We start from the raw sequence: 137118 nt of genomic DNA on the forward strand, positions 1-137118 counted from the left end.
AAGTGTTTCTGTCTGGAGAGAAAATGGCATCAACAATTTTAAATTCTTAGCTAATGTGCTCCACTAAATCAATCTGGATTATGATAGAAGTCTATTACTTGAGAGGTAATCTTAATATAATGAAGAAAGCACAGGCTTAATAGTAAGATGATCTCAACTTCAAATCCCAGCAGAACAACAGATGAAAGGGTCTTCACTAATTTTAATGTGAGAAAGCAGGCATTTATTTAATGGAAAATTAACACTCAGCAAATGGATAACAACCTGTGGTACACTTCTATGATGGAATATTATACCTCATTTAAATTCATAAACTAGGTCTACCTGTATGCACAACATGGATATAACAATAATAATGTTTGGTGAAAAAATATATGATACAATAGGACATCTTCATGAGACCAGTTTTTAAAAGTATAAATACATGCAAAATAATATAATATATGGTTTGTGGATATAGACTGATGAAGCTAAATTATGAAGACACGCCTGAAAAGGTAAATATCCACTTAAGAAGAGTGGTTCCCCCCTCCCCCAACCTGCCAAGAGAGCAGAGAAATCTGCTAGCCCCTCACAGGAGATCAAGGGAAGGATGCTCTACAATCTGGGAAAGGGGGTGATAGGCCCCGGGAAAGCTGGCTTGCCTACTTGTTCTTCTCACAGAAATGCCTCTTAACTTTTTTTTTTTTTTGAGACTGAGTCTCGCTCTGTCACCCAGGCTGGAGTGCCGTGGCGTAATCTCAGCTCACTGCAACCTCTGCCTCCCAAGTTCAAGCGGTTCTCATGTCTCAGCCTCCCAAGTACCTGGGATTACAGGTGCCTGCCATCATGCCCAGCTAGCTTTTGTTTTTTGTTGTTGTTGTTGTTGTTGTTTGTTTGTTTGTTTTTTAGTAAAGAAGGGTTTTCATCATGTTGGCCAGGCTCGTCTCAAACTCCTGATCTCAAGTGATCCACCCGTCTCAGCCTCCCAAAGGTAAGCCACTACAACCAGTCAGAAATGCCTCTTCAAAAAGACATCTGATGAAATACTATAATTTCTAAGTGTTTGGATGTTGTTATAATTATTAAATTAATCATTGATACATTAATCATTTCAATTTAGCTTCTTATCCGTCACTACAATTCTTAAGAATAAATTGTCTGCCTAGAAATAAGAATGAGACTACTTAGTCCCAGCTACTCCGGAGGCTGAGGCGGGAGAATGGCGTGAACCCGGGAGGCGGAGCTTGCAGTGAGCTGAGATCTGGCCACTGCACTCCAGCCTGGGCTACAGAGCGAGACTCCGTCTCAAAAAAAAAAAAAAAAAAAAAAAAAAAAAAGAAATAAGAATGAGGGGTCGGAAGAAGCTTTGTTACTAGAAATATTAAATCAAGATGAAATTGCAGAGTTGTTCGCAGACAAAAATGTAAAGGTACTTTCTGGCCCTTTCTATTGAAAACTAGAAGGAATTTAAAAGGGTAGTTGTCGTTGTTCATGTTTCACTGCGAGACAATTTAAGGAATTTACTTTGTATTTTTTTTTTATTTTTTTTTATTTATTTATTTATTTTTTTTTTTTTTGAGACGGAGTCTCGCTCTGTCGCCCAGGCTGGAGTGCAGTGGCGCAATCTCGGCTCACTGCAAGCTCCGCCTTCCGGGCTCACGCCATTCTCCTGCCTCAGCCTCCCAAGTAGCTGGGACTACAGGCGCCCGCCACTGCGCCTGGCTAATTTTTTTCTATTTTTTAGTAGAGACGGGGTTTCACCATGGTCTCGATCTCCTGACCTTGTGATCCGCCCGCCTCGGCCTCCCGGAATTTACTTTGTTACAATACATTTGACATTGCCTCAACTCCTGTTCCAATCACAGAAATGCCTCCAATAAAATACCTGCCAGGAATTAAAAACACTTTGTTAATATCAATATTCCTTTAAAGGGGATATGGGGAGTTCTTTGTGCAGTCCTTGTGATTTTTCTCTAAGTCTGAAATTATTTCAAAATAAAGTTTTTTAATTAAAAAAAAGGGAGTGGTTCCCTAGGGGTTCTCTGGATGGAGAGAAGTGGAACACAGTGTGGAAGGGTAGACTTCAACTGTATTTGCAATGATTTATTAAGAAGGAGGAGGAGAAGAGGGAAAAGAAATTCTAAGACCAAAACTCGGGCAGTTAACAAATGACTACACATCAGGAAGCCCCTTGCCTGAAGAACACCATTTGTTCAGCCTCTCTCTCCTGTTAGTTTTGAAGGAGCAAACCCATCCAGTGCAATTCCTTTTTTTTTTTTTTTTTTTTTTTTGGAGACGGAGTTTTGCTCTTGTTGCCCAGGCTGGAGTGCAATGGAGCAATCTCGGCTCAACGCAACCTCTGCCTCCTGGGTTCTAGCGATTCTCCTGCCTCAGCCTCCCGAGTAGCTGGGATTACAGGCATGCACTGCCACGCCCGACTAATTTTGTATTTTTAGTAGAGATGGGATTTCTCCATGTTGGTCAAGCTGGTCTCGAACTCCCAACCTCAGGTGATCCACCCACCTCAGTCTCCCAAAGTGCTGGGATTACAGGCGTGAGCCACCACGCCTGGCCACAATTCTTAATCTAGAGAGTTTCAGACAAGCTCCAACCCCGAAATCTGTTTTCCAAGGTAGCCCACCTTCCCACATGGCAAATCTGTCCTTCAACAGCACTGGCTTGGAGAAGGTTCGAGAAGCACAAAGGGACAGTTGCTAAATATTGAACTTACCATCTAGACAAGTCTGGGAAGAAACGACTTTCTGAACCACCTAATGATTTAAGTTAAATGGAGCATGAAAAGGAGTGCCTCCACAGTTTACTCGATCTGTAGGATTTCTGCAGAGAGCTATACCCAGAACAAGAAATTTTTAAGTAATTAATGCAAAGTTACTTATCCTGCAGGCATTTGGATTTTAATACAGTGCTTACAGAGGATTTATTCCTAGACATCTTTTTTAATCAACATCTCCTAACCCATCTGTGCTTCTGCAGTGAGGTTTCTAATGCTGAAGTGCTATGACTATTTCCATTTGCTCCATTATAATTATGCAAAACCATGTGTTTTGTTCTGCCTGATCCCAGTTCAATTTAAACGCTGATTAAATTGAAAATAAATTAATGTGGTGCAAGTGTTGATGGAATCATCATAAACCGGCACTTACCCCTGGAAACAAACCATCCTCTAATGAATTAATTGTACTCTTTATTTGGGGAGAACATTAGATGTAATCAAATGGAGTGCACACACATTCACAGGCCCAAATAAATGGGTATGTTACAAGTATGACAGTAAATTAAGTTAATTTCAAGAGGCTCTCTAGCACAGGATACACAGTCTGTCATTAGAAAAATAAGGAGTCCAGTAAAAGAGAAAACATATGATCTGCCTTGCCCATTTGATAACACCTTGTCCTTCCAAGGTAATGTGACTTTCAATCAAAGACAATGGGGATGATTAATTCCTTGATTAATAACAGGTACACATTCAGAGTAATGGAAATTCTAGATATTCACCAGAGAAAGTTTCTGCAGACACCACAGGACTCTTCTACAAACCAGTATAATGCTACAGGCCCTGGGTTCCTTGCAGATAAAATTTGGAAGCTCCTTAAAGGTATTTTATGGCTCATCGTTATTCTCATGAGGGTCTTATAAAGAGGAGATAGCTAAATTAGCAAGTGCATTTCAACTCTTAGAAATCATGATATTCCAACCCAAAGAGTGAGACAACTCTACCCCAGCTTTTCTGGAGATGAACCTGCACCGGACCTGAAAGGGTGGAGTTCTCAGCAGTTGAGGCATTCTCTGTGCACCCTGCCTATCTTTGGGGACCCTTGCTGAAGGATGGAAGGGGTCCTTCTAGCTTCCTTCAATTAGAATCCATGAACTTCTTAAGAACATAATATTCAAAATAAGGAACAGATGACTTTCCTGGATGGATGGAGCTCACAATTAAGTGGGCAAGTACAGCAACCCATGTTATGGGAGTAAACCAGGCCCAGGCATAACCCAGGTTCCATCCAAATAGATGCATCACAGATACAGGCAATGAGGTGTGCACAGGTAAGGAGAGCAGTAGGAAAAGAAAAAAATGCCTGAACCTTTTTAGAAAAAACCTTCTCAGGCTGGGATGAGTCCAAAATTTAGCACCACATTTTAAAATAGTTTTGTTTTTCATTACAAAGTCAGTACTTCTCATTTAAAGCAACATCTGAATTAACACACAAAGAAAAATAACATTTAGAACATCCATAATGCTATCTATTCAGAAAATATTTGTCCTTGCAATGGTATTTGTAAGTGTTTAAAAGAAAGATTTCTAAATCTCAGTACTACTGACATTTTGAGCCAAATAATTACTTGTGGTAGGGGGCCGCCTTGTGCATTGCAGGATGTTCAGCGGCATGCCTGATCGCTAATCACTAAAGTAGCACCAACCTCCACCCTGCTTGTAGCAAGATAAAGTGTCTCCAGACATTGACAAATGGCCCCTCAGAGGCAAAAATCACTCCTGCTTGAAAACCACTCTTTTAGAGGAATCACATCATACAATTTTGAAACCAGCAATTTTCATTTAATGTATTGCAAGCATCTTTCTGCATCATTAGAAACACGACTGGAGCATCTTATTTAACTAGTCCTTAATAAGTCCTTAACTTTAACCAGTTCTTCTTTTCAATGTTGTGCTAAAAATATAGTGTGTATTTTTGTACGCGCATATATGGGCACATAATTATTTCCTTAGGAGATATATATATAGAGAGATATATATAGATATAGATATCTATAAATATATTTATATTTTAATATATATATAAATATATATATATATATATATTTTTTTTTTTTTTTTTGGAGACGGAATCTCGCTTTGTCATCCAGACTGGAGTGCAGTGGCGTGATCTTGACTCACTGCAAGCTCCACTTCCCGGTTTCGATCCATTCTCCTGCCTCAGCCTCCTGAGTAGCTGGGACTACAGGTGCCCACCATCACGCCCAGCTAATTTTTTGCATTTTTAGTAGAGACGGGTTTTCACCATGTTAGCCAGGATGGTCTCCATCTCCTGACCTCGTGATCCGCCCACCTCGGCCTCCCCATATACTGGGCTTACAGGTGTGAGCCACCACGCCCGGCAGGATGTATTTCTCAAGTAGGATTTCTGAGTCAAGTGTTCGTATGTTTTTTATGTCATTTTTCTTTTAAAATCCTTGACACACCTTGTATCATTTTCCATTTGTGATTGGTGTCAGCCTCTGTGACTTTTTCTCCCACACTATTCCATGAGTGCAAGGACTGCCATCTGTTCCATTTACTATAATATCCCCATCATGTCTAGAAGTGCCTGGCACATAGTAGCACCTCAATAATATTTATTGAATGGGCGAATAGATAAGTGAAAAAATAGCAGTTAAACTTTCAAACACTTTGCAGGTTGCTAGTTTTGTAACTCACTCATCTTATCCAAAAATAAACATTTGAAGTTGATCCCAAAGTAATAAATTGGCTATAAATATATCTTGCTTTCAGAGAAGAGGGAAGGGTATTAAGAGGTAGATTAAGAGTCCAAAACCTAGATAAGAGCAGTGGCTCACGCCTGTAATCCCAGCACTTTGGGAGATTGAGGTGGGTGAATCACTTGAGCCCAGGAGTTCAAGACCAGCCTGAGCAACATAGTGAAACCCCATCTCTACTGAAAATACAAAAATTAGCTGGGCGGGTGGTGGCAGGCACCTGTAGTCCCAGCTATACTCGGGAGGCCGAGGCAGGAGAATCGCTTAAACCCAGGAGGCAGAGGTTGCAATGAGTCGAGATCATGCCACTGCATTCCAACCTGGGCAAGAGTGAGGCTGTGTCTCAAAAGAAAAAAAAAATCCAAACCCAAACACTTGGGTTTCAAGGCTGCAGTTAGAGTGAAGAGACGTTGGTGGAGATAGGGAAGCAATGAACTATTTATTAACCCCCATGACTCCAGAGCTTTTTAAAAAAGTCATACTTACTGCCCTCATGACTGTAGAGCTCCCTTCCTGGGAAGAAACTAATAAAGAGAGAAAGTGGTTTATTTGTTTTTATAAGTCAGCTAAGACATTCAGAAGATGCTGCTTTGACTAAATCATTTGTGTTTTGGGATGGAAACCCTCCAAAAGGAGATTGAATAGTTCATCTGCACTCACACACTATACCTGTCCATAGCTAACTAACGGACCTTGAACTCCAGTGTCATTGGGGAAACACAAATCTGATGGTAGAATGTCTTAGTCTGTTTGCTGCTGCTAAACAGACGACCTGAGACTGGGTAATTTACAAGGAAAATACATTTGTTTCTTACAGTTCTGGAAGCTGGAAATCCGAGGTTGAGGGGCTCGCATCTGGTAAGGGCCCTCTGGCTGTGGCATTCCATGGCAGAAAAGCAAAGGGCAAGAAAGCGCGTGGGAGAGACAGAGCCCATTCCCACAGCCATTTTTTAAAGGCATTAAACCAACCCACAAGGGTGGAGCCTTCACGGCCTAATCATCTATTAGAGATCCTGTGTCTCAATACTATTACAATAGCAATCAGATTTCAACACGGGCTTTGGAGGGGACAAACATCCAAACCATAGCAAAGAGGTTCTGATAAAATGCTTCAACTAATATTCCACTTTCTGCTAGGCTTGTCCACAGATGGTACCACTCACTTATCTTGGAATAAAAACCGCAATGTCTTCCCTGCATATGTCCTCTTCACCTCCTTTTAAAGTTAGGTGAGTTTGTGTGTGTGTGTGATAAACCATGCACCAATGGAAGGGCGAGATGATGATTAAGTGCCTCCTTCAGGATTCAAGCAGAAGTCTTAGCCAGGCCTTCATAACTGGGAGAATTACAGATAAAATATGTCGATCCTGGCAAATGGACCGTGCAATCCTCACTGTCTAATTCCAAGGTCACATCGACCCAGAGAGAATATTAATCACACTCCAATAAAAAGTGAAAATGATTGTCTCTGTACCCTGTTTTACACCTCAAGGAATATCCAGCTAACTACTGTAGTGCAGTCATATTAGGTACTTGGAAAATGACGTAACTGCTACCGAAGTTATCTAAGCATCAATCTAAAAATGTTCCCATTATTTTGGTGAGCTGCTTGATAACATCAAGAAATACAGTGTTTCACAAAATGCCCCTCGAAAAGGCACTATTTGAAAACACCTTTACATTAATTGCCTAAACTAAGAAATTCTAGCTATGACATGGATCAGTAGTTCTGAACCTTGGGAACACATTAGAATCAGCTGGTGGCTTTTTAAAACTACCAGTACCTGGGCCCCAATCCCAGAGATTTTCATTTAATTATTCTGGGAGAGGCCCAGACACTGGTCATGATAAACCTGCCCCAGATAATTCTAATAATGCAGTCAGGTTTGAGGCCTCTCTCTCAGTGCTACTGTAGCTCATCCTCTGTTGCTATGACCCAAATCTTCCTGGATACCTAATCTCTAATGGAGACTTCTCAACTCAAAGAAAGAAATCTTGTTCAGTAAGGTAAACATTATTTCTGAGAGTCCATATAACTAACAGTGGGGATGAAATGTTGTCGTGTGTGTGATGCGTGGAGAGAACATGATCTTAGACTCTTTGCCACATCAGTTGTTAGAAAGACAATTCGAATGGCACACTAGTAGTCAGGAGGATAAGGCAGGAGGATTGCTTGTGCCTGGGAGTTTGAGTTTACAGTGAGCTGAGATGGCACCACTGCATTCCAGCCTGGGTAACAGAGCAAGACCCTGTCCCGGAAAATAATAATAATAATAATAATAATTTGTTTTTAAAGAAGAAATCAAGTAACACATCGGGCAACTTCAAAGCCGACTTCTCACCTTAGATGAACCCTGACACTTAGCATTCGAACTTTCATCCCTGGAACAAAGACAGAATTCTTATTGGCAATAATCTCAACAATTTGGAGAACATGAAAACTAGTACGAGTGCAATAAAGAACTACTAGATTTAAACGGTCCTAAAAGACATGAACTATAACTAGAATACACTTCCCTAGGATTCAAATTTCTCAAATATAACATGAACTAATTATTCTGCTGCTAAATGAGGCAAGCAATGCCTCACATACAGCAGACACACAATAAACGTGTTTAAATCTAATTAATGCTGAAATTGCTCATAAAGTGGGTATTGATAAAATTTAGAATTCTTATTTGATAACAAGATGAGCAGGCATTTCAGTGCTGCCTGTAAGACAGTTCTTCCAACAATTACACTAGAATTAATGTCATTGCTGTACTAATTTTTTTAAGAACAGTACATTTCAAAAATCGTCATTTCATTAAACTTGCTGTCTTAATTACACTTGACCTCAAATGATATCCTGTCAGTCCTGAAAGAACTGGTAAGAAAAAGTATCCATTCTCGTCACAAGAAAAATGAAACTCCTCCATAAAATCTATCATTTCCCCAAGACATTTTCTTTTACTGCTAGATTTTTTTTTCCTCCAATGAATAAAAAACATATATTGAGGACCAACCCTGTGCCAGGCAGGCCCCATGCTAGATGCTGTTTAGGATATCGCCGGGTGATCAGGAGTCAGACAGACCGTGCTTGAATCTAAGCTCTGCTTGTTAGTGATATAGATCAAGTTATTCAACGTCTCTAACTTTCCTGTTACTCATCGGCACAATAAGAAGGGCTAACTTGAAGCGTTGTTGATGTCGGGAGACAATATATGCAATATACCTGGCCTCAATTATTGCTCTATCACTGGATTCTCACAACTCTGGGACTAGGGGGTACTATATCCTGTTTGCAAATGCGTAATCAAAGGCACTGAGAGGTTGTGACCTAGACACTTTATCTTTTGAGATGTTTTCCCCCTACACTTTTTTTGTGGGGGCTTGGGGCAGACAATGTCTCTCAAATTTTGTTACCCAGGCTGGAGTGCAGTGGCAGCCTTGACCTCCCGGGCTCAAGCAATTCTCCTGCCTCAGGCTCCCAAGTAGCTAGGACTACACACATGTGCCATAGTGCCTGGCTTTATTTTTATTGAGTCAGGGTCTCACTGTTGCCCAAGCTGGCCTTGAACTCCTGGCCTCAAGTGGCCCATCCAACTTTGCCTTTCAAAGCACTGGAATTACAGGCATGAGCCACCATGCTATTTCCATTGTATAGTCTTTTAATGCATCTTCTGGTAATTCTTGTGTCTTCTAGAAATAGATAAATTGTATCTCTATGGAGTCAAAAAGCTTCTAGCTCTTGTGTTCTGGCAGCATGAAGAGTCTTAGAATAGTGAAGAAAAACTCAGGGGACAGGCAATATTGATTGTGTGCAACTGTAGCTTAACACAGCAAGAACAAGCCTTTCGTATCCTCATCTGCTTTGGGATGGCATGCCCTTTTACTTAGGTGAACTGCCTTTAATAGTTGCTTGCTGCCTGCGTTGCATTCTCTGATACCAGAAAAGGAAATATGTGACAAAATCATGAAGTACAGACTAAGAAACTGTATGGGGCAACTGATTAGAATAGCATTCTCACTGGTGTTCCTCTTAAGATTCCACGGCTTGGTGTCAAACCAAATGTATAGACACTTTCTAGAATATATTATACTAAACAAGTATGTAACAGTTGGCATTCTGAAAACAAAGAGTTTCTTACAATACTAAGGAGCCAATGTCCTATATTTTTGTCTTGGAGAAAAAAATCTGTTTCAGCAGATTCTCCCTAATTCGTTCTCCTGATTTCTAATTTTATACCCTGGCTATGGACATAAAGGACTATTTCCATCAACAAAGCAAGTTCCAGACAAAAGTTCTTTAAGAAACTTGCCAAAAAAAACAGCTCATGCTGTCTTTCCTGGGATTCCTCGACATATGAATGCTCCAGCCAGACCCAGAAACGCAGCTTTGTTTTACTACCATTCGATAATGATCTAAGCAGCAAAATCAGGTATGTAGCCCTAAAGCCAGCACTGCTCCCCAGCAAGCCTTCCCAACAGCGCAGATTTCATTAATGTCAGAGTCACACAGGCTGCTTCTGTTCTTGGTATACCTCTCTGTTGTTAATTTATTCTTTGTATCTTTCAAATTACTGGTTATTTTTAAAATAGACTAATGTAAAACCTAGCATATGTTTACTAGAGGGGAAAACACACTCATTTTCCACTTAGTTGACATCTACTGAGTACCTTCTATGGTCCTGGTACCCAATACCCATGCCTGGGATAGGAAACAGTCCCCTCATTCTTGGAAATTATGATAGAAATGCATTACCTGGGTATGTTGAAGGATGCCTTCCAGTGAAGACAAAAAGGAACTTATGAGCAGGATCATAGGGAGACACAGAGTCAATCAGAGGCTAAAGACAGAGACCAGGTAACTGGTACCCCAGAGAAGATCATGTGGCAGAGGAATCACCTCTCCCACACGCTAGCTTCAATTGATGAAGATTAAAACAGGAGAGCTTAAATCAGAGGTCATCCTATAGCACCAGAAGGTAGACTCTTATTTAGCATAAGGAATACATTCTTCAGAAGAGGTAATTTCCCCTTTTGTAGAAACGATTCAAATCACATGAAGACATGCAAGGTATAATTTGTGGATCTCCTGTTCAATCCTACAACATAGTAATAAAGGAATATAGACTGGGAAATCCTTCCAGAGTCCTTGAAATTTAGTTTTTATTTTAACTGTTTAACGCTGATGTTTTTCCCCTTGTCTTTTCAACACAATTCAGCAAGCTGCCATGTTAACTTTTACACAAACTCTTCATTGGATATGAGAATTTACATTAAGCTGTGAGCAATTAAAGTCTGATGTCTTTTTCCAGATCTCCATTTAAAGTGTAAATTAAAGGGCAGAGGGAAAAATAACTTCCCTTATGTCACTTAAATTATCCCTTAAGATTACAGGAAACTATTCATTTATTCAAACTAGGAGAAACCAAAAACATATTTCCCCTTCCCACTCTTCACAACAGAAAATGCTGACGCAATGAGATGCTCTTCTTAATGACAGAACTTTCTGGCTGACTTAAAGGCTAAAATTGACATTTTAAATCACACATGTCCTTGTTTTAAGAGGATTTCACTCAATTTAGCCATAGTCATCCCCAAACCTTAACAGTCTCCATCCTTCTCCCAAGTCAAATCCCACTGCTGTTGTTAAGTTTTGTGTGGCCACACACAACCAATCCTAATAGCTAACATTTTAACACTAGCTTACTATGATGGTGGCCTTCAAGTATTTCACATGTATTAACTGATTGAATCCTTGCAAAGAATTCCAGGGTTGGTCCTGTTATTATCTTCATTTTTCAGATAAAGAAACCAAGTCACAGTCGAGTGTTGCTCTCTTAGCTGTTATCTGGGCTTGTGAAGACTTGATATACGAGGCTCTGGATAAAATCCTACATAAATGCAGGGAAACAGACGGGTATAAACACAAATCACTAACACCTTGATCTTCTAGTTCTGTGGTAAAGGAACAGATTACCTAGTCCTCAAATTTTTCTACCTATATATTTAAATGGGAATAATGCTATCTGCTTCATGAGATATTGTGAAATAGACCAATCTTCTCAAACTCTTCTAAACTTACTCTTCTAAACTCTTCTCAAACTCTTATAGATACAGAAGTTTATCCACAAGATAAACTTCTACCTAAGGTTTCTATTTTTAAGAAATAAGAATTTTTAAAAATAGTTTTTCTATATTCTGACAAAGTATTGTAAGGTATATGTGTTAAGGATATCGTTCCCATGATTTCCAATCCTATATTGTTCCAACCTGGGCAACATGGTGAAACCCTGTCTCTATGAAAAAAAAAAATAAGACAAAAATCAGCTAGGCAAGGTGGAGCAAGCCTCAGTATCAGCTACTTGGGAGGATGAGGTGGGAGGAAGGCTTGAGCCAGGAAAGCAGGAGTTGCCCTTAAGCCAAGATCACACCACTGCACTCCAGTCTGTGCAACACAGCCAGACCGCCTCAAAAAAAAAGAAAAACGAAAAAAACAGTTCCCCATAGCAACTATTATGCTTTGTTTCACTACTAGCTACTCAGCACAGGTGTCTACCAAACAAACTGAAACAAAGTAGCCTAAAAGTATTATACCGCAACAACGTCTCAGAAAACATTTTCATGGGAAGTGATCCAAACAGGCTTAGAGGGTTATGGTGGGATGAAAAAAAAAAAAAAAATTATGGCATTTGTATCCATATAGTTTAGAATGAGATCTGGGTTCTCAAAATTCTATGAAATCATGAAAAGGAAGAAAACTGTTTGGATGCTAAACTTAAGATGCAACATCAGCTCTTCAATTCAGCCCAATTTCCCCCAAATTGATGGTCGCAAGGCACGGGCAGCTTGCTCCTTCGCTGGCAGTGTAGGACACTTGTTTCCTAATCAAATGTAACTTTTAAAATGTTTATTTCTTTAAAAAATGAATATGGTATGTAGTAAAAACTCAAGAAACTTCACAAATGTCTTTCCTCACATGTATCATTTCCCCTAATCTTCAATCAATAATACTGTTTACAAATAAAAATACCCAGGCAAAACCACACTGGAACTCAGCTCTCCTAACACTTGGTCCAGGCATTGGTCTACAGCTTTAGTTTTACTACCTAATACTGAAATAAAAAATGAGCCATTACTTTACAATTATGTAAGGCTAAGAATTAGTCATTTTTTCTACATTCTACCCTAAAAAATATTATGCAAACTGATAGTTACTTAACATCTTTAACATACTTAAAATTGTAAACAATGTAAAAACACAGAAACATTAAGTATCTATTTCTCTTTAATTAAATGTATCTCCTACTTAAATGGGATGTGTGGAGGAAGATTTCTTCTTCCAGATAATCAATACTTCATATCTTTGTTTAGTGCCTTTAAATAATAAATATCACATTACTTTTTAAATGGTTTTATTTTACATACAAATAATGAACATACGTTGTACCCATAAATTCTACTTTCCAAAATCAGCAGCTTTTTAAAAGAAAACCACATAACAACTTTTAAAAGGCACTGGGATTCCTCTGCTTCTAGATCATTGCTGGGCTAGAAAAATAAAGTTTGTTCTACCAGGAATCACAAGTGAGAACTGAATATTCTCCAAAGTGGAAATTCTAGAGTGTAGTGTCACTCCAGGCAGATTATTCAGTTCTCATCCCCAACATCCACAACTACCTATCAGAAGGGTTAAACCAGGTCAAAACAGTCCAGCAGAATGTAGGTTTCATCAAACAATGTCATTATGCTCTTCTAAGATGCAAATAAACCAAAACAGGAAATATTAAAACAAAAATAATATCTGATACTGCCATACAAATTGTTAGTTCCTTTTTGTATCCCCCTTTTCTATAACATTAACAAAGGGAGTATTTTACTGCAAAGAATATTTTATTTTATACATCACTAGCCATGAATTTTTGCCATTAGTTACTATACAAATGCTGCCTAGTGCCATTATCCAAATGGCATAACCATTTTACATCCACAATTCACTTCTATAGTTATAAGCAGAATTTTCATGATTTACTTAAGTACATCTATCAGTGAAGATTTAACACTGAGATGCAATCTAACATCCGTAATATCTGATGTTATGTAGAAGGCAATGTAGGAAAGATGTATTTTAATCACTTTTCATTTAAGTGACCTTATGTAAAAAATAAGATAATTTAGCAGTTCCAAGTATCCAAAGGGTATTTTCAAATGTACACAAAAGAAATGGTTACAGAGATTTTTAAGGAGCATCTTCCATGTCCACATCCTCTTGTAACTGCTGTACCATTTTCTCTTCCAACTGCTTCCCTTTGCCTTTAATAAAAATAAGTAAAAAATAAACAACTTAATTCAATGTGACCTTACAGAATTCATATCAACACTTTATAAAGGATCCTGCATGTTTTAAAGTAATATAAGCCATTCCTAAGAAATTTAATAACAGCTAAACTAACATAGGTCTTATGATATGCCATGCATCAAATAAACATTCTACATACATTTGCTCATTTCACCCTCCTAACAACCCCCATTTTAAATACGAGTCAAAGCGCTGGCATGTGAACTCCAGCCATCTGGATCCAAGGTCCCTGCTCTTAACTGTTCTATCTACCTCAAAAAGGATTACCTAAAAAATTAGATAACAATGGTTCCTTTCTGGTGCTTTTTGACTATCAGTTTGTAATCATGTATATGTGAAACATGCTCCAGAATTTTGTCTACTTTAATAAAATTTGGTACACAAATAATACAAGTAGATGTACACAAACGTACTCAACATGTGATTACAGAATTTGACCTTTACTAAGATTTCTTTCCCTTTAAGTGATCTACCTAAGTAAACTGCATAAGAGACTGTACTTCGTGTTAGCTGAGTAAAAGAAACAGTAGTCCAAATTTTAGTATCAGAATCACCTGGAATGCTACTGAACAGTAGCTCAGACTCAAAGAGCCTCGGCCTATGTATTTATACTAAGTTCCCCAAGTTGGTAATTCTGAGACCAACCAAAGTTTGAGAAATACTAATATAAAACATTGTCCAAAAATCATCTACAAAACTATTACTCAAATAATTTTGCTTAACTTGGGGAGATATGGAACATAGAATTCAATGAAAGAAAAAAACACCATATAAATAGATTACAACTGGGAAATACACTGAATAAATTACATTTTAATAGACCAAATCATATCATACATTTACTGGGAAAGATAGTATTTAAAGGAAAAAATACCCAAAGTTAGTTGGTACCCAAATGCACAGACCACAAAAATCTAGGTTTTTCATTTTTCTTCTTAAAGCAGAAAACTCCTGTGCAACATAGTACCCACCTGCAAGAGGGGCTCGGATAAGATGGATGTTTTGCTTGACTTCTTTGATATCCTGAACTTTCTGTAGCTCTTTATTTTTCTTCAATCTACAACAAAATACATTAAAGCCAAAATTTCAGTTACTAACACTGCTTTAAGCGGCATCAATTCACAATACAGCTTCTAAATGTTGTTACTTCAGTAAGCCCCACAGATGGGGAATGGAAACATGATGGCTGCCCTTCTGTTCACTCCCCTTTCTTCTCCCCACAACACCCCCAATCCAGCAGGAGCATCAACACCAAGTGAACAAAGAGCGTTTCAGTTCTCTCACATTATTCCCAAATGGCAAGTGGTGAACATAACCTAAAAGAGATATATACCTTACATTTATTCCCAAATCTAAGGTAAGGTCACCTGTTAAGCCCTCACAAATGTACATTTTCTTCCCTAACAACTCAAAGTGGTTTTCTAGTTCGTAATTAGCTCAAAATAGGATTCCTACCCTATCACAACACTTGTTCATGCATTCATTCTTTGTACTTAAGACTGGCACAAAATGGGAGCTCAATATATATTTGCTGAGTAAATGAAGGATGTGAGTCATGAAAAGTAGTGCTTGGCTGGGCGCGGTGGCTCACGCCTGTAATCCCAACACTTTGGGAGGCTGTGGCGGGTGGATCATGAGGTCAGGAGATCGAGACCATCCTGGCTAACACGGTGAAACCCCATCTCTACTGAAAACACAAAAAATTAGCCGGGCATGGTGGCGGGCGCCTATAGTCCCAGCTACTCGGTAGGCTGAGGCAGGAGAATGGCGTGAACCTGGGAAGCGGAGCCTGCAGTGAGCCGAGATCGCGCCACAGCACTCCAGCCTGGGTGACAGAGCAAGACTCAGTCTCAAAAAAAAGAAAAGAAAACAAGTAGTACTCTACTACATAAAACAATCTTTAACCCTTTAACTGTTACAGTGCCTAGATCTTTTCTTCTCAAATAGATAAGTCTCTGTTATATAATTTTTAAAAAACCATTGGGTAATTAAAAGAGCACAAAACACATGATATTCAATAGAAATGCTAACAGACTAGTCCTCAAACATTTTTCTGAAATGCTTTAAAAATTTTAAGCCACAAAGCTGCTGGCACGTGCTTCTTTTCCATGACATATTTCATAGCAATTAATTTAAAAGCTAATGGTCCTGCTCTGAAAAAAACAGCTGATTCCAAGCTGGGGAAGAGGAAACATCTTGTTAGCTATGAAACATGAATGCACTCAAAGAATGAGGAGAACTGTCAAAATGACATAACAGTCTGCCTGAAGGAACTCCCACAGGTCTAACATGGGCCATTTAGAACATCAAAATAAATAATGACAATAAAGAATTATAACCCAATGTATACCGTAAGAATCCATGAATACACACAGATGTAATATGAGTAAAGGAATAAATCTTGAAATTGATGGAAAAGGGAAAGTTCTTTCTTACATGAGAAAATCAACTAAAAAATGTAGAAGAAATGATGGAATTAGAAAAATCACCATTTGGCAACAATCACAACAATAGTAGTAACTGATTCAGGCAAGACTCTAATGAAAACCAAAACCAGTAGGTACAAGTTTGAGGAGTAATAGGCTCTTTACTGAATCTCTATGTATCTCCCCCAAGAGATGTACTGATTATAAGGAAAACAAAATAGTAACCTTCCAGTGGAGAAACCTAACAGACATCACCTTAATCAAATGACCAAAGTTAACATCACCAGAAAGGTGACATCATGTGCTTCCCGATATGATGCATGAGAAGGATATGCCATCATTTCTGTGACATCCCTACCAAAGGCGCCTAACCAAAATCTAATGAGGAAGATATGAGACAAATCCAAATTTAACAACATTCTATACAATAACCTGACCTATAGTCTTCAAAACTATCACTGTCATGTAAAAGAAAGAAAGATGAGAAACTGTCCAGATTAAAGGAGCCTGAAGAAATATGAAGGACTTTCCGTTGCTATGGACGTAATCAGAATAACTGGTGAGGTCTAAACAAAGTTCATAGATTATATAACAGTATTACATCAATGTTAATTTCCTGACTGATAGATAACCACACTGTGTTTAAGAGAATGTTATTTTTAGGTTACATACTTAAGTATACTTAGAAGGAAAAAGCATATGGTCTTCAATACATTGTGACAGGGATAAAGTAAATGTAAAATGCTAGCAGAATATATAGGAGTTCTTCATATTATTCCTGGAAGTTTTTAGGAAGTCTGAAGTTATGTCAAAACAAAAAATTTTAAAAAAAAATACGAATGCCTCTAAATATCTACTAGTAATTACTTTCCAAAAGTTACTACACATAAATATTCATACCTGTTCATTATAAATTTAGCTTGGCGTTTCTGTTTGATCTCTTCAACTGTCTTCATTGCATCAACTACAAAAAAGTTTACAACAGTTAGCAAATGTACGTACATTCAAGCAGTACGATCAACAACTGCATTAACAAGCACTTCTTTATTATTCTGATTTAGAAATGAATTTACATGAAAAAAATCATTACAAAAACAATCCCTACTCAAAAAGCTGAAGAAAGTATATACTCATGGCCACCACCACTCTCAACATTCTCTCTAACAAGTATCATTTCTCTCATTTTTATTTGACAAAAGTCTCTGTTGCTGTTAAATTTTCCTTCCACTTTAAACCAATCCAACGCTTTTCAAATTTTACTATACAGAGAACTTGGACTATTGACAACTAATCTCATTCTTAACTTGTAATTTCCATGAATAAAGACAGCATCTTTCTGGTTATAAACACTTAAAGTGCCTGGGATATGGTCACAAATGATATTGGCAGAATGAACCAATCAATCAATACTAACATATTCTAGACCACAAAAATCCAACTGTTTTAGAAAATGTCTACAGAAGCGTTGGCTAAAAGGGGGCTGAGTCCAACTATGCTCTAAAATCTCTATTAGTACTATCCAATGAAAGACAAACCACATATGAAATTTTAAATTTTCTAGTAGCCATATTTTTTAAAGTAAAAAGGAACAGGTGGAAATTTAATGATACATTTTATTTAACCCAAATTTTCAAAATACTGTCATTCAATATGCAATCTATATAAAATTATTAGTGAAATATTTTATTCCTGTTTTCATATTACGTCTTCAAAATCCAGCATTCATTTCACATTTACAGCACAACGCAATTTAGACTAGCCACATTTCCAGTGCTCAGTAGCTCAGACACCACAACTTCTGATCTAGCTCTTTACAGTGTAGTCTGCAGATCTATAGAATAAGATATTTATATAGTCTTAAAGTATCTCCCAAAAGTATACTTATTCAGTAAAAAGGGTAAAACAGGAACTCTTCAGTGGAAAAACCTGACAGACACCACCTTAACCACATGATCAAAGTTAACACTGCTAGTAATGGAACTAATGGACAGCTTGTGTCTCCTGACAAAACACACTGAAAAAACTGAGCATCGAATCTCTGGTGCTCTTGCCAAATGTGCATTATCCAAACCTAATCTGAAGGAAACCTCAAACAATTCAGTTAAGAAATTTTACACCAAACGCCTGGCCCATATTCTTCTAAACTGTCAATATTATGAAATATAAAGACAAACTCAGGAAATGTTCCAGATTAAAAGAGATTAAAGAGACATGACGTACTATTCTTACAAATTTTGCTATAAAGAATATGACTGGGACAATTGGAGAAATATGAATAGGTCTGAGATTAGGTAATAATATCCTGTCAATGTTAATTTCTTAATTTTAATAATTGCAGTGTGGTTATGTGAGAGAATGCTCTTATTTCTGGAAATACATATTAAACTAGGGATAAAGAACATTATGTTTGCTTAAACAGTTCAGAAAAATACACACTAAAGGGAGAAAGAAGAAAGACAAACAGAAAAAATTAATTTAACAAAATGTTAACATTCAGGGAGTCTGGATGAAGGACATCAGAGAACTCTACTCCTACAACTTTTCTGTAAACTGGAATTAGGTCAAAATAAAAACTTCTTAAAAAATGTAGTCTGGGACCAGAAACAGTGGCATCATTTGGGAGCTTGTTAGAAACAAAGGATTTCAGGCCCCACACAAACCTATTATATCTGAACCTACATTTTAACAAAAACCACCAGGACAATCTTTGAGACCTCCAGCATTAAAGCAACGTTTATATAAATAATTCTAAGAAAATGTCAACTATAAATCTGCATATGCTGTAGCTCAGAACTAATAATATGCTGGATATGTAACTTTTTTGTCTTTCAGCAAAAATAAGGACAAGTTCTAGTACTCAGAAGCATTTCCACACTTTAAACTTATTTAAAAGGGAAATAAACACAATGGGCAGGAAAATCCTTTCCAAAGAATAATATACTGTATTTCTAAATATTCCAGAAGACTGAAATATTTTGAACCTAAGAAGCATCTGACTGTATAATTCACAACTACAAAGATATGGAACCAACCTAAGTGCCCATCGACCAATAAGTGAGTAAAGAAAATGCGGTATTTATACATGACAGAATAGTACTCACCCAAGAAAAGGAACGAAACAATGTCTTTTGCAGCAACTTTGATGGAATTAGAGGCCATTATTCTAAATGAAGTAACCCAGGAATAGAAAACCTAATACTGTATGTTCTCACTTATAAGTGAGGGCTAAGTTATGGCACGCAAAGGTATACAGAGTGGTATAATGGACTATGGGGACTCAAAAGTGGGGGTGGGGTGGGGTAAGGGGTAAAAACTATATATTGGGTACAATGTACACTACTCAGGTGATGGATGCACTAAAATCTCAGATTTTGCCAATCTACAATTAATCCATGTAACCAAAAAAACCACTTGTACCCCAAAAGCTACTAAGATTAGAAAAAAATTCAACAAAAATAAGATAAGTAAAAAGTTTAAAAAAAAAAAAAATCTGAAGACATTAAAAATTCACCTGCAACACAGACAGCCATGAGGGGTAAAGTGCAAACCACTTTTCCTGGTATTTTTGAAATTCTAACATACTACTGTTTCTACAGACATCGATACCTTAACGAAGGTTGTTCAATCCATATCCTCACATAATTTGATAATGTAAGTAACGAACATAAAACTCTTGTCAACAGAGTAGTTTATAGACCAAAAGATATTGAAATACGAGGGGTGTGGAGAATCAATAAATCTCTTAGAATAATAATATATTTTTCTGGAACAATACTGAAAACAACTTTTACTAATTCTGTAAAACACCAGGAAACAATCTTAAATTCCAAAGACTCTCATCCTATATACCTAGCACTCACACTGTCCACTTAGCAGATCTTCTTAGAAAAATCTATTTTTAGGATCCCAGTAAAAAGGAAAGCAGAATCAGTGCAGGAAAAAAAAAAAATCTATAGAGCACTGTTTCTTACAGAATTTACAGATGTATAAATGAGGGGGACAAGAGAATGAGACTCTGTAATAAAACCTAACAGAAACAATGAAATAGGAGTACTCAGTAAATGCACCTAGAGGGCAGAGACTGTGTGTGACCTGTTCATCTTTGTATACCACAGGCAGTGCTTAATAAATGTGCAATGAATTAAAATAAAGAACTGCAGAGAACATTACCATTACAGCATGTGAAGTCATACAGAACACAGCAGTATTTCTCTCGAGCAATATAACACGAAACTAGCATGGTGGACCATAGAACTGATTATTCACGTTATCACTGAAATTGGATATGCACCTCATTTCAACAACCACCTAAATACCCACTAAGTCAAAGTAGTTACAAAATATGTAAAAATGATCTGGAGCTGCTGTCTTCAAGTAATAACAACAACAACAACAAAAGCAAAGGTCAAAATGAAATAAAACTGAATGATGTCCAGAAATGCTTCAGGAATGGCCAGGCACGGTGGCTCACGCCTGTAATCCCAGCACTTTGGGAGACCGAGGCGGATGGATTGTCTGAGCTCAGAAGCTTGCCACCAGCCTGAGCAACATGGTGAAACCCTGTCTCTACTAAAATACAAAAAAAATTAGCCGGGCATGGCAGCGTGTGCCTGTAGTCCCAGCTACTCGGGAGGCTAAGGCAGGAAAATTGCTTGAACCCGGGAGGCAGAGGTTGCAGTGAGCCGAGATCGCATCACTGCACTCCAGCCTGGGCAACAGAGCGAGACTCCATCTCAAAAAAAAAAAAAAAATGAAAGAAAGAAATGCTTCAGGACTTTTCAATAATGTCCTTGATAAGGATGCCTTTTGAAATCAATTTAATTATTCTATAAGTTAATCTCTTTAGAAATTCTTGAGTTTGAATAAGTGTTATTTCCTTATCAAATAAACCAAATAAAAATCAATTGCTTTTCAGAAATTAACTCTTCCTCTAATTATAAAGCAGAAGGAAAAGACCTTTTTTTTTTTTTTTTTTTTTTTTTTTTTTTTTTTTTTTTTGAGACGGAGTCTCGCTTTGTGGCCCAGGCTGGAGTGCAGTGGCCAGATCTCAGCTCACTGCAAGCTCCGCCTCCTGGGTTTACGCCATTCTCCTGCCTCAGCCTCCCGAGTACCTGGGACTACAGGCGCCCGCCACCTCGCCCGGCTAGTTTTTTGTATTTTTTAGTAGACACGGGGTTTCACCGTGTTAGCCAGGATGGTCTCGATCTCCTGACCTCGTGATCCGCCCGTCTCGGCCTCCCAAAGTGCTGGGATTACAGGCTTGAGCCACCACGCCCGGCCTCAAGACCTTATTTTTTAAAAAGGGGGTGGGAGAGACCCAAAGGGTACAATAATTAGGGCTAAGTATAGAAAAGGCAATTCCAAATCTAAACTCCAATTTCTCCACATGGTCCAGGGTAAACAAAGCTTTAGAACAAGCTTGACCAACCCACAGCCCAACATAAATTCGTAAACTTTCTTAAAACATAAAGAGAGTTTTTTGCAATATTTTTTTTCTTAGCTCTATCACTAGTGTTAATGTATTTTATATGTGCCCTAAGACAATTATTCTTCCAGTGTGGCCCAGGGAAGCCAAAGATTGGATGCCCCTGGTTTAGAAGGTGTAAATACTACTACAAAGGTCCACACATTTTCAATTCTTCCCGTGAAGTCTCGTGACTGACTGGAGTACAGAAAGGGATGCCCTGCCTATGATCTATTAGGAGAGTAATAAAGTTTGTGGAGTTCTAAGCCTTACAGACTCTGGTTAACAAACCACATCACCCCCACACCCAACACTAGAAATGCCTACAGGCTGCACAAAGGTAACCATGTGAAAAGAAGGCAGGGCCGGTGCCCAGTGCCCGGCGTGGTGGCTAACACCTGTAATCCCAGCACTTTGGGAGGCCAAGACAGGTGGATCACTTGAGGTCAAGAGTTCAAGGCCACCCTGGCCAACATGGCAAAAACCCACCTCTACTAAAAATACAAAAATTAGCCAGGTGTGGTGGCATGCACCTATAATCCCAGCTACCCGGGAGGCTGAGGCAGGAGAATTGCTTGAACCTGGAAGGCAGCGACTGCAGTGAGCTGAGATCATGCCACTGCACTCCAGCCGGGTAGACAGAGCAAGACTTTGACTCTCAAAGAAAAATAATAATAATAATAATAATAATAAAAAGGCAGGGCCAAGGGTCCCAAACATCCAAACATACACAAATGTGGTAGAATCTACAAGCTAGCTTAAGGGATTAACTTTTTCTACATATGGGACTTTTTTCATTAAACTCTCTGCCTACTTCAGGGGAAAAAAAAACAACTAGATATTATTGCTTTTAATTTCAGAAGATTACAACTTCATTTTTTACCTAAGTCAAACACTTAGAAATTCTCAGGACATTTGTAATGATGACCTTAAGCACTACACTTTTTAATTTTAAGGTATACAGAATACAAGTTTATATCCTAAACTATATGGTCTAAACATGTGAAGTGTGTTAGGTTTTGTGTGTGTTTTAACTGTCCCACACTCACTCTAAAACAGTATTTTCCTTCTCTATTTTTTTCAGCCACTTGTATGTTTTTATACCTCTGTGTGGGCACTTCAAGTAGTATCAAAGTGAATAATTACATTATTTTAAAATGAACACACCAGCCAATTGTAAAAAAAAAAAGAATTGATAAAAGATATGACTACAACAGAACCATTAAAATGAGGATAAAATAATAAAAGCCAGGCGATGACAAATGGAAAATTCAATATTTAAACAATAAACTGACACTTAAAGTTATATTATTATCCCAAACCACTCTCTCCTCAAAATTATTGGTATTTTTCTGTGACTTACTAGTTTTATTCCATAGCTCTCGCTGGTATTTGATAGGTTCATTTCTACGTTTTTCAAATTCAAATGAATTATCCTGTAAGAGGGAACAGAGGAGATAAAAATAGTTTTAAGGAAAGTAGAAAGGAAACATTTCTTAAAACATCTTCCTTTTCATAAGTGTTCTGAGTGAACATACATCAAGATTCACCCCTCAGGGTGATCTCAGAGAATACAGGTTTTCAAACTTTTTCTCCTTTCACACCTCCCTACTGAAAACATCTCTCTATATAACAGTGATTCTCAAAGAGAGAGTCCGAGGAGTCAGTAACACCTCCATCCCTCAGAACGGCATATAACAATTATCAGGATTACAAACTGAAAAACCTTCCCCATTTCCATTCCCAGATAAGATTCAAGGCCAGAAAACTCTGAATTACATTGAACCATATGAAACTGCCATTTTTCACAGATCAAAAAAAATCAACATCAAGAATTCCATGTCCTTCCTGTAGGAGATAGAAAAAAAGAGAGAGAAAACTTCATATGGTTCAACCTAAATATCTATGTGTTATAGCAAAAAGGTATGAAAACTATATCTTCAAACAAATGAGGTGCTACTCTGCAGAATATAAGTCAGGCCCTACATTTCTCAGATCTCCTCCAAAGACTGTTACCATTGCTGGTGGCTGGTATTTTTACAGTTAATGATCCTTTTAATCTTAAAACACACAAAACAATTTTGGAAAAGCTACAGGTATTTCTTGGTTTTCAAATCTATCTGACAGGCATATAGAACAGCACTACCTCTGGATTTAGCTACTATTTCTTTTATATATACACACCTTTATTCGGAGCATAACCTCAGCCACAAGCTAAATAGTAATCAGTAAATGTGACTGGTAGTCTTTCCTCAGGCAGCTGCCACTTGCATTTAGGCTGCTATGCTGCTTCTCGTCCAGAATGAAAATTATTTTTGTGACAGTAATTATGATTTGGCCTTGCATCTGGTCAAACGATACTCTTTACATTCACTGCAAAGCTCTGGGATTAAGGAAGCCAGGAAAGGGCTTGATGGAAAATGCTTGCAGATACTGACTGCCCTTTAGCAATAAAAAGGTGGGAAAGGGGTCATAGGTTTGGTGGGTAAAGGAGGCCACAGACAGAGGGGACAGTTTAAAAGATCTTCCTCCCTGAAAGGTAGCCTGTACTGCATTTTCATCTCCTTTCTTGACAGGGACTGAACGCGGACAGCTTCAAAATATCCTTTTATCAATTCAATATAACAGTATAATGATGGAGGCTCACTCCATTAAATCCTCTTCCCCCTTGACTTAGCTCTAGTCCTCCTCACACCAAAACTAATTTCTCTGCTCTCAGATACAAAGCCCTGCTAAGGAAATCCAGAAACTGATAAATGAGTCTATTACAAACTTCACCTGAGCCTTGACTGCTGTTCAGAAATCCTTTCTCTTAACTTCATCTCAAAATCTTTCAGTAGCAATACCCAACTTCATCCCAAGCCATTTAAATGATTGTCCTCTTTCTCTGCAAGAGCTAAAAACAGTAGCTCCACAGAATTATAGTTTTCAGGACCATGTGAGAATGAGATTATTTCCAAAGCCAAATACAAATAAGGCACTTATTAATCATGTTATAGGAGACGTTGCCATGACTGATTAAATGACATACACCCTTCAAATACTAAAACTGTGAAACATGTAAAAACTATATTGATAGCTAACTGTACTCACCACTGTAAGCTCTTTACCAGCTGCTTTCCGGAATGCCTTGGTCCACCTAACTTTGCGAGGATTGCGCTTCTTTTTAAAGTTTTTATGACATTTAGATTTGCAAAATCTGAACACCTACAAGAAAAGTTAAAATATTGAGAAGTCAACATTAAAAACTTTTCTATCATAAGATGTTACCCCCACTAGACAAAAAATACATGCCCTTCTACTTAAACTGCCATTTAGAAATGTGTAAGATATATCAGATTAAATGGAAACAACTATTTTTTGACTGTCAAACATCATCCCAACTAAAGGCTAAGGGCCTTGAAAATATTATTTTAAATTACTGATCATTTGTATAGAATAACAGTAAAATTATTTCAAATAAAGGGAATAGTTGTAAGTAAAGTCATTTAAGTCCTTTCTTAATTCAGGATAATTTTCAAAATTCACTGTCTCTATACTTCAATGGGGATAAAAGTTTCAAACAACCATTCTGAAATTTCCTTTTGAGTCTTTCCGTCTTCCTTGTTGAAAGCACAAAATAATTTCAAAAGCAACTAAAACTGGTGCTCTAATAGATTTGTTTTCAACTTATCCATACATCTGCTAACAACATTCTTTACTGCTTTAACTCTCCAACCTCGTCCTAAAAGATTTAATCCTTTAATAGCGCTAACTTACAACTTGATGATGCTTCAACATGTTCCTGAAATGGCTTATTAGGACTCATTTTATAAATCTAACAGTATTATTTTGTTATTTCGTAATGCCTTAGAACACACTGCAATTTGTGTATGCCACTGGAGAAAATGGGAAGAGAAAAAGTAATTATTTGGGGTTTGTGGATCTTGGTAAAGAAAATTAAGTTGAATTATCATACCTAGAAGGTATGACAGATAAATAGGTCAAAATAAACAGTACAAACACTTCAAACTAAATAAGCCTGTGTATGTATCACAAATCATACCACTTTTCACCTTTTATATATGTTGCCCTATGGGGAACCTCAAGTAGGTCACTACACACAGTAGGACAGTTTTCTTAGAGACTGTTGCTATTAGTTTAATCCGATCCAGGCCCATACCTCCTAGAGAGCCTTCTCCTAAGAGACTAGAGTGAAAGCATGTCTATATCCTTGAGTTAATTTCAAATAGACTAGAAAATATAAGAACTACTAAAATCTCCTGGAGTAGCCTACTATGAAATCATAAATAAAAAATGAATATATTAAAATCATTGTGAAACGAATTATATTTCATTTGAGTATTTTCAGCCCAAAATACTATTACCTTTTTAAATAAAAGCCTCCCACATTTAATACCTACTAGATGACCCTTAGGCAAATTCCTTTTTCTACTATTTATCTAACAGGAGAACTAAACTTGTTTTGGCTCCTCTCAATTCCAAATAGATCCAATGAGGAATCTACTTGGTTCCTTATCTAATAGGTATTACCTGAAAGGCACAATGAAGGATCTAAAGAGACTTGGAACCAGAGGAGGTGTGAAGGGGATTCAGTCAGCAAATAAGGAGTATCTATGTGCCTGATGTTGTACCAGTACTAAGGATACAAGAACAATTAAAATTTGGTACTCTACCTTGAAAAGCTTAGTCTAGCAATGTGATAGTCTCACTTTGCGATCAAGAAAGACCGAGATCTGACTAGGATATAAACAATGGGATAAAGCTATAATCATGTATAATGTAACATGTAAACACATATGAGGAAGTGGTTAAATCTATGGTGGTGTAAGAGGTAGATGGCTTATGTGTCAGGCAAAGCTTTATGTTCTCAAGTTTCTCTTTTAATTTAGTCCCCTAAATGCTAACATGCTAACAAATGATCCCCCATACCTTGGACTCAAAGGTCTTCAAACTTTTCTTATTCCACTAATTCAACATGTATTAAACCCTCATTAAGACTGTATTTTTCCTGTTTGCAAAGTATGTGCAAATATGGAGAATTAGCATTAATTCTACCCTTAATCCATTTATGCCTAAGAAGAGTAAAAGGTGAAGTTTCTATTAACAACAGTCTCAGAAACTAAGAGAATAAAGGCAGAAAGACTAGTTAAAGCCTGGGAAACATAGCAAGTCCCTGTCTCTACAAAAAAAAAAAAAAAAAAAAAAAAAAAAAAAAAAATTTTTTTTCTCCCCGTCTCTACAAAATTTTTTTTAATGTTGGGCATGGTGGTGCACACCTGTAATCCCAGCTACTCAGGATGCTGAGGAAGTTGGACTGCTTAAGCCCAGGAGACTGAGGCTGCAGAGGGCCATGATCACACCACTGCACTCCAGCCTGGGTAATACAGAGTGAGACCCTGTCTCAAAAAAAAAAAAAAGACTAGGTAAGAGGCTATAAAAGTGGTAAGTGCCTAATCTGAACTAGGGCAGGAAAGCAGAAAGAAGGCAAAGACACCACTATTTTTTCAGAGGCGGGATAGGTAAGTCTTGATAACTAGATACAAAAGGTGAAAGATTCAAAGATGACTCTCACGTTTCTAGCAAAACTATCTGGGCACTTAAGAGTGGTATTAATTCACAGAGCAAAAAGATTTGAGGTACTACGGAATTCTCTTTCAGTAGGCCCACTGTGAGGTACATCCAGTGGAAAATTCAGATTTGGAGCTCAGGAGATTCAGACGTGGAAATCAAGAACATAAAAAAGGTGAGATGCTTGTTCTTTGTTAGTGCTTCAGGCCCTCTATCTTTTATTTCCTCCATCAACTCTCTTCTGGATCCACTGGTCTTCCTTAGGCCAAGCTGACTCCCAAGCAACTCAACACTGTCCTTATTCTTCATCAACTTAACTTCCACTGTGTCTACCAAATCAATACCGAGGTCTTGACAGCTCTCACGATCTGTTGTTCTAATTCCAATATCCAGCTGACAAGCATCCTGGACGAAAATCACAAAATCGTAAGGAGATCATGTATAACGAGATCATGCCTACTCTGAATTAGACTCCAACCTGGCAATCTTTTGGTTCATTTTTATAAACTTATCATGTTCCTGAGAGCAAGTATTCAAAACCTTCTACGTTCTTTTACCTTACCACACATAGCTTTGGTCCCTCATTTTCAGCTGAATCCCTTGCATTTAATTAATGGGGTCAATATCTTTGATCTGTTACAGAGATATAAAGTGAAGTCAGACTTGTAATTCTTTAGCATGTCAAATTCACCTTAATATACAGATTCTTAGACCCTCTTCCCCTCCCCTAAAGATTCCAAGTCAACAGATCTGGTGGAAACCAGGAATCTGTAAAAGCCCAGTAATTCAGAAGCAAACTTAAGAAGTCAAATTCTGAGCAACAATGTATTTCTCTGAGAAAGAGAGGAACGGGATTCATTCTGTCATGACAGGACAAACTCATGTACCATTCAAAACGTCTTTCACAACTAGGACTCATTTATTATTTACCTTCACACACTTACTATAATTATACTTGTAGCCCTACGCCCAAGGCTCTATCATCATTTACAATCCAGTCACTTACTCAAACAAGTGGATTTGCTCCGTTCTCTGCCTTTTCTCAAAATGTTCACTTTCCTTCCACTTAGAAGGCTCCCTCCGCTCTTTCTTCCGCAAAATTCAGGATCCAAGATAAATATCACCTCCATTCTGAGTCTTTCCGTACGGGACCCTCCCCAACCCACCCGCAGTACCTAATGCAGTACTACCTGCAGTAGACTTAATACATAAGTCAACTATTAAGCAATATGGAGCACTTCCATCAACCTCTACACTTTAGTATGGACCTCAGCATAATGCCTGACAGGGTATACACTCAACAAAGTTTACTGGATTCAAGAACGTGGCCCACGTACACGAGTGGCCAAACAGCCCTCACAGACATCCAAGATTCCTGGTAGGCGCTAGCTGGGATAGCTCCTGAAGCTCCACGCTGCCAACGCCACCCAAGGGTGGCCTGGTGGCCAGCGCCACTCGGGACACCGGGAAGGAGAAATGCCCGAAGCGGAACGCTGAGACCGGAGCCCCAGTTAAGCCACCCTCCCACGGGGACAGCGGGAGCAACCAGGGCCAAACCCGGCAGACGCAGAAGCACCCGGCACTTAGTCGCCGCGCCCAGGAACCGCGGAAGCTAGGCTGAAGCGCAGACTGGTCTCGGTCGCCTCACCTTGCAATCGTTGCGGACGAACATCATGCCGTGTCCAGGGTAGATGGGCCCAGAACAGAAATAACACTTCTCGATACGCATGTTGAACCCGCGTGGGACCCCACAAAACAAACGCCAAGCTTGAGAGGAAGTGACACCACCCCGTCCCCGGAAGTGACCTTCTTCCCCCTTCCCCCGACCGGAAAAAGGCAAGCGTCCTTAGTTCTCGCGGGTCAGTTAGACGAGAAGCGAACACGACTGTTCCTCCCGCGGCCGTGCGGTCAAAAGCGCTGCCGTTTGACGCAGGCGCAGAGCTGCAGACTAGACCTGTTCGCTCTTACTTTGGGGAAATATGGTTTTGCGCCACCTTCTGAACTCGGTCTGACAGCGCCTATTTTTTTTCTCTCCGTATGTCGGCATTTACGCACGTTTTATGTATATTTGGTTTGTGCTTTGCCCCGGAGTGCTCTCGAGTGCGCTCTCTTAACTCGTTTGTCTACTGCCTGCCCTAAACCAGCCTTCTATTCTCGTCCCATGGTGACTTGCAGGGTGTAAGCGGCGAAGAATCTGCAATCCAGCGTTGCTTTTTCGAACATTATAATGAAAACGGTTGAGTCGTTGATGCTCCACGGACTTTACCAGCAATTTTTAAAAATATAAAATCGTGTTTTCCGCCTCCCGCCTTCCATTTTAATTAATATACATATGTAGTAAACAAATATTTTTGGCCGGGCGCGGTGCCTTACGCCTGTAATCCCAGCACTCTGGGAGGCCGAGGTGGGCGGATCACCTGAGGTCAGTAGTTTGAGACCAGCCTGACAAACATAGAGAAACCCCGTCTCTACTCAAAATACAAAATTAAGCGGACGTGGTGGCGCATGCCTGTAATCCCAGATGCTCGGGAGGCTGAGGCAGGAGAATCGCTTGAATCCAGGAAGCGGAGGTTGCGGTGAGCCGAAATCGCGCCATAGCACTCTAGCCTGGGCAACAGCAGCGAAACTCCGTCTCAAAAACAAAAACAAACAAACAAGCAAAAAAAACAAATCCTTTCGCCGGAAACTACCTCCTTTCCTAGACCTGCTGTCTTCCTCCCCAGGGGCAAAACAGTTCCATTTGTTACCTACCAGAGCTTTTCTGTGCATAGGCAAACACGTATATTTGTGTGTTTCCCTGTCTCTACGTCCTCTTCTTTATAATACTAGTTAATATACTATTTACCCTTTTCTGCATCTTGCTGTTACCTTGTCTCCATTGGAATGTGAGCTCCATGAGGGGCAGGGATGTCAGTTCGTTTGGTTTACAACTACATCCCATTATCTAGAATAGTCCCTGGCACATAATAGGCATTTGATACATATTTTACTGTAAACGGGTATTTAACATTCTTTTTTATCTATATATATATATGCCATTGTACGAAAGTATTTTAATTGGTCACTAAGCGATGGACATTCTTATCTTTTGGTATAATAAGCATCTTTACTGACACGCTTTTTCAAGAGAGGGTTTATGTAGAACTGCTGGATCAAGAGGAGCTGGATATAGATACCTAATTTTAAAATTTGGCAGATAATACTAAATTGCCTTCCAAAAGTTTTTACGAATTAACACTCAGGATCAACAAATAAGATGTCTGTTTCACTACACCCCTATGAAAAGTGATCTTTGCCAACCTGAGATGAAAATTTATCTTATTATTTCAACTTGAATTTAATTACAAATGATGTTAAGAATCTTTCACAATGTTTTTCAACTTTTTTCTGTGAGTTGCCTGTTCAGGTCCTACACAGTTTTCTATTGTTGATTTTTAACAGCACTTTACACGTTAAGGTTAGTCCTTTGCTGACATGCATTTAGAAATTATTTCCCTATCAATATTTTAAGTTTTGCTCATGGTCTTTTTCCATGCAGAAATATGTTGTTTGTATATTCAGATTTATCCAATTTTTTATGATTTTTTTTTTTTTAGACAAAGTTTTGCTTCGTCACCTAGGCTGGAATGCAGTGGCAAGATCTCAGCTCACCGCAACCTCTGCCTCCTGGGTTCAAGCGATTCTCCTGCCTCAGCCTCCCAAGTAGCTAGGATTACAGTCATGCGCCACCATGCCCAGCTAATTTTGTATTTTTAGTAGTGATGGGATTTCTCCATGTTGGTCAGGCTGGTCTCGAACTCCCGACCTAAGGTGATCTGCCCGCTTCGGCCTCCCAAAGTGCTGGGATTACAGGTATGAGCCACCGCGCCCAGCCTGATAACATTTTAAATTACTTTTCCAGAATATGTTGTCTTGGCTGGCCCCTCAGTGAGCACCTAATGGAACGTGTATCCCTGAATTTCATTTCCTTTGGCATTACAACCTCTGGTATGAAACTTTGTGATACGAAATAAAGTTACATTCACACACAAATTTGACAGACTAGACCACTTTATTATAGCTTAATTGGCACATGGTTCACTGAAGATACACTTCACTTTTACATAGGCTTGTAAATAGAAAAATACATTGATGCACAAAAAATATAGTACTTCAATACCAAACTAAAATGATTTCCAAAAAGAATACAGGTTATTTCAATAATTAAAGGTGGCTCTTGTGTGTGCACTATATCATGTATACACTTAATTGTATGTTTAAGGCCAGTGGAATCTATAGCTAATTACTTGGTTGGTTCTTGAAAACTGAAACATGCAAACATTCTTACGTTTAAAGACATTTAATGTGTTATTCTAACACAAATATACCATATAAAATATGCCCTGATATGTAGCTGTAAAATTATGTTGTACTCCACTGAAGTGTTATGGCAACTATAGAAGGCACTGCTGTGTGATTATGACCCTGCTCTTTTTCTTTTTTTTTTTTTTTTTTTGAGATGGAGTCTCGCTCTGTCTCCCAGGCTGGAGTGCAGTGGCGCTATCTCAGCTCACTGCAACCTCCACCTCCCGGGTTCACGCCATTCTCCTACCTCAGCCTCCTGATAGCTGGGACTACAGGCGCCCGCCACCACGCCTGGCTAATTTTTTTTATTATTATTTTATTTTTAGTAGAGACGGGGTATCACTGTTAGACAGGATGGTCTCGATCTCCTGACCTTGTGATCCGCCCACCTTGGCCTCCCAAAGTGCTGGGATTACAGGCGTGAGCCACGGCACCCGGCCGACCCTGCTCTTGAAATGTCTAAATCTTTTCGTCACTAGCATATACAATTCAAATGCACAGGCCTCAGTGACCTCTTTGGAATTTAAAAGAAGCCTTTATTTCAAGGATAGAAATATGCAAAATTTTACCAACCATGGCTAAGTATGTTATGGGAGCAGTGGAAGGACAGTGGGAAAAAAAATAACATTTTTCATTATACTTATATTTTTCCTTTTTTAAAAATAAATTTAGGGGGTACAAGTACAGTTTAGATACATGAATATATTGTGTAGTCGTAAAGTCTGGGCTTCTAGTGTAACCATCACCCAAATACACTTGTTTTTTTCTAATTACAGTTCTACCAAACATTTGCCACCACAAAATTTATTTTTATTCTTTATTTAAATTCTAGTGAGTGATATTTTTCCTAAATAGCCATTAAGATCTCTGAAAGTTTTGATCTACTTTATTCAAACCACTTTAATAAATAAGACTTTTCACCTAAATGAAATACCTTTGAATTTTATAAACAACTTCCATGAAACATATATTAAAACCACCTTAAATTTGGTATGAAGACACTTTGGCAATACAGCAGAATATATGATCTTGGCAAGATCCAGCAAGTACAGTAAATGCTCATGAGCTCTATGAAAAACATAGCTACAGAATACTTCATTTTTCTTTTATTGAACTACAGTACAAATATAACTGCTTCAATATGAACTTCTATCTTCCACCAAATAGCAAACAGGCATCTTATGTAATTAAAAACTAATAATTCCACCAATGGAAAAGCAAAACAAGTCGCAAATATCAACAATACAGAGCCTGCTGGTAAAGACAGAGATAAGTAATTTATAAGCTAATTAAGCTGCAGCCTGAGGATGCCAGATCAACATTATAAATATGAAGAAAAAGAAACTAAATATTTACTCATCACAAATAATTTGGCATAAGCACCAGCTGTGTTCAGATGTGGCCAGCACATGGGCCAAGTATAAATGTACAATCACAGTGAACTAAAGCCATAAAACCTAGTTCCCTGACCCTTCAATCAACCATTCAGAGCAATGGGAATATAGCAGGGAGCCAGAAGTCCCACTTTGGTTGCTCATATTACATTAAGCCACCCTGCCCCACCCCAATCCCTTTCCCACCAACAAAAAAGTCACCGTGAACATACAATTGGTCAATCCAGTTTATCCAAGGTCTATAGATATGTCCATGATTCCTCTTATATTCATGTTAAATAGAATGCTTACATAAAATTAATACTCAAAGACATTGAGCTGATGTGCATGTATATCCTTATTTAACACTCAAGTGGCTTTAATGGGATTTTAGAATGTCACCTATGACATGAGGCTTTAAATCTGGATTGAAGACTGTGGCAGTTTTATAATTGCATGTAAGATCTTAAATGTAAGACTCTGGGCCTACCTACATTGAGGCAGGTGACAGTACCCTCATTCATTCTACATAATAAATACACTCTTCTGTGACTGCAAAATTCTAAATTCTTGAATGATTTACTATAATAGGCTAAGGCTTTATAAGGCACTTTTGGCTCTGAAATATTTCTCCTAACTCTCAGGCTAAATCTTAAAGAAATATTTCAAAGCTGCAACAAATTATTTTTAAAACCAGATGCTTTATTGGTAGGTCTAATGGGGATGGTGAGAAGCAATTTGTACACAATGCCCATTAATCTCTCGCTGTGCCATGTATCAATCATAGAGAAGATCCCAGGCATGGGCCACCTCAACTACTATGTCGCTTACTTGACTTCTCAACAGCCACATGCCCCTTTCTCCTTTTCTTCACTTAACTGATCCATAGAGGCATGACCATTTGATCGCACCACTCCTTCAGGAATCCAGGACTTGTCCACACACCGTTCCATTCGCTTCATTATCAGGTCCAGAAGCATCTCAATTGCTTGGCTTATGTTTGTCCCATTGGCAGCACTAGTTTCAAAGTAGGGGATTCTGGAAGACAGAGACAACTCAGGTAACAACATGTGGAGGGAAAGGACAGTGACCTTTGTTCTTGATAATTCAAATTAGAGAATCGATAGAATACAAATATACAAGGTGACAAACATTTTACCACCCCAGAATACATTAAAAAGTGAAAAAGACAATAAAATACTCACACTGCATTTCTAGTAGATATGCAAAACTGGAAATTTTAGACTCTTCAAAATATCAATTTTCGGTTGGGCACAGTGGCTTACGCCTCCCAGCACTCTGAGTGGCTCAGGTGGGCAGATCACCTGAGGTCAGGAGCTCAAGACCAGCCTGGCCAACTTGGGGAAACCCCATCTCTACACAAAATACAAAATTAGCTAGGAATGGTGGCATATACCTGTAATCCCAGCTACTGGGGAGGCTGAGGTTCCAGAATCACTTGAACCCAGGAGGCAGAGGTTGCAGTGAGTCAATATTGTGCCACCGCACTCCAGCGTGGGCAATAGAGTTAGACTGCCTCAAAAAAAAAAAAAAAAAAAAAAAAAAAGCAATTTTCATTTTTTTAAAGGAACATATTTATGAAATATATATTTTGGTAATATATATTGATTTACTATAAAAAGATTTATAAAAAGATATAAAGTAGGGGATTCTGGAAGACAGAGACAGAATTAAATCTTTTTTTGTTTAAGTTGTTGGAGGGTTTTTTGTTTGTTTTGAGACAAGAGTCTCTGTCACCCAGGCTGGAGTGCAGTGGCACGATCTCAGCCCCCAGGCGACTTCACAAGCATTGATCTCCCACCTCAGCTTTCCCAGTAGCTGGGACCACAGGCGCACACCACCAGGCCCGGCTAATTATTGTATTTTTTTGTAGAGACAGGGTTTTACCATGTTGCCCAGGCTGGTTTCGACTCCTGAGCTCAAGCTGCCCACCTGCCTCGGCCTCCAAAGTGCTGGGACTATGGGTGTGAGCCCCTGCACCCGGCCTAGTTGTAAGAATTTAAAACTCGATTCTTAGTATGAAAGCTATCTAAATTCCTCTATGTGAAAAGTAAAACTTGAAAACTGTTAGAAGAAAAATAAGAGATTATCTTTTTGACATTGAGATAAGAAAGGATTTCTTAATATAGCCACAAAAGCTCAAACCACAGAGAAAAAGTTTGATAATCTTGACAATGTTAAAATTTAAAACTTTGGTGCCACAACATATATCATAAGCAAAGCTAAAAGATGAGCGATGGGCCAAAATACATGATATTTCATATAACTTGCAAATGGGTTAGCATCCGAAAAAATAATCCCTCAAATGAATTAAAGTAATAAACAAGATAATACGAAATAGACTAAGGATATGCACAGGAAATTCTAAGAAATTACATTTATGAAAAAACGTTCAACCTTACCCAAAATAAGGGAAATACACATTAAAATAATGGTATATTAACTCACACCCATCAGATTGGCATAAATATAAAAATTTCCCAATATCAAGTATTGCCAAGAAGAAGAAAAGAGGAACATGCATTTACTGCTGACGTAAGTATAAATTGTTATAACTACTTTGGAAAATAAGACGGTAATATCTGGTAAAACTGAAACATGCATGCACTATGACCCAGCAACAGCCCTTCTGGGTATACACCTAAAGCAAAGCCAAGGCATGCTGTTGGGCAGGAATTGAGTTACAGGGATACCTGAGACATCAGCAGTCCCTGAGTCCTTAGGGCAACTGAGAAGGTCTTAGGGCAGCCAGGGTCCCTGAACCAGTCTCCTCTGACCTTGAGCAGCCTTATCTATTTATCCCAGTGAGCTGCACAAATATTATCATTTTCTGCAGGTGTCATGCTATGAAAAATATTGAGAAACCCTGTCCTGGAGCAGCACTATCCAACACAACTTCCCACAATGACAGGAACTTTCCATATCTGTGTCATCCGGTACAATAACTACTAACCACATGTAGCTATTGAACACTTGAAATGTGGCTAAGGCAACCAAAAATGTGACTTTTTTTTTTCTTTTTTTTTTTGAGACAGGGTCTCATTCTGTCACCCAGGCTAGAGTGTGGTGGTGCACTCTCAGCTCACTGCAACCTCTGCCTCCCAGGTTCAAGTGATTCTCGTGCCTCAGCCTCCCAAGTAGCTGGGACTACAGGCACATACCACCACTCCCAGCTAATTTTACCATGTTGGCCAGGCTGGTCTCAAACTCCTGACCTGAAGTGATCTGTCTGCCTCCCCTCCCGAAGTTCTGAAATAACAGGCATGAGCTACCACACCTGGCCAAAAAACTGAACTTTTAATTTTAACTTAAATAGCTGCATGTGACTAGTGGCTATCATACTGGATAGCGCAGCCCTAGAGAAGCTCTCATATATGTACACATGGCATCGTCTAATGGAATAGATATTGCAGAACTATTTGTAATAGGGAAAAAATTAACCTAAATGTCCATCAATAAGTGCATGAATAGTGATATTTTTGTACAATGAGTTATACAATGCTTAAACTATCAACTTGGCAAAAATTAAATGTTGAATTAAAAAAACAACTTGAATGATACAAGATCATTTGTGTAAAGAACACAAAATAATTACACATCATTATAAAACCATCTATGTAGTAAAAGTATAACTTCTTGGACTAGAAATATATAATTTTGACTACTTTTAGCTAAAAGTAACAGAAAATTGTGGCTCAAATTGGCATGAATCACAAGTAGGAATTTATTGTCATGCATAATGAACACAGATCTAGAGTTTCCAGTGTTAATTCAGTTGCCGAAGAGCAGAAACAAATAACCTAGATTCATCTTGTCCTTCTATTGTGCCATCCTCCACGTGTCACCTTTGTCCACAGTCTGACTCCCTTCATGACCCCAGAAGTTAAAACATTCCAGGCATCACATCTCAACACACCAAAGCTCCAAGGAAAAAGGGACTCTCTTCCTCTGTGTGCCTCCTTCAGGAAAGAGGAAATCTTTCCCAGAAGTCCCTGGCAGACTTTCCCTCGTATCTCATTGGTCAAAATTGTATCACATGCCAATGCCTAAACCAAACTCTGGCGAGAGGAATGGTACATCCCCATCACTGGCTTAAATCAATCAGTCTGCCTGGACTGGGGGCTGGCACCTGCCTCTCTTAAGTAGGACGTCCTCTAGAAGCAGAGTAGATAGCTAAAGGAAATTGGGATTCTATAAAGAAAGGCATGAATATTGTCTAGGCAACCAACAACATCTGCTATAGGAAGTAAATATAGTGTGGTTCCCTCTGAGGAGGTAGGAAGGAGAATGGAATCAGCAAGGAATTTTATAAGGAGCTTCAAGTTTATCTGTAAGAAAACTTTATTTTTTACTATGCATAATATCGTTTCAGAGTCAATATGATCATTTAATACATTGATATAATTTGTAAAGATGAGTATACTTGGGGTAGCCATAATCTTAAATATTTGTCTTTTCACATAGAACAATTCAAATTTTTCTCTCCTAGCTATTTCAAGATGTGCAATAGATTGTTGTAAACTATAGTCACCCGACTGATCCATGTAACAGTACATCTTATTTCTTCTGTCAAACCATATATTTGTACCTATTAATCAACCTCTCTTCATCCTCCACTCCCTCCTACCCTTCCTGGCCTCTGGTATTCACCAATCTACTCTCTATCTTCATGAGATCCACCTTCGTAGCTCCCACATATGAGGAAGAACATGCAACATTTGTCTTTCTGCATTTGGCTATTTCAGTTAACATAAGGATCTACAGTTCCATCCAAGCTGCTGCAAATGACAGGATTTCGTTCTTTTTATGGTGGAATAATATTCCGTTATATATATAAACCATATTTGATTTATCCATTCATCCATTGATGGGTACTTAGATTGATTGTGTATCTTAGCTATTGTGGATAGTGCTGCAATAAACATGGGAGTACAGATAGCAAACATCTTTTTGATATATCTGATATATATCTATATATATCTTTTGGACAGAGATATATATATCCAAAAGTAAATAAAGCTTACATAAAACTTATGAGAAAACTTCCACTAATATATATACACACATATATACACATACACATGTATATATACATACACACACATATATATACACATACACATATGTATTAGTGGAATTGCTGGGTCATATGGTAGTCTATTTTTAGTTTTTTTTAAAAAAACATCCATACTGTTCTCCATAGTGCTTATACTAATTTACTTTCCTACCAACGATGTACAAGGGTTCACCCTTCTCTGCATCCTCACCAGCATCCACTATTGCCTGTATTTGCGATTTTTTTTTTTTTTTTTTTTTTTTTTTTTTTTTTTTTTTGGCAGGGGTGGGGATTACTGCCTATATTTTGGACAAAAGTCATATTAACTGGATGAGATGTTATCTCATTGTAGTTTTGATTTGCCTTTCTCTGAGTAGTGATGTTGAGCATTTTTTCATACACCTGATTGCTATTTACAGATCTTCTTTTGAGAAATGTCTATTCAGATCTTTTGCCTATTTTTAAAACAGATTATTGGTTTTTACTATTGAGATATTTGAGCTCCTTTTATATTCTGGTTATTAATCCCTCATCACATGGGTAGTTTGCAAGTATTTTCTCCCATTCTGTAAGCTGTGTCTTCATTTTGTTGTTTCCTTTGCTGTGTAGAAGCTTTTTAGCTTGATATAAATCCCATCTGTCTAGTCTTGTGTTGGTTGCCTGTGTTTTGTGGTCTTATACAAAAAGTTTTTGTCCAGACCAATGACCTGGAGTGTTTCCCAAATGTTTTCTTCCAGTAGTTTCATAGTTTCAAGTTTGATATTTAAGTTTTTAATTCATTTTGAGTTGATTTTATATATGGTGAGAGATAGGGGTCTAGTTACATTGTTCTGCATGTGGATATCTAGCTTTCCCAGCATCATTTATTGAAGAGAATGTCCTTTCCCCATTGTTCTTGGCACTTTTGTCCAAGATGAGTTGTCTGTAAATGTATGGATTTATATCTGGGTTCTCTGTTCTGTTCCATTGGCCTATGTGTCTGTTTTATGCCAGTACCTGATTTGGTTACTATAGCTTTGTTGTAAACTTTGAAGTCAAGTAGTATGATGTCTCCAGCTTTGTGCTTTTTTCCTCAGGATTGTTTCGGTTATTGAGGGTCTTTTGTGATTCCATATAAATTTTAGGATTTTTTTCAATATTTGTGAAGATACTATTGGTATTTTGATAGGGATTGCATTGAGTCAGTAAATTGCTTTGGGAAGTGTTATTTTAACAATGTTAATTATTCCAGTCCATAAGCATGGAGTATTTTTCCATTTTTGGTGTCCTCTTCCATTTCTCTCATCTGTTTTTATAGTTTTCCTTGTACAGATGCTTCACTCCTTTGGTTAAATTGATTTCTAGGTATTTTACATTCTTTGTAGCTATTGTAAATGAGATTGTTTCCTTGGTTTCTTTTTCAGATTGTTCCCTGTTGGTATATATAAATGCTAATGATTTCTATATGTTGATTTTATATCCTACAACTTTACTGAATTCATTGATCAGTTCTGTTTTTTTTTAGTGTAATCTTCAGGTTAGAAAAACATTCTTAAAGCAGGCCTGTAGCAAGGAAGGCCCAGAAAAGTTAAGCAGTCTGATCAATGTCATTCAGCTAATAAATGACAGAGAAGCAAGCAGGCTCTTCCTGTTTTCCTATACAGCTCCTCATATACCATACTACATCTTGTAAAACAAAATAGGAAATGTCTTCTCAGTGTTTAGTTCATAGATTACTGATTTCCAAAACTAGAAACTAGAAGAAAAAAATATATTGGGTGAATTCAAATTTTGCAACATGCTATTTTATTAAATGAGTTTTCTGGACTATAACTATTTCTTTTCTTTTTTATTTTAAGCTTTTCCCCCTCTTTTGCTTCAGGGATTTCTTGTATATTTTCTTCAGAGGGTTCTGGTTTGCCTGAATTGAAACAAGCTGATATATGAGTCATTTAAAATGGAAGAAAATAATAACAAAAATTATTTATTGAGCTACCCAGTACTACGTGTCTTACATGCATGATTCACTAAATATAATCCCTACTGTATTCAGGAACACAATACTCCCATTTCACAAATGATTAGGGCTGAGAAAGATAAAAGGAACTTGCCCAATTCACAATGCTACAAAGCAGTGAAGTTAGGATATGGATCCACAGCTAATTCCAATGCAGCCATCTTAACCATAGGTTCTACTGGTTCCAAACTAGTATGAGGGCTTTCAAAATAGATAAATCTTATGCACCGCACAAGAAAAAAATGCTGGCTTTGGGGGGTAATCACAGGTCACTGGCCACGTTTATCAAAGGCTTTGCCACTTACCAACTCCAGACTATATTTCTGGACCATACACTTGAAGACATTCTGAATTTTACAGCATCAAGATCCTCAAGAGCATCAAATTTTTTTTTTTTTTTTTTTTTTTTTTTTGAGAGAGTCTCAAAAAAAAGCCTGTTGCCCAGACTGGAGTGCAGTGGCATCATCTTGGCTCACTGCGCAAGCTCCGCCTCCCGGGTTCATGCCATTCTGCTGCCTCTGCCTCCCAAGTAGCTGGGACTACAGGCACCCGCCACCATGCCCAGCTAATTTTTTGTAATTTTAGTAGAGACGGGGTGTCACCATGTTAGCCAGGATGGTCTTGATCTGCTGACCTCGTGATCTACCCGCCTCGGCCTCCCAAAGTGCTGGGATTACAGGTGTGAGCCACCGCGCCTGGCCCATCAAATCTTAAGTATACATTTGTTTTGTTATCCAGAGACCTGTGGTACAGGTGTAATTTTTAAATAACTCACAAAGCATTGCTTCAAAACTGTATGGCTATTTTTCACATAATCTTGAGAAATCAGTCTTCTTGTCAAAGTCATCCTTTATACATTTGAGATGGTCTTTGCAACAGGATTAATCACCTGACAAATTCATCTTGCTTTTCAATAAAGCCATGAAAGACGTGATAACATTGTATTTCCTTCAACTGTTGACTTCATTGTGACCATTTGTGAGGAATCTAACTAAAATGCTCTTGGATATCAAAACAACAAAGCAAAGTTATTTTATCATCTCAGGGAGTCCTGCACTTGAATTCAGTAAAGTATTTCTTAAATTTATTAGAACTTTAAAGTCCTCCACGATTACTTAAAGAATGTTTTTGTTTTTCTGTATTCTCACCGCATGTTAACAACTACATCAGTGACTCTGATTACAATTTATTCTTTTATTCTTTCTTGGCCAGTAACAGCTTCTATATGAGAGCTTGGTAAAGTTTTCTTTTTTAACTTCTTAATGCTTTTACAGGTCTTTTCAGAACTCTTTCACTTCTGATGTTACTAAGAAGCATATTTAGATCAGGGGTTCCCAATCCCCAGGCCACAGACTGGTACCAATCCATGGCCTGCTAGGAACCAGGCCACACAGCAGGAGGTAAGCAGGGGGCCAGCGAGCAAGGGAAGTTTCATCTGGATTTATAGCTGCTCGCCATCACTCGCATTGCCACCTGAGCTCTGTCTCCTGTCAGATTAGCAGTGTCATTAGATTCTCATAGGAGCACAAGCCATATTGTGAACTGCACATGTGAAGGATCTAGGTTGCACTCTCCTATGAGAATCTAATGCCTGAGGATCTGTCACTGTCTCCTATCACCCCCAGATGGGACTGTCCAGTTGCAGGAAAACAAGCTCAGAGCTCCCAGTGATTCTACATTATGGTGAGCCGTATAATTATTTCATTATATATTGTAATATAATAATAATAGAAATAAAGTGCGCAATAAATGTATTATGTTTGAATCATTCCAAAACCACCCCCACCTCCACTGGTCCATGGAAAGATTGTCTTCCACGAAACCGGTTCCCGGTGCCAAAAAGGTTGGGGACCACTGATTTAGAGGATATACGTGTAGGGACATAAAGCTATTTTTCCATTATGATTCCTCAGTAATGCTGTCTTATTATTTGATAACTTCCTCCAGGAGGTGATAAGGCCGTGCAACTGAAACTCTGCAATTCTCTGTTTCAGCACAGCTATTAAAAACTGGTTGAGAAACTATCACCTCATTTGAGTATTTATCCACCCACCTGTGAGTTCTGCAAGGCAGAGTTGCTCCACTAACTCTACCACGCTCATCTTCTGTCATCCTTTTATTTGCTGACTCTAAAATATCTTAATCAGAAAAAAGTTTGTTGGGAAAAATGACATGGTCTTAGCAGTTTTTAAACTTCCTGCTTGCCTCTTAGTTACTGTCAATCTTTTTTCCTCCATCTTCATCTATCACCTTGCCCACAAAATGAAGATAATGCATCTCTGTCCCCCGCTAGTCACATGTAATATTTGATTAACAACTTGAAGAGGCAATCCTTTGTGACTGGAGTCAGTATGTGTTTACTTATCAAGAATCTATAATATTATTGAGCTAAAATCCTAGGGATAGTTTGTGATGCCATTGCTATAAGAATAGAATTTTAGAATGAGATTTTTCAAAATGTAAATAGTTTTATTTTCTTCATTATGATCTTTCTCAATTATATCCATTAAAAATCAGTTAATGTCCACAGAACATTTCTTATACTTAAGGAGAGGGCTTGACCATTCCATCACCTTTCAGAAATACATTACATGAAAAAGCAGTTGAAAAACTCGGATCTCCCCCAACAGAATAAATTGGAAATATTTTTAAAAGTAGTTGAACAGTAAGTTTCTTTAAAATACTAAATCACAATAATGTATACTTCATTTTAAAAATTCTCTCAAAATCAGTTATAAATATCTTTCCAACTCCAGAGTCTCCAGCCTCATTTGATTCCTTAATTTTCCTCCATGACTCCTGAAAATTACCTCACCATCATTTTTGAGGAATAAATGAGAAAACATAGTTGAAAGTACTTTGAAAACTATAAAACCTATGCATGGAAGTTATCGACAGCATGAATCAATGGTTAAGAGTTATAACCTCAGGCCGGGCATAGTGGCTCACGCCTGTAATCCCAGCACTTTAGCACTTTGGGAGGCTGAGGCAGTTGGATCACCTGAGGTCAGGAGTTAGAGATTAGCCTGGCCAACATGGTGAAAACCTGTCTCTACTAAAAATACAAAAATTAGGTAGGCATGGTGGCATGTGCCTGTAGTCCCAGCTACTAGGGAGGCTGAGACAGGAGGATCTCTTGAACCCGGGAGGCAGAGGTTGCAGTGAGTTGAGATGGTGCCACTGCACTCCAGCCTGAGCAACAGAGGGAGACTCTGTCTCAGAAAAGAAAGACAAAAACTCAGAATACATCATCCCAAAAATGCAATGTCACTAGCAACATGGTAAACATTAAATTCTCAGTCTGTGTGTTGTGTGAAATAAAAATAAAAATAAATTTGCAGACTAACCAATGAACATTGGTTTAATCCACAATGTAGCTGATCTATAAAATCCACAATACTGCTCTAATTCTGGTACCTGGGACCATGCCTCCCTACATCAGAGATGCTGCACTCAGACCTGTCCTGGCCAAAGTGCTTCATGCCCCAAAGCATTTGCCTCCCTCACTCTTCATCAAACTCCTCACTTCCCAAGCAATCTTCATTAAATGCTGGAAGAAAATGGATCTTACTCTACTGATTAATACTGAGGTCTAAATGACTGATGCTTCTAGCAGAGCTGTGAGCTACTGTCCACTGTTTATTAACGTAAGCAAATATTTAATTGGTATAATTTCAAGGTATAAGAGTTCTAACTTTTCAAGTTACTCATGCTAAAAGATGCACAATATTAACAAGACATAGTTTAGATTTGTAACTCCGAATTCAAGTAACAAACTTCTTTCAATTAAAAGTATTATTTTCTTGCCATTTGTAAACCTCTAGGTCATGGGACCAGGAGTCAGGTTAACAACTTTAAAATCTTTAGACTAATCATTCAGAGTTTTCTGAGCAATTTGAGGCAGTAAGATGTTCATTTCTACAGGAATAAGTGAATAGAGTTCACTCCACTCTCAGCACTGTGCCAGAGTAGTATTGAGCTATAATCTCATCTAGCAAACTACATGAGAGCCATAGAAAAGACCCTGAATTAAGACTTTCTTTCCATAAGAAAACCATGTTCCAGGCTGGACGCGGTGGCTCACCTGTAATCCCAGCACTTTGGGAGGCCGAGATGGGTGGATCACTTGAGGCCAAAAGTTCAAGATCAACTTGGCTAACATGGTGAAACCCCATCTTTACTAAAAAAATATATATATAAATTAGCTGGGCATGGTGGTGCATATCTGTAGCCCCAGCTACTCAGGAGGCTGAGGCAAGAGAATCGCCTGAACCTGGGAGGCAGAGGTTAGAGTGAGCCGAGATCGTGCCACTGCACTCCAGCTGGGTGGCAGAGCTAGACTCCAACTCAAAAAAAAAAAAAAAAAAAAAAATCAAGAGAATGTACTGTCCCCAATTTAACCATAAAGATTGCTATTGTTCCTTCTCTCCACATGGTGGTGCTAATGTAGCACCACCATGGAGCCCTACTGCGAAAGCCAAAAAAATTCAGTGCTGCTAATCTTATCAGTTTGTAAGCGGCCACTTAAAGGCCATTTGGAGTACATGCAGACCATCAATTATAATGCATTTTCCAAAACTAGATTAATCATAAATTTTAAAATAAAAAATGTAAGTAAACAGATTCAAATCATTGAGGGGGGCATGAGCATTTGCAGTTTTTCACCAAGATCTTGCTTGTGGCGTAGGTCAGCATTCTGATTTCTTTTCCATTATTTATTCTCACAAAACTAGAAGATCCTAAATCTCAGTCAGAGGTTGCCAGGAATGACAGCAAGTAGGTTTGGTGGTCAAATGGCTCTAGATATTTGGCTCCCATGTGGATCTAGAAATTATGAAGAAATGTCTCACTGAAGTGAGAAGTGAGTTCCACACTACTTTTCATAGCCTGTTGGATGCTAATTGAACAACATTTCCAGGAAACAGCTGGTGTGCTGACTGTTTGAACCTGGGAGATTGTGGCAAATGAAATCCAGATCCTCTACTGAGTTAAATGGAGCTCTGCAAATTAGTCTTTTATGTTTGATTATGGCTTATTTGTGTACTTTTTGAACATGCCCAATGCTACAACACTAAGTTATTTCTCAAATCAAGAAAAGATGTAATCAAGTTTGTAAAGAATTAAACTATCAGAGATCAAGCTATTTGTACCACATTTCATCTAGTCCAAACTAGGGAAGACACGGAGCATGCTGTTGAACTAAGCTACTTGAAATCCCTGAAACGATCCATACTGATATTATTAATGTTGTAAATAAATATTTTTAATTCCTCTTTCATTCCAGAAACTCTTGAGCATCTTCCTCAGCAATAACCAGCAGCCTTCAGTAGGGAGAACAACATCTTAAATTTGCTGCCCATTTCTTCACACAGCACACAAAATATGTACATTCAGTTGTCATTCTTAGTTCATATTCTTTTTTTCTTTTTTTTTTTTTTTTTTTTAAGAGACGGAGTCTCGCTCTGTTGCCCAGGCTAAAGTGCAATGGTGTGATCTCGGCTCACTGCAATCTCTGCCTCCTGGGTTCAAATGATTCTTCCACCTCAGCCTCCCAAGTAGCTGGGATTACAGGCACCCTCCATCATGCCCAGCTAATTTTTATATTTTTGTAGAGAGGGGGTTTCACTATGTTGGCCAGGCTGGTCTCGAACTCCTGAGTTCAGGTGATCCACCCACCTCTGTCTCCCAAAGTGCTGGGATTACAGGCATGAGCCACCGTGCCTGGCTTTAGATCATATTCACATTTTTCTCTATTTTCCTCAACCCTGAATCAAGAACAAAGGCTTATTATACCACCAACCATTCTCTGTGAATAAAGTGTGGACAGACATTTCAATGCAACCACATTTAGTCACAGAGTGAAGCCCTTGTCTGCTCACTTGTGGTTGGTGCTCCTTCACTACCAATGCCACAGTCCCTTCCCAGCCTACATCATAGGGGATGTAATTAACTGGGAGAGAAAAAAATCTTCCTTTCTTTAGCATGGATTTTCCAATGAGAAGTCATTGAGCATATTTCACTCATTCATGCATGGCACAAGTAGACAACTGGTTCATATCCTGTACAAGAATGACTTTGTCCAAAGAAAATATCGCTAGCATGCTCACCTGTCAAGCAAAATATCTGCTAGCGTGCGTATGTGATAGGAACTCAAAGCGTTGTCTTGAACCAGCAGCAGCAACATCTGGAAACTGATCATCAGTATAAATTTCTGGGCTCCAACCCAGACCTACTGAATCAGAAACTGTGGGGCCCAGCGTTCAGGTGACTGATTCTGATGCACACTGAAGCTTGAGATCTAATAGTACCTTCTAAAAGAGGAATGTTGCCAATACTTCATTCTGCTTTGTCTTCTATTTGTCACTGACTTCGTAGCTATCTTTTTAAAGTGTTTCAGGAACCATGTGAACTGTAATCATTTGGCTGGCAGGAGTGCAGGTTTGAACAACTTTGTTTTATTCTCTTCTCTAACTTCATTGACAATATCACTCAATATAATACATTAGAAACCATTATGTCGCATTTGTTCCAGGAAAATTCAATTGGTTTACCATAGAGATCACTTTGATTTGTTAGGAAGTGACCTGAGAGCTTCATATTACAATTTAACCAAGTTTCACAGTAAAAACAAAACAAACAAACAAACAAAACCATGGAAAATTAGGGGTAGACTCAGGTCACTACAAATTTTTTTTTCTGATATTCATTATCATGCATACAATTTGCCCTTTACATTTTTGTCTGTTGTATGAAGTCCTCATTCTCAAATTTACTTGTCCCAGCACACACAGATTAATATTCCATATTCATACTGCAGTGTTCTTCATTAAGCTTACAAAGTTCTTCTGAGACATGGTTTTTGATTCTTTGAATGCATGTCTATTCCAGAGAACCACTTGTAAACCAATCATCTGGGTTTTTTTTTTTTTTTAGTTTGTTTATTTTTGTTTGTTTTTTAAGACTGAGTTTTGCTCTTATTGCCCAGGCTGGAGTGCAATGGTGCAATCTTGACTCACTGCAACCTCTGCCTCATCAGGGTTCAAGTGATTCTCCTGCCTCAGCCTCCTGAGTAGCTGGGATTACAGGTGCCTGCCACCACACCCGGCTAATTTTTTGTATTTTCAGTAGAGATGGGATTTCACCATGTTGGCCAGGCTGGTCTAGAACTCCTGAACTCAGGTGATCCACCTGCCTTGGCCTCACAAAGTGCTGGCATTGCAGATGTGAGCCACCGCACCTGGCCCCAATGATCTGTTTTTATGAATTGAGAATAGAAGACAGCAAAATAGTAACAAAAAATAACATAAATTTATCAAACAACATACAAATTATATGAAGACACGCCATAAACTTTATCCTGTTTTCTGACTGTTAGCACATGGTTAAACTAAACAATATAGTCCTTTAGTGCATGTGCAACCAATGTAAATGTTATAAGAATGCAACAAAACACCTGTGAAAATAATCATTAAAGTTATATGCCGTATTTGTGAAATGCATGTGAACCAAATTGTTCCATCGTATTTTCCTCTGAAAGTGTCAAACAGCCTACCGAACTACATGTTATGCTTTCTGTATATCCTACGGGCCTCTGTTTCCAGCCCTTTTCTTTCTTCAAGAGTTTCAATCATTATCTGCTAAATCATCTTTTCTCATTTTAACCCAATTCAAAAACTATAGATTGAGCTTCTCTCTATGAAATACCCCATAACCACGGTGACCTGGGCACAGGTCATCCCTCACATACCCCATATGACAGAAGGCAAGGTTAGGTTCTGTGATACCAGACAGGCTGTGGAATCCTAAGAACCAGGCACAGGAAACAAGCAAAGGGCTGAAAAAGCCCACAAGGACAAGAAGTCAAGCCTGACCCTCCCCCAGTACTTGAGAATATATTTGAATGTGCTTGTTTGATCTAGCTAACTCCTCTAACTGCCTTTTTCCTTTTTTTTTTTTTTTTTTTTTTTTTTTTTTTTTTTTTTTTTTCATTTACTGACATACTCTCAAAAGAATGCTCTAGATCCATGGTTTCCATTGCTTCATCACTTACTTCCTCCTTACCCATTGCAACACACCTCCCAGCTTCAACACTTCAGTATTCTCTGTGGTATTTGATCTCTCCCTGTTTCTTTTCTACTACATTACATGAGTGCCTCTCAGGGGAGCAGGGGGGCATTTCAGAATGACCAGTAAGGCTCTGTCAACCTCCACCTCAGAATCACCTAAGTCACGGGTTCTCAACCATTGCACATGAAAATCACGTGGGGAGCTTTTAAAAGATACCAATGCCCAGGCTTTGTAATAAGTCAACTTGGCTAGGCTAAACAACATTTCCCAGAATTCCCTTTCTGGTTAAGGTGGGCCACAAAAGAGATTTGGGGGCAATTTTGGGGGTGGGAAGTGAAGCAACATCCATTTCATAGCCCTCATACATTGTCGCTTATCTGCTGGCTCATCTTGTTGGCATAAACCTGCAACTAGACCTGCACCTGGGCCAGGTGAATGTTGTTAGCCCTCTGACAAAGGGCCCCAGTTTCTGCAGGACACCCACACCAGCCAGGTCAGAGGCAACAGGAAGTGACATCGGTTTTAGTCCCTCACCATGGGCACCAGCTGGTTTTCACTTTTTCCATCTATCCCCCACTTTACATCCTTCTTCCCTTCCTGTCTGCCTGTCCTGTCCTTCAAACTTCAGCATCAGACACAAAGACAACACCTTACAGAGACTACTTACCCAGCTCCCACAATTGCATATGCTCAAATTCCTGTAACAGAGCCCTTCATGTATAGGTACGCTTCTTCAGTTGAACCCTGCCCGAGAAACTCCTCCAGACCAATTATGTCTGATGATCAGAGGTGAAGCCCAGACATGAGCATGGGTTAAAAGTTCTCTGGATGTTTCTAACATGGTTAAACACTGTCTGCCCTGGGGTAAAAACCTCTACATGCAATTGCAAATCCTTGCCAGAGTAAGCCTATAGTGGATGGGAGTCCTTCAGCTGAGCCAGACTCGAAAAAAACCTAAAATCCTGCCCTACTCTATGTGTTTCTCCTGATTTATTCTTCCTTTTCCTTTTTCACAAAGCTAGCCTCTGCCCACCTCACAGACCACTGCAATCTATCAATCTCTAGTCTTTCCTCTCTCTCCACCTATATAGACTCTAGACTGATCTGGAAATGTAAACATAACATCCCTCCACGCTCAAAGACTTTCAGCAACTCCCTGTCCCCCAGGGATCAAATCTAATCTCCTTACCTGGTATTCAAACCTCTCCAGAGTCCGGCTTCTTCCTACTCGGCCAACCTATCCTCCCCCTCCCTTCACAGAAACCCTACCAGCTTTCTGAACCTCTATCAACCAAAGAGAGAATAAAGAAGATCACACAATAAAAAGGGAAAGGTTTTTCCTTGGCCTCCTTGGATTCTGCCAACCACCAAGGCCACAAGCTGGGTAACATCCCCTATGCCATCTACACCATCTCTATTTCCCTCCCCTCCCTTCTCAATGCACTTGCTTCCTTCCTCTTTTAATGCTAGTAAGGGTTTGAATTTACATATGGGTTCCCATTGTATGAGAGGTAGAAAGAAAGTAAAGTACAAATTCCTTTTAGAGGCACCCTTAACACTAATACTTTAATAAGCAGCAGCTGACCACTTCTTTCATGTCCAATTCATGCTGCTGCTGCTGCTATGATCCTATTCCCAGAACTCAAGGAAAACAGTATTTTGCCGACCCTCCACCACAAGACCATAGACTAAGCCGAAGGAGATCTCACACTCCTCTCCCAGCATAGAAATTTCAAAACCAGCACCTAGTCTGCAATAACCAATAAGATCTTCTTATATGCTAGCGTTCTCTATAATAGTATATGAACTGACTTTGAAATTTCCTTGCTGAGGCTGGGTGTGGTGGCTCATGTCTGTAATCCCAGCACTCTGGGAGGCTGAGGTGAATGGATTACAAGGTCAGGAGTTCAAAACCAGCCTGGCCAATATGGTGAAACCCCGTCTCTACTAAAAATACAAAAATTAGCCAGGCGTGGTGGTGGACTCCTATAGTCCCACCTACTCGGGAGGCTGAGGTAGGAGAATCGCTTGAACCCGGGAGGCAGAGGTTGCAGTGAGCTGAGATTATGCCACTGCACTCCAGCCTAGGCAACACAGTGAGACTCTGTCTCAAAAAAAAAAAAAAGAAAAGAAAAGAAAGGAAAAGAAAAAAGAAATTTCCTTGCTTAACATGGAGGATTTCTTTACCCCAGGAGTCTCCTATTTGCATCTTGGAAAGAAGACCTTACACTCTTAAGGCATCTCTGAGACAACTCAAAGTTGTCTCTCTGCAAATCCCAAGAGCTTGAGAAAGTGGGACCAAAGCACTGAAGGAAGCCCTTGCCACGTGCATTTTCAAAGGATCCTACTATCATATAATATAAAAAGGAAACATTCAACATGCCCCAAGGCCTATGGCTGAGGTTTTGCTTTAATGTCCCACTTTTGTCTTTTTCATTACCATTCTCCTGCTAATGTTTATATCGAAAATGCTTTCTCTAGACTTCTCCACAAAAATACTCACCCATATTTCTCTGCAAGTGCTACGGCTTCCTCTTCTTTCACTGCTCTCTGGTCCTCCAGATCACTCTTGTTTCCACATAGCACAATATCTGGGTTTTCACAATATGCATGCATCTGTAGCTGGCCTATTAATATAGGAAAGTTTATTATATACGTAAACAATAATGTAAGTGTATGATCAATGAACAAAACATGCAAAAGTGCTTTGAAGACTGTAATGTATATATAGATATTGGGAATTGATATAATGCTTTCAAAGCATCAATAATCTTATCTGTAAAGCTGAATAGTTGGGGCAGAAATATAAAACCATTCTTAAGCACATACCCCAGTTTATTGACATCAGAGAGTTGATAAGAGAATGTGCTACCTCTCCAGTGTGAGGGCCTACATGTGCACACACACACGTGTGCACACACACACACAAAACACCCTTCTTTTTTATGATGGCTATTTGAAAAGAAACTTGGAGGAGTTCCTAGGGTTTATTGCTAATCTTAAAACTGTTTTTATGTGTCTTTTTCTCCATAGCAATGACATTTCTAAAAGAATTGTTTTTCTCCAAACTAATCTATTTCTATCCAAAATGTTTTTCACATGTTTCTATTATCCTAGGGCAGAATCAATTCATTTAAAACAAACAAGATACAGGCTTCAATGAGAAGAAAAGACCCAGAATAAACAGTAAATGATTCTGTCACCAAAACCAAGTGGAAGCAGAGGACTATAATTCTTCTTCCACAGCATTTATTTCACCTGAAAACCTGCCAATAGGCACAATTATAAAAAGCAATTGACTCAAACCAAAGAGCTTCACTAAGCTAAATAGTTTAATCTTTCAAAGTACGAAAATAACACCTCATTTCTTATTCATCAACCCCAGAATAAAATTAAGGCCTAAACTTCCACAGTAAGTCATACTTCAAAGTTTATGGCCTAATTTATTTTTTCATCATGGTTAACCAGAAAAGTGTGGACATTTTAGTTCCTCATTACGAAGTCGTGTTCATTATATCTTATCATGAGAAAGTCAAGGAGGTAGGTGTTTACTGAGCATTAGCACAGGCTTGATACTCTGCATGGTATTTCACAACAGTTCTTTGCTCTCATGGGGCAACTGGGGTAATAAGACCTACAGAGGAGGGACTAAACTGTGTACCATTTCATGAAAAGCCATGCCCTTTCTTTCCTCCAGGTTGTTACACATGCTGTTCCCACATCGTTGAATACTTAACCACAACCTTCCTTCAAGACTTGCTTCATGGTTACCTCATTATCTTTCTGGTCTCCAGAGTGGTTCTGTGCTCTGTTAATGCCTTATAAGGTGTTACAGGATCCATGCCCGGTGTGATGGCTATGAGCAAGGACTCAGAATCCAGTGTACCTAGGGTTGAATCCTGGCTCTGCCATTTACTAGCTGTGTGACCCTGATGAAGCTATTTGACTGCTTCAATTTCCCCATCTGTAAATGGTGATAATGATACTACTTACTTTATACATTCAAGGTAAGGATTAAAATGAATTAATCCAGCAATTCTGCAGGTAGACTGTGAGCCACCAGCCTCAGCATAACCTAAGAATTTGTTGACATGCCAAGTCTCAGGTCCCACCCCAGCTCTACTGAATCAGGAATGCTGGAAATGGGGCTAGAAATCTGTGTTTTAAAAAGTCCGCCAGGTGACCGAGATGCACATTCACATTTGAGAACTACTAAGTTAATATATTAAAGCATTTAGAAGAGCATGTAAGTATCACCAGGAATTCTGGTTACCAGTATTTATTTTGGGCAGTCTAGGAAGCATGATTATTGGTGATTTCTTCTTTTTGTCTCATTTTTCCTAATTTTTCTACTAAGATTGTGCTTATCTAAAAAGTAAATTAATCAGTTATTTTAAAAACTTCACTAAGAAAAAAGTCACCTACATAAATAACTACAATCTGGTACTGGACGTGATAAGGACCCTATAAACAGTATAAAATGTAACAGGGGTTAAGAAGAGGGAAAAAATCTAACACAACTAAGGTTATCACAGAAAATCTCACAGAGGCCATCTTTGCTAGGTTTTAAAGAATAAGCAGAACTCCAGTTGGTTAAAAAATGGGGGCAGGTGGCCGGGCACGGTGGCTCAAGCCTGTTATCCCAGCACTTTGGGAGGCTGAGACGGGAGGATCACGAGGTCAGGAGATCGAGACCATCCTGGCTAACATGGTAAAACCCCGTCTCTACTAAAAAATACAAAAAACTAGCCGGGCGAGGTGGCGGGCACCTGTAGTCCCAGCTACTCAGGAGGCTGAGGCAGGAGAATGGCGTGAACCCGGGAGGCGGAGCTTGCAGTGAGCTGAGATCCGGCCACTGCACTCCAGCCTGGGCGACAGAGCGAGACTCCATCTCAAAAAAAAAAAAAAAAATGGGGGCAGGTGTGGAAAGGGTTTTTCAGACAGAGAGAATAATGAGAATAAAAACTAAAGAGATAAAAATATGTAAAATATATACTGTTGGGTTCTTGCACCACTTACGTGCGTCTACAGAAGAAAGTTTAGAAATGCAGGCTACTTTAAAGTTTCCTTAGGAAACACACTAGCACTGGATGAAGAGTGACTCCGGGCATGACTTGCTTACTCCTCTGAACTCCAGGAAGACAGGGCAGTGACTACCAGACTACCGAATTCCTTTCAGATTTCAATCCAGGCCCAGAGGACTGAGCCTCTGTTTTATCTCCTCAACTGAGTGGGGCTTACTTTAGACTTTTATCACCCTTGTCAGGAGGGCATGGAGAGACTGAGTGAGAGGGAAGGGTCTGCAAGGAGCAAAGGGAAAGGGGAGGGTATATAGACCTGCTCTCCTCTCCCAGGCCAATCAGGGCCCACGAGTCAGCTACTTCTTTAATGCAACACTGCGTTCTGGCACTCACCACTGATTTTGTGTGTGTGTGTGTGCGCGCGTGCGTGCGCGTGTGTGTATTTGTGTGTATTAAGCTATCATTTTAATTAAAAGATAAGAAATGGGCCGGGCACTGTGGCTCACACCTATAATCCCAGCACTTTGGGAGGCCGAGGCGGGCAGATCACCTGAGGTCAGGAGTTGAAGACTAGCCTGGCCAACCCGGTGAAACCCAGTCTCTAAAAAATACAAAAATTAGCTGGGCGTGTTGTTGTGCGCCTGTAATCCCAGCTACTTGGGAGGCTGAGGCAGAAGAATCACTTGAACCCAGGAGGCGGAGGTTGCAGCGAGCCGAGACCGCACCACTGCACTCCAGCCTGGGAAACAAGAGCAGAAACTCCCTCTCAAAAAAAAAAAAAAAAAAAAGATAACAAATGAATGATCCTTGTAATAGTCAAAATGCTTACAGGAAGACAAAAAATTAAAAGTACAGATAATTAACAAATGTTGATTCCTAATTAAGATTTGATATTACCACTTCTGACACTGAACATTATACCTTTTTGTTTAAATGGTAGGGGGTGCAGAATACTTTCCATTAAAGACATAAAATCCTCAGTACATATAAGTGTTCTTTATCTAACTGAGCAATAAAGATTCTTTTACTAAGGAAAACAAAATGCATCAATGTGTATCCATATTTTCACATAATTTTGTTCTTTATCCATAGTTAGCCAGGGTAGGCAATATTTATCTAATGTCTCAGAGTTTTAGTGTCTACCTGTGAAAAACAGGTAGGCTATTTTTCGATGCTAAGATTCTATAAACACTCTCCAGTGATCCTTGTAAAATGGTTGATTTTAAAAAGCCCCACAACTTGTTCTGATGATGCAAAGGAGGGATGATGAGCATGGACTGAGAGTAAGGGACCATAAGTAGCCACTGTCATTCAGCTACAAGGGAAATAATGAGGTATGCAACTCAGCCAGGCATCTAGCAAAGTGAAGTCCCAGTAAGCATTATTATATTTGGGGAACTCATATTTAAAGTAATTAATAGCTCTTCAACTCTTAGTGGCCAACTGACTTGAGAACAGTCATAAAAGGCCATTAAACTGACAGCCAAAGCTTCCTATCTTTGGATAAGTCTATTACTTTTTAAGGCTCAATATCCTTCTCCTGAAATAAGGATGCAACACTGACCTGAATCTTTGCCCAGGGTGATTGTGAGGATCAGACACAAAGTATGTGAAAACCACAGTGCACTAAATTATTTTTAAACTCATTTTTAAAATAAGGTTTTCTACTATCAAAACTACAGCCAATTACCCTTTCATAATCCCAAAACAGTAGGTAATTTTTAAGTATCAGGTCTTTTTAAATCGGTGTTTTATAGATTTAGACGTTAAAAATTTAATATTACAGGCTTCTCTAATAGCTTCTCTAGGGTTACACTAATATGACCAAATAAGGAAAACATACATTTGAAAGCTGTTATGCAGTCAAGTGGCAGAATTCTAAATGGCTACGAACCATTTAGGAGGTTAAAATCTCTCCAAAATAAAGGTTGACATATATTGCACTGGGGACCACTTTTACCAATGCAGTTGTAGAGTTTTCCATGGCAGAATCCTCCTGAAAGATGCTCTAACCCTAAAAGCTAGAAGGGGACTCTAAGCACAGAAAAGACATGAAGCCAGGGGTATGATCCATTAAGTCTTCAAAAGCTATCTGCATCTATGTAATATACATGTAATGCCCAGAGATGATAGAAGAACTGATAGCATACAATAGACAAGCAGATACTTAGAGATTTAACTTCTCTAGGCTTCTACTTCCTCATCTATAAAATGGGAAAAAGAGTCTGTTCTGTGGGACAGACTGAAAAGGAGAGCACACATAAAGTGCTGCCTTGTACCTGGAGCACAGGAAGTACTCAACAAATCAAAGTTATCAGTACCAGGGAGAAGCAGCGTATTTCACTTATCTTTGTCCCTAAACTAAAAACCTTGCTCCTTAAAATAGTACTTGCACTAAGATCTCCTCCAAAACAATGTATCACAGAAGTAGAGTGTAAGACGGCATTCTATAAATAAGAGGGGAGTGTGTAGCAGGACACTGGGGAACAATAACACTTACTTATCCAGTTTCTGACATTGAGGAAACTTTGCTCGTTTGTCAGATCAAAAAGTAGAAGAAAACCCATAGCATCTCTGAAGAATGCTGTTGTTAAGCTACGAAACCTAGGAACATAAAAGCAGAATGGTAAGTTAAACCATCGCCCCACTCCTGAAATATACAACTACAAGCAATGCCTTCAGCCTCTTAAAAAGTTTACCAATGACAAGCTACATGGTGATATTTCAAAAGTGTAGAGGATAGTTATCACTTTTATCAGTTTAAGTGTTAACAGACCATGTGATTTGAAAACCCAGCCTGCTGAACAGGGATGACAAGAACCAGCTTGTGATCTTAGTCTCAGCCAAGAATTTATTGTACAATTATGAGTTAATTTGGCCAAATGCAATAGTGTATGCTTTCCTTCTGTGAAAGCTTGACTTAACATTACAATGTGTTCCATCATCTTTTAATTTCAGAATATGCAGAGATCTCTTATCTCTGATTGCCCTTTGTTTGACTTGAAGGTAAGAATGTCTTGACTCAGACCCTATTCTAGAAGTCTTGGTACTCTGCCTTCCAAGGCTTTATCCTCCTGTCTTCTCTGTCTTCTCTCTCTCTCTCCCCACCCCCAACCCCACCCCACCACCAGTCAGTTTCCTCTATCTTTGCCTATATGTAAAATCTGTAACTGACAGGCAGGCTCCAGGGAAGAAAATATTGGTATGAATTTGTCATCTAATCAGCAATATTAGGTTTTTCTCAAATACTTTTCATCAATGTTTTTATTAAAAAGAGTTCTTGACCAGGGGCCATGCTCACGCCTGTAATCCCAGCACTTTGGGAGGCCAAGGCGGGTGGATCCCTGAAGTAATGAGTTCGAAACCAGCCTGACCAACATGGAGAAATTCCGTCTCTACTAAAAATACACAATTAGCCAGGTGTGGTGGTGCACACCTGTAATCCCAGCTACTTGGGAGGCTGAGGCAGGAGAATCACTTGAACCAGGGAGGTAGAGGTTGTGGTGAGCTGAGATCGCACCATTGCACTCCAGCCTGGGCAACAACAGTGAAACTCTGCCTCAAAAAAAAAAAAAAAAAAAAAAGAGTTCTTATCTTTTAGAGCTACATACCACAAGTATTACAAATGAAATAATATGATGTCTGGAATTTGCTTCCAAATCATATGGTAAGGGGGTGGGAGTGACAAGAGGTAAGGGGTAGAAATGAAATTCTATTGGTCACAATTTCATAATTGTTGAAGCTGAGTAATGGGAACCTGGGTTTATCATATGGTCCTTCCACTTTTGAATATCCTTGAAGTTTTCCATAATAAAAAGTTAAAAAACAAATTCTTCAAGGTGGTTTTGAGAGAAAACAGAAGTTTTAGCTAACTAAAGAACTTTATATCAAGATTTCATGTGGCTTATTTTGGTCACGTATTCTCTGGTCATATGAATTAATTCCAACCAGATTTTCCGCTAGGTTTCAACAATCAGGTAAGAATAACGCATGTAACTTGGCCACTTTCTTGTGGTTGAGTAAATAGCAAAAGGAAATGGAGCAAAGTGTCTATGTCAAAAAATTAAAAGAAGGAAAAGAAAAAAGTCCACAAGTAAGAATCCTAACCTCTCCTTTGACCCTGTATGAAATAAAGCCACCATTCTCATCTCAGACTGACAAAATTCCTGCTAAATTGGCAGCATTCTTTATCCAAGTACAAACCAATGAATTGGCTGGCTTTTTCCCGCTCAGGTCACTGTTTAAAGAATGTAATTATTTCTCCCTTTCCTTCGGTAAGGAGCACATAACTGAAGATCTCATACCTCTCCTGCCCTGCTGTGTCCCATAACTGCAGGTGGATTCTCTGGCCTCTGCCAATGGCTCCATCCGGCCCATTGGCTCTGTACACCTAAAACAGCAAAGTGAAAGAGAAAATAAAAGAGAACTTCTGACACCAGTCAACCCTTCTCACCTTTTTATTCAGTACAAATCCCTAAGGCATCTAAACTTCCAAAGAGAATCCCATATGGAATACAACCATGTTTGTATTTATGTCAAATAATTATATCCAGGTAATGTAGTAAGTTATACTGAAATATATATATATATATTATAAATATATTGAAAAATATGTATACAAAATAACTTGTATAAAATATAATATAATTAGCTTATCTTTCCTCAAAGTTCTCTTGGGTCACTAGTTTCAGGAAATATTACATTTCCATGACTTTTTCCAATCTCATCTTTTTTGTTTGTTTAACCAGGTGGTACACGTGCAGGATTAGATTGATAGATAGATTGCATAATGCTGGGGTTTGAGCATCTATTGAACTCATCACCCAAACAGTGAACGTAGTACCCAGTAAGTAGTTTTTCAGCCCCTGTCTCACTCCCTTCCCCCTTTTGGAGACCCTAGTATCTACTGTTTCTGTCTTTATGTCCATGCGTACCTATTGTTTAGCTCCCACCCTGGACCGTCAAAAATTTCTTCCTCCACAATAGCAACAAAAACGCTGGTAAAAATTGTCCAAATCAACTTTTTCAGTACTCTGGAAATTAACAAAGACTTGCAACATTCCAAAGAGCATTTATTCAAGAAAAACAGCTGAATATCAGTAAAAACAGTAAGCTTCGAGGTGTTTTTTACCTTGCCCTATTCCCATCCCCCTCACTTCAGCTTTTAGAAGACTTAAAAACCACTTGCACAAATGTGGTAGTTGTGAAAACATCAGCCTAGCCACCACTGTGGACAGTGGAGGCACAATAGATTTGGAGCTCCCTAAAAGTCCCATACTGAGAAAAATTGTCAGGAAGCCCCTTGGAAAGCTCCATGCCCCAGCTTTGTTTTTATTTGACCTCATCAGAGCTTGCTCTTTGAGAACAGCCCTATCCCGAGGGCATTTGTTGAAAACTATCAGCAGTAATTTATTTAACATCACAGCTACCAGAGGTAGCAATATCACTTAGGGCTAACAAAAGTCTAACAACAACAACAAAAAAAACCAAAATTTTAAAAATAGGAAATGAGATTTCTATAATGCTCCCAAATATTCCTTGAAAGCTAAAAGGCCATGTTCATGGGCAGGGCTCTACAAATGCCCAGGAAAGATCTAAAAAGGTCCTAATCTCTCACTTCTGACTGACTTTGAGGTTCTTCTTAGGCAGAAAATAAAAGCTAAGGCAGAGTTGTAAACTGCCTGCAGTCGTATTAAACACATACCCCAACAAACACACAGAGACTCTCAGAAAAAGCTAAGAGACTTATTGGTTCAAGGAATTTAATAAACTTCGTCCACTCATTAGCTGTCCACTAAGTTCATTGAGCAGAGACTTCAATAGCTGCCTACAAAGAATACAGATTTTGCAGAATTATCCTAGAAACATTATTAAACAAACGAACAGCAATAACAAAAATAAATAAATATGCAGTAAAAACAAGAAACCCAGGTAGGGGAAAGAATCCTAGAATAGACACATTATTTTAAATGTCCAGTTTTCAGCAAAACTTGTAAGACACACAAAGAAACAGGAAAGTATGGCTCATGCACAGGAAAAAAGCAACTAATACAAATTATTCCTGAGAAGGCCCAGATGTTAAACTTATCAGACAAAGACTTTACATCAGGAATTATAAATATATTCAAAGAACTTAAAAATTAGTAATATAGCTGTCCTCTAAAATTAAAGGATAAATTAAGACAAAACTGAGAAAAGTCATCTCTAGCAGACCTGCCCTACAAGAAATACTAAAGACAACTCTCAAGACTGAGCTGAGAGGACACTAGACAGTAACTTAAATCCACACAAAGAAATAATGAGCGCCAGTAAAAATGTAACTGCATAGTAAATATAAAAAACAGTATAAATGTTTTTTTCTTTGTAGCCCTTTTCCTCCACCAGATTAAAATTTAACTGCAGGCTGGGAGTGATGGCTCATGCCTGTAATCCCCCAGCACTTTGGGAGGCTAAGATGGGTAGATCACTTGAGGCCAGGAGTTCAAGACCAGCCTGGCCAACATGGCAAAACCTCAGCACTACTAAAAATATAAAAAATTAGCTGGGCGTGGTGGCAAGTGCCTGTAATCCTAGCTACTTGGGAGACTGAGGCAGGAGAATTGCTTGAACCTGGGAGGCAGAGGTTGCAGTAAGCCGAGATCTCACCACTGCACTCCAGCCTGAGCAACAAAGACCCTGTCTCAAAAAAAAAAGAAAAGAAAAGAAAAGAAAAATTAACTGCATACAGCAATAATTGTAAAGCTGTGTCGATGATGGGCACATGATGTAGAAAGATGTCATTTGTATAGCAATAATGGCACAAAACAAGGGGAGAAAACAGAGCCATGTAAGAGCAAAGTTTTATACAGCATTAAAATTAAGTTGCTATTAATCAAAATTAGATTGTGAAAAATTAAAATAATTGTAATCCCCAAAGGAACTATTAAAAAAGAACTCAAAAATATATAATTTAAAAAAGGAATTAAAAAATAGAAAAAGAACACAATATCTATCAACAGACAAATGGATAAACAAAATGGTGTATCAATACAAAAGAGTATTATGTAGCCATCGTAAGTAATGAAGTCCTGATACGTGCTACAACATGGAAGATCCTTGAAAACATCAGGCCAAGTGTAAGAAGCCAGACACAAACGGCCATATATTATTCCATTTATATGATGTGTGCAGAAGCCAGATAGAAAATTCATGGTGGCTAAGGGGAGGTAGAAAGAGGAATGTCTGCTAATAGGTATGAGGTATGAAACTATTCTAAAATTAAATGGCTGTGATGGCCACACAACTCCAAATATACTAAAAACCACTGGATTTTTATACTTTAGGTGGATGGATTTCCTTTTCTTGTGAATTATATCTCAACAAATCTATGTTTTAAGTTATAAAATAAGTAACCAACAAAAATAATCACATACATATATATAGATTCTATCAACTATACGTCAATACTAAAAATTTCATTAGGGCCCTATTGTTATTCAGTGGGTCTTAATCTCTATAAGACTCTCTGGTAGTAGAATAAAAGACCTAGAATGGGCAAAAGAGAACGTTCTTCTGTCCTAAAAGCCAGGGACCTTTCCCCCTGACAGAATATGATCCATTAAAGGACCTTTGTCATTAGTTTCCTGACCACTTGTTTACCTGCTTCATGCTAACAATGGATTTTTCAGCAACAAATGTAATCTAAGGAGAAGGCTGTCTTTCCTCATCTGCAACTGTGACACAATGACTTTCTGCCTTCCCCTCCAACGCTAGAATAACTTTCAGTCTTAAAGTCCTTAAAAAAATAAGTAAATAAAAGCTTCTCTCTTCAACATTTTGCAGAACATCACATTCACTACCGGCATTCCCCATTCCTACTCCAACCTCACCCTCCCGGCAGCAGTGATGAGTTCTGCCAGTTAGTATTCCATGCGGAATTGCTGAGACTTTATTAGGAGAAATCCCATTAAAAATAATAAGATACCAAAGGTGGAAGATACAGCCCATAAAACAAGAGTATGAGGGGCAAAGTGGCTGGCAGGCTTCAAGACAAATAACTATTGGAGTCCAGAAGGGAAGATACAAGCCAAAAGAGTACCAAGGTGACATTTTAAAGAACTGTCTTCCACTTTGTCTGCCTGGTTTTATATGAAGTGTTGTCAGCACAACCTTTTCAATCATGTTGCCTGGATTGAATACAACTCACTTTCCTACGTACCTTTTAATTTCAGATCCTGACCTTTGTCCTCCTGATTCCTACAAAGTAAACTAAACAGACCAGCAAATGTTGACTCAAAGATTACATTTTTACAAAGAAGGATACAGAACTTACCACTCTCTTTTCCCTGAAATCAATGCCCACTGTTGTGATAAATTTGGAGTTAAATTTACCATCTGTATATTGGTAAAGTACACTGGTCTTCCCTACGCCAGAGTCTCCCAAAGCTAAAAACTTGATGAGGTAATCATAATCTCCATCAGACATAATGAAGAACTCAGTGGTTCACCTGTAAAATACACACAAATTTTTTTAATTAAAATCCATTAGAAAACATTAATTATCCATTAAAAAAATGACGACAATATTCAGCTTAACACCTAATGTTAACCTATATGTCTACAGGTTGTATGAAAAGAGGGTTACATACATATTGGTCACCATCCTTGAAGACCCAATAACTAGCTAGATGAGAAGCTATTGAAATAGTAATTAACAGTGTAGTTTTAATTTAACATATATGTAATCCCAGCACTTTGGGAGGCCAAGGCAGGCGGATCACCGAAAGTCGGGAGTTCGACACCAGCCTGACCAACATGGAGAAACCCCATCTCTACAAAATACAAAAATTAGCCGGGCATGGTGGTGCATCCCTATAATCCCAGTTACTCGGGAGGCTGAAGCAGGAGAATCGCTTGAACCCGGGAGGTGGAGGTTGTGGTGAGCCAAGATTGCGCCATTGCACTCCAGCCTGGGCAACAAGAGCGAAATTCTGTCTCAAAATAAAAAAATAAATAAAAATAAAAACATACACATTATAGTACCAAAATAGGACAAAAATTCCAAGTGAGAATGATAATCAACAAGAAAGTAACAGTCACTAAGTCTTATCTACAGACTATATAGAACAAAAACTAATACAAGAAAAATAGAGGAAGGAGAATGTTATAAGGAATAACAGTAATTGTTAGAGTACAAGTGGTTCCAATTTCCCCTCCTTTTTCAAAGTCTCCTAGTGCTACAATTTGCAATTGCAAAAATAAGGAACCAGTCCAAATGCTCACCAATCAATGAGTAGATAAAGAAATTGTGAGATAGATATATATACATATACACACACATACACACACATAGATATATATGCGCACACACACACATATATACACACATACATATACATACACACACACATACATATACATATACACACACACACCATGGAACACTACTCAGCCACAAAAAGGAATGAAATGATGGCATTCACAGAAATCTGGATGGAAGTGAAGACTATTCTAAGTGAAGTAACTCAGGAATGGAAAACCAAACATCATATGTTCTCACTCATTAGTGGGAGTGAAGCTATGAGGATGTAAAGGCATAAGAATGATACAATGGACTTTGGGGACTCGGGGGAAAGAGTGGGAGGGGGGTGAGGGATAAAAGACTACAGATTGAATACAGTGTACACTGCTTGGGTGATGGGTGTTCCAAAATCTCAGAAATCACCACTAAAGAACTTATTCATGTAACCAAACACCACCTGTTCCCCCAAAAACCTATGGAAATTCAAAACAAGAAAGAAAGAAAGTCTCCTAGTGCTAGAACCTTGCCTTTTCTCTCTTTTTACATGGACATCTAGGCAATTTCATTTATTCTATTCATTTTCACATGTTATTACAGTTTCTTCAAAGACACTGTTATTTCACAAGTAAATTTACTCCCTGCTTCCTTACATATTACTATTAATATGTACTACATATTACTATTAATATGTACTACATATTAAGTCAGACTTCTTTGGAGTATCACTGCTCACTTGGGAACTGAATTCCAGATTTAAACAGTCACTGCTCAGAGACCATAGTCCCACAACCAAGGGCTCGCTTACCTATATTTACCTGGGTATTCTATCAAGAACTGCTAAAAGTTCAGCTCTTCAATACTGACTAAAACAAAAGTCCACCTTAAGGAAGAAAAATTCATTTATATCAGCAATACTTAACCATGGCTATTTTTGGTTCTTTGCAGTCAGCACTTTTCATGATTTGTTTTTACCCTCTAAATAGATTCAAACCCAAAATATCAGTCCAACCAGAAATAGGATCTCTCTCCAGGGAAGGTTTCCTTTTTTGTTAAAATTTTATTGATACATAATATTTGTACATTTTTATGGGGTACATGTAATATTTTGTTACATGCACAGAATGTAATGATCAAGGTATTTAGGGTATTTATTACCTCGAGTATTTATCATTTCTATGCATTGAGAACATTTCAAGTACTCTCTTCTAGCTATTTTGAAACACACAATACATTTTTGTTAACTATAGTCACCCTAGTCTACTGTTGAACATTAGAATTTATTCTTTCCATCTAACCGTATGCTTGTACACATTAACCAACCTCTCTCCATTCCCCCCAATGCCAATAAACTCTCCTGAAAATCATAAAAATAACTATCTCATTAACACTGACAACTCTACATGACTATTCAAAAACATACATATTTATCTATCTATATACATGCCAGACGTCCTATATTAGATGCTACTGACTCCTGGCATTATCTCCTTTTTACCCAGCCCCATATCCAGAAACTTGGCTGCCATACTCAGTGCTTCCTATAGGACTATTTCTATGTATCCATAAAATTAATAAAAACTCAGACAAGAATACTGACTGGTTTTCAACGTTGCCTCCCTTACCCTATCCTCAACTTGGCGACTCACCTTACGCTGAAAACTCCTGAATGCTGAACCCCAAGAGCCACTGCAGTGTGTTTCCTCAGAGTCCTTCAGTGCAGATCTGCAACCTCACGTTTCAGGTATGGTTAGCCCGTGGATAAGGGCAGAGCCTCTACAAACATTCAAAATTCTATTTGCACACCATAAAGAGTGACACTTCACAGATGATGCCTTACCAATCTTTATAGTTGGGTATTTGCAAGTGTAGGTCACCAGTATTAATGACATACAACAGAATTCCTCTCCAAAAACCGACAACTTGGACGTCAACATTATGGCATGTCACATCACAGCATCACACCTGGCTCTAAGTTATTGGAAATAAGAGCTAAGAATTGGAAAGCAAGTCCAGATAATGTTGACTCATTTGGGGGCTTCCCCTCAAACTGAATGGAGCAGCAGAAAACAATACCGATCCCGCAGTGAGAATGATGCAAGAAGACACTGTGGCTGCCTTATTTCCTCTTTATTTTTAATTTGAAAAAAAAAGTTGGTATAACTATGTTTTTTATATCACTTAAGGTACATGAAAAAATGCTGTCACTAATGGCATCATATTCTAGAATTCTCTAAACTCACTTAAGTGGAATTCAAAGACTTAAACTATCTCTAATGTGTTTCATTTCCATGGATAATCACACATGTAAGTCTACAAGTGATCTTCATGAGTTTTGTTTTCTATTCGCAATAGCAATAGTGACCAAGTAATCATAAAGGGACTATTAACAAACCAAATACCGCAAACTGAAAGTATAGATACCACCATCTATATTAATCATAGTTCACACTTTTCAGATTGTATCTTTAAGACAATTATCTGCTTTCTTGATCTGAAAATAAATGTTCAGACCTTCCACTCTCTGGGTTCAGTTTTCTAAAGGATAAAACAGAACCCAGAGAAGCAGACTGATTTGCACAATCTGGAATCTAGATCTCCTAATTCCAAGTCCAATGTCTGTTCTACCCCAAGCTTCATGTCCGTTACTCATTTTTGTTACAAATGCAATATTGGGCTTTAAAGTGACCACTAGTATGGTATTTTACAAGGTAACCTAATAGGAAACTCATAAAATCAAGCAGAGCTGGGTTTGAAATCCCAAATCTCCCAGATACCAATTACTTGGATGTCTCTGAGCCTTAGATTTCCAGGTTTCTGTTCTATAAAAAAGAATATATACTACACCTCACACCATTGTTCTGAGGATTCAATGAGATACTGTTTATGGAATGCCCAGCACAACGGTTGGCATATACTGGGTCCTTAACTGTTAGCTCACTTATTGTCTCCATTGTGAACATTCAGACTGAGTCTGAAGACCTAGAACAATTTTCAAATTGACTCTGGCCAGCTTAAAACATGTTTTTCTAGCACAAAGTATTGCTCACTGGTTCAAAGTGGTCGGCTGAGTTAACAAAGATCACTTTCAAACTAATTCTGATCTTTTTTAGCTGGTTCTAACCATTTGCAATTCATTTAATAAAGATATGTTTATTTCAAAAGAGTTCTGATCAACTTAAAAACAGGTTCAAATCCATATAAAATACACCCATCCGTTTTAGCAAGTTCATAGTTGTTCAAAAGAATCTTGTTCATATTATTTTAGGGTGAGTTAAAAGAGGTTCTCCTACAAAACTACTTTCTGGCTTTGGCTAAAACCTGATATATCTAACCAAAATCAATGGAGTCTCATTGTAATTAGCTTTAATTGCTTCAGACTGGTTTTAGCTAGCTCAAATAGGCTCTGACTTGGACATGCAGGTTCTGACAGGCTCCTATAAGTCTTAGTTGGTTCTGAGTATATTTTACTGGATCAAACTCTGCTGACAAATTAAATCTGCTTTCAATTGAGTCACACTTGCTCAAACTCTATTAAACTGCTGGAAACTAGTTTGATAACTACAGTTATCTATAAAATTGTTCTTATTTATTTAGACTGATATAGACTGGTTTAAAACAGTCTGAAATGTTTCAAATTAATTTCAGATGTCCAAACAGTTCAAAACTAGAAAAGTAAAATGACAATCGGAAGCACCAAAAACAACAGTGTGGTGCTTAAAACTTGTGCCAAACCAACAAACTTCAAATTCTATTTTTAAATTACCTCATTTGTAGGTATTCTGTATCCAAAAATGTATCTCCACCATTATATACTGTATTGCCACACTCGAACAGCATGTATGTGTTCGAGGACAGTAAAGGATTGGGAGAAAGGAGCACTGGCATAGGAGAAGATGACAGATAACAGGGAAAGATGTGATGAGTGACACAGGCTTCCTGGGTTGAGAATTCATCTCCCATCTTACCTCAAAGACCTGGCAGAAAAACATTCACCCAGGACCCAGCAATGAAGACTTCAATTGGGGAAAACCTTCAGCAAATTTGGATGCTGTCTAGAGTTTGTCCAAAATTGATCACACTGACCAGGCTGGTCTGGGTTAACAGAGACCAGAATTCCAAAGAATAAGAAAATTTCAGAGAAATAAAGGGAGTTGGGGGCAGGCAGGTTTTCAAAATAACAGATCTTTCAAGGTTTGGTCATGGTGTTCAGGGTCACAGCCTTCTTATCTGAGCTTGCAGTCCAACTAGTGAAAGCCTGGAGTTAATGGAATTACCCCATCTTTCAGCAGAAAATCATTCTAGTCCGTAGCCGACTATACTCCCAACTCCATCTTGCAATCCCATACCTGGTTTTCTCATCACTACTTATCACTACTAGGTGAAGACAACTTAATGTTAAGTCTCAATTGATGGTAAATTTTCATATAAATAATTTTTTTTAATTTATTACTCAAGCCCTGCGTGGTATTCCTAGGACCTGTTTTCCAGGAAGAAAATACTCCACTCCTCAAATACAGAAATCTAATAAAGTAAATGATTTTTGTGTTGGCATTTCAGAGGACGAAGGGAAACAGTGAGAACACATAGTACCAGAATTTGACATTGGTGGCACCCAAACAACGTTGTACGCTCACCATCTCCTGCTTGTACTCCAGCCTACTGAGGTTTGGGAAGCCGGTTCAGAAGGACTTCCCTGTGACACTCTCTTGCTGAAAATGTGTCTGAAGCCTAGGTCAGATGCCCACATGTCAAGGACTTTACACACATTAGCACAACAATCCTCATCACTGCCCTAGAGGCAGGTTGTACATAGCATATACACTGTCTCCCTCAGAAAGATCTGGGGCTGTTCTATCATGAGTGCCGCAACGAGGGCATAAGTAACTGGGTCTTGGCCAGTCTACCCACATATTAGCATGGGCTCAATTCCAGTGTATTGTTGACAGGAGAAAAACTTGGAGGTTAAAGGCAGAAACTCTACAACCAAGCCACCTGTATTTGAGTCCAGTCATGTAACTTTGGAAAATTTATTTAATCTCTTTTGTCTTGGGCTCCTCGTCTGTAAAATAGGAATGAGATTCTATTTTATCAATTCTAACATGGTTTCTTATTTTAACTTCTTTAAAACTGGGGTGCCTCTTACATTTCAGTCTTACAACCCAAGACATCTTGCAATTGCTATTATAAATCAGGTGTCACTAGAGATACAGTTGTGTGAAAGTCTTTTGTTAGCATCTTCTAGCAAGGTCAAGAATGCATCATCAATATATTTTAGACTTAATGAAGCACAATAATAAAGCTATTTCTGAGGGCTATTGTGAAGATTGAGCTAGGGTATACACACAAAGTTTGGAACAGTGGATAGGACATATAGTAAGTCCTATGTAAGTATTAGCTGCTATGAGCAGCAGCATCCAGCAATCTGGCTTCCAAAGGTCAATATGCAGGCAATGTTCTTTTCTTTCCTAGAAGTATAAGAAAGTACACTGAGCCCCTAAACTAAAAATTAATTTTTAAAAATAAGGATGTGCTAAGAGTATCTGAAGCCAAGGTTACATATTTAAACTCTGTACCTTCTTGAAAAAAGTGCTGTCTACCTCAAGGAAATGTCTTCTAAAAAGCCAAGAATGACCTTAATTTGGGATACGCAAAAGACTTTCTTATTCAGCTCACTTCTCTCTCTCCTCCTTATACAAATATTTTTTCAAAGTGCTCTCCACCCTCACTATCATCAGATTAACAATAGAAAGCAAGGAACACCCACTTCCTCAACATGTACTATGTGGTGTTAATTGCCTGGTGAGAGAAAGTCTATCATCTTCCTTATTTTTAAAATAAAACATATTTTCACCTGTAATGCCAGTGACTGAGGAGGCTGAGGCAAAAGGATAGCTTGAGGTCAGGAGTTCAAGACTAGCCCAGGCAACTAGTAAGACCTATCTCTTAAAAAAAAAAAAAAAATATATATATATATATACACACACACACACACATACATATATAAAATTAGGCAGGTGTGGTAGCATTAGCCTGTAGTGCTAGCTACTTGGGAGGCTGAGGCAGGAGGATTGCTTAAGCCCAGGAGTTCAAGGCTGCAGTAAGATATGATCACATCACTACACAGCAGCCTGGGCAACAGATTAACATCCCATCTTTAAATAAATTTTTTTAATAAATAAAAATAACTGCACATGTACCCCTGAACTTAAAATAAAAGTTGAAGGAAAAAAGCACTTAAAAAATTTTAAGTGCTTTCAAAAATACTTTTTAAGTGTTTTTTAGAAAATAAGATAGAAGAGAGTAGATTTAGTTAAGAGCAAAGGGAAAAGATCTAGTTCTACTTCTCCCTCTCTTTCTGTCTCTCCTACACACACACACACACAGACATATCACAGCCCGGATTTTCCATAAAGTGTCATATTAAAGTCAATCATAGACTCCAACCTTAGGATCCCCTACTATTAGGCAGAATCATTCTAAAACTACTCTAGACAGGTCAACCATCTTTTGAAAGCCAAATTTTCCCTCTATTACTCATATTTAGTGCAGAGCAAAAGAAAGGGGAGGAATAATATTAACTGAACAACTACATGTAATAAATATACTTGATTTTACTTTATCTGCTCATCATCCTTAAAAAGAAACTTCATGTCTGGACAAGACTCATACCATATAGAGAGTGATGTTTTCTCAGTGTGATGGCAAATAGTTCAAATTCTGACTTTTCTACTTTGTATGACCTGATCCAAGTTTTTTAAAGTAAGTCTTATTCTTTCAACTGTAAAATGGAGATAATAACAGTACTAATCTCACTGAGTTGTTTTAAGGACTAAGTGAGATAACCCACAGAAAGCTTTTAGCACATTGTTTGCCCTGTGCTAAGTGTTCAATAATTGAAACTTATTAACAAGACTACTAATAGTTTCACCAAGTTCTTTATTAGCAAGTCATGTAATTTTATAACCTATTCTTAATGTAACCAGTACCTGAACCTTCAGAAAAATCATAGAAAGAAATTCAATGTAAATACAATGACTTTGGGGTGCCCTACCCATCACAAAATCTACTTTGGCATTCCAATCTAAGAATGAGTTGTATCTGGGTGGTTTTTGGTAATTTCAGACCTAGGAGTACCCATCTGTTGAACGCTCTAATTTCCAGAAGAAACTGAAACCCAGAGAAGGCAAATGAATAGTCTGAAATAAACCAGTTAGATATGGGGCTAGTCTAGATCTCAAGTCTCCTAAATTTCAGTCATGTATGCATATTTTTTATTCTGTCTGTATTCCTTCCTTCAGAGCAAGAAACCTCAGTTATAGCTTCTTGAATTCAAAAAGCAAAAGTTTTCTTCAGTGCCAGCAGTTATAGCAGTGATAAACTGCTTTACAATTAAGGCTTGGGCTGTTACAGAGGTTGGGTTGAGGGATCTGTACTTCCGTCCCCAGAATCCCTCTGTCAAGAAGCCCTTCCTCCTGATGGGCTCTTTCAAGGAGAAAAGTCATAAATTGGGAGCTTGTCTGCTTCTTGTTGGTCACTGCAAATCCAAGAAAAACAACAACAACAACAACAAAAAACTCTTCTTGATACTTGTACCATATCCCATAAATCATCTTTCTTTCCTATGGTTTTAAAATGAAGAGCAAGCAGAGTAATCATGAAATTTTCCATTTCCTTATAGAATTGCTCAGTCCCTTAGTATTTTCCTCTCAAATAAGATTATTTTAGGCTGGGTGCAGCAACTCACACCTGTAATCCCAGCACTTTGGGAGGCCAAGCGGGGTGGATTACCTAAAGTAAGGAGTTCCAGACCAGCCTGGCCAACATGGTGAAATCCTGTCTCTACGAAAAATACAAAAAATTAGCTGGGCGTGGTGGCGGGCACCTGTAATTCCAGCTTCTTTGGAGGCTGAGGCAGAAGAATCACATCGAGATCGCGCCATGGCACTACAGTCTGGGCAACACAGCAAGACTTTTATTTTCTCTGACATCATGTCTCTGTAAGGATACTTCTGACCCTCTACCTTTTTCCTTCATTCAATAAATATTACTATATGCTGGGTGCCAGCGTACAATGGGGATCCAACTCAGTTACACTCAATGTGGAAAACGCATCTCTTACTCCTTGCCTACCTTAGACCTTATGGTTTTAGCCATGCCCCAGTCTAACTTCTCCCAATGACTATACCTGCGTTTGGGTTTTCAAATAAGCCAGTCTTTCTGAACATTTTAAGCTTCTCTCATAAACATAACACAACATGACATCAAAATTCATATCCCAAGTCAGATGTTTCACAAAGATGCAAAAGGAATAAACATGCAAAAGGAATAAAAATGTGAAGCTCAGACGGGCATGGTGGCTCACACCTATAATCCCAGCACTTTGGGAGGCTGAGATGGGCGGATCACTTGAGGTCAGGAGTTTGAGACCAGCCTGGTCAACATGGTGAAATCCCGTCTCTACTAAAAATACAAAAATACAAATGGCTGGGCATGGTGATGGGTGCCTGTAATTCCAGCTACTCAGGGGGCTTGAGGCAGGATAATCACTTGAACCTGGGAGGTGGAGGTCGCAGTGAGCAGAGATGGCACCACTGCGTTCCAGCCTGGGAGACAGAGGGAGTCTCCATCTCAAAAACCAAGCCAACAAACAAACAAAACAAACAAACAAACAAACAAAAACACGTGAAGCTCAGTAGAGAATAAAGAGACAGCCTCAACCTCCTGGGCTCATGTGATCCTCCTGTCACAGCCTCCCAAGTAGCTGAGATCACAGCAGTGCACAAAACCATACACCATGCCTAGCTTTTTTTTTTTTTTGTCGGTGGGAAGATGAGGTCTCCCCATGTTGCCCAGGCTGGTCTCAAACTCCTGAGCTCAAGAGGAGAAATATTTAGAAAGAGAAACATAAGGTATATTATAAAGAATGTTTTATCTGAAAATATTTTGTATTTTTTAGAATGGTTAATAAAATATTCGAGTGTTCCCATGTAGCTTATGGACTTCAGTTCTTGCGGCATAAAATTATTTTTGCAGAGAAACAGGAGCAGGTGAATACAACTATCACTTTTCGGGTAGCACAGAACATCAGCATTTATGTGAATTACAACACCACATGTTCTTTCATATAATTTAACAGCCCCTTGTCCAGGGATTCGTTTGGAGAAAATGTTCATATACAAATGACTGGCATAGAAATATAAAGCTTATCAGTGCTTTTATGTTTAACGTTAAAAAGCAGTAGGTTTTTCTTGGTTTTTTGTTTGTTTGTTTTGTTTTTAATGATGCCACTGTGGACCCGTACCTGGCATTCTGGAAGGAAACACATAATAGAGACACCAAAAGCAAGGAAGAGAAGTCACATGGCATGAGGCAGGATAGAAGAGGCATTTTATGACGTACCAAGATATTTGAGTAGGGACAACTTGTATTTACCAAATGAGCCCTGGCCACAACTCTCACAGACCATTACGATTCCTACACCCTGAGGTGCAACACAGCTACTTTCACTTCAAAAGCAAGATGCATACTGCCCAATAGCAGGAACCCCATTTCCATAAGTGGAGACAGCCTATGTCTTCTGTGCAGTTTACTCATCTCAACTTCTGCTCTAGATTTGTGTAGATACGGTTCTGCCCTCCCTAATATGTCAAGAGTGGAAAAAATGACGTTATAAACAAAGAAGCTTGTCTTGTTTGTGCAAAATCTCCAGCGGAGAGAAGTGGAAATCTAACACCTTTGAAAAGTAGAAGGAAACAGGAATATGATTTTTCCTTGTTTCCTATTGAAAGATGAGTTTCATTTTATCTAAATTCAGAATATTCAATAACTGCATTTTATATTCACCTACAACCTAAGATTCATAAGTGCATTCCTAACAGTACAGTGTTTTATAATAATAACGTAAGTCCATCCTTAACAGTGATGTTGAGGCAGCAGAGAAGTTCACAGCTAGAAACTGTTGAGATTTTAAGGTGTACAGCATTTGGCTTAATATTTACAAATGCACCTGCTACATAGGAATATTCAATTTCCCTCATTTAAACAAAGTGAAAACTTTTAGACCAAATGCTAGAAAACTGCTAGACCAGCTTCTAGCAGATGGTGATATTCCAGTATAGCAAGTTCTTGAGACAAAAAATAAAATTATCTGCCAATAGTGTTGAATTAAATATCCATTTCTAGGTCGGGCATGGTGGCTCATGCCTGTAACCCCAGCACTTTGGGAGGCCAAGGCAGGCGGATCACTTGGGGTCAGGAGTTCAAAATCAACATGGCAAAACCCTGACTTTACTAACAATACAAAAAAATTAGCCTGTAGTCCCAGCTACTCAGGAGACTGAGGCAGAGAATTACTTGAACCTGGCAGTTACATGTAATATACATATACACATGTATATACACATATATATAACATGTAAATATATACATATAATACATATAAATATATATATACACACACACATTTCTAAATGCTTCCAAAACATACCTCATTTTTAAAAGCATCTTCCAGATGTTCATAATTTTTCTTAAAGAGAAAGACCAGGATGAAGAAAGAATAAGCAGTCATAGCCCAGAAACCCATGAACTATTTCTGAAATGTTACCATCACCTCAGTGGGTAACCAACATAACCCAGTAGGCAAATAACACAAACAACTATATGTTAGGAAACAAGAGGGCATTGAAATGATTCCTGAAAGCAGAAAAGGTTGTGGAAGACCAATGTCAATAATTCAAACGAGATATCGGCTTTTTTTTTTAAATTTATGGAAACCATTGACTCATTTACCCAAAAGACATTATTTGTTGCCCAAGGCTCTTCCAGGATCAGAATATGAATGTTTACAGAGATTTATGGAAAGTAAATTCATCAAAACACTGGGTCTGATAGGACTTATAGTTTGTGACAAGTACCTCTTGCTTTATAGATATAAGGTAATAGAAAAAAAAAGCAAACATAGAATATATGCCATTGGTAAAACATAGGCAATACAGTGGAAACAGGTGTGGCTGTTTGGTTTGCTTAGTAATATCTCAAATACTGTGACAGCAGTCTCAGAATGGACACGACCACACGACACTGCAATAGTCTGCTCAACCCATAGCTAAACATGCCTCTTACCACCACCAAGAAGCAAGCAGCCTCCAAGAATTTGGAACGAGTGCAAAATCTATGAAGTATGCTCCCACTGAGTGGTTGCTTTTTGTGAGCACATGGAAGACAGTGAAACCCAGACTTCGGAGTCAAGTTCTCCTAAATTCGAATAACAGTACACCACCTCCTACCTGTACAAAGTGAGCAGCAAAATGCCTGATGAAGATCAATGAACCACAGCTATTCTTATGATTATGACAGATTAAGGCTTAAATCAGACTTGAGCACTGAGCCTGGTGGTTTTTCCACTCTACCTTCAGGATGACACTGAGACTTCATAAAGCTATCAAAGAATGGAGTGGAAATATTTCCTGAAAATGAAAAACGAGGAACAACTTAAGCTACCCGGAAGGTGGAACATCTGCAAGCCCAACTGGTAAGTACAGGGAATTCTGGTATTAACAAGCTCTGAAGAGGTAAAATGCAGAGCTTTGGTTATCTCAGAGTGCCACCAAACTCGTGGGCTCAAGGCTCAAAGGCAGAAAAAAACAGAAATGAAGCACAGCCAGGACTGAGAGAATTACAAATCAGATAGCACTCAAAAAAAAAAAAAAAAAAAAATCAGCACTCAAAGGACTTCATATTGCAAAGAGAATTTCCAAGTTACAAAACGCAGACCTAAAAACAGTGTCAAGGAATCTGCCAAGACTCATCTTCCTGCAACATGAAACATGCATGGAAAGCCTTTGACCAACACAGACGGACTCCCCTCTTGCATCTCACCTTCCTCAAGTTTTTTGTTTGCTGCAACACAGGAAAGATGTTAATCTGTTAGGGAAACACACCAATTCAAAAAGCAAACCCTTTGCTTTCTGAAGGAGCAATGATACTTCTTTCCTTCCAAGAAAAATGTTGAATTGGAAGCAGCCAGACCTCTTCAAGATGACTGTCCAAATAATAAAAACAATTAGACATATGTCCACGAGTTGACAGTAACTGGGGCAGAGAGGGGCTCATTTATCATTGACTTTTTAAAAAATGAGAATATGAGTACCATCAGTTTGGCACATAGATACTTAAAAAGACTACTAAGAGGCACCAGGTATGGCTTCACACCTCCCTTGTCCTGCCTACCCCACACCCTCATCCTCACTAACCACATTTTTTTTTTTGAGACAGAGTCTCGCTCTGTTGCCCAGGCTGGAGTGCAGTGGTGCAGTCTCAGCTCACCGCAAGCTCCACCTCCGGGGTTCACACCATTCTCCAGCCTCAGCCTCCCAAGCAGCTGGGACTACAGGCGCACAGCACCACACCCTGACTACAGGCACTAACCACATTTAAGCAGATACATTCTCTGCCCACAGGAATATGTTCTTGAGGTACGTGGTTGCATGCTAAAGCACACAGGACTTCCATCTCTTCACAGCTGATTTTCATTCCCATAGTCAAACATCTGCCCTACCACGCCCCATGCTATGTTCCAACAGCCTTACTTCCAACCATCATCTGGGTGCCATAGCCTCTCTACCTTTAGTCTTTTTCCTCTTCTGGCTTTCCTGTCCCTCATCTCCAGGTACTGTTGCCAAACTCCAGTTTGCATGTGCAAAAAGTGACATGAAACTAACAATGCCAGTGCTTTTCTTGTTACACACTGAGTTGCTATGTCAACTTCAAGGTGTGCAACCCTCGTCAACAAATTCATAATGTTGCTGTGTCTTCAGGGACTCCCACTTTTCCAATCTGGAAGAGTTTTTCCCCTGCAAAGTCTGGGAAAAAAGCGATTCTGGAAACCCAAGTGCTTCTTAATACTATGCCAGTTGGGCTTTACCATAATGTTAATGAAAAGGTAGCATTCTGATACAAACAGGTCACGTGTTTAAAACATTAGTATCTATAAATATGTTTATTATATCCCAACTTAGTTCTTTTAAAAACAGTAAACTAGGCTCAGAAAAATCAAGGCTTTTCCTGATGTTTTAATACCACTAAACCAATGATGCCAGGATTCTTAGCTTCTTCCATTTGGTGTCAGTACGCTGTAGACAGCCAGCTATAATACAGGTCTTTTTGATTTTTGTCAAGTCTACTGTCTCCATTAATATATACTTACAACACATGTTTAAATGCTCCCTAAATATCATATTCTTTAGTAACTGAACCAAAAATAAAAGAAAGGAAACTCACCTAATGGACAAGGTCAAATCAAATATACTTCTTATTGCTTCTCAAAGTCTTTCCTTATTTCACCTATTATTCAGTATGCAGAGTCTCAGAACTGACTGCATTTCTATCAGCAGCTGTTTATAGAATGGGGTGTGACTTGTGTTTGCTTATGCAAAAGGACTGAAGAACAACAATGCATACTCATCCAGCCAGTTTCCAACTCAGCCTGTCAGATTACAGTTCGCTTTTTTGCTATTACTGTTGTCCATCTCTAATTTTATCGCATTGATTGCTAAATGTGGTCTGCATAACATCAAATTTGGGGGAATTTAAGAGGAATTAAGTTTATTTATTTAGAGACAGAGTCTCACTCTGTTGCCCAGGCTGGAGAGCACTGGCGCAATTACGTCTCACCGCAGCCTTGACCTCCCCAGCTTAAGCAATCCTCCCACCTCAGCCTCCTAAGTAGCTGGGATCACAGGTATGCACCACCAAAAATCGATAATTCTTTTTCAGTTTTTTGGTAGAGACAAGGTGTCACTATGTTGCTGCCCAGGCTGGTCTTCAACTCCTGGGCTCAAGTGATCCTCCTATCTCAGCCTCCCAAAGTGATGAAATGACAGGCATGAGCCACCATGCCCCGCCTGAATTAAGTTTTATAAGTGTTCCATGATTATGTGAAAACAATCTGTACACCCTGTTAGTTGGATGCAAAATTACATACATTCTAGTCAAACTAGTTAGTTGTGGTTTTCGATCTGATATATCCTTATTTTTTTGCTACTTCATCTGTTTCTAAGAAAGGTGTGTTGAAACTCCTAGATCATATTCATTTTTAGAAAATAAGCCCAAGGTCATGTCTTAAAGAAGATGAATATAAAGCATAATAAAAGAGCAAGCATTGCAGTCTTTATTCAGAGAAGCACTAAATCTATACTTTTCAGTTTGTATTCTGTGAAACTCTGGGATTCATGAAAATAAGTTCTGTAAATTTATTAAAATTTTATTTTTCTATTGCTTGTTTTTGGGTTTTTTTGTTTGTTTGTTTGTTTGAGATGGAGTCTCAGGCCGGGCGCGGTGGCTCAAGCCTGTAATCCCAGCACTTTGGGAGGCCGAGACGGGCGGATCACGAGGTCAGGAGATCGAGACCATCCTGGCTAACACGGTGAAACCCCATCTCTACTAAAAAAAATACAAAAAACTAGCTGGGCGAGGTGGTGGGCGCCTGTAGTCCCAGCTACACGGGAGGCTGAGGCAGGAGAATGGCGTAAACCTGGGAAGTAGAGCTTGCAGTGAGCTGAGATCCGGCCACAGCACTCCAGCCCAGGTGACAGAGCAAGACTCCATCTCAAAAAAAAAAAAGAGAGAGAGATGGAGTCTCACTCTGTCACCCAGGCTGGAGTGCAGTGGCGTGATCTCGGGCTCACTGAAACCACCGCCTCCCGGGTTCAAGTGATTCTCATGCCTCAGCCTCCCGTGTGGCTGGGACTAAAGACCTGCGCAATCACGCCCAGCTAATTTTTGTATTTTTTAGTAGAGATGGGGTTTCACCATGTTGGCCAGGTTGGTCTCAAATTCCTGACCTCAAGTGATCTGCCCACCTCAGCCTTCCAAGGTGCTGGGATTACAGACATGAGCCACCGCACCTGGATTTTCTATTATGTTTTTTAAAAGCTGGAATTTAAAAAAGCATACGGTCAAATAAGTTATATACCAAATTTAGAGACCTCCAAGTTGTTTATTTATGCTACTTTAAGTTATTTACGTCTGCCATTAGCATTTACATGTTATTTGGAATTCCTATAATTATTAGTTGAGAAGCCTGTAATTTGCACTAGACTTCTCTCCTTTTCTTAATCAGAATGGATTCATTTGTCTATTGTTGTAAAATTATTTAAGGAAGCACGTGTGAACTACATTCAATAAACAGCAGTCAAGGCTCAGGCACATGTTTCAGCACATGTTTGCTTTCATCCTGTTACAACAGTCAATTGAGCAATAAAGAACGAACACAATATGTTGCATCATAACATTTTATTACAGATCACTATAGAGATTATTCTTTGGGAAGTTTATTGTCTGACTTCTAGAAGCATGAAAGGGCTATTCTAGGTTTGGGCTACTTCTTTTTCATAGCAGATGAGTGTCTTCACAGCCAGTTTCTGCATAGGAAACCTACATAATGTCATTGCAACAAACCTTCCATTGCCTCAGAAAACTGCTCTGGTCCAGTTGGTTGCAAACTTTCTTTAGCAATAAAACTGTTTCTTCAAATAAAATCTTACATGGCACCCCAACATATAAAATAGGTGGCAGCAGAATGATTCTAATGAAAGGAGTGAAGGTTAAGACACCAACGCCCATAGACCCACCAAGGACATAAGAAGAATCTCACTGTACACATTTGGAAAATCATTGCAGAAAGGTCTACCTACAATGCAGCTCTGAATCATCTCCTTTGCCTTTGGCTTTGTCCCTAAACACCTCCTCTCTGGCTAACCACTTCAGTTGACAGCTCATTTGTAAGGTCTGCCACACTCTTTATTCAGCGTCTCCTATACCACCTTAACACACTTCTTATCTGGGAGGGATCTGAAATGCTTTGGGTGTCCCTGGTGAGAACTGCAAGAGGAGCTATCTAAAGCTTGAGAGAATGAAATGAGACTATAGGAAGAGTCTTGAGAACAACCATAACTGGGTCATTCCCAGGGAATGTGTCCTGGAAATGAGTCCTGGAAAAATCTAGGCCAAATTGCCCAAAAGGGAAGCAGCACTGACCATGGGGTAGGAAACTAGTGTCCTTAAAGGCGCAAGAGAGAAAACTGTTGGGAGGATGTTTGTAACCAGCTACACTGGTGATCCTTTCTTGTATCTAAATGGACACTTTGAGGCCATCAGAAAATATGACCAGATTAGTCCTGATGGACTCAAAAATCTATATATGGACGGAACCCTCAAAAGTCAAGGTATGGTTTGAAGAACACAATGAAATGTTGGTATAGCAACTTTAAGATAACTGAGAACATATTATTTTGAGCTGTATCAGAAGTCACTTCATACTAAATTATAGCACAAAAGAGCATAAAGAGGTCCAAAAATTGTTTTAAATACTGATCAAAGTAAAACTTCAGATTTTCTTCTTTCTATGAATTCAGAAGAAATTTCTAGTATTAGGCTCAGCTAATGGCTGTGTCATGAGGAGTGTTTTACGTGAAAGTACCCTTGCTTAAAACCATTACAAAGTTCCAGGGAAGGAGAAAGGGGCAGGAGGTAGAGGGGACAGAGAAACCCCTGGCATTCCCTACCTGGCTTTATGTCAAGGCAGCACAAAATCAACTCAAATCCACAGGGATTAAGTACAAAGGGAGTTTTCAGACAGGTATTCAAAGTCATATCAAGGTCAAACACCAAGAGACTAAGGAGCACGTCAACAAAGGGGAAGAGTCGTTTATGGATCTGGGAGTCTCGGAGGATAGCATTCCAAGAATTCAAGAGGACATCTGGGCAGACAACACAGTTCATTAGAGCCCACAGTAACAGTAGCTAGAAAAGACTGGGGGAGAGTGGTGAGGGATATAAAAACTACATATTGGGTACAACGTACACTATTCAGGTGATGGGTACACTAAAATCTCAGAATTCACCACTATATAATTCATCCATGTTGCCGGGCACAGTGGCTCACACCTGTAATCCCAGCACTTTGGGAGGCCAAGGCAGGTGGATCAGTTGAGGCCAGGAGTTCAACAGCCTGGCCAACATAGTGAAACCCCATCTCTACTAAAAAATACAAAAATCAGCCAGGCGTGGGGACACGTGCCTGTAATCCCAGCTACTCTGGGGGCTGAGGCATGAGAATGGCTCAAACCCGGGAAGCAGAGGCTGCAGTGAGCCAAGATTGCACCACCGTACTCCAGCCTCGGTGACAGAGCGAGACTCCATCTCAAAAAAATATAGAAAATAAAATAATAATTCATCCATGCAGCCAAAAACCCAAAAAGCTATAGATATAGATAGATAGATGTAGATATACGTATCTATTTATATATACCAAAAAAAGACCCATAGTAGTTGTTGCTTTATCAAAAGCCAGAGAAATTTTCTAACCTTCCAAGTTACAGCAATTTATTTGATCAACTTGCTTTCCCCTATTCTGCCCATCCAGTTTGAAAGACTCCCTGGTCAGGCACGGTGGCTCACACCTATAATCCCAGCACTTTGGGAGGCCAAGGCAGGAGGATCATGAGGTCAAGAGATCGAGACCAGCTGGCCACCATGGTGTAACCCCAGCTCTACTAAAATTACAAAAATTAGCTGGGCATGGTGGCATGCGCCTATAATCCCAGTTACTTGGGAGGCCAAGGCAGGAGAATTACTTGAACCCAGGAGGCGGAGGTGCCAAGATCGTGTCACTGCACTCCAGCCTGGCTGACAGAGCAAGACTCTGTCCATTAAAAAAAGAAAAGAAAGGCTCCCTAACTGGCCAGGTGTGGTGGCTCATGCCTGTAATCCCAGCACTTTGGAAAGCCAAGGCTGACAGATCACCTGAGGTAAGGTATTCGAGGCCATCCTGGTCAACATGGTGAAACCTGTCTCTACTAAAAATACAAAAATTAGCCAGGCATGGTGGTGGGCACCTGTAATCCCAACTACTCCGGAGGCTAAGGCAGGAGAATTGCTTGAACTAAGGAGGCAGAGGTTGCAGTGAGCCAAGACAGTGCCACCGCACTCCAGTCTGGGTGACAGAGCAAGACACGATCTCAAAGAAAAAGAAAAAGAAAAGCTCCCTAACTATTCCAACTAGGTTCCTTCACTAAGTTTCCTTTTCCTGACTAGGCAGATGGAAAGGCAAGCATCCAGGTTAGAACTTAGTCCCCCAAGGCCATACCTTGTCTCTGTCCTCAGCTAAGCCTGTGATAAGGCTATCCATGGAAACAAAGCTCCTATTTTCTTAACATGCCTCTGAGAAAGACATTTGAAGCCTAGAGGTTAAGAACATAAGGGCTAAAATAAGCAGGCAAGAGGGTGGCTCAGAAAGAACAAGAGCCTTGTTTAAAAAAAAAAAAAAAAAAAAGGTCGGGGAATAAACCTCAATGCAGATTTACTAACACAGAAATAAAGACTGTGTGTTAGCAAAGAGACTATGAATCAGCAAGAGAACAAACCAAGAGGATAAAGGAAATTGTAGACAAGAGGAGCATAAACCATGAAGACGTAAGTACCCACGGTTTATGACATGGATAATTGATAAGCACTAAGTAAGTCTTCAGAAACTATGAGTGTTCAGGGGAAATCACAAAAACAAGGGACATTACACTTAATTTTTTAAATGAGGGTGAAATGAGATTCTGCATGAGACAGATAACTGTAAAGTAGTAAAAAAAGTTTTCAGAAGTCACACATGAAAATCAATCTCATAATTCTACAATCACATTATGTCCACATTTTAAAGTATAAAGTTAGCCTTTATATACCAACAAATTTGGCTGGAAAGGTTTGTTGAGTTTTGACCTCAAGAAATACCTTCCTATTTTTTAAAGAAAGAAATATTATGATGATATTCCTTTTATTACTTTCCTATATATACTTGCTCATCACATAAAAAATATAATTGCTATATAGCCATCAAGCATTAAAAATAAACCAAGACATCTAACAATAGGCCTCAATGGCACTAATCTATTTTCCTAGATGTATCACTCTAAAACCATATACGAATGTCCAAGAAATGAAAGTTTTTTATTTTTCTTTTAGAATCTACAGTATAGAACATGATAAAATTATTCCGTATAGAAATTATGATTTTTAATTAATTTGAAATAATTTCCATTAATTTCTGATGCTTGTAAGCATTTTAGATATACATTCCTTTAGCTCTTGAAATACAGTTCTAAATTGTGAAAAATTCTGACACAGGCAGGAACAGATATCAAAATTCTATTACTTTTAATCTAAAAGCCCTCCATCTTACGTTTTCTGTAGGAGACAGAAACTCACAAAAGAAAATGTGTTGGCTTCTACTATTAGGAAACTGGACATTTTTCACATATATTATAGTGGAAGCAGTTTTACATTTCATTCAGGCACAAAATATTTATGAACTCAGGAGCAGCCCAAACATAAAGATAAAAAATGCAGCATGATTTTCCAAAACAAAACCTGGGGCTTATGTCTACGGATTTTTGTGACCCTTTGGGAAAAGGCAGAGTTGGAAACACAACTTAGTTGTCCAAGTATTAGAACTTTTAAAGCATCTCTTTGATTTATGAAGAAAATGCACAAAAATATGTTAAAGAAGTACCAGAAAATCCAGCAAGTTGCTCATCACTACACACCTCCATGCACAGATGACATGAGCAATTATTTGTCTTTCCTTCACTTCTGACTTCCAGGGCTCAGGGCTGAGGTCCTATTGACTGCACATAGTAGAAGAAAGGGAACAGAAGTTGTTTCAATGGCAACATCCTCACCTACTTATGTCTCCTTTCTCATGGCTCCAGTAATTAATGGAATGATTATAAACTGAAACCAAACTGCATCTCTGTCCCTTCCATTTTCACCCTGGAAGCCTGTTCTCATCAATTCATTCTCCTCAGGGTATTCCTTTAATCAGTGTTTCTTAATATGAATGAATGCTTTAAACTTGTACAGGTCATCTGCCACTTTTAAGTACTCCGTTCCCACCTCATGGATGTGTCTCATCTCTTCAGTACAGTTGCATATTTCCTGAAGAGTCTCATTTTGTGTATTGCTTCTCCACTACCCCTCACCACTGGACAGACAACTGGCCAGCTGTCACTCAAATGCTAATTGTGTCTACCATCTACTTTCTCTAACAGCCTTTTCCTTCCCCTAGTTCCCTCCATTCCCTGCCAATTTTATTTAGGAGTGACTCAAAAAGTGTTTTGGGACTCCACTGATAGCTGTGCTTTTCTGATAATTAAACGATATTTACATCCAACTCAACAGTATTTGGTAAGCAATTACTACCTATCCATTACTGTGCTAGCAACTACGAATGTCATGAAAGAAACATATGATCCAGCTACTCCCTTAAAAAAGTTGGTAATCAGGGTTAGGTGGAATGATGTACTCATTTACAAAAAAGGACGGATAAGACAATATTATCAGGGAGAAAAACGTCTGGTACACCATGTGGACCAGCCAGCACAAGAAATCAAAAGTGAAAGGGGCTTCAAGTCAAAAGACCTGAACCATGCTACTTCCTTCCCAGCTATGTGTCCTGTGGTGAGCCAGACAGCCTCCCCCTACTGTTTCCTCAATATGGGAATATTTATCTAGCAAGATTATTGGAAGGATTAAAGGGTACATTACGTGAAATGCATTTTATAAACTGTAAACTACTAAGTACATGTAAGATGGCTGTTTTATAAGTCAAGTAGAGCCTGGGAGGTCAGAAAAGGGGAGCAATCTGCCAGACATGGTGGCTCATACCTGTAATCCCCCCTATTCAAGAGACTGAGGTGGGAGGATCACTTGAGCCCAAGAGATCAAAACCAACCTGGGCAACATAATGAGATGCTGTTGTACAAAAATTTTTCTAATTAGCAAGGTGAGGTGGCTTGTGCCAGTAGTCCAGCTACTCGAGGTGGCTTGTGCCAGTAGTCCAGCTACTCAGAAGGCTGAGGTGGGAGGATCACTTGAGCCCAAGGGTTCAAGGCTGCAGTGAGCCATGACTATGTCACCACACTCCAGCCTGGGTGACAGAGTGAGACCCTGTCTCAAAAAAAGAAAGAAAGGGAGCAATGTGACCATGACTCAAAGCAAGAGCCAGGACCTGAGCTGGGCATCTTCTTCAAAGCCAGGCAAGATTTAGCTAGATAGTGAGGAATAGGATACACAGCATGTTTCATGCAAGGACACATTTTGACTTCCATTTAACAAGTATTGAGGAGCTTGCTAATCATTTCAAAGGATACAAATGTGTTTAAGATATAATCCTCGAAGTATAAAACTGGCTGTAAACTCAAAGGAAGGCTTATGAGGTAATGTGGCAAGTTAAGGAGAGCAGGATGACTAATCCGTTGGTATATGGGGTTCCTCTACCACCATCTGTGTAGACCCAGGATAGGTCACCATCCCTCTGCAGGCCTTATTTTCTCAAATATGAAATAAGAGGTTTCACCTCAATGGTCTCTTTCCAACACAGACATTCTATGCTGTATGATTCCAGGTTCAAAGTTCAAAGCTCAGCCATGAGAAATTTAAGCGGGGTCATGGTGACAGCTGTCCCTTCTATCACCTCTCACTCCTTGCAGATGAGGGCCTAGATAAGGGCAGCTGCATGGGAATGGGAAGAAGGGGATCCAAGATACACTAATTTTAAAATAATAGAACAGAGTTCCACATCAGGTAGAAAAGGACACAGCAAAGAAAACACCGAAGAATAAAGCCTAGATAGCCAGGAGGCCAAAATGATGCTGCCGACAGAAGCAGGACATGTGAAGTGGGGAAGGGAAAGAGTTGGAATGGCCATGAGGTGTTCGTGGGTGGTATCAGATTTTTGGAAGGGAAGGATGATGAGATGGGATTGGGGCAGCTTCAGTGTGAGAGATCATCAAAGCCACATCACCGAGAAATGCTTGAAAATCATCCCCATTCCCTGTGGCCCACATTTACCTCTGTCCTTGAGACAGAGGCAGAGTAGCCAACAATGAAAGCTCCAAAAAGAAGACCATGACTGTACAAGCCACAGAAGACGGAACATGCTGTTAGTTCAGGATGAACAAGACCAAGGATAACAGCAGGGTGCTCTCAGCCAAACTCAATACACAGGACATGATGGGCAGTCCCGGCTGTTCTGATTAAACTTGGTTTCCAGATACTATCTCCCTGTTGTAAAGTTCTTTATCTGGCAGTGAGTAAAAAAGGAAATGTCAGGGAAGACAGCTAGATGTCCCACACGGCACTCACTCATTCACTCCCCTTAGAAGACTGCAATAAGTACCTCCTCAGATTCGAAACGTAGGCCTTGCCCATCATCATCCACCACCCATCTGAATGTATCTCAATGAAAACACACACTAGCTGGGCATGGTGGCTCATGCCTGTAATCCCAGCACTTTGGGCGGCCAAAGCCAGCAGATCACCTGAGGTCAAGAGATCGAGACCAGCCTGGCCAACATGATGAAACCCCATCTCTACTAAAAATACAAAAATTAGCCAGGCACGCAGGTGGGCACCTATAAGCCCAGCTACTCAGGAGGCTGAGGCACGAGAATTGCTTGCACCTGGGAGGCAGAGGTTGCAGTGAGCTGAGATCATGCCACTGCACTCCATCCTGGGCGATACAGTGAGCCTTAAGTCTCAAAAAAAGAAAAAAAAAAGGAAAAGGAAACACAGTGGAGAGGAGTTGTAGTATTATCACCTTCTCTGCCCCTCTCACTCTCCTTGAAACCACTGACACTAAGAAATAAGAGGTTAGAACCCTTCTCTAATTACCCTTATCTAATTACTTAATGTCTCTGTGTTTTCCTAGAAGAATTCAGTACCTATACCAGATCTACCATGTTTTTGGTCTCACTTAACACTGCTATATGTATGTGCCTATCTCCTAATGCACACCAGCAAGAGTTTCTCTAGAAAATTGTTTTCCAACCTTGTTCACGATATTTGTATGACCTACCAGGACACATGCTCTTGATCAAAGGCAACAGGTCTGAGGGCCCCAGAAAGGCCAGGCCCTGTCCAGCCACCCTGAGGGACAAGGGGTTCAACATCTCAACACAACTGAACAAATTCGGCACACAACTGAACGAATTCGGCGCACACCAGGGGGAGATCACCTCCTCTAGGGTAGGTGTCAAAGCGTGAAATTCCTGGGCTATACCTATGCACACATGTTCAGTAATAGAAGATAATATCAAATTGCTGTCCAGCATAGTTGTTTTACACACTCCCAACTTCATATCTTCACTAACATTTGGTGCTTGTTGTCAGACTTCTCAAAATGGTAACACATTATGATCTAAATTTGCTAATGAGTGTGAGCATCTTTTATTAGTTTCTTGGCCATCTAGTTTCCTCTTATTAAAATGCACATTTGTATCTTTCTCCTATTTTTCTATTGGGTTCCTTTTTTTTTAAGACAGAGTCTTGCTCTGTTGCCCAGGCTTGTGTGCAGTGGCACAATCTCATCTCACTGCAACCTCCGCCTCCTGCGTTCAAGTGATTCTCACCCCTCAGCCTCCCAAATAGCTGGGACTACAGGCACGCACCACCATACCAGGTTAATTTTTGTATTTTTAGTAGAGATGGGGTTTCGTCATGTTGGCCAGGCTGGTCTCGAACTCCTGGAGGCAAGTGATCTGCCCACCTCAGCCGTCCAAAGTGCTGGGATTATAGACACAAGTCACCATGCCCAGCCAGGTTCTTTTTCCATGGATGTGCAGCTCTTCATATATTCTGGATACTATTTATCAGTCACATATGCTGCAAATATATTCTTACCGTTTTTGGTTTGTTTTTTCACTTTTTTAGTGTCTCTTAATCTGAAAGTTGTCAAATTTATTCTTTTTTTTAAAGTTACTTTAATTTATATCATGATCAAGAGAGCCTTTTTTTTTTTTTTTTTTTTTTTTTTTTTTTTTTAATGGAGACAGGGTCTTACTCCAGTGCAATGGTACAGTCATAGCTCACTACAGCCTCAACTTTCCAGGCTCAAGTCATCCTCCCATCTCAGTCTCCCAAGTAACTGGGACTACAGGCATGGGTCGCCATGCCCAGCTAATTTTCTTTTCCTTTTTGTAGACACAGGGTCTCACTATGTTGCCCAAGCTGGTCTTGAACTCCTAGTCTCAAGTGATCCTCCCACCTCAACCTCCCAAAGTGCTAGGATTACAGGTGTGAGCCACCATGCCCAGACAAGAAATTCTTCTCTAAAGTGATATTTTTCTATATCATGTTTGTAAAGATACTGCCTTTATATTTACATCTTTAATACACTGATAATTCAAGGTATATGTAGGGATCCAATTTCATTATTTTTCCCTAAAGGATACACAATTGTCATAGCACCATTTATTGCATAAAATTATCTTTTCCCCAGTGACATGCAATAAATGAATGGATCTGTTTCAGGGCTTTACATTTGGTTTCATTGGTCATTTTGACCATCCCCGGGCCAGTGCCACAATGCCTTAATCACTATTACCCTAAAATGTAACTTCATATCTGGTAGGACTGGTACCCACCTTACCATGGACATGCACCCTTCACACTTCTATCTGAGTTCCTCAAAAACCATATGGGGATTTTTATTGGGATTGCATTGCATTGCATTGGGATTGCATAAATCTATAGATCAAATTAAGAAGACTGACATGTTCATGATGTTTAATCTACCTACCTAAGTACATGCATATTTCTCCATCTATTTATGTACTTTTATTGCCTTTAAAAAATATTCTCAAAACTCACAAAAGAAGATATACAAATGGCAAATAAGCATATGAGAAGATGCTCAACATCATATGTTATTAGAGAATTGCAAATTAAAACAACAATGAGATATCATCATATACCTATCAGAATGACCAAAATCCAAAACACTGACAACATCAAATGCTGGTGAGGATATGGAAACCCGGAACTCTCCTTCATTGCTGGTAGGAATGCAAAATGGTACAGGCCCTTTGTTACAGACAGTCTTGGCAGTTGTTTACAAAGCTAAACTTGCTCTTACCATACAATCCAATCACATTCTTTGGTATCTACCCAAATGAAGGGAGAACTCATGTCCACACAAAAACCTGCACACTGATATTTATTATAGCAGCCTTATTCATAATTGCCAGAACTCAGAAGCAACAAGATGTTCGTCAGTAGGTGAATGGATAAATAAACTGTGGTACATTCAGACAATGGAAAATTATTCAGCACTGAAAAGAAACAGCTATCAAGCCATGAAAAAACATAGAAGAACCTTAAATGCATATTACTATCTGAAAGAAGTCAATCTGTATGATTCCAACTACGTGGCATTCTAGGAAAGGCAAAACTATGGAGATAGTACAAAGATTAGTGGTTATTAGTGGTTGGAGTCAGGGAAGTGAAAGAGATGAATAGGCAGAGAACAGAGGATTTTTAGGGCAGTGAAATTATTTTGTATGACACTGTAACATAGATGTCATTATACGTTTGTATACATACCCATAGAATGTACAACACCAAGAGTGAAGTCCAATACAAACTATGGACTTTGGATGATAATGTATCAATGTAGGCTCACCATGTGTAACAAACGTACCACTCTGGTACGGGATGTTGATAGTGGGGGAGGCTGTGCATGTTGTGGGTTTTGGAAGGGAAGGGAATATATGAAAATTGTACCTTCTACTCAGTATTGCTGTGAACCTAAAACCGCTCTAAAAAATAAGCTCGGCCAGGCATGGTGTCTCACAGTGGCCTGTAATCCCAGCACTTTGGGAGGCCGAGGCAGGTGGATCATGAGGTCAGGAGTTCAAAACCAGCCTGGCCAAGATGGTGAAACCCTGTCTCTACTAAAATACAAAAATTAGCCAGGCACGGGTGGCAGGCACCTGTAATCCCAGCTACTCAGGAGGCTGAGGCAGGAGAACTGCTGGAACCCAGGCAGCAGAGGTTTCAGTGAGCCAAGATCATGCCACTGCATTCCAGCCTGGGTGACAGAGTGAGACTCTATCTCAAAAAAAAAAATAGAAATAATAAATAAATAAACTCTAAGAAAAGAGTATTTTTGGCTGGGTGCTGTGGTTTATGCCTGTAATCCCAGCACTTTGGGAAGCCAAGGCAGCTGGATTATGAGGTCAGGAGTTCAAGACCAGCCTGGTCAACATGGCAAAACCCCGTCTCTACTAAAAATACCCCCCAAAAAAAGAAAAAAAAAGTTAGCTGGGCTTGGTGGTGTGCGCCTGTAGTCCCAGCTACTTGGGAGGCTAGGGTAGGAGAATAGCTTGAACCCAGGAAGCAGAGGTTGCAATGAGCTGAGATCGCTCACTGCGTCTCAAAAAAAAAAAAGAAGAAAGAAAAGAAAAGCATCTTTTCAAAAAGTTTTTGGGCCAGGCACAGTAGCTCACACCTGTAATCCCAGCACTTTGGAAGGCCGAGGTGGGTGGATCATGAGGTCAGGAGTTCGAAACCAGCCTGGCCAACATGGTAAAATCCTGTCTCTACTAAAGATACAAAATTAGCCGGGCATGGTGGCATGCACCTGTAATCCCAGCCACTCGGGAGGCTGAGGCAGAAGAATCACTTGAACTCAGGAGAAGAAGTCGCAGTGAGCCGAAACTGCACAACTGCACTCCAGCCTGTGTGACAGGGCGAGACTCCATCCCCCCCCCAAAAAAAAGTTTTCAATAAACACTTTTCATGAAGATCTTGTATATCTTTCAACTTACTGATACTTTGTTTTTGTCACTACTGTAAGTGATAACTTTTAAACACGTATCTTCTATTTCTTACACAGCCATATTAATTCCAGAAATTTGTTAAACATATTAAGTAAAAATAAATTACTTCTTCCTTTCTAATCTTACCTTTTAGTCTAATTATAAAAAGTCAGCTGGGCGCAGTGGCTCACGCCTGTAATCCCAGCAATTTGGGAAGCCGAGGTGGGTGGATCACAAGGTCAGGAGATTGAGACCATGCTGGCTAACACAGTGAAACCCTGTCTCTACTAAAAATACAAAGATATTAGCCAGGCGTGGTGATGGGCGCCTGTAGTCTCAGGTACTCGGGAGGTTGAGGCAGGAGAATGGCGTGAACCCAGGAGGCGGAGCTTGCAGTGAGCCAAGATCCGGCCACTGCACTCCAGCCTGGACAACACAGTGAGACTCCGACTCAAAAAAAAAAAAAAAAAGAAGAAGAAGCTAATTATACCTAATTATACCTTTTATTTATATTTCTTGTCTTACTGTACTGAGAATCTCCAAAAAAAAAAAAAGTGAATACACATGGTGATACAAGTAGTCTTATCTCTTTTTTTCTTGTCTGGTTTTTTTTTTTTTTTTCTTTTTGAGACAAGATCTCACTCTGTTGTCCAGGCTGGAGTGTAATGGCACAATCACAGCTCACTGCAGCCTCGGCCTCCCAGGCTCAGGTGACTGTCCCGCCCCAGCCTCCCTTGCCCAGGATGGTCTGGAACTCCTGGGCTCAAACCAGCCACCTGCCTTCCAAAGTGCTGGGATTATAGGTGTGAGCCAGCACACGCAGCCCAGTCCTGTCATGTCTTGATTCTAACGTTTCACTGTGAAGAATAACATTAGATGTAGACTTTTGGTACACATTTTTATCAGGTTAAGGAAGTTCTTCTATCCTAGTTTGCCAAGCATGAGAATTACGAATGGGTGTCAACTTTATCACATTCCGTTTCAGCATATATCAAGGAGACTGTTACTTTTTTCCCTTAATCTGCTAATTACCAGCTTTTACATTTATTTTGCCTTTGATATTTTTCTTTCCTTTCTTCTAGTTTCTTCTCTCACTTTACTGGTTTCTGCTCTTCTCTCCTACTTTCTACCTAGAATTTCTCTTTCAAAGTCATTCTGTTTCTCCCTTTTGCATTCGCCAGGGGGTTGGGAGAGTGAAGGGAGGTAGTTCTCAGGGTAATTAATAAATATTTGAATGGCTAAAAGGTGAAATACCTAATAGGTGCCAGATCCTTGAGGTGACCTTACCCAAAACCAGTCTTCAAATGTACCATATTACATTTATATAAGTTGTTCCCGTCTTGGGCTTAAGAAAAAACAAAAAAAAAAAGTTACTTGAGATGCAGTCACTAGAGGAAGAATTATAGTAGAATGTTTTAAACAGAAATGGTGTTTCACCCTCTAGAGAAACATCGAAAATGCATTAGCTATCATCTGAATTTTCTTTTGAATATAGTACTATATTTAATTTTAACTACTAGCACTTGGGTTCCCCCATTTAATACCTAGAAAATAGGGTACTAGATTATAAAAATGGCAAGTATCTTAAGAGAGACAAGGAATAACGTTTATGCATTCTGTAATTCAACACTGTATGTTAAAAAGGCCAGCCCATGTCTCTTCTTAATTTTCAAATTAAAGAAGCCAAACCCAAATCTCTGAATTCTGGCTAATAATTTAGGAGCCACTTTAAAAAACTTTGCCAAGTTTGTTCATTAGTCTATATTTAATTGTCCTAAAGTCTGTATTTCATTTAACTCCATGAAATGCATATATTTGAGGAAAGATGTTAGAGTAACCAAGATCTAGAAATGAAAAGGGCACTTATACAAAAGAAACAAATCAGCAAACAACTCTGTAACAGAATTCTGGAGTCTTTAGTCTTACAAAAAACCACATTAAACATCATAAGAGAATACAACATTTAGTCCACACCTGACTCCAAAGAGTCCCTCAACTATAGTCAGGATTACTTTTTTTTTTTTTTTTTTTTGAGACACAGTCTCTCTCGGTCTGTCACCCAGGCTGGAGTGGGAGTGCAGTGGTCCAATCTCGGCTCATTGCAACCTCTGCCTCCTGGATTCAGGTGATTCTCGTGCCTCAGCCTCCCAAGTAGCTGGGAGTACAGGCATGCACCACCACATCCGGCTTATTTTTATATTTTTAGTAGAGACGGGGTTTCGCCATATTGCCCAGGCTGGTCTCAAACTCTTGACCTCAGGTGATCAGCCGGCCTCGGACTCCCAAAGTACCGGGATTGCAGGTGTGAGCCACAGCCCCTGGCCAAAATCTTTACTTTGTGATTTCTACAAACCTTTAATCACTTTTAGATTTTAAACATTTTTCCAACCTCTATAAGCTAGAATAGATGCGGATGTGTTTTTTAACAGAAATTTTAATCTGTTTTAGAGAAAAATAAACTTGGCTCAAATGACAAATGTGAAACTATCAAACCACAAAGCATAGGAGGATGTGGGAAAGGGTTGTAGTGTTCTTCACCATACATATGAAAGTATTTTCCAAAAAGTATATATTAAATGTCCTTCAAATATAACAGAAGTTAAATGCAAAATAGCATACATATACCTATCCAAAAGCTGTTAGTAATTTTAAATAAGGTTTGATAAGTAAATTGGCCTCCACCAAAGATCCAAAGATATACTAGTAAAGCTTGATGCCACTAAGGAGGGAGAGAGCCTGGTTTAAATGACTGAAATTCAGGTAGCAGGTTATGAGCACATCAATTAAACATCTAACGAACAAGAACTGGAGATGTGCCACTATGTTAAGCACCAAGAATGTGCCTCTAGAAGAGCAACAGTCTAATAGGTAAGCTATTTGTGGAAGTGCCCAAGGAAAATGCATGGAAAGAAGAACTATAGGGCCTGGCATGGTGGCTCATGCCTGTAATCCCAGCACTTTGGGAGGCCGAGGTGGGCGGATCACCTGAGGTCGAGAGTTCAAGACCAGCCTGACCAACATGGAGAAACCCCATCTCTACTAAAAATACAAAATTGGCCAGGCATGGTGGCACATGCCTGTAATCCCAGCTACTAGGGAGGCTGAGGCAGGAGAAACATTTGAACCCGGGAGGGGCAGAAGTTGCAGTGAGCTGAGATCGCACCATTGCACTCCAGCCTGGGCAACAAGAGCAAAACTCTATCTCAAAAAAAAAAAAAGAAGAACTGTAACAGAAGTATGTGCAAGTCGTTGGGGAGATGGGAGGGCTGGGGAGATAGCACAAGAGGGAGGAGAAGGAGCCCATGATGTCTAAGGAGGGAATCAGTAAAACTTCACATAGGGGCATCTGAGTCAAGGACTGAAGTCAGAATGTGAGTGTCCAGGCACACAGAGGGACAAGTGACAAATGTGAATGGACAAAAATTACACAGTGCACCAGATAATGTGGGGAAGGTCTTTACCTCACATGTCAGCCAAATAAGCATTATCCTTTCAAGATAACAAAAACTGTAAGCAAATAATTCTTGATGCCAATCCAAAACATGTAACCGAGTTTTGATGGAATTTGGTAAGGAATGCCTGATGTCCAAAATTTAAAAAAGAAATAGACCAGGTTTAAGTCCTTCAGGAGGGAACACATCTTGGGCTGACTGATGCAGGCGAGTAAGGGTTTGAGGGTTTGCACTTGCAAAGGTGTAGGAGGCTAAGGTTACTTAGGATGCATGAAAGGACCTCAGCAGTAGACGTGGCTGAAAGGATGCATAGAGGTAGGGGAGAAGGTATCCAGAACAGAGGCTGAAAACATGGGAAAGTGTTGGAGACCTGGGCCTAAAGGGGCTGTGACATGGCACTAAAAAGTTTGTGTGTTCAATGAGATACCATCTCACACCAGTTAGAATGGCAATCATTAAAAGTCAGGAAACAACAGGTGCTGGAGAGGATGTGGAGAAATAGGAACACTTTTACACTGTTGGTGGGATTGTAAACTGGTTCAACCATTGTGGAAAACAATATGGTGATTCCTCAAGGATCTAGAACTAGAAATACCATATGACCCAGCCATCCCATTACTGGGTATGTACCCAAAGGATTATAAATCATGCTGCTATAAAGACACATGCACACATATGTTTATTGCGGCACTATCCACAACAGCAAAGACTTGGAATCAGCCCAAATGTCCATCAGTGACAGACTGGATTAAGAAAATGTGGCACATATACACCATGGAATACTATGCAGCCATAAAAAAGGATGAGTTTGTGTCCTTTGTAGGGACATGGATGCAGCTGGAAACCATCATTCTCAGCAAACTATCCCAAGAACAGAAAACCAAACACCGCATGTTCTCACTCATAGGTGGGAATTGAACAATGAGATCACTTGGACTCGGGAAGGGGAACATCACACACCGGGGCCTATTATGGGGAGGGGGGAGGGGGGAGGGATGGCACTGGGAGTTATACCTAATGTAAATGATGAGTTGATGAGTGCTGACGAGTTGCTGGGTGCAGCACACCAACATGGCACAAGTATACATATGTAACAAACCTGCACGTTGTGCACATGTACCCTAGAACTTAAAGCATAATAAAAAAAAAAACAAAAACAGTTTGTGTGTTATCCTCTGGGCAAGGGAAGACCACCATGGGCTCTTTATGCAGGAGAGGACCCTGAAATGTGTGCCTTACAAAGATCTCTATGGCAGCCACATGGAGACTGGAAATACACACAGCATCAGGAGGCTCTAATGTTACCGAGTGAATGTTTGTGTCTCCCCAAAAATGGTATGTTGAAATCTAATCCCCAATGTGACGGTATAAAGAGGAAGGTCTTTGGTAAGTAATGAGGTTTTGAGGATGGATCCCCCATGAAGGGGATTAGTGCCCCTATAAGAAGAGGCCAGAGAGAAACCTTTCTGCCTGGTGAGAATACAGTGAAAAGTAAAGTGTCTGCAACCTGGAAGAGAGCTCTCACCAAAATCTGAGCATGTTAACACCCTGATCTCAGACTTGCAGCCTCTAGAACAGTGAGAAATAAATTTCTGTTGTTTGCAAGCTATCCAGTCTATAGTACTTTGTTTTAACAGTTTGAACTGGCTAAGACATATGGAGAGAGACTCTGAGGATTTGAATTGTGTTGGAGACAATAGGGATGAAAAAGAAGTGATTAATTCGAGATATATTTAGGAGGTAGAAATCAATATAATTTCTTGATAGACTAGCATAGAAATTAAAGATAACCAAAACTTTCAGTTTGGTAAATAAATGGTATATCATTAACTGAAAAAGGAAAAGATTGTCTGAGAAGATGATGATTATTATAACTAGCACTGAGCACTATTCTAAATCCTTTAAAGCACTGACTCATTTAGTCTTCACAACAACTGTATAAGGTCCCTAATCTACAGATGAAAAAAACCAATGCACAGAAAGGTTAATAAATTTGCCCAAGGTCACACAGCCAGAAATGGCAGAACCAAGATTTGAACTCAGACACACTCTCAACTACCACATTACACTGTACGGTACATAACCAGTTAAAAGTCTCTCATGTCTGAGGGACATCAAGGGAGTTGTATTTAATTCGCATTTGGAAAACAGACCTAGGGCTCACAAGAAGAATAAGGCTATGAATTTTAGTGTCATCAACATAATTCTATTTCCTGAGGCCATGGGAAAAATGAGATGGCCATTTAGAGTGAAGAGAGAACCAAAATGTAAGGTGCAGCAAGACAGATCCGAGAAGGACACTAGGAAGGAGATTTTTCAAGCAGTGATCATCCACAGGCTGGCTCAGTTGCCACACCACAGAGGTACACACTTGAAGTGCTCTGGACCTTCTCCGTGTGAAAATGGCAAACCCATTCACTATTTGCTAGATGAATGAATTTACCATCTAGCTATTTGCTGGATTTACCATCTAGCTAAAGAATAGCGAAAAGATTCCAGCTTAGATCATGTCATCAAGAAAGGAGGCCTGATAGAGTATGAAACGGGGAAAACAAGAAAAACAAACAAAAAAATAGATGCTCTCAGCTCTTGAAAGGATGATTTATACCCGTGTTTGAGCAAAGTGACTTCTGCCTTCAAAGAAGCAGCAGCAAAGCTAGCTCCTCTCTCAAGCAGCACCCCATCTCATCCATCACCCACTTCCCCCACCTGCCCCCAGCCTACACTGTAAGAGGGCCCCAGCCAAGCTGCAGCAACACCAGAAGCGCACAAGAAAACGTGCTGGCGCATAGACAGCGCAAGTAAATAATGGCTCCTGTGATAATCAGCTTTTGTTTTTAATGGGCTTCACATGACTCATCAGCTATCATGTGTGCTATAGCCTGAGCTCTGGCTCTAAATCAAACAAGTTCAAAGGGAGGAAGAAAGGAATAACAGCAAAAGATGAGCAGATATCTCAAGAAGCCTTAATCCTATGGAGGAAAAACAGAAATGGAGGCAGGGAGAAGACAGTTTCCCCGTTCAGCACTCAGGTACCGAGGGTCCAGAGAGGGAGGAAGCTGAAACAGCTGCAGAGAGAGGCAGCCTAGTTGCCATGGTGCCATCCTGCCAGCCAGCAAGGTTTCATCAGACCGTCCCCTTTCTGCCACAGTTCCTGTCTTGTGGGCAGCAGAAGTACCAAGAAAGAAGAAAAACAGTTGTTTGTATTCTTATGGCCGCAGGGTCATAGCTCTGCGACCTATTTCTACAAGTGACAAGGAGAAAGAGCTAAGAAACAGAGAAAGCAGCCAAGATGGGGCTAAACTCCTTTGGAATGTATTAAATCTAACTTCATTCTATGGATAAAATGCTCTCGTGAATAAACACTCATCCCCAAAACATCTTTTTTTTTTTTTTTTTTTTTGGTATTTATAATCCAAGAAGCTTGACACAGAATGTCCGCTTTTTATCAAGGCTCTTTCCCACAATAACTTCTGATAACGGGGCTTGGGGCTCATTCCCAGGTGAAAAGCATGAGTTTGTGGCAAAGAAAACAGTATTTTTTTGGTCACCACACTGGAATGGAAGCCAGGAGACTCTGAAGGATGACTTGGCACTAATACAAATCAGCAAATGACTTTAGCACTTCTAAGCCTCAATTTCTTCATCTGTAAAATGAGAAGAATGGACTGGGTGAACACGAAGTCCTTCCACTCTCTTAACCTATGCTCATGGGTGCTCAGGGCAAGGGAACCCTTCCAGGTATCTCTTGTGATATTAGGCTATCCATGTGTCAGGACCGTGATTGTGCCTCCAGGGACACCCAAGTGTGAGAGTGGCTACAACTCAGTGGAAGGAATAAGCAAACACATACACACTCACAAAGTTAGATCCCTGTATTTGATTAAACCATGGGTTAGTGGACAAGAACCATGTCTTACACATCTTTACACACTCAATATCCAGCACATACCAGGCACTGGGCTTAACAAATGTTTACTGCATGCAATTTCAGGCGAATCTTTAAAATATCATATTATGAAACTTTTCAGACTGCCAGTTACGGATTGAATTGTGTTCCCCTAAAATTCACATGCTGAAGCTCTAATTCCCAGTACCTCAGAATATAATGTTTTTTGGAGCTAGGACCTTTATAGAGGGAATCAAGTTAAAAAGAGGTCATTAGGGTGGGTCCTAATCTTCCCTCATGGTCTCTTCACAAGAAAGGAACTGTGATCACAGATATGAACACAGGGAGGATGGCATGAAGAGACAGAGGGAGAAGACAGCCATCCACAGCTAAGCAGAAAGGCCTGGAACGGATTCTCCCTCACAGTCCTCAAAAGGGACCAACCCCACTGACATCTTGATCTTAGACTTTCAGGCTCCAGAACGGTGAGGAAATACATTTCTGTTTTTCAAATCACAGTTTTAAAGCCACCCAGTTTATGGTACTTTGTTATGGCAGCTCTAGTAAACTAATACAATATCCAGAAATAGAGAGAATTATATAATGAAATCTCCCATCACACCACCCAGATCTTTCACTCCAGCATACTTCACTTTGCATCTCTAAAATATATGGACATTTCCTTACATAACAACAATACCCTTATCAAACCTAACAGAATTAACACTAATTGAAAAGCAGATTTAATTCCCAGAAGAAATAAACCTTATACTAAAACACACACTTACATTCCTCCATTAAAACTATTAACACTATTAGGCCGGGCACGGTGACTCATGCCTATAATCCCAGCACTTTGGGAGGCCGAGGCGGGCAGATCACTTGGGGTCAGAAGTTTGAGGCCAGCCTGGCCAACATGTTGAAACCCCATCTCTACTAAAAATACAAAAATTAGCCAGGCATGGTAGCTTGGGGTCCCAGCTACTCAGGATGCTGAGGCAGGAGAATTGCTTGATCCTGGGAGACAGAAGTTGCAGTAACCCAAGATTGTACCACTGCACTCAAGCCTGGGCGACAGAGCAAGACTCTGTCTCAAATTTAACAAAGGAAAGGGAAGGGGAAGGGGAAGGGGAAGGGGAAGGGGAAGGGAGAAGGAAAAGAACGCTGTTAACACTATCAAAAACAAAACAGTAAGCTTGAATTTTTGTCAAACAACCCTCAGAGGATAAGCAAGACTCTCAAAATAATGCAATTTCTTAATCAGCTCTCATATTCAACAATTACCTGAAAGTAAAAACCTGTGCTTCTTTATTTAAGTACAGAAAAGGAAGGAAGAATGTAGTCAGTATTCATACCCACTCCCTCGGTCACTGAAAATGCACTTTTCAAACTAATCCCTAGAAATTTAGTAGACATCATTAAGTCTTTAGTTTAAAAATAATATGTGTACTGGTATTGTATGTTATATTGCACATAATTTAAGCGCAAGAAAATTGACATGACAGAGCTCAAAACCACTACCAAAAAAAAAAAAAAGATAAATACAAAACCATACCTTGCCAGGGTAGAGAACCGCTTGTTGTAATTTTCTAAAACGTTAGAGACGGGAGTTACCGACGCTTCAACAATTGACAATTTCCAATCACATGTCCTCTTCAGGAAGGTTACTTTTTGTCTGAGGTTAAGACAGGGAGAAATGTTAAAGTCAGAATGGCCTACTTAAAAAGGTTTTCAAAAGACTCTTTTGAAAAGCATTCGCTCCATCAACTTTCAAAACAGGCATCGCTGTAAAAACCCGCAATCCAGCTAATTAGTCTCAGCTGTTTGTCATATGGCACTGCAGACCAGTCAAGTGATTTTTGCCCCTTTCAAGCTTACCAAGTTCCAATTCGACTGGCCACTCAGAGGGCGGCTTTATTAACCTCTTCTGGTATTAGAAGACTCGTACTTCGGCTCTTTCTTCCTCCCACCTACCCCGTGAATCAAAAAAGTAGAACATTTGTTTTCTGGAGAAAATATTTAGAAAAGTATTGTATTCTCAAGGCCCTTAAAGGTTATATTCGTATTGTTGCTTACAAATACAATGCCTCATCCAAACAAATGATATGGGAGATCAAATGGAAGTGGCAGGAGGGAAGGGGCTGGATTACTTACCAGACCTTGCAGCTGGCCTCCAATTCCATAAGTAAAACTGCCTACAAGGGAGTCCACCCAGATATCTTGTTGGCATCTCAATTCCAACATGTCCTGTACTCACCTCCTTTGCTTTTCTCCACAACCTTGCTTCAAACCCACTTCTCTTCCTGTGTCTTGAATCACACAATCCCAACACACACAGCCAGAAATCTGATGGTTCTCATTAACTCCTCCCTCTCTGCCCCTCCCACTTCCAATTGGCCACCAAGTCCTAAGGATATTCATCATCTCGCCTTTACTCCAAGTTTTGATTATTTCTTGGATGGCTATAATAAACCTCTTATTTGGTTTTCTGATCCCCACGTATTCTTGACTCTGATTCATCCTCCACACCACACCCAAAGTGATCTTTCCAAAAGGCAAATGAGAGTCCATCACTCTCCTGTTAATGGCTCCCCACAATCTCCACAATAAAATTCCTACTCCTTAAGCTTCTGCCTTCAGTATCACCTGCCTCCTGCCTATAAGCTGCTACAGTCCAGCCATCAGAACTCGTTGTAATTCTTTAAGTTAAGTGGTTCTCAAACTGTGGTTCCAAGACCAGTATTACCAGCATCTTCTAGAAGCTTACTACATTTGCACATTCTTGGGCCCACCCCACTGAATCAGAAATGCTGAGGATAGGGCACAGCTGTCTGTGGTTCAACAAGCACTCCAGGTGATTCTGATATACACCAAAGTGTGAGAGCAGCTGCTCTAAATGCACCAAGCTCTGTTCACCAAGAGAATCAGCTCCTTGGCTCCTTGTGCCAGCAATGCTGAGCTGGATGCACCTTTCCCTATGCTTAGTATTTGTAGAGCTGGTCACTCCTGTATGCTAATTATTCAATTTATTTCTTGGTCTTTGTTGTTGGTTTGTGACGATCTTGAAGACAGGGGTTGTATCTTGTTTTTTATTCCTTCACCCCACAATGAGTTATTGAGCACTTATTAATTATTGGGTGAAATGCTGGACATAGAACTAATCAATCTATCCCTTGCCTCTAGGAGAAGCTACGCTTTCATTTTGGCAGCTCAGAGTGTGACTGAAGACTCAATCTGTCCAATCTAAAACAACTACCACCAGCCTCAAGAACTGTGGGCAGCTAAGAAAAGTCTGAGCACAACCAGTCTGACATCTCTTCTCATGGTAAATGAAATGGAAGTTTTGTTTCATACCTGATGAAAATCTCATGAAAATGCACCCCTTTCTCTTTTATATCTCACAGCAACTTCGAGAATTTTGAGAACAATTTAGTAAGAAAAATGTATCAAGATTTTTAAATCCCAGATTAAAATTCATTAGAGTTAGCTTCCTTTAATTACAAGTTCATATTAGCACTTCTCAAGCCTCAAGATATATAGGAATCTCCTAGGGATCTTTCAAAATGCCAATTCTGATTCAATATTCACGTAGGGGGAGATCAAGACCTTACCGGCTAACACAGTGAAACGCCATCTCTACTAAAAACACAAAAAATTAGCCGGGCGTGGTGGCGGCGCCTGTAGTCCCAGCTACTCAGGAGGCTGAGGCAGGAGAATCGCGTGAACCCGGGAGGCGGAGCTTGCAGTGAGCCGAGATCGCACCACTGCACTCCAGCCTGGGCGACAGAGCGAGACTCCGTCTCAAAAAATAAAAAAGTAAATAAAAAATTCCTGTAGGGGGCCCAGGAGTCTGTATTTCGAGTAAGCACCCAGGTGATGCCCAGGTAATACTGACATTCCTAACTCTGGAACTATAATTTGAATAGCAAGTAAAATTATTACAACAATACCATTTTTCATAGTCTGCTTAAAGCAACAAAACCTTTTTTGGATGCTTTTGCGTTAAAATCTTTCTAAAATATCTTTCAGACTTCAGAATAAAAATGGCATGCTCAGCATGTACATGTGGTTCTGCTTCCTCCCAAAATCTCACTAATATAACAATAAAGAATGTTTTATTTATTTTGGACATAAACTCACAAGGACAAAGATCAGGTAGTGGAAGCAACACAATGGTAGAAGTTAGAGAGTAGATGGACTAGAGGTGACTGATTAACAGACCTCGGAAAGCTGACTCTTTATCTGCCAGTAGGGAAATCCAGGAAGGAACTCATCACAGAATCTCCAGAAAGTTTCAGGGATTCAGAACCCCAAAACTTCTGGAATTCGGGTGACCGTAAAATCGGGACTCAAAACAGACAGAATGGTAGTCATCTGCTTAAAAAGCAGCTCAGCACACCAAGAGAAGAAGAAAAGAAAGAACTACCAAATAGAAAATAATGAGCAAAATGGCATATTAAGTCCCTATCTGAAGATAATTACTTGAAATGTAAATGTATTACATTCTCCAATTAAAAGACATAGAGGCTGGGTGGGCATGGTGGTTCACGCCTGTAATCCTAGCACTTTGGGAGGCCAAGACGGGCAGATCACTTGAGGTCAGAAGTTCAAAACCAGCCTAGCCAACATGGTGAAACTCCGTCTCTACTAAAAATACAAAAATACTAGGCAGGCATGATGGCAGACACCTGTAATCCCAGCTACTCGGGAGGCTGAGGCATGAGAATTGCTTGAACCTGGGAGGTGGAGGTTGCAGTGAGCCAAGATCATGCCACTGCACTCCAGCCTGGGCGACAGAGTGAGACTCCATCTCAAAAATAAAAATAAAAATAAAAATAAAAAATAAATAAAAGACATAGAATGACAGAATATATATTAAAAATAAGATACAATTATTTGCTGCCTGAAAGAGAGTCGTTTTAGATTTAAGGGAAGACAGACTGGAAGTGAAGGGATGGAAAAAAATATTTCATGCAAATAGAAACCAAAAGAAAGCAGGGGTGACTATACTTATATCAGAATAGACTTCAAGTAAAAAACAGTCCCAAGAGACCAAGAAGGTCTCTTGTGACTGACAAGGAGGTGTCAGTCACCTCCTTGTGGTGACAAGGAGGTGAATTCATCAAGCAGATATAACAGTTGTAAACATGTAGGCACCCAACATCAAAGCACCTAAATATATAAAGCAAATATTAACCAAACTGAAAGGAGAAATAGATAACCATACAATAATAGTAAGGGATTTGAATACCCTAATTGCAACAATGAACAGATCATCCAGATAGAAAATCAATAAGGAAATGGCAGGTCTGAACAATATTGTAGAACAAATGGAATTAACAGGCACATACAGAACTTTCCATCCAACTACAGGAGAATATACATTATTCTCAAGTGCATATGGAATATTCTTCAGGATAGAACATATAGTAGGCCACAAAACAAGTCTCAACAAATTTAAGAAGATTGAAATCATACTAAATATCTTTTCTGGCCACACCAACATGTAACTAGAAATCAATAACAGGAAGAAAACTGAAAAATTCACAAATATGTGGAAATTCAGTAACATAATCCTGAACAGCTACTTGGCCAAATAAAATCAAAAGGAATTTTTTTTTAATCTTGAGATACATGAAAATAGAATACAACACATCAAAATTTTATGGGATTCAGCAGAAGCAGTTTTAAGAGGGAAGTTTACAGTGATAAATGGCCTCCATTAAGAAAAAAGAAAGATCTTCAGTAAACAACCTAAGTTTATACTGCAACAAACTACAAAAAAGGGAACAAAATAAGCCCAAAGTTAGAAGAAGGAATGAAATAATAAAGATTGGAGCTAAAATTAAATAAAGACCAAAAAAATAAAAATAAAAATAAAACAGAAAAGAAAGAAAAGATGAATAAAACTAACTATTTTTTGAAAAAGTAAAATTGACAAAACTGGCTGGGCGCAGTGGCTCACGCCTATAATCCCAACACTTTGGGAGGCCGAGGCAGGTATCACCTGAGGTCAAGAGTTTGAGACCAGCCTGAACAACATGGCGAAACCCCATTTCTACTAAAAATACAAACATTAGCCGGGCGTGTGGCGGGTGCCTGTAATCCCAGCTGCTTGGGAGGCTGAAACAGGAGAATCACTTGAACCTGGGAAGCAGAGGTTGCATTGAGCTGAGATTGCACCACTGCACTCCAGCCTGGGTAACACAGCAAGAATCCATCCTCAAAAAATTAAATAAATTTTATTTTACTGAGGGGGAGAGAGAGAGAGAGAGACAGAGAGAGAGAGAGAAAACTTTACCTAGTCTAAAAAAAGAGTAAAAACTCAAATTAATAAAATTGTAGGCCGGGCACGGTGGCTCAAGCCTGTAATCCCAGCACTTTGGGAGGCCGAGGCGGGCGGATCACGAGGCCAGGAGATCGAGACCATCCTGGCTAACACGGTGAAACCCCATCTCTACTAAAAATACAAGAAAATTAGCCGGGCGAGGTGGCGGGCGCCTGTAGTCCCAGTTACTCGGGAGGCTGAGGCAGGAGAATGGCGTGAACCCGGGGGGATGGAGCTTACAGTGAGCCGAGATTGCGCCACTGCACTCCAGCCTGGGGCACAGAGCAAGACTCCGTCTCAAAAAAATAAATAAATAAATAAAAATAAATAAAATTGTAAATGAAATAGGAGGTGTTACAACTGATACCACAGAGGTACAAAGAATAATAAGAGATACTCTAAATAATCCAGTCAGGTGCAGTGGCTCACGCCTGTAACCCCAGCACTTTGGGAGGTCAAAGTAGGTGGATCACTTGAGGTCAGGAGTTCAAGACCAGCCTGGCCAACAAGGTGAAACCCCGTCTCTACTAAAAATACAAACATTAACTGGGGCATGGTGGTGCGCACCTATGATCCCAGCTACTTGGGAGGATGAGGCAGGAGAATCACTTGAACCCAGGAGGCAGAGGTTGCAGTGAGCTGAGATTGCCTGGGTGACAAAGTGAGATTCCATCTAAAAAAAAAAAAAAAAAGACAAAAAAAAAGTGTGATTACATCAAACTAAAGCTGCTGCACAGCAAAGGAAACAATGAAATGGAAAGGCAACTGGCCGGGCATGGTGGCTCACACCTGTAATCCCAGCACTTTGGGAGCCCAGAAGGCAAACCACTTGAGGGCAGGACTTTGAGCCCAGCCTGACCAACATGGCAAAACCCCATCTCTACTAAAAATACAAAAATTAGCTGGACATGGTGGTGAGCACCTGTAATCCTGGCTACTCAGAAGGCTGAGGCACGAGAATCACTTGAGACCAGAGGCAGAGGTTGCAGTGAGCGGAGGTCATGCCACTGAACTGAACTCCAGTCAGGTGACAGAATGACACTCCACCTCAAAAAAAAAAAAAAAAAGAAAGAAAGAAAAGGCAATGTATAAAAGGAAAAAAAATGTAAATCTGATAAGGGGTTAATATCCAAAATATACAAGAACCTCATACTACTGAATACCAAAAAAATACCCAAAAGAAAAAAAAAAATTTAATGGGCAAAAGACCTGAAGAGACAGTTTTTCAAAGAATACATAAAAAATGGTCAACAAATATATGAAAAAGTGCTCGACATCACTAATCATCAGAGAAATTCAAATCAAAACCACAATGATTTTGATTACCTCACATCTGTTGGGATGGCCAATTAGAAAAAAAAAAAAAAAAACACACAAGAGGTAAGTGTTGGCAAGGATATGGAGAAAAGGGGCCCTTGTACACTGTTGGTGGGAATACAAAGTGGTACAGCCACCATGGAAAACATTATGGAGGTTCTTTAAAATAATTTTTTAAAAAAATTTAAAAATAGAAAACCATAGGATTTAGCAATCCTACTTCTGGGTATAATACATCTGAAAGAATTGAAATCAGGATTTCTAAGTTGTATCTGTACTCCCATATTCATTGCAGCATTATTCACAATAGCCAAGACTTAGAAACAACCTAAATGTCCATTCACAATGAATAAATGAAGAAAATGTGGTCTATACACACAATGAAAAAGTATTCAGCCTTAAAAAAGAAAGAAATCCTGCCATTGTGACAATACGGATAGGTGTGGAAGCTATTAGACTAAGTTAAATAAACCAGACACATAAAGAAAAATACTATGTGATCTTCCATATATTTAATATATAGAATCTAAAATGTCAAACTCTCCACGCATTGTGGCCGCTCCTGTAGCCCCAGCTACTCAAGAGGCTGAGGCGCAATGATTGCTTGAGCCCATGACTTCAAGGCTGCAGTGAGCTATGATCACGTCACTGCACTCCAGTCTGGGCAGCACAGCAAGATCTTGTTTCTAAAAGAAAAAAATATAATTAAAAAAAAGTACTCAAACTCCCAGAAGCAGAGAGCAGAATGATGGTTGCCAGGGACTGGAAGGAAGGGGAAATGGGAAGGTCATAGTTAAAGGGAACAAGTTTCAGTTATGCAAAATAAATAAGTTCTGAAAAGCTATTATACAGCATAGTGTCTATATAATACTAATACTATATTATATACTGAAACCTGCTAAGAAGATAGGTCCAGTGTTAACTGTTCTTAAAACACACACACACACAAAGCAATAATAATAATAAAGGAGGCAGGATAAAACTTTGGGAGATGATGGGTATGTTTATGGCCTTGATGGTGGCGATGGTTTCATGGGTGAATAATTATCCCCAAATTCATCAAGATGTATATATTAAACATGTATAGCCTTTTATCTGTCAATAATACCTCCATAAAGTAAAAATAAACTGTTGAGGAGGGGAAGGAAAGAATGAACAAACAAACGTAGGAACAAATGAACAAACTCAGGTAAGAAAGAGGAGATGAAAATGGTACACTTGTAGCAGGGGTGGATGGAGGAATGAGCTAAATTCTCTTCTTCTGTAATAAAGTATCGACAGATAATGACTAAAACTGAAAAACTGACCATAGTAATAGAAACGTGTCATTCAGAGACTAGATGTGTAAACTACTGCAAGAGTTCACTAGTTAACTCTGGGGAGCAGGAAATGGGCTGGGGGAGAGGAGTCTACTGGTTTTTTGTAACAGGTGTAGAACAATGTCCACGTATAACTTTGGTAAATTTGGCGGGGCATGGTGGCTCATATCTGTAATCCCAGAACTTTGGGAGTCAGAGGTGGGCAGATCACTGGAGGCCAGGAGTCCAAAACCAGCCTGGCCAACATAGGGAAACCCCGTCTCTACTAAAAATACAAAAATTAGTTGGGTGTGATGGCACACACCTGTAATCCCAGCTACTTAGAAGGCTGAGGCAGGAGAATCACTTGAACGAGGCAGGCGGAGGTTACAGTCAGTCAACATCACGCCACTGCTCTCTAGCCCAGGTGACAGGGCGAGACTCTGTCTCCCCCCCACAAAAAAAAAAAGGCTTTGGTAAATTTTTAAAAATTAATTATTACAAAATAAAATTTAATGCCCATGGGTTTGTTTTTTTTTTTCTTGGAGGATTCAGGACATCACAATAAACCTCACTAACTTGCCATGCTACGTCCTCAAGACCTAGGACCTACACTGAAGTAGGATGTTGAGGATCTGAGTCTGGAGACAGACTGTATGACTTTAATTCTCAACTTTACCACTCACAGGCCATGTGACCTTGAGCAAATTACTTAACCTCTCTGTCTCAGTTGCCTCATCTGTGGACCAGGAATAATAATAGGATTACTTTGCATGGATTCAATTATGTATACCTATAAAATGCCTAAAACTTGTGTTTGACACAAAGGCAATGTTCAATAATAGCTATTCTTTTTAATGTGTGTTTGCCTCCATAATAAATGGCTCCTGACCGCTGTATTGATTTCGTGTCTTTTGTTAATTTATATTTCCTTCTCCCTGCCCTCACCTTTGCTATCGGTCAGGCAGCTATCCCTTACCACAGTAATCAGTGTGCCTTCCGATGCACTGTTTTTAATTGACAAGGCACCTGGAAACCAAATAACCAAGATTATTAGAACTGTGTGTAAAATCAAGAAAAATGGGCACCAAAAAATGTTCTGAAAGTTGCTCTGTGAGGCAGGTTGGCAATTTTCAGTATATTAACCACTGTCTAACTCAGAACCCTTTGGCCTTACTATTAACTGTGGGTCAGCAGGTTGGGTGACACTTGGTGGGACCAACCAACCCAGTTTAGTGGAGACCGTCTGAGTTATAACACTGAAAGTCCGGAATCCCTGGAAACCATATGCCAGCATTGGGCAAATTACTTCATCCTCTTGAGCCTGTTTCATCATCTGTACAATGAAGGATAATATCTGCTTTGTAAGATTCTTGAGGATTAAATGAGAAAGTGTTTGTATAATTCTTGACACATATGGTAGCTGTAGCTATTATACTCACTTGCATATTGTTATTATCAACTCTAATATCAGGTAGAAAAAGAAAGTATTCTTAGAAACATAACCTATAATTTGCTTTACATATAGTGGACTTCAGGAAGCTGCAATGTTTGCTTTTGTGAATTTCCTTCCCATTTTGTAATACACATTTTGTTTCAGGGACTAAGACATATTAAAGAAATTTAATAGTTTAACATTTCTGATTTCTCTACTGGACAAAAGCCTGGCCGGTTTCCACTATCTTTTCATAGACATGACTCTTTTACCCTATGGGATCCCTGGGTTATTTATGTTAGTAGCCGCTTCTAAACTTGTGGACAGAAATCAGCCTGTCACCTCACGAAGGACATCAGGCATCATATCTGAAATTTGTTTTTAATTTCCATTTCGCTTTTTTCCTTCATAATAGCACCAGATTATTCAGTCTTCTAATTATTTAGTGAATTCAGTACATTTGCGTGGGGCTGAACATCTGCATCTGCATTTCTAAGTTCTAAGCCAAATCATTCACTATATATGTCAATTCTATCCCTGAAAAATAAGGGCTTTTATCACCAAACAGATGAAATACCATTTCTGACCTCAAAAGCTGAAGCAACTCCCTACTCCACAGTTATTAATGACAGCCTGAAGGAAATGGCTCACATCTATGCACCCCACAGACACAAGGGCAAAGTTGCTATAAGAATAGTTACAAACTTTGGGATAGATAATGGAAAGCATCACAAGTTACTCAAAGCCAAAATATGGCCTAGGAACCCTCTAAGAAGCAGCAGAGACAGCAGAAAGAGCTGGGCAGATAAGACTCTTAATAAAGGCTCCCATGGCCTCTCCTCCCATACTCATATTTCTTCTCCAACCAGTGTCCAAGGCCTGTGAGCACAAAACACAGGAGAACACAGAACTTCAGAGAAGCCTTGAGGGGCAACTGGTCAACCAATTAGGGCAGGTGAAAATGGATCTAGGACAGGTGCAGAATCACCTAGGGTATTTGAGGAAAATTCAAAATTCTGGGTCCCATCCAGGCCTCTGAATTAGGATCTCTGCAATGGAGGCCTAGGGAATTTGCATTTATAACAAGCTTCCCAGGGGCTTTCTGGTTATACGCAATCAAGCTTGTAAGCTTGTTCCAGGGAGACAACAGATGGCAAAAATGTACAACTATAGTTAGGCAAATAGCCTGTACATCAAGATCATATCTAACTTCTACTAGACTCAGATACCAAATCTGTAAAATAGGGATAATAACACTTACCTAGCAAGGTGGATGTGAGAATTAAATGAAATAAATAATAGCCTCACACACAGTGCCTCACATACGGCAAGTGCTCAATAAAAGTCCATTCCCGGCCGGGTGCGGTGGCTTAAGCCTGTAATCCCAGCACTTTGGGAGGCCAAGGTGGGCAGATCACCAGGTCAGGAGATCGAGACCATCCTGGCTAATATGGTGAAACCCCATCTCTACTAAAACTACAAAAAATTAGCCAGGCGTGGTGGCAGACGCCTGTAGTCCCAGCTACTCAGGAGGCTGAGGCAGGACAATGGGGTGAACCTGGGAGGTGGAGCTTGCAGTGAGCTGAGATCACCCCACTGCCCTCCAGCCTGGGCGACAGAGCGAGACTCCGTCTCTAATGAAGACTTACGACAACAGTTCCTGTTTTGAATAAATATCACCAAGGAAAGCAGATGGCTAGGAAAGTTAAGGCCTCAATGTTAATGACTCATCAACTACAAAGGCCGAGGTCAGCAGCTTTAACCAGCGATTGAGTCATGAAATATACCTGCAGACAGTGATTCTCAAGCTTTGGGGTGCATCAGAGTCACCTAGATGGCTTTAAAACACAGGCTCTAGGCCCCACCAGAGTTTCAGATTCAGTAGGTCTGGAGAGGGGCTGAAAATCTGCATTTCTAAGTTCCCAGGTGGTGCTGATGTTACTGGTCCTAATCTGACACTTTGCAATTAAAAAAAAAAAAAAAAAAAAAAAAACACTATGCTGTGTATATTTCCTGTTTGACACTACACTGGTTAGTTACATGTAAATAGAGGAAAAAACTAAGAAACCAACAATTTCCGAGGTTGTGCTGCCTCTGTCCCTGAGAATCTTACTGTGTTGTTTGAACGATGCATACAGAGGACAGGGAGATTTGAATTCTATCTTCCCACTCACTTGCTGTGTGACTCTGCATGAGACATATGATCTCTCCCAGCCTGAGTTTACTCATGATGGAAGTAAAGGTGAGCTAGGCACTGGTTCCCAAACCAGGCTGTCCACCATCAATCACTACAGCAGTATTTTAAATAAAACATAGATTCCCGAGCCCTCACCACAAACCTAATAAATTAGAATCTCCAAAGGAGAGACTGAAAAATGTGTTGTTGTTTCTTGTGGGTATGTTTATTATTATTATTATTATTATTATACTTTAAGTTCTAGGGTACATGTGTACAATATGCAAGTTTGATACATAGGTGTACATGTGCCATGCTGGTTTGCTGCACCCATCAACTCAAAATTTACATTAGGTATTTCTTCTAATGCTATCCCTCCCCCTCCCCCCACCCCACGACAGGCCACAGTGTGTGATATTCCCTGCCCTGTGTTCAAGTATTCTCATTGTTCAGTTCTCACCTATAAGTGAGAACATGCGGTGTTTGGTTTTCTGTCCTTGTGACAGTTTGCTGAGAATGATGGTTTCCAGCTTTATCCGTGTCTCTGCAAAGGACATAAACACCTCCTATTTTATGGCTGCATAGTATTCCATAGTGTATATGTGCCACATTTTCTTAATCCAATCTATCATTGATGGACATTTGGGTTGGTTCCAAGTCTTTGCTATTGTGAATAGTGCCACAATAAACATATGTGTGCACGTGTCTTTATAGTAGCATGATTATAATCCTTTGGGTATATACCCAGTAATGGGATTGCTGGGTCAAATGGTAATTCCACTTCTAGATCCTTGAGGAATCGCCACACTGTCTTCCACAATGGTTGATCCAATTTACACTCTTTTGTAGGTATGTTTTAAACAAAAGCTTCCCGTGCAATTTTCACGTCCAGCCACTTTTGAGGAGCCATTAACGTGGTAATCTTTCTCCAGCATCAAAGCTCTTGGGTCTTTTTGATTTCCAATTCACTGGGTGCTGAGTCTATACTTACCCAGTAGCTTTCTCCTTTTATATTTGCTTCACCTGGATATTCTTCCTATAGGAAGCATATGCTGTCTTCAAAGAAAGGAATCTATTATGCTTAGGAGTTCCATTTCTCATGTATCAATAAACCGGCATTCTGATTTCATTTTAAAAATAAAGTCCACGATGGGCGCAGTGCTCACAGCTGTAATCCCAGCACTTTGGGAGGCCACGGCAGGCAGATCACTTGAGGTCAGGAGTTCAAGACCAGCCTGGCCAACATGGTAAAAACTCATCTCTACTAAAAATATAAAAATTAGCCCAGCATGGTGACATGTTCCTGTGGTCCTAGTTACTTGGGAGGTTGAGGTAGGAGGATCCACTTGAGCCCAGGATGTTGAGGATGTAGTGAGCTGGGTGACAAAGACAAGAAAGAAGGGAAGAGAAGGTAGAAAAGAAAGGAAGGGAAGGAAGGGACAAGGGAAGGGAGAACGGAAGGGAGAAGGGAAAGTAGCAAAGGAAGGGAGAAGGAAAAAAAAAGAAACCAGAGGCCCTTACAGACCACAGCTACCTATGTGGATCTTACACCTACTACAATGAAAGCAACTAGGGGATTTTAAGCAGAAGGATATGACCTGAATTCCTTTAACTTTTTAAAATTTTGTTTCATGCTCCTCAGGAGTATGAATTCCTTTTTTTTTGGACATCACTGGCTTTGTGTGAAAAATGGGCTATGGCAGGGAGGCGCAAGAATTGGAACGGAAAAGTAGCAGTACAGGCCTTTAACCAGCAGCTGGCACAGATATTTCTGCACTTGGATATTTCTGCACTGCTTTAACATAGGGAAATCATGATATACTTGTTTCGCCTCCTAACATATTTCAGAGGAGTTCAAGGAAGAGACTCTGGGTGTTAGCAAAGTTCCATCTAGAAGTCACTTCCTTTGAACAACACACACAATTTTGGATTGTCCACAGTACCACTGGTTCCAATCAAGAAATATTAGAATAAGAACATAAAAAGAACACACCAGGGAACCAGCAGACCAGGCTTCTGGAACCATCCCTGCCATCAATGAGCCATGTGACCTGAGGCACAGCTCTGGACTTCCGGGAGGGGAGCCTGAGCTACAATTTCCAAGGGCCCTACCAGCTCTGAAATTACACAATTCTGTAAGTGTAACAAATGTGGTTTCCTTATCTGGGTGGCAAAATGGGCTGATGACTCAGGGTGAGGTTTTTTTGTTACTGATTTTCAACCACCCAGAGAAGCTCTAGTGAACCTAGAATCAGGGTGTTAATAAAGAAACTGCCCTGTTTTATCATTTCCTTTCCAGGGTATGGTGGTCAGCCGGAAATCTGGGAAGTAGACATTCCTGGCAGCTGAGAGCTTATCGTGCAGAGACTGAGAGCCCAGGTCCCTGTGTAACCCTTTAGGTACATGTTCTCTGTGGTCCCTCACGCATGTGGCTTCTGCTCACGTGGAAGCACGCAATAGACAGGCCTCTCACTTCCTCCTGCTGGTAGGCTGTTCCGAGAGGGTCCACTCCTCTCTTATGGCCAACCTGGCACCTCCACGGGAACCCCATTTCGCATGATACCTGGGGGCAGTGGTTCTCAGCCTCAACTGCAACTGCCCATCAGAATCCCGTGTGGAGATAATAAATAAATAAATTAAATAAGTAAATAAATAAATAACAGGCTGAGCCCTACCCCATATTTACTGACTTAGAATTGGGGTGAGGGAGAGGTTAGAAAGACAACAGTAGTAGAGTTAGGCTTAGTTTTACATGATGGAGAGAACGTGTAACTTGGGAAACTGCAAGCCAAAGAGGTTGAATGAGTTAGTTGTCCAATGCAGGGTTTCTTAGCCTCGGCACTGTGGACATTTTAGGCAGGATCATCCTTTGTTGGGGGCTGTCCTGCCTACTGAGAATGTTTTGCGGCATCCCTGGCCTCCACCCACTAAATGCCAGGAGTAACTCCCCAGTTGTGACAGTCAAAAATGTCTCCAGGCATTGCTAAATGTCCCATGTGGGGTGGGGCAGGGGAGAAAATCAACCCCAACTGAGAGATACTGGTGTGATATCACATAGTTAATAATCAGGAATATGGAGACTAAAAACCAACCTACTGATTCCTGACTGTGTTGATTCTTCCACATTCAAGCAGGAGCTCCGGAACACAGGAATGAGCCACCGCCTGAGGAAATATCACAACCCACTTCACTACACAGCCCTCTGTGCCTAGGGCAGACGTGGGGCCTGGGACAGCTGACCTTGTCCCTAACGAGAAAAGTCACATTAGGTCTCTAGTATTTGACTGTGAGGACAATGCCTTATCTTTTCAAGGACCGCTAGACGTCTTCACTCATTCTCGGAGTTGTTTCCTTGTAATGATGAGATTTATTATGAAAATCACTATTTTCATAATGATTTCTTAGCAAGAAACAAAGAAATCCTGACCACAATCATAGGTTGTATTTTAAAACTCTTTGGTATTGCAAATGAACATTTAAGCCATGACCTATTTCTGTATGTTTCAGTTCCCCTCTTATTAGGGCTAGTACAGCAAGAATAAAAATATCCTATTATCGTGTTTAACTAGCTGATTTAGACCTTGTCTTTGCTTTTAAAGAAACAAATACACAGGAGATTAGTATTCAGCCATACCCTGATAGGACTTGACCAGCCTCCCATGAAGTTGGGATCAGGCCAAGGTAGATAAACTGTAGCAAATAAGGATGAACAGGTTTTTCAGTCTCTTGGCAACCAATTTTATTATTATGCTTTGACCTGGCAGCTGGTAAGAGTTTATATGAATTAACCAACGAGACTACGAAAAAACAAGATTAGTGGTTCTGAAATATGGTATTCAAATAGCAGCTAGAGAAAGCATGTTCACTTTCAAGGCTGCTTTCTTTTAAAGAGGTACTAATAATTGTAATAAAAAATAATAAAATATTGTTTAAAAAGAACAGATCTCTAGTAAGCAAGTCACATATGCCTGTCTATCTACCTTGGTCCTTGTCATATGTATATCTTCCATATTCATTCTATCAAAATAAAAAGGGGTGAGGAGTTTTGTGGGAATAGGCCACTCAAAGCAAGCAGGCTTCCTATAAGACAACACTTAGTTGTTGTGGAATTATACTCAGTAAGACCACCTTAATCAAAGCACCTTACAATAAATACTCAAGAGGGTCAAAAGTGTTAACAAAACCATAAACAAACTAAAAATAGGCCGGGTGCGGGGGCTCACGCCTGTAATCCCAGCACTTTGGGAGGCCGAGGCTGGCAGATCACAAGGTCAGGAGACCGAGACCACCCTGGCTAACAGGGTGAAACCCTGTCTCTACTGAAAATACAAAAAAATTAGCCCAGCATGGTGGCGGGCACCTGTGGTCCCAGCTACTCAAGAAGCCAAGGCAGGAGAATGGCGTGAACCCGGGAGGCGGAGCTTGCAGTGAGCTGAGATCGTGCCATTGCACTCCAGCCTGGGAGACACAGCGAGACTCCATCTCAAAAAAAAAAAAAAAAAAATACATGGAACTACAGGCTTTCTGGCATAACAGCAGGGAAGAAAACCACGTGGGGCTTTCAACAGTCATGCAGCCCTCAGAGAAAAGTCAAGGTGTCTCATGAGAATGACTTTGATTGCCACATGTTGGATCTGGGGACTGAAGGACAGTATGATAATGAGGTGATCTTGAGTGGATGGCTACAGATGTGATTAAAGGTCAACACGAAAACATAAGCAACTTTTTCATGACTTCTTAAGGGACGGGATTATGCAGCAGAACCACCGCTGGTCCCAGAGTCCCATGTCCAGCTCTGCCACTAACTCTATGTGACTTTGACAAAGTGACTTAACCTTTCTGGAGTAAATTCCCTTAACTATAAAAGACTAGAGATAAATGAAATGTTCTCTAACTTCCTTCTAATTCTAATACTCCTTGGGTTGACAAATCCTCTCTTTTGGATACATGCACAATCACTAAAAGTCAGCCATGGCTCAATCATTCTTTGGACATTTTCACGATCGATGCATTTCCCATGCATAAACATAACCTCCAACTAGGGCTGCCAGACACAAAACAAGACACCCAGTTAAATATGCATTTTGGATAAAGAACAATTTTGTAGTAAAAGTATGTCCCAAATAATGCATAAGATATAGGAAACAATTATTCAGTGTTTATCTGCAAGGCATATTTAACGTTTTTTAGTTTGCTAAATCTGGCACCCCACCTCCATCCCCACATTAGAATCAAAACTCTAACTCCATACACATGGGAGGTTGGCTGACCAAAGCACTACATGGTAAATTTCTGTTTAAGGCAACATATACAGAGGAAAAACAAACAAACAAAAAACAGGAAAGGAGGAACAAAACTTTCAGCATTCCTCTTGAGTAACAGAGGCATCTAATTTTACTCGACACTAAATCAAATATGAGTGTTACTAGACCTCAGTCATACAAGTACCTGCACAACGAGAGTGTCCAAACAGAGCTGAATGCCCTCTACTCCACACACCTTACCCTATGAACACAGGTAAATTACAGACCCTTTATCTCTGCCTCCAGCTCAGGGCTCCTGTCTGCACTTAGCTTAAGGGAAGCCAAATCATAAACTCAAACTTCCTGACCAAGAAGCAGAAGAACAAATACAGTCCAAGCAAAATCTGCATGCGGCATAAAAAGTGAAGGCTATAGAAAGGATAAATTACTCTCTTCAAGAACCAATCTTGTTCTGGCAATGGCAAGACACTTTCCCTTTGCAGGGGCCTGGCCAACATGGTGAAACCCCGTTTCTATTGAATAAATACATAAGAAATGAATTTCCATTTTCTTAAATTTCCAAAAAACTTCACTCTTCCTAAATCAGCACAAGAGGACAATACCCTGGAGATAGGCACTGAATGGCCCTGCCCAGTTTGCCCAGGATACAGACACAGGGCTCCGGTCTGCCACTGTGGAAAAGACCGAAAGCCTCACCTTTCTACTTATTTGAACTTCCCCTTTTTAAGGAAGATAAGACTATTATTTTTGGGAAAGTAGGACAGAAGATGAGAGACTTAGGAGATGCTGGTGTATCTATAGACGTTGCTTCTCTTAGAAAAAAAAAAAAATGGATAGAATAGTAGGAAAGAAACAGCAGAACACTCTACAGACATACCAGGCTGAATGCACCTGTTCTCCTCTGATCTTGGAAGCTAAGCAGGGTTAGGCCTGGTTAGTACTTGGATGAGAGAAATGGCAGAATGATCCCTATTGCTCCGTCTTCCGTTCCCTTTTTCATTAGTTCAGCACCTATCTTTTTGAGCGCTTAATATATGTCAGAAACCATTCTGTGTGCTGTGGACATCACAGTGACCAAGGCAGATTCCTGGCCATCATGGAGCTTGTCTTCTATCAGTGAAAGACAAATATTGTGTGTATGTGCTGGTTTGTGTATGACAGTACTATAAATACTCTAAAGAAAACAAGGCAAGGTAAGGGGGCAGAAAATGATGGGATGGGTGAGGGATACTATTTTAGATGCGGTGGTCAAAGAAGGCCTCTCTAGAAAAATGACTTTTCACCTGAGTGAAATAAATCAGAAAGCCACACAGACATCTGAGGGGAAGAGCATTCCAGGCAGAGGAAACAAGGGCAAAGGTCCTGAGGTATGGCTGTAGCAGAAGTCAGCAAAGGAAAGAGCGAGTGCAGATGAAGCCACACTCCATGCAAGGGCTGTAGAGACCATGGTGAGGACTCTGTCTCTTCTGAGATAAAAAGCCATTGGAGAGTTTCAAGCAGAGTGACATAACAGACCCTGGCTGCTGCCTTAAGAATAGAGTGTGCAGCAGTAAGGGTGGAAGCAGGGAAGTCCTTTAGGAGGCTTTTGCAGTAATCCAGGAGACAGAGATGATAGGAACTTAGTGGAAGCAGCAGAAGTGGTGGGAAATGGTTATCATCCTAGATGTATTCTTTTTGTTTGTTTGTTTGTTTGTTTTGAGATGGAGTCTCACTGTGTCACCCAGACTGGGGTGCAATGGTGCGATCTTGGCTCACTGCAACCTCCGCCTCCCAGGTTCAAGTGATTCTCCTGCCTCAGCCTCCCAGGTAGCTGGGATTACAGGCACCCATGACCATGCCCGGCTAATTTTTGTATTTTTAGTAGAGAAGGGGTTTCACCATGTTGGCCAGCCTGGTCTTGAACTCTTGACCTCAGGTGATTCACCTGTCTTAGCCTCCCAAAGTGCTGGGATTACAGGCGTGAGCCACTGCGCCCGGCCAAATGTATTCTTAAAGTAGAATCAGTGAGATTTGCTGAGTAATTTTTTTTTTTTTTTTTGAGATGGAGTCTCACTAGGTTGCCCAGGCTGGAGTGCAATGGCGCCATCTCGGCTCACTGCAACCTCTGCCTCCTTGGTTCAAGCGATTCCCCTGCCTCAGCCTCCCGCCTCAGCCTCCCAAGTAGCTGGGACTACAGGCACGTACCACCATGCCCAGCTAATTTTTTGTATTTTAGTAGAGATGGGATTTCACCGTGTTAGCCAGGATGGTCTTGATCTCCTGACCTTGTGATCCGTCCACCTGTCTCCCAAAGTGCCGGGATTACAGGCATGAGCCACCGCACTCAGCCTGCTGAGGAATGTAATGTGGGGTATAAGAGAAAGAATCAAGAATGATTTCAGGATGTTTGGTGTGAGCATCAGGAAGAGTGAAGCTGCCATTCACTACGATGGAGAAGACTAGGGGAAAAGCAGCTTTGGGAGAGAAAACTCAAAAGTGTGACTCCTAGAGATTGTTGTTCACTTCAAAACCCTTACATCTATTCTAGTACCAAAACAACAGAAATTGAGAAGCTGACTTTAAATTTCATATGGAAGGCCAGGCATGGTGGCTCATGCCTGTGATCGCAGCACTTTGGGAGGCTGAGGCAGACAGATCACCTGAGATCGGGAGTCTAAGACCGGCCTGACCAACATGGAGAAACCCTGTCTCTACTAAAAATACAAAATTAGGTGGGCGTGGTGGCACATGCCTGTAATCGCAGCTACTCAGGAGGCTGAGGCAGGAGAATCACTTGAACCTGGGAGGCGAAGGTTGCAGTGAGCCGAGATCGTGCCATTGCACTCCAACCTGTGAAATAACAGCAAAACTCTGTCTCAAAAAAAAAAAAATTCATATGGAAATTCAGAGAACTGGACAGTCAAAACAATCTTGAAAAAGAACAAGGTTGAAGGACTCACATATCCTGATTTCAAAACACTATGTAGCTACAATAATCAAGGTACTATGATACTAGCTTGAGGGCAGACATACAGATCAATGGAATAAAATTGACAGTTCAGAAAGAAACCTTTACATTCATGGTCAATTTATCTCAACAGAGGTGCCAAAACCATTCAAAGAGGAACAGTCTTTTAAACAAATGGTGCTGAAAGAACTGGATATCCACACACAAAATGTTGGAAGTTAGACCTCCTACCTCACACCATATTTAAAAATTAACTTAAAGTGGATCAAAGAATGAAATGTAAGAGGTAAAACTATAAAACTTTTAGAAGAAAACATAAGTATAAATCTTCATGACCTTGAATTTGACAATGTTTTCTTAAATTTGACATCAAAAGCACAAACAACAAAAGGAAAAACAGGCTGGGTGTGGTGGATCCAGCCTATAATCTCAGCACTTTGGACTGATGCAGGTTTGATCACTTGAGGTCAGGAGTTCGAGACCAGCCTGGCCAACATAGCAAAACCCTACCTCTACTAAAAATACAAAAATTAGCCAAGCATGGTGGCGCATGCCTGTAAACCCAGCTACTCTAGAGTCTGAAGCAAAAGAATCACTTCAATCCAGGAAGCAGAGGTTGTTGACAGAGCCAAGATCATGCCACTGTGGTCCAACCTGGGCGACAGAGTCAGACTCTGTCTCAAAAAAAAAAAAAAGGAAAAATAGATTCAATATACTTCAATGAAATTAAAAATCAAAGCAAGTCATAGAAATTAAGGAAGGAGGGAAAAAAGCGAGGGGGGGAGGAAGAGAGAAGGGTACAAAGGAAGGAAGAAAAAAGTAGGAATGAAAACATAAAACAACATAAACCAACATAAAATACAGAAAATAATGATCCTCAGTCAAGTTCCTTCAGCATTATATTAACCCTTCTTCACTTCTAGCCATCTGCAGAAACTGTTTTCCAGATTGTATTTTCCCTCTAAAGCAAGTTTTTAAGAAGGCCAGGGAAAAAAAAAAAAAAAAGTAACAAGAACAGTGAGTGGAGAATCAACAAATTTAATTAGCAATGATTAGAGAAAACGTACATAGCACAACTCTATAATCCCTCTACCCCCAACTCCAACATCTGACTGATCAACCAGCCATAAAGAGTGAGAATCCATCGGGAAGGAAAGAACAGCTGTTAGCTGCAGGGGTAAGGAAGAGGACCCTGTGGCAGAAGACCCTGAGGCCATGCAGGCCCAGGTGGCCAGCAGGAGCTAAAAGGCTGGGAAGGCTCCTCAGTCCAGGGCTCACAAAATTCCCTTCGCTTCAGGCCTGACTTTGCTGAACTGGTGATCTATTGGGACAGAGACAGGCTTTGGCAATAGTTACTAAAGCCTGTCATCACATCAGCCCACCACCAGTCCGGACGGGAGGGCCTGGCTGCCAGGTAGAGTTTTCTGTCTAATTGACAGGAGAAGGGAGAGCCCCTCCCTCGCAGCCAGTCTGCAGTCCAGACCCTCACCAACGAGAGGGCAACCGGGTTAAACAGTTAAACTGAAAGCAAAAGAGGGAGGAATGAACTGGGGGGCTTGCGGGAGGTCGGAGACGTTCCTCCTTTCCCTCCAGGAAAGTTTCCTACCCCTGATGGGCACCCTCGCACCTGGATGCAACCCGGAGGCGACCTGAGACCCTGGCCGGACCCGGGACCGCACCTGACCAGCACCAGGCGGTTGTCATCACTGGGGTCTGCACTGAGGGCCTGGGAGAGAAGCCACTTTTCCGGCAGGCTCGGGTGCCAGGAGGCAAGGAGAAAGGGCGGCGCAGCCTCCGACCCCAGCCCCAGGACGGCCCCACGGGGACGCCTCGCTCGGTCCCCCCGGAGGGACCGAACCCGCCGCGAGCCTCCCGCTCCTCAGGCCCCTCACCTGGCTCGCCCCGCAGTCCTGTCCCCGCCCGGCTCGAGTCCCCGCGCGCCGCGTCCACCCGCCGCTGGCCTTTTTTGGGTTCTTGGCGGGTATTTTCCGCCTGGCCCCACATCACTTCCCGTAAAGGAGAGCGAGGTGGGGCGGGACCTTCTCTCCTCCACCTCCCGCCTCCTCCTGTCACCTCGGGAGCGGCCCCTGCCCGGTTGGCGGGGGGTGGGGGACTGTCGCGCTCTCCCCGGCGGCCGCGCCTCCGAGGGGTCCTCTGTGAGCCCCGAAAAGGCCCTGCTCGCCTCCTTTGTCCCAACACTAGTTTCCACTGCCCCGTTCTGGAAGGTGCTAGAAGATAAAGGGGTGTTTTCGTTTTGAGACACGGGGGTGACATTTACAAAGTGCACCAAGGACCGGTATGCGGCGAGGTGTCCTTTGGGGACTCTGCCCTATTCACCTCCCCCAAAAGCCATGTTCTAAAGGTGTTTTCCAGGGCATCAGATCGCGGTCGCCACCGTAGCAGCCGGAGGTGCCGGGCGAATGCACGCCGGCCCCGCCCGGGGTTCCCGGGTCCTCGCGGCTCCTGAGGCGGCGTCCCGGGCCCGGCCCTGCCGCCGGCTTCCCGCCCCTGCCGCCGGCTTCCCGCCCCTGCGGCTCCTGGCTCAGGTCGGCCTGGACACGGCCTTTCCGGGACAAGGGAAAGTCTGGGATTCCTGGAAATAACATGGGAGAAAAATAAGTAAAAATTTTCGCACGAAAAAAATCAATGTAATTCTGGGAGGAAATGGCAAACGGAGTCTCTGCTCACACTGTCTAATTCAAGAATATAAAACCACTGTAAATTTCTAAGAGTGTTAGAGCAATGAGTTTAAAAAGAAGGAAACTACAGTATGTTAAGGAACCGCCTCTGTCGGAAGAAACCTGCGTGCCTTTGCTGCCACCCAGTGGCTCTCTTCTCCCAGCGCCGACGGTGTCGCTGGGGCCTGCGGGATCGTGAACCTGGGACTGCGGAGAGGATCAGGCCTCCTGGTTCCCACTCAGAGGCAACCAAGGTCATCCACCTCAGTGGCCTGGAGGTGTGAACAGCAGGCCTTGAGCCTGCCCCTGTGGAGTCTAAGGCAAAGGCCCTCTGAACCAAATGTTTCCACTTCTAAGTAGAGTAAAATGTTGAGAAGCCTTAGTCTGGCTTCTCTTCTGCCTTCTAAGCCATCTTGCTGACTTGTGTCTACCTCCACTGCAAATTCCAGCTGTCCCAGGCCCACCTGGCCAACTCCATCACCTTTCCAATCTGTAGCTACTCACAATTTGCATTACAGTAGTTAGCTTGTCAGATGGGTCCAATTTACAAAAGCACTTATAGGATGAACCTTATGAAATTACCAATAGTCGGCAATTTCACACATTTGATATAACATTTCCAGGCAACCATAACACAGTAAACTCGGGTTTAGAGATAACAGATGTCCTAACAGGTTGATAAATTCAAGAGCTGTTCCCATGTGAGAGAAGGGCCATCAGACTGTTGGTGAGGTTAAGAGAAAAAGGCCGGGTGCGGCGGCTCACGCCTGTAATCCCAGCACTTTGGGCACCCGAAGCAGGCAGATCACAAGGTCAGGAGATTGACACCATGCTGGCTAACACGGTGAAACCCCGTCTCTACTAAAAATACCAAAAAATTATCCAGGTGTGGTGGCACGCGCCTGTAGTCCCAGCTACTTAGGAGGCTGAGGCAGGAGAATCGCTTGAACCCAGGAGGTGGAGGTTGCAGTGAGCTGAGATGGCGCTACTGCACTCCAGCCCCCGCGACAGAGAGAGACTCTGTCTGAAAAAAAAAAGGGAAAAGGTAGCCCCACGTTCATGTCTAGAGGAATAGTCCTGGCAATCACTGGTCAGCTAAAATCTGGGAAGCCAATAATGCAGTAATTGTTAATGGCTGGTATGGTACAGGGAAAGCCCACCTTCAGCTTTCCCCACTCCTGCGGCCAGGCATGGCTCTCACCAGGAGTATACCAGACAGGAGATCAGAAAACCCAGGATGGCGCTATGGCCCATTCATCACCCATTCATTCACTCCATTCATCAAGTCAGGCCCTGTATTAGTAAACAAGGTAAACTGGTCCCTGACCTCAGGACTTACTTGAGAGACCAACGAATAAGTAGGCAACTCCAGTAGTGAGATAAGAGCCTCAGTAAAGGAAGTTAAAGAGTGTTATTGGAACACAGATAAATGACACCAAATCAAGAGAAAATGATGGATAAACTTAGAATGAATGAGGGTAAGGGGCAAGGGAGAAGAGAATTCCAGGAAAAGGGAGCAGTGGGAAGGCCTGGAAGCAAAAGATAGCATTCGACCCTGGAGCAGCAGGAAGAGGTTCAGAAAAGCTGAAAGACTGAAAGCAATCAGAAAAGAATTTGGAGAAATAACAGAGGCCATGTGGTGAATAACTGTGCAATGATGATCATGATAATAACTAACATTTCTTGATCATTTACTATGAGTCAGCCAATACGCTAATAGTTTTGACTCCATCACCTCATATGTGTCTTACAACTACTTTATGAAGTAGGTTCTATTCTTGCCTCTGTATTACAGATGAGGAAACTGAGTCCTAAAGCGATTAAGCAATCTGACCAAGATCATACAGCTAATAAGTGGCACAGCCAGGACTAAAACTTAGAACTCAAGTCTGTAATGGTTCTAAGACTAAGAATGGGTTTGAGAGGTCAATTAGCACTCTGTAATCCAAGTGAGGGGTAACAGTGATCTGATGAAGGCAGTGGCCATAAGGATGGAGATGAATGGACGTATTTGACATATTTAGGAGAATGAATCAACAGGACTTGGATGTGGGGGTGTGAAAGTGAGGCAGGAGTCCATGGGGATGCCCAGTGTCTGGTATGGGCAACAAGAAACCATTGAGCAATAGGAAGAAAACCTAGTTGCAACCGGGAGGAAGGGTGAAATAGGCCACGGTGATGAGTTTAGGACATTTCCATTTCGACACACTAGCAACAACAGAACATCCAAGTGAAGCCTGGATATTTAGTATGTAGTCAAATAGGCCTATCTGAAGCACTGAAAACGTGTGCTGTAGCTATTACCCAAAAGGTACTGGAAGGCATTAGAATCAATGAGCTAATCTAGAAAATGAGCTGAGAGGACAATAGGCTTGTTACAGAACCCAGATGAACACCCAGCTTTTAAGGCATGAGCAACAGAAGTTCAAAAAGGAATCCAAAAGAACAGTATCCAGAGAGGTAGAAAGAAAACAAGGAGAGTGTTATTACGGAAACTAAGTATACTGAACACATCTTGTGTGCCAGTTCAAAGTCATCTCTACGCCACTTCTTACTCCAGCCACAGAATTGATCACAGTATACCTCTTGCTTCCCACCCTGGGGCTTTTCGGACACTGCTACTTGCAGCATGGAGAGTTTCACCTCCAGTTTTCCTAATAGAATTAAAGTTGGTGGAATCAGTAAGAATTCATGGATTTTAATATATAAAAATATATATATGTGTGTGTGTATGTATGTATTATCTAGTTCTGTCTGCTAAGAGGTCCTAGAAGCAATTATATATCAAAGTAGCTATGAGTGCACTTAGCACCTGGATCTTGATTTCTTTTTTTTTTTTTTTTTTTTTTTGAGATAGAGTCTCGTTCTGCCGCCCAGGCTGGAGTGCAGTGGCCGGATCTCAGCTCACTGCAAGCTCCGCCTCCCGGGTTCACGCCATTCTCCTGCCTCAGCCTCCTGGGTAGCTGGGACTACAGGCGCCCGCCACCTCGCCCGGCTAGTTTTTTGTATTTTTTAGTAGAGACGGGGTTTTACCGTGTTAGCCAGGATGGTCTCGATCTCCTGACCTTGTGATCCACCCGTCTCGGCCTCCCAAAGTGCTGGAATTACAGGCTTGGGATCTTGATTTCTTAATATCCCTTTCCAACAAAAGGAACCAATTACATGATATTATATATAGAAAATCCTAAATAATAAAAAAACTATTAGAGCTAATAAATGAAATAAGCAAAGATGCAAAAGACTAGTAACACATAAAAATTAGTTGCATTTCAACACATTAGAAATGAACAATTGAAAAGGAAACTTTAAAAGTTCCATTTACAATAATATTAAAAAGAATAAAACACTTAGGCATAAATTTAACCAAGAAGGTGCAGGATTTATACACTGAAAACCACAAACCACTACTGAAAAAAATTAAAGAAAAATTAAAGAAAAATTTAAAAATTAAAGAAAATCTAAATAAATGAAAAGACATGGCTGGGCGCAGTGGCTCACGCCTGTAATCCCAGCACTTTGGGAGGCTGAGGCAGGTGGATTACCTGAGGTCAGGAGTTTGAGACCAGCCTGGCCAACTTGGCAAAACCCCGTCTCTACTAAAAATACAAAAATTAGCTGGGCGTTGTGGTGGGCACCTGTAATCCCAGCTACTCAGGAGACTGAGGCAGGAGAATTGCTTGAAGCCGGGAGGTGGAAGTTGCAGTGAGCCAAGATCGCACCACTGCATTCCAGCTTGGGTGATGAGTGAAACTCCTTCTCAAATTAAAAAAAAAAAAAAGAAAACACATTTAATGTTCACGGATTCAAACACATAATATTGTGAAGATGGCTATATTCCCCCAGACAGAGCTACAGATTCAACAACATTTTTGAAGAAATGGAAAAGTATACGCTAAAATGCGTATGAAATTACAAAGGACCCAAAAATTTAAAAAGCTCATGCTTCCTGATTTCAAAACTTACTACAAAGGTACAGTAATTTAAAAAAAAAAAAAAAAAAACTTATGGTATTGATGTAAAGACATATAGAGGAATGGAATAGACTTGGGAGTCTAGAAATAAAAGTATGCATCTATAGTCAAGATCATTCAATGGAGAAAGAAGTGGCCTCAGCAAGTGGTACTGGGAGAACTAGATATCTACATGCAAAAGAATGAAACTGAGGCCTGGCGTGGTAGCTCACATCTGTAATTTCAACACTTTGGGAGGCCATCGTGGGTAGATCACTTGAGCTCAGGAATTCCAGACCCAACTGGGCAACATGGTAAAACCCTGTCTCTACTAAAAATAGAAAAATTAGCCAGATGTGGTGGCTTGTGCCTGTAGTCCCAGTTACTCGGGAAGCTGAGGCGGGAGGATCGCTTGAGCCCAGGAGGTTGCAGTGAGCCGAGATCCCTCCGCTACACACCAGCCTGGGTGACAGAGCAAGACCCTGTCTCTGGAAAAAAAAGAAAAAGAAAAAAAAAGAAGAACAATAAGAAATTGGACTCTTACCAATATCACATACAAAATTACATGATATACAAAAATTAACTCAAAATGAATCAAATAGCTGAATATAAGAACTAAAACTCTAAAACTTTTAGAGGAAAACATAGGCACAAATCTTTATGACCCTGGATTTAGCAATGATATTTTTTAGGTTTGACACCAAAAACACAAGCAACAGAAGAAAAGAGTAGATTAATTAGACTTCACCAAATTTTTTGTAAATGGTGCATAAAACACACTATCAACAGAGTGAAAACACAACTTACAGAATGAGAGAAAATATTTGTAAATCATATATATCTGATAACATTATAGTATCAGAATACATAAAGAGCTGTAACTACTCAACAACAAAAAGACATAACCCAATTAAAAAGTGGGCATATGAATATAATTGGATATACATTTCTCCAAAGAAGACATAAAAATGGCCAACATCAAATGGAAAGATGTTTAATGTCATTAGTCATTAAGAAAATGTGAATCAAAACCACAATGAGCTGCCACTTCAAACTCACTAGGTTGGAAAGAAAGAAAGAGCAAGAGAAAGAGAAAGAGAGAAGGAGAAGGAAAGGGAGGGAGGAAAGAAAGGTGATTTGACAAGGACATGGAGAAACTGGGAATGTAAAATAGTACAGTCACTTTGGGAAACAGTTTGGTGAGTCTTCAAAAAGTTAAACAGATGACCTAGCAAGCCTATTCCTAGAACTATGCCTTAAAAAACTGAAAACAGGCATCCAAACACATATTTAATACTTGTACATAAGTGTTCATAGCAGCATTATTTACAACAGCCCAGAACTGGAGACAAATGGCCATCAAAGAATGAATAAACAGAATGTAGCACATCCATATAATGGAATTTTATTCAGCCATAAAGAGGAATAAAGTATTGATACATGTTACAACACGGATGAACTTCAAAAACATTACACTAAGTGAAAGAAGTCAAATACAGAAGGCCACATATTGTATAATTCTACTTACATGAAACATCCAGAGCAGGTAAATCCATAAAGATGGAAAGCAGACAAGTGGTTTCCAGAGGCTGGGGAGAGGGAGAAATGAGGTGTTCACTGTTTATTGCACACGAGGTTTCCTTCTGGGGTGATGAAAATGTCTTGGAACTAGATAGATGTACAAAATGTCACAGAATTGTACATTTTAAAATGACCAAGATTAATGTTTTGTGATGCAGATTTTGCTTCTTTTTTTTTTTTTTTTTTTTTTTTTTAAAGAACCAATACTTTTTGTTTTTTTTTTTTTTTGAGACAGAGTTTCGCTCTTTCACCCGGGCTAGAGTGCAGTGGTGTGATCTCGGCTTACTGCAACCTCCACCTTCCGGTTTCAAGCAATTCTCCTGCCTCAGCCTCCCAAGTAGCTGGGACTACAGGCCCCTGCCACCATACCCAGTTGATTTTTGTATTTTTAGTAGAGACGGAGATTCGCCACGTTGGCCAGGTTGGTCTCAAACTCCTGGCCTTATGATCCGCCCGCCTTAGCCTCCTAAAGTGCTGAAATTACAGGTGTGAGTCACTGTGCCTGGTCCCAGTACTTCTTGATTCAAAACTTGGTCTGGGGCCTGACGCGGTGGCTCACACCTGTAGACCCAGAACTTTGGGAGGCCGAGGCGGGCAGTCAGGAGTTCCAGACCAGCCTGGCCAACAGGGTGAAAACCCGTCTCTACTAAAAATACAAAAATTAGCTGGGCGTGATGGCACACGCCTGTGGTCCCAGCTACTCAGGAGGCTGAGGCCTGAGAATCACTGGAACCTGAGAGGCAGAGGCTCCATTGAGCCTAGATGCCTAGATCGTGCCACTGTACTCCAGCTTGGGTGATAGAGCGAGACTCCATCTCAAAAACAAAGAAACAAAGAAAAACAAAACGTGGTCTGGGAAGGAAAAAGATGAGTCAGAAAGTGAAAGAGTGCTCAGAAAATGACAGTGACATGCAAAGGACACAGGATCCATCCTGAGGGAGGACTATTCCTCAGTTAAAGGCTTATTTATTTTTAATGAGACTGTAATTTTCCTTTTAAGCTACATTAGCAAAATTTGTTTTTCGAAAACAGCTACTGTGAATGTCAAAGTATATTATTAAGTATTTTATACCTAATTGTAAACTTTTTTCCCCAAAAGTCCTGCTTTACATTTGTTAAATGGAGCACAACTTTTGGATAATGTTTAAAAATTAATTTCTATACTTGAAACATTTATTTAAAAAGAAAAAAAAAAGGGACACAGGAACCAGCTTGAAGGGGTTCCCACTAGCCAAATCTGGGTCAATTTGAACATCAAAATTAATAGTGTTTGTCAGAGCTGGCTTTGTGGGCCTGTAGAATCACACAAGGCTTGGCACGCAGAATTTTAATAATGTACAGTCATTTCCTTAAAACCCTTTATCATTTTACCTTTGAATCTGTGGTTTCTAAGTGAAGTCTGATGGCACAATGGAGCATTCTGAGAACCTGGAGCCTCTGATGACACATGGGTCTGAGGCCTGCTGCTGCCCGCTCCCTACCCCCGGTCCCGTGGTCCCTGCCCAGCTTTGCATTCTCTGCCTTGCTTCGGAGCAGTGACTGGGTCACCTTGGCTGGGCGAAGCCCGTGTTTTGTCATCACTTTCCACCCTGGCAGAAGCCTAGGCATGGATAGGTACAGGAAGGTTCAGGGTTGGGCCCATATCCCAGGGCACTGTCAACCTAAAAAAAGGACATCAGGAAAAAAACCCTCAAAATATAATTATTTTATCTGGGAGTAAGCAAAAAGGATTATAACCTGGGATGCACAGTTACAGCAAGCCACAAATGCATCCAAAGAGGGGAGGGTAAAGAGAAGCCTTTATCAGTAACACAGAGACGTTCATGTAAGCTGCTTAGAAACAGTTTATTGATACCAGAGGTTCAAAGCCAGAGTCGGTAGCAGTGAATGGCTTCACTGGTAAAGAAGCCATTATCAGGCAAGCCTTCTTTTGAGATTATCTTATCTGAATAGATGCAGTCCTAAAAAATGTCTAGTAGTGCATGTATGTGAAATATGCAAGCCATGCAAAGCATAAGATGCATGAAGGACATGAGAGAATTTCTTGTGGGTTATTGCCTGGAAACAGCTTTTAGCTTTAGACATGCAAGCATGAGCTCTCTCCTTTGTGCTCTCCTATCTCCAATTTGTCTGGGTCTGAGTAGAGTGGACTTTATCCTGTATCTGCAACTTTCATAGCACCATGGGGTGATCAAGAAGGCAGCTGTCCCCTCCCTAATCTGACAGTAACACAGCACATTCTGCAGGCCATTGAGCTAGGGCCTCTTCCAGTGCCATCCAACAATCGAGAACAAACCAGTGTGGAGGATACAGTTCCCTGGGCATTGTCCATTTTCATCAACTGGAACAGCAGTTTATGAGAAGAGGAAATTGGCTTCCTTGTCCGCACCCAGGGCCCTGCATTTTCATTTGTGCTGAGCCCCACAAATTACACAGCCAGCCCTGATAGTAGTAATGGATTGTAACCCACGAAATAGGAATCCATGAATCATGCTACTACATCATTTCTGTATGTTTCTATCAAATTGAATCTATCAAATAATAAAAAAACCATCAACAAACCCAATTTAAGGGACATTCTACAAAACAGCAGACCAGTATTCTAAAAAAATGTCACTTGTGACCAGACGCGGTGGCTGACGCCTGTAATCCTAGCACTTTGGGAGGCTGAGGCGGGCAGATCATGAGATCAGGAGATCGAGACCACCCTGGCTAACAGGGTGAAACCCCGCCTCTACTTAAAAAAATACAAAAAATTAGCCGGGCATGGTGGCGGATGCCTATAGTCCCAGCTACTTGGGAGGCTGAGGCAGGAGAATGGCGTGAACCTGGGAGGTGGAGCTTGCTGTGAGCCGAGACTGCACCACTGCACTCCAGCCTGGGCAACAGAGCGAGACTCCGTCTCAAAAAAAAAAAATGTCAGTTGTGGACCAGCCACAGTGGCTCATGCCTATAATCCTAGCACTCTGGGAGGCCAAGGTGGGTGGATCACCTGAGGTCAGCAGTTCAAGACCAGCCTGACCAACATGGCAAAACCCCGTCTCAACTAAAAATACAAAAATTAGCTGGGCATGGTGGCTCACACCTGTAATCCCAGCTACTCAGAAGGCTAAGGCAGGAGAATTGCTCCAACCTAGGAGGCAGAGGTTGCAGTGAGCCAAGATCACACCACTGCACTCCAGCCTGAGTGACAGAGTGAGACTCTCTTTCTTAAAAAAAAAAAAAAAAAAAAAGGTCAGTCGTGAAAGGGAGTGACTGAGAAACTGGCTCCAGAATAAAGGAAACAAGAGACATGACAACTAAATTCAAATATGATTCTGGATTAGTTCTGGGACCAGAAAAAAACAAGTTTGTCTTGTTCTAAAGGACATTAATGGAACTTGGGAGAATTTGGATGATATACGAAGTTAGATAATAATGTTATATCAATCCTAATTTCTTGATCATTATATTGTGATTATGAAAGACAGCATCTTTGCATTTAGGAATGAAATATTCAGGAATAAAAGGGCATCCTGCATATGACTTACTCTCAAAGGATTCAGGAAAATTATAATATGCTTGCGTGTGTGTATCTATAATTACATATACACTGTCATGGGAAGCAAGTCGGGAGTGCAACCAGGGTGTCTGGACCCAGAGAGATCTGTGGTGATAGCTAAGAGATACAGTATTCTGAAAGGAAAGATAAAAGGGGTGTTTCTTGGCTGGGCCCGGTGTTTCACACCTGTAATTCCAGCACTTTGGGAGGCCGAGGCGGGCGGATCACCTGAGGTCAGGAGTTCGAGACCAGCCTGACCAACATAGAGAAACCCCGTCTCTACTAAAAATAGAAAATTATCCAGGCATGGTGGTGCATGCCTGTAATCCCAGCTACTCAGGAGGCTGAGGCAGGAGAATCACTTGAACCCGGGAGGTGGCAGTTGCGGTGAGCCGAGAATGTGCCATTGCACTCCAGTCTGGGCAACAAGAGAGAAACTCTGTTTCAAAAAAAAAAATGGGGTGGTGCTTCTTGACTTACATATATTTTTTAAAAAGGCAGGAGGCAAGGGCGAGATGGGTAGGGAATCAAGAACTACTGGATAGAAGGCTGATGTCAGTCTCTACCATGCAAATCATGGTCCCTCACCAGTTTACTGATCTAAATCATTTCATAGACTTCATAGATGTAGAGCCCGATGATTTAAATAGCCGTATCCACCCCTGGGAAAGGACTCTTCAATGCCATAAAAATATGCAATGATCATTCTCTTGCTCCTTTTCTCAAGAGACCCAAAGCCATTAACCAGACAAATGTGCACTGGGGAAAGAAAAATACTCAGACTTTGATGGCTACTGGATACAGGCCTTAAGTTGACACTGGTACAAGCAGACTAGAAAATGCCACCATGACCTTTCAGTTAAGAGTGGGAGTTCATGAAGGTTAAAGGATGAATGCAGCTTTGGACCAAACTAATCCAATAGGACCCACTTTGCAGGATTTTTTTCTCCCGGTCTTTAAGTGGGACAGATATAAACTCAGTAGTTAGCATGTGAGAGACCTCACACCGACCTTGTTGTAAAAGCCTTTATGATAGAAAGTGCTAACCGAAAGCCCCCGAATCTGCCTTACCTGGCTAAGACAGTAAATTAGAAGCAATTCATAGGCCAGGCGTGGTGGCTCACACCTGTAATCCCAGCACTTTGGGAGACTGAGGCTGGAGGATAGCTTGAGCCCCGGAGTTTCAAACCAGCCTGGGCAACATAGTGAGACCCCATCTCTACAAAAAAGTTTTACAAACTAGCTGGACATGGTGGCACGTGCTTATAATCCCAGTTACTTGGGAGGTTGAGACTGGTGGATCAATTGAGTCTGAGGTCAAATCTGCAATGAGCTGTGATTGTGCCACTGCACTCCAGCCTGGGGAACAGAGAAAGAAAGGAAAATAAAGAGAGAAAGAAAAAAAGAGAGGAAGAGAGAAAGAAAGAAAGAAAAGGAGAGAGAGAGAAGGGGAGGTGAGCAGAGGGGAGGGAAGGATTGTAGACATTAATGTAACCTTCAAAGATTTGAAGATCTAGGGATAGGGGTCTCTCTATCCCCATTCAATTCCCACCGCTCCCTGTAAAAATCAGATAGAAAAAGTTGGGAGATGGATGGTGGTGACAACTGCACAACAGTGTAAAAGTACTTAATGTTACTGAACCGTATACTTTAAAACAGTAAATTTTAAGTATATGTTATGACAATTAAAAAATAGATGGACTGTAGTGTACCACAAGAGCAAAAAACACTGAACTGCCTTAACTGCAGTTGCTAGTTTGAATGCAGTATCTTATTTTAATGACAGCTTTGAGATCTAACTCACACACAATAAAGTTCACCCCTTAAAAGTGTACAATTCAGCGGTTTGCATGCAGTATCTTCATGACAGCTTTGAGATATAAGGCACACACAATAAAGTTCACCCTTTAAAAGTGTACGATTCGGTGGTTTTTAATATATTCACAAAGTTATACATTGATCACCACTATCTACTTTCAGAACGTTTTCATCACCCTAAAAATCTTTTTTTTTTTTTGAGATGGAGTCTCACTGTTTCCCAGGCTGGAGTGCAGCGGCACGATCTCGGCTCACTGCATCCTCCAGCCCCCTGGGTTCAAGCAATTCTCCTTCCTCAAACTCTTTAGTAGCTGGGACTACAGGCGTATGCCACCACACCTGGCTAATTTTTGTATTTTTAGTAGAGACAGGGTTTCACCGTGTTGGCCAGGCTGGTCTCAAACTCCTGACCTCATGTGATCTGCCCACCTCGGCCTCCCAAAGTGCTGGGATTACAGACATGAGCCACCATGCCCAGTTCATCACCCTAAAAATAATCTCCACGGCCGGGCATAGTGGCCTAGCCAATATGGTGAACCCCCGTCTCTACCAAAAATACAAAAATTAGCTGAGTGTGGTAGTTTGTGCCTGTGATCCCAGTTATTCGGGAGGCTAAGGCAGGAGAATTGCTTGAACCTGGGAGGCAAAGTTTGCAGTGAATCGAGATCATACCACTGCACTCCAGCCTGGGTGACAGAGCGAGACTCTGTCTCAAAAAAAAAAAAAAATCATCTCCACTAGTAATGATTCTCCATCCCCCCTTCAATCAACCCCTATCAGCCACTAATTTACTTTCTGTCTCTAGACATTTACCTGTTCTAGACATGTCATACAAATGAAAACATACCAATAGGTGCCATCTTGTGCATGGCTTATTTCATAATGTATTCTAATTTTTTCTATGTTATAGCACATACTTTTTCTCATTTTGGCTGAATAATATTCCTTTATACGGATATACCATTTATTTATCCATTCATCAGTTAATGGACGCTTGGGTTGTTTCCATTTTTTGGCTGTTATGAATAATACAATGAACACTCATTTACTAGCTTTAGTGTGAACATATATTTTCTGTTTTGCCTGTTTTTTTGTTTGTTTGTTTTTGCAGTTGCAAGATTTAATAGAGTGAAAACAGAGCTCCCATACAAAGGGAAGGGACCCAAAGAGGATAGCCGTTGCCAGCTCGAATGCCTGGGTGTATATCCTGATCATTGTCCCTCCCACTGTGCTCTCAGGCGATAGATGATTGGCTATTTGTTTTCCTCCTGTTTTTGCCTAATTAGCATTTTAGTGAGCTCTCTTTACTACCTGATTGGTCTGGTGTGAGCTAAGTTGCCAGCCGCATGCTTAAAGGTAGATGTGGTCACCTTCCCAGCTAGGCTTAGGGATTCTTAGTTGGCCTAGGAAATCCAGCTAGTCCTGTCTCTCAGTTCCCCTCTCAACAGGAAAACCCAAGTGCTGCTGGGGAGGTTGGCTGACGACCGCTCTAACTGCTTCCTGCTGAATTGGAGCATAGTAGGGGTTGTGCAGTTGAGATTTCCTCAGGAGGGGTGACTCTGACGTCATTAACATTGGAGCATGGGCTAGCAGGCCAGTCCAGGGGTCCACAGTAGATCTTAGTCATGGACTGCATCTGGGTCTCCATTTGAAGAACCATTTGTAGCTTTACAGCTTCGATTCTAGAAGAGAAGAACTGAACAAGGAGGTTAAAGATACAGGGTCCAAAGAGGAGAAACAATATAGCTGCTAGAGGTCCTAAGAAGGGGAGAATCCAGGGCATCCATTGGCTGAGGAGGCCCCAGGATCTGGTGTTTTAAAGCTCCTCTGCTCTACATTGTGTTCAGTCTTGAATCTCTTTAACTTTCTTGGTGACAATTCTGGATTGATTAACGTAATAACAGCATTCTTCCCCTAAAAACAAACAGGTTCCCCCTCTTTCGGCAGTTAGTAAAGTCTAAAGCTCTTCGATTTTGAAGGACTACTGCTGCAAGGGAGTCAAGTTGATCTTGCAAGGTGACCAGGGAGTTGGCGACCCGTTCCATGTCACCATTTAGTTCTTAAGATAGTTTGTAGTAGAACTGAGCAGAGGTTGTGATACCGCCAATGCCAGTACCTAGTCTGCCTAGCACTCCTGCTCTGATAACAAAAGGAAGAACGGGTACTCTTTTGTTGCAGGGCTCAGGTACGACATAATTGTATAAATCTTGTTCAGTGTAGATAGTCAGGGGGCACTAAGAATGAGAGGAAGCACATAAATTCTGAAGAGCCATTCAAACAATGATAGGCTGAGGTACCACAGACAGAAAATATTCCTGAGGGTAGGCAGACTATTCGTGTGGGAGGAGTTACCAACCGGATGCATTGGGAGTTGGTTGTGTCTATAGTATTGCTAAATTTTACACAGGTGAGGTTTGAGGTATGGGTTATTTCCAGATTGGAAACAAGAGGTCCTACTAAAACGGAAGTGGAGTTTCTTTCTGTGCTGAAGTTGTTCCATTGTTCAGGTACAGGGATTGAAATGTATGGCCTGAAGTGCAGGGGGAGGCACATCCAACAGTTAGTAGGGTTTTGGGCTGAGACCTCATGAAGCCCAGTGAGGGTGGTATTAAATAGGCTTATCAGGCGAGTATGGGTACAGAGGGTTTCATGTAGTTTTGAGAGATCTAGTCCTTTGTAGGGGCTAGGCGTGCTATGTACCCAGGTCAGTTGGGAGATTACTTCCTTTACGTGTGTTCTTTCTTGCCTGATCTTGAACTCCACCCCCATCAGACATACCGGTATGGGTGAAGTAAGTCCAACAGACAGTGGCTCCAAGTCCTCCAGGACAACTAGGATTAATCATTTTCCCTGTCCAATAATGAGTATTTGCATGCATGCAAAGAGTGGCAGAGTTACAGCAGTTGCAGGGCATATGGGTGTGGGTGGTGAAGGTGGGGTTTCCCTTAGATAAACTCCTATACGATGGGGCATCAATATTTCCGGGAAACCACATTCTCCATAGAAACTCTTGGTAAGGGGAGCTACTGGTCGTACAGCGGCATGGAGGGGGTGCAGTGAGAGTGAAAGGGGGTAAGAGAACAGTAAAGAGAAAAATATAAGGGCGGGCCATGGGGATTTGCGATTTTAGTAACTTTCCTCATGCTTGTTGCTTGAAGAGCAGGCGCAGATCCTCTAGAGGTTCACAGGAATAGCTAGTGTTGTCTCCTGGATTTTCAGGTTCCTTTGGCAGTATCCAGGGTTTGACTCAAGTGTGATGTATCCAAGACTCCACTTCAACCAGTTTAACCACAGTTGGTGTAGATAAAATGACTGGGTACGGTCCTTCCCAGGATGTATCTAGGGATGGGGAATTAGAGGGAGGGGACTTGACTAATACCATGTCACCAGGGTGGAATAATTCTTTTCCCTCCTCTTGGGGACAGGCTCCTTGTAATGTTTTAAGAACTTGATATTTGGCTAAGGAGGTGATGTCTGCAACTAAGTTGGCCGTCTCTCAGTCAAGCACAAAGTCATCGGTTAGGAAGGGCGGTCCATACAGCATTTCGTATGGGCTAAGTCCTGCTTTTTGGGGAGAGTTTTGGATTCTTAGTAAGGCTATAAACAACAGAGCAGGCCATGCAAGGTGGATTTCCTGGGTTAGCTTTTTTTAGATGTCGTTTGAGTGTTTCATTCATCTTCTCAACCTTCCCTGAGGATTGTGACCTCCAGGCGCAGTGTAAGTGATATTGTATACCTAACGCCTGGGATACTCCCTGGGTTACTGTAGCCTTGAAAGCGGAACCATTGCCACTCCGTAAACCTCGGGGAAGTCCAAATCTGGGAATTATTTCATGAAGTAGTGCCTTTATTACCTCTTGGGACTTCTCTGTCCTACAGGGGAAGGCCTCTGCCCAACCAGTGAAAGTATCTACCCAGACTAGTAGATACTGAAATCCCTGAGATTTGGGCATGTGGGTAAAATCTAGTTGCCAGTCTTCTCCTGGGTAATGACCTATTCTTTGTTCTCCTGAAGGAGCTTGGCAATAAGGCAAGGGATTATTTCTTTGGCATACTTCACAGGCCCTGACTATCCGCTTAATAGTTTTGAAAAGGCCTGGTCCAGTAAATAATGATTTGGCCACCTGATGTGTGCTATCGATGCCTAAGTGAAAGGTTTGGTGAAGAGTTTTAAGTAATTTCCATTGGTTAGCTGCAGGCAAAAGTATTTTTCCTTCTTCGGTGGCTAGCCATCCTGAGGGGAGGAAACTATGTCCTCGTGAGCTTCCCCATTCTATTTCTTCTACTGAGTACTGGGGCTTGGTTTCCCAGAGGGGATTACCCCGTACTAGGGGTCCTTCTATAAGTATTTCTAATGGTCCTTCTATAAGCATTTCTAATGGAGGGTCCTGCCTTGCGGCTCTTTTGGCTTCAATATCCGCTTGGCAGTTCCCTTCTATTTCCCTTTGCTTTCTTTTTTGATGACCCAGCAGTGTAAGACTGCCACCTCTTTAGGTTTCTGGACAGCCAATAATAATCTCCTAATGGCTTCCTGATGTTTGACAGGTGTTCCCTCGGAAGTTAGGAATTCCCTTTCTCTCCATATTGCCTCATGGGCATGGGGGTAAGCGTACATAAGTACGTATATATATATTTACTTACTTACTTATATATATTTACTTGTATATATATTTATTTACCCTTTTTCCTTCTCCTAATTCTAGTGCCCCAGCGAGGGCTATTAGTTCTGCCAGCTGAGCACTAGTTCTTGGAGTGAGGGGATTACTTTCAAGTATTCCATTATCACTGACCACTGCATACCCTACTTTTCAAAGTCCTTTTTCTACAAAGGAACTTACATCAATATATAAGTTGAGGACGGGATCAGTCAAGGGAACCTGTAAAAGGTCCCCCTCAAGTGGCGCAGGTTTGAGCAATTACTTGTTAACAATTATGTTCTATCTTTTCTTCATTGTCTGGAAGAAATGTGGCTGGGTTGTGTCGCAGCACTGGCCCTTCAAGTAATAGAGCCTGATATTTAAGTAAACGGCTGTCTGACAGCCACAAGTCTCCTTTAGCAGTGAGTATGCCGGTCACATCATGAGATGTCCACATAGTAAGATCTCTTCCCCGTATCATTTTAACTGCTTCAGATACTAAGACTGCCACTGCCGCCACTACCTGTAAACAATGAGGTCAACCCTTTGCCACTACCTCAGTTTCCTTATTCAGGTATGCCACGGGTTGCAAGCTCATCCCTCGGACCTGTGTAAGGACTCCTAGAGCTATTCCTGTTTTTTCTGTGACATAAAAAGAAAAGTGTTGCCCCATTGGCAAGCTTAATACTGGGGCTTGGGTTAGGCCTTTAGGACCTGGAAAGCCGCTTCTGCTTCAGGTGTCCATCTTACTAAATGGGTATTGGCTTTCTGAGTTTCCTTAATTAGTGTATATAATCGTCTGGCTATTTTGCCATACCTGGGAATCCATATTCAGCAGAAGCTTGTTATGCCAAAGAACCTTCTTAGTTGCTTTAGGGTTGTGGGATGAGGATAAGCCAGCACAGGCTGGACACGTTCCTCACTGTGGGCCCTAGTGCCTTTGGATAATTTTAGCCCTAAGTATTTAACATGCTGTGAGCAGAGCTGAGCCTTTGGTTTGGAAACCTTGTAGCCACAGGTGGCGAGGAAATTTAAGAGCCCTTGGGCGGCTTGATGGCACAAGGTTTCTGAACGGGTGGCTAAAAGTAAATCATCCATGTACCGAAGGACAAGAGTGTCCAGGTATGAGAACTGGCTCAAGTCTTGGGCTAATGCCTGACCAAATAGATGGGGGCTATCCCTGAGCCCTTGGCGTAAAACAGTCCAGGTGAGTTGAGACGTTGGGTTCAAAGGATCTTCAAAGGCACACAAGAATTGAGAGTCAGATGTAAAGGGATGCAGAAAAAGGCATCCTTAAGGTCCAGGACTGGAAACCACTCTGCTTCCTCTGGTATTTGGGAAAGCAGAGTATAAGGGTTAGGTACAGCTGGGTATAGAGGGACGATGGCCTCATTGATAATCCTGAGATCTTGCACTAACTTCCACTGTCTGTTGGGTTTCTGTACTCCTAAAATTGGAGTACTGCAGGGGTTATTGCATGGTTTTACTAGGACTTGGGCTTTTAGGTCCTTAACAATTTTTTGGAGTCCTTGTTGTGCCTTGGGTCTAAGGGGTTACTTCCTTTGGTAGGAAAAGGAGGCGGAATCCTTTAGTTTAACTTGAACAGGATGGGCATTCTTTGCTCGTCCATATTGTCCTTCTGTTGCCCAGACTTCAAGCAGGGGACAACAAACGGGTGTTCCTTCTCCTATGTTAAGGTGTAT

At 40.4% G+C, this 137118-nt stretch overlaps 2 protein-coding genes across 7 annotated transcripts; both read right to left on the minus strand.

The window, feature by feature from the left end:
* Positions 1-10631: 10631 nt before the first annotated feature.
* RSL24D1 (ribosomal L24 domain containing 1) lies at positions 10632-29919 on the minus strand. Of its 2 annotated transcripts, XM_073012181.1 has the most exons (7): positions 28950-29919; positions 27646-27706; positions 24824-24937; positions 23094-23166; positions 17167-17230; positions 14812-14897; positions 10632-13794 (listed from the first exon to the last, which is right to left on the minus strand). In XM_073012181.1, the coding sequence occupies exons 2-7, from the start codon at positions 27703-27705 to the stop codon at positions 13721-13723; spliced, it is 471 nt and encodes a 156-aa protein (XP_072868282.1). In that variant the 5' UTR covers position 27706; positions 28950-29919; the 3' UTR covers positions 10632-13720. The 2 variants fall into 2 exon arrangements, with proteins under 2 accessions (XP_072868282.1, XP_008014730.3); XM_008016539.3 differs by lacking the exon at positions 27646-27706 and having other exon boundaries at positions 28950-29914.
* A 1852-nt stretch (positions 29920-31771) lies between these two features.
* RAB27A (RAB27A, member RAS oncogene family) lies at positions 31772-119231 on the minus strand. Of its 5 annotated transcripts, XM_038009997.2 has the most exons (8): positions 119103-119231; positions 98001-98120; positions 82052-82132; positions 61491-61665; positions 57484-57569; positions 55680-55783; positions 50662-50785; positions 31772-34056 (listed from the first exon to the last, which is right to left on the minus strand). In XM_038009997.2, exons 4-8 carry the CDS (start codon positions 61641-61643, stop codon positions 33858-33860), a joined length of 666 nt encoding a protein of 221 aa, XP_037865925.1. In that variant the 5' UTR covers positions 61644-61665; positions 82052-82132; positions 98001-98120; positions 119103-119231; the 3' UTR covers positions 31772-33857. The 5 variants fall into 5 exon arrangements, with proteins under 5 accessions (XP_037865925.1, XP_008014725.1, XP_008014726.1 ...); XM_008016534.3 differs by lacking the exon at positions 82052-82132; XM_008016535.3 differs by lacking the exons at positions 82052-82132; positions 119103-119231 and adding an exon at positions 98703-98812.
* Positions 119232-137118: the final 17887 nt, after the last annotated feature.

This window comes from Chlorocebus sabaeus, chromosome 26 (assembly GCF_047675955.1).
Source record: "Chlorocebus sabaeus isolate Y175 chromosome 26, mChlSab1.0.hap1, whole genome shotgun sequence".
Classification (NCBI taxonomy): domain Eukaryota; kingdom Metazoa; phylum Chordata; class Mammalia; order Primates; family Cercopithecidae; genus Chlorocebus; species Chlorocebus sabaeus.

Bases quoted from the DNA above. Each gene is read 5' to 3' on its own strand.
- RSL24D1 (XM_008016539.3), bottom strand. From the start codon at position 29,030: ATGCGTATCGAGAAGTGTTATTTCTGTTCTGGGCCCATCTACCCTGGA. The intron at 24,938-28,949 runs GTGAGGCGACCG...CTTTTCTTGTAG, and splicing joins TCGTCCGCAACGATTGCAAG to GTGTTCAGATTTTGCAAATC. The intron at 17,231-23,093 runs GTAAGTCACAGA...ACTTTTTTGTAG, and splicing joins AGAGCTATGGAATAAAACTA to TTGATGCAATGAAGACAGTT.
- RAB27A (XM_008016534.3), bottom strand. From the start codon at position 61,643: ATGTCTGATGGAGATTATGATTACCTCATCAAGTTTTTAGCTTTGGGA. The intron at 57,570-61,490 runs GTAAGTTCTGTA...TTGCTGTTTTAG, and splicing joins ATTTCAGGGAAAAGAGAGTG to GTGTACAGAGCCAATGGGCC. The intron at 50,786-55,679 runs GTAAGTGTTATT...CTATATTAATAG, and splicing joins CAATGTCAGAAACTGGATAA to GCCAGCTACAGATGCATGCA.